The sequence below is a fragment of the Amborella trichopoda genome, chromosome 2, assembly GCF_054954075.1.
Source record: "Amborella trichopoda isolate Santa Cruz 75 chromosome 2, AtrichopodaSantaCruz75HAP2 v2.0, whole genome shotgun sequence".
NCBI classification, from domain to species: domain Eukaryota; kingdom Viridiplantae; phylum Streptophyta; class Magnoliopsida; order Amborellales; family Amborellaceae; genus Amborella; species Amborella trichopoda.
In genome coordinates, this window is record NC_142337.1 from 25,444,735 (window position 1) to 25,557,706 (window position 112,972).

The 112,972-nt window shown below is 38.7% G+C and overlaps 2 long non-coding RNA genes and 1 other non-coding gene across 3 annotated transcripts; 2 read left to right on the forward strand and 1 right to left on the reverse strand.

The window, feature by feature from the left end:
- Positions 1 to 23,582: 23,582 nt before the first annotated feature.
- LOC148783174 (uncharacterized) lies at positions 23,583 to 25,589 on the forward strand. The gene is made up of 2 exons (XR_016050378.1): positions 23,583 to 23,710; positions 24,319 to 25,589. It is a non-coding gene; the product is annotated as an uncharacterized LOC148783174 (long non-coding RNA).
- Positions 25,590 to 28,326: 2,737 nt separating this feature from the next.
- On the reverse strand, positions 28,327 to 47,650 carry LOC148783175 (uncharacterized). Its single transcript, XR_016050493.1, has 2 exons — positions 46,765 to 47,650; positions 28,327 to 29,149 (listed from the first exon to the last, which is right to left on the reverse strand). It is a non-coding gene; the product is annotated as an uncharacterized LOC148783175 (long non-coding RNA).
- A 6,603-nt stretch (positions 47,651 to 54,253) lies between these two features.
- Positions 54,254 to 74,018, forward strand: LOC18438638 (autophagy-related protein 18f). The gene is made up of 8 exons (XR_016050494.1): positions 54,254 to 55,187; positions 58,933 to 59,388; positions 59,473 to 59,892; positions 60,149 to 60,385; positions 60,513 to 61,331; positions 61,448 to 61,651; positions 72,769 to 72,997; positions 73,642 to 74,018. It is a non-coding gene; the product is annotated as an autophagy-related protein 18f (transcript).
- Positions 74,019 to 112,972: the final 38,954 nt, after the last annotated feature.

Consider the following 112,972-nt stretch of genomic DNA (forward strand, 5'->3'; position numbering starts at 1 on the left):
TCAGGTGTGGCTCGAGTGGATGGGCCACAAGCTCTAGTGCGTGGTTGGTAGGTGGCGGCCTTAGGGCCTCCTCCTCGATGTGTCAAGCCTCTGGTTACAGGAGCCCAAAGTGATAGAAAGTGGGAATTGGCCTTACAGCAACCTGCAAGAGCACTGACAGCCAGACTGCCTTGTGCAGGAGAGAAAGGGGCGGCCTTTCGGCTGCCCTGAGCAATGGAACCAGCAAGTGATTTGTTGATAGCATGGTGCATGTTGTGTGTGGTGGCTAGTGTACCACCCACGCAAGGTGCATTGGTGGAGGGTCCACCAAAGCTAGAAGATGGAGAGCGAGGGACTTTTAGGTCCCATCGCGCACTAATCCAAGTCAAGACCAAGGAGCGTGACACGGAGTCAACACTCAAAAGGAAGGTCAGGAATGAGGTTAGCGGAACCTGTTCCCGACGTGGACTCACGAGTGCGGGGATCAGAAATTTCCCGACTTGGATGAAAGGGTTAAACAACCCCAAAGACATATGTGTGTAAGTGAGCAAGAAACAGACGAAATAAAAGTCAAACAAGGTCAAGCCGACTATGGGGTAGCGTGTCCCTAGTGGAGTCACCAGGCTGGTAAGATCCTCGATCTTGTCCTCTAGGTCGGGATGACCTAGTGGCATGGTTTCGTGCTCGAGATGGACCCGAGACTTGATATCGCTCTCTCGTGAACCGCAATGTAGACACCCCATGTTTTAAAATTGGCAAATTTCAATATTTTCCTAACCTTAGAAAACCCATAGGACCACACTATTTTAGTAGACCCCTAAAACATAGACCACCACAATCCATGGTCCTATCTTATGACTCAAATCCCTAGCTTTTAATAGTTATCCATTCTACACCTAGCAAATCCCTAGCTTTTAGTAGTTATCCCTTCCACACCTAGCAAATCCCCATGTTTTTGTCGTTATCTATTCTACATCCCTATTAGATCTCTAAGAAAAATAAAAACTAACATCCTTTTTTTTGGGAAGGAGGTGGCACATGGGAGACAAGGGACACCTCTTAAAAAGGTGAGACGTGAAGGTTGAAAAGAAAGGAGCTGGGACATGGGAGGCGAGAAGTTAGAGAGAGAGCCCAGAGAAAGAAAAACCTAGACCTAAGAAACCTTAGTTCTAAGCTATCTTTAGGTCAGAAAAGCCATTCAACCAGGTTAGGGCCTGGTCAAGACCTGGAGAAAGAGAGACAAAGAGGACACCAATTCTAATACGGGTGAGCCCTTGAAGGCTCGGGAGTCCAGGGCCATCTGGTCCGGTTAGGTATCGTTTCTTACTCTTTATTATTTATTTTCTGCTTTTATTTCATTTTAATTAGATTAGATTAGTTTTTATTGCTTTTTATTTCGTGTTTCATAGTTGGATCAATACTGACGCTGCCACTGATCTGAGAACAAATCCGCTCATTTCTAGGCGGATCTATCCTTAGATTAGAATTCGATTTTCCCCACATTCTCTATCATATTCTTTTAAAATCAGTTTGTGGTGCTCAGATTTGAGGGATCTTCCTCTGAAAATCTCTCTGACTTTGCACTGTAAACAATTTGGGACCCACTGCGGGGCATTTTGTGCTTGATCTAAGTGTCAAATTACAATTTTTTGTTCACTATTTTTCACTCTTTTCAGTCCAAAAAGGGTCCAAAACCCGGCTACGACAGGGACCTCGGGTTTCGATGCTCTGAAACCCTGTTTGGCTTGTGCAACATGAGGCGTGCCTCCTAGGTGGCACAAGGCGTGCCGGCCAGGCGACACGAGTCATGCCGCTTAGGCCCAGGGCCCAGGGCGACACGCCCTCTAGTGCCCCCCGTCGCCTAAGTCAGATTTTTGTGAAAGTTTGCAGGCTCGGTCCTGAGACTCTCTTGTGACTGCAAAAAAAATTTGAAGCAAAATAAAATTTTTAAAAATACCAAAAAAATATTTTACTTGATACAAATCTTTTCTATTTGCTTTTTCTTGTTTACTCTATTTTAATTTATTTCATTATAAATTTTTTTTTTCATGTTTCTTTCAAGTTTAAAGCAGTCTTATTTCATCAATAGGGTGACACCAATAGTGTCGCTTGGGCGACACCATCCGTGTTGCCCAACTGCAATTGTCTCAAAAAATTCTAGGACCCCACAAGCCTGTTCCAGGGCCTTTTGGCTCCCTGTTCACCAAATCTTGGCTTAAAATAAAAGTTTTAAAAATATGAAAAAAAATATTTTGCTTCAGATAGGTCTGTGTTGTTTCTTACTTTTTTTATTTATTTATTTCAGTTTTTAAATTTTGAATAAAACCATGTTTTCCCTACTTTCACCATCTTAGTTTCATTGTGTTCCATAAAAATAAAAAAATAAAAAAATTAAAGAAAAAAATACTTCGATGGCTCTTGCACCCTCCTTGAACCGTGTTCCGTACAAGTCACCCTCGACTCGGGCCGCACTCAACTTAGCACGGACTGTGCCTGGTCTCATTGTTCTGACCTTACCTTTTTAGAGGTTGCTGACCCCTTCATCTATACTGTGCTTTGAGCGAGTTTCGCCTCGAAGAGCGCCTCACTAGGCACGATCAGTGTCACTGATTTCCTTTCTTGTTTTATGTGCATCGTGTGCTTGACTTTATTTTAATTGCGTTTTTCTTTACACACTCCAGCACACACCAGAACAGGAGTGCCCGGGAAACCACAAACAAAATTTTGAAAACCCCCAAAATCCGTGTTTACGGCATGAGGGGAACCTAGCTTTGAGAGTCGAGGCGGTTGGGATTCATGTAACTTTAACTGTGAGCGCTCCTCCATAATCCTTTTCCTCAAAGCAACTCTGCGTATAGTAGGACCTGCTGAACATCCTATAACAGGAGGCCAGGACCTATGTGGGGACCTATATCCGCCTAGCCGCGTTTCAATAATTAGGAACCCACTCTTAAGCCAAGCCTACCTGTAATCAATCTAGGTCAAACATTTTTGTGTGCTTGTTTGCTTATTTCTGATTGGTTCATCTTAGATCCCAGTTCGGACCAGCTTTTGGTCCGAGCTAAACCCTCTGGGTCCAAGTCTAGGCTTGCACCCAGCCTAGCCTAGGTCCGAACCAGGTTCACGCTCAGGTCCGAACCTAGGCCCCCCTCTTGGTCCGAGTCGAAGGCTCGTTCCTAGTTCATCCTTGATCAGGTCCGGGTCCACACCCCGTCTGATTATCACAACCCTCTTGGTCCAAGCCTTGGCTTGCACCCAGCTCAGTCCAAATCCGAACCAGGCTCACACCCAATTCTGAACCTAGACCCACTCTTGGTTTGAGTCGATACTCATACATGTCTAGTCTAGATCTTAGTCTAGGTTCTGGCATAGGTCTAAGCATAAAGTTGCCTCTAGAGCTAGACTAGGCTTACCCTAGTTCAGGGTTCAAACCAAAACCCATTGAGTCTAGCACCCAGTCTAGTCCTAGCCTAGATCTTAGTTAGGTGTTGTCCCTAGAGACATAGTAGGTCTACCATGAGGCGTCGAGTCTAAATCTCACCAAGTCTAGAAATTATGACCCAGGATCATGGCAGAGCAAAGTCTAACCCTACAACCCCAACTTAATCTAGATCCAAAGAACCTAGTCATTTTGAGAGGCATCGTCACAGTGCTCCCTCACAAATCATCCATCACACTCGCGTCAGTGAGCCGACTCTCGACCTGCATGGAACCAAACTTAGCCATCCAAGCCCCCTTCAAGGCCACCCTTTAGAAGTCATGAGCCAATAGGTTGATAAGGTTCGTAACACCTTGAATAGTCAAGGGGTCAGGTCGGGGGCAATCCTCCAAGACATAGGGCTTAACCTCAAATCCAGTTGGCACAACAAGAATAACGCTCCGGTCCAAATCTCTGAGTCAACCGATCTCAGTCATATGAACCCCGATAGTCATATAGCAGCCCAACATTCTAGTCTTGGCAATCAGCCAGTTAGTGGGCGAGTGGGTTCACACACAACTAAGGAAAACCTACCCGAGCAACCCATCACCAGTAAAGATCAAGGTTTTAACCTAACTCGATATAAAGACAATCCTAAAGTGCATGCTTACTTCTAAGACCTCCTCAATAGATGATACACCATCCAACGCACTCAATCTAGGAAAGTCAAATCAGAAGCTCAAGTTATAGGCGAAGTCCAACATTTTGGCTCAAACCAGGATGATCTTAGGGCTGTTAGCCTGCCAATCCAGCCCACTACGGGCCAGGAGTCTAGTTCTAATCATCAGTCGAGCCCAAGGCTACCTAGAGGGCAGGCATCCTCTAGTAGTAGTCATGGCATTCCTTCACTCTTTCAGTCTAGTGTTGGGGCAAAAGAATACCCTAACCCTAGGGATAGATCATCCAACCAAGGTTAGGATTAGGTAGCCCTAGCCGCCTAAGGTCAGAGGTCTAGTCGTCATAGCAGCTTGAGTTGTTCATCCCAGTTAAGTGGTGATCGTATCCTGCAGGCCTCCTTGCATAGCCAAGTTGTGCAACCTCTGAGTAATGGGTATGCTCTGACCCAATTCAACTCGGATGAGCCTACAAGCCGACAATCGGCACATCAAGTCCAACACATGCCTCAGGCTCAGTCCTTGGGGCAACCTGCTACATGGGCCCAATAACCGGTTCACATACCACAAAATCAGGTTCAACAAACCATACAACCGAGGCAGCTCACAGCTACAATGACGGCTCAATTCGCTCGTATGAAACACCTCCAAGACTCTTTAGTGAAAATGGTAATATGGGATTTCTCAACTCCTAAAGCTTATGTACAAGAAATTCTAGGAAACCTAGAAGATCTACCAATGGGGTTTGTGATGCCACAGTTCAGAAACAGATTTTCAGGGAAAGGGGATCTTGAGGCACACATCAACGCGTACTTATTGACAGTCTACACACTGCGAGACCGACCTCACCAACCTGAGGTCATATTCTCGCATAGCTTATCAGAAGAACCATTGATGTGGCACCGAAGATTCATGAAGGATGACCCTCAAGCAACTCCTGACGAAATGTTAAGGCAATTTTTCTCCCGCTATAACAGAGGAAGGCCAAGACCCGTCACCCTTGGTGAGTTAACTTCCACCAAACAGAAGTCGGGCGACTCTCCTTCACTATTTATAACCAGATTCAGAGAGGCCGCTAGGGGCATTATTGAAACTCTACTCCCTGAAGCCGCGAAGGTAAGCATGGTATTAGAGAACTTGACTCCAAAATATGTCATGTTCTTCAATATGGGGGCAGTCCCTTACTCATTTGATGTTATGCTTGAAAGAATATCGCGATATGAGCGAGCCAAGGAAGATAAAGCCACAGTCGAAAAACCCTCTCAAGAAGGAGAAGTGAACATTATCAAGAGAAGTCATCCTTCTGCAAACCATTCACAAGGAAAACCTAAATTCATTCTACCACATAGAGAATGTAGACTTCTACACCATGGGAATTCACTCCTATTGATGAGCCTATGATCGCTGTCATGAAGAAGTTGCTTAAGGCAAGGCCCATAGAATTAGCTACAGAAGACAAGATTCCTCCTCTCCATGGAGGCGATACATCTCAATGGAAACTATGCCCATAACACTAAGGAACGTCGAGCTTTCAGACATAGAATTCATGACCTCATTGATAATGGTACGATAAGTGTCAGAAAAAAAGAGGCTAATGATATAGAAAACCAGAAACTCTAGATGCTTCGACAAATAAATCTGATGTCAACCTAATTAACTCGGGAGAATCACAAGTTGTGCCCAAACCCGACGACCGTCCACAAAGGACTTAGAGTACAAGAAGAAATCAACTGGAAAGTCTTATAGATGAAAAACAAAACGAGCATAACCTCACTCAGGAGTTAATGGCTAAAGATCAACGCAGCGAGGATGATCTTAGCTCCAAGCCCATAACTGAAGAAATGAGAAAAGAAAGGGGTATCACATATGGATTTCCATTCCAAGATACACTCCCAAAAGTGGCACAAGAAATCCCCATCATCAAGAATCACACTAGAGCCTATGAATCCTTCAACCCGTACTTCCAAGTTAACACAATAAATGGTTCATAGTTGTGTGGCAATGAATCAAACTCGCAAGGGTAATATGAACTCAAGCATAAGCTCAACCAAGGTTTTGAAGCTTTGGATTCCCAAATCCCTGACGACAAGAAAAACCTTAATTCTATGACAATAACTTGTGAGGGGGCAAATGAGCATGTGCTAAAAGGAAGCTCTTCACCCCAAAACCTTGACGACCCACATAAGTGGGCTCAATATGATGAGGACGAAGTGTTAGAAATTGATGTGATCCAGATCAACGAGAAGGGATCATCTTCCAAACAAGGGTCAACACACCAAAATATCCCATTACACTTCCAAACAAGGGGCCAACACCTCAAATATCAAAAGAAGTCAAACCTTTAGAACTTCTAAGGGGCTCACCTGAGCCACCTTCACCAGACTTCTTTGTCAACCCACCTATGGGAGCCAAGCTTAGAAGATTTAATCGAGTCACCTCTCGAGGTGAACCTAGTTATAGATGATGAAGAAGCAAAGAGCCCAAAATTGGCTATTCCCAAATATTTGGCATCTTCACTAGAGTTGATAGAGCTTGAACCTTTGAAAATTCTAAGGGGCCTACCTGAGCCACCTTCACAAGATTTCTTGAATGATCCACCAATCTGGGATCAAGAATTGGACATTGAAAATCCGACCATGTTACCTCCTCAAGAGGCAGGCTCTCTAAAAGTCATTAACGACATGAACACAACTCCAATAACTGGAGCACCATCATATCAAGAGAATTCACCCTCTAAAGAACCAGTTCCCAACGGAACATAAAGCTCTGCAAGGGCAATCCCATCAAAATATTCAATAAGGCCAAACTCCTCTCATGAAGAGGATACAATAGGGGCAACTACTAAGATTGAACGCTTGTTTGTTGATTCCCAACACGTCATAAGGCCATTCAATACAACAACGGCAACTAATGAGATCGAACCCTTATTCGTTGACTCCCAACATGCCGTAAGACCATATAATACCAACTCAACCACTCCTCTTGTGCGAGAGTCTCACCTAAGCTCAAGCACTGAGAATGAGCCTACCACGGAGTTAACCTCTGAAAAGCAATTCAAAATTTGTAATGAAAAAGGTAACTAAAAAGGAGTTGGGTGATCACTCACCCCTTGCAAATAACCAAATGAGGCATTCATGTCTCACACTTCAAAAGGCATTAACGCCTAATGTGTAACATAAAGTACTCCATTAACAAGAAAACCCTAATGAGCCTACCGTCCATACAGAAGACTAAGAAATTAGGAAACTGAGGGTGATTTCTAGTCCCAAAACCAACGTTCAAGTAGAGCAATTTAAAGGAAAAGTTCAACGAAGATTCAGCAACCATTGTCAAAGATATTTTGGATGCCGACCTGTTTTCTTCTTCAAAAAAACAATCTGCTGGGCTGAAAATTCGAAAACCCCAAGCGTTGGAAAAAATGCTATTGGGCTAAACACCCGAAGGGACCTCAGAGCGATAAAAAAAAAATCCGCTAGGCTGAAAATTCGAAAGGAACCCCAAGCATTAGAAAAAAGGCTACTAGGCTTAACACCTGAAAGGGACCCCAGGGCGATGAAAAAGAAGAAGTTCTCTCCTTCGTTCTATTCTCCAAAGTCCTTTCTCTCTAAACATCTTCTCTTCCTTCTTCCTAAGTCAAAATGGTGTCAAGAGAAAAATTAATGAGCATTAGCCTGATGGAACATTGTTAAGGTCCTCGATCAACTGGAGCTTTGAAAGGTGAATGGTGGAGGAACCAAATCAGAAATCTAAAGAGATTCTGAACACCCAAGAGCAGTATCCTATATTTTTCAAAATTAGCTTTTGCTCAAAATCTCGAAAGAACTCTCCTTTGAATTGAAATGTAAGAGCTGAGGTTGGAAGATAAAGAAATAATTTATGATTCTTCAGCCTGAAGATTCAAGCAAGGACTCGATACACTCACATAGGGTCCACCAAAGGGGTCTCAAGTGGTTAAACTGTAAGACCTACATTAAAAGAAAACCACCCCCAACAAGGGCAGCAAAAAAATAATAATAATAATAATGAAAAATAATAATAACTCCATGGTCATATGAGTATAACTGCCGACTACACCATCCAACGCTGCATGACATTAAACTGCTTAGAGGGCTCTATGGTTGCAGGAGTTAAAACTGCTAACCAAAATTTGTTTTCCAAAATATGTTTCTCTTTTCAAAATTTTCATTATATATCTTGTGCTTTAAAAAACTTTAATTTCTTTGTTAAAATCGTAACATGTCCTTGCTCTGGGTTCTATTTCGAATCTCTCCCTCTTTTCAAAATCTCTAAACCATCTTCTAAAACAAAGGAGCTTGGACACCCGAAAATGATGATTTACCCCGTTGTCGCCTCATCTCTTGTTCTCTCTCTCTTCAGAATTGGCCAGACAAGCCATTTTCCCAAACAAGCCTTTTCTTAAATTGGAAAAACCTATAAAAACCTTAAGAAACCCTAAGGAAATCAAAGAAAATGTCAGGTTTAAGAATTTGAAATTGTGAAAACCCTGAAGTTAAGTGGCATGGCCAGAAAATCCAACTCGAGTTTCAAGCTTGTGTAACTCACTAACATCTCATGCCAAAAACCCTAGGAAGAAAATGCCCTAGGTGGGTGAGCGAGGAGCGCAATGTGGAGGGATAGTTGGTGTGCCCTATGACCACGAAACGTCATGATGAAATTTAAAATGTCTACATTATCTTTGTCGTTCACCTGCCCCTCAAAGGACAAGGAACGCCAAAGAGTGTCTACTTCTATGCCACTCACCTGTCCCTCTAAGGACAGGGAGTGCTAAAGAGGGGCAACTGTAGACACCCCATTTTTTAAAATTGGTGAATTCCATGATTTTTTTAACCTTAGAAAACTCATAGGAACACACTATTTCAGTAGACTCCTAAACCATAGACCACCACAATCCATGGTCCCATCCTATGATTCACACCTGGTAAATCCCTTTTAGTAGTTATCCATTCTACAGCTAGCAAATCCCAAGCTTTTAGTATTTATCCATTTCACACTTAGAAAAACCCCATGTTTTAGAAGTTATCTATTCTACATCCCTATTAAGTCTCTAAGAAAAATAAAACTGATGTCCTTTTTTTTTTGGAAAGGAGGTGGCACATGGGAGACTAGGGACACCTCTTAAAAAGGTGGGAGGTGTAGGTTAAAAGGAAAGGAGCTAGGAAGTGGGAGGCGAGAAGTTAGAGAGAGAGAGCCCAGAGAAAGAAAAACCTAGACCAAAGAAACCCTAGTTCTAGGCTATCTTTATATAAGAAAAACCATTCAACCAGGCGAAGGCCTGGTCAACACTTGGAGAAAGAGAGACAAAGAGTATACCGATTCTTATATGGGTGAGCCCTCGAAGCCTCGAGAGTCCCGGGCCATCTGGTCTGGTTTGGTATCATTTCTCACTCTTTATTATTTATTTTCTGCTTTCATTTCATTTTAATTAGATTAGATTAGTTTTTATTGCTTTTTATTTCGTGTTTCATATTCGGATCAATGCTGGTGTTGCCACTGATATGAAAACATATTCGTCATTTCTGGGTGGATCTAGCCTCATATCAGAATTCGATTTTCCCCACATTCTCTATCATCTTCTTTTAAAATCAGTTTGTGGTGTTCAGATCTGAGGGATCTTCCTCTGAAGATCTCTCTGATTTTGCACTGTAAACACTGTAAGGAGAATACGAGCAGGAATACCAACAGGTGAGAGAGGAATTTAGTCGTAAGGGGGGACTTACCTCACGTGGGTGGTCTGTGACACGCTCGGGCTGGCTCGCTTGGCCGCCCTCTTAGATCATGTGGAATGCCCCCTGGCCTGTGGCCGATTAATAAACGTCTCCCTTGACCTATTTCTTCTTACCTCCAAAGACACACACATTATAATACAAACAAGTCGGTCAGAAGACTCCACCTTGTCTTTGAATGAATGCACACAAGCATGCACATTTGAGAGGATAATGAAGGAACAATGTCATTGGGTCCCTGTCAATTGGACAGCCTTCCGACTTCCTCTTAGCAAAAGATTCGTGACATTATTTCTTAATGAAAAATAAATTAAAGCAAAAAGGGGGTCAGATAAAGAACATGAGGGAGAGACAAAGAAAGAGAGAGAGAGAAAAGAGTAGAATAAAGAAACGAATATCAGTTTAGATTTCACCTAATTCTTCAGAAAGAGAGAGAGAAGCAAATAGAGATAGAGAGGAGAAACTAAGCGACAGTATGTCGTTCAACTAGTCCTTCAGAGAAAAAGTAAAGAGAAGTATGGTTTTCAGCTAATCCTTCAGAGAAAAAAGGAAAGAGAAATGAAATGAAGGGCTAGTATGACTTTCAACTAGTCTTTTATAATACAAGTAAATGAAGAGAAATAAAAAGAGAAAGCTGGTTTGTTTTTCACCCAGATCCTTCGAAGAAGAAGATAATAAAAATAAATAAGAAAGTTAAGAGAGAAGAGAGAAGAGAGAAGAGAGAAGGAGAAAAGAGAGAAAGAAGAAAAGGAGAAAAGACACAAACGGCGGTTTAGCTGCCATCTCTGAAGAGAGAGAGAGAAGAGAGAGTACGAGTGCACAAACAGCAGCTTAGCTGCCGTCTGTGAAAAGAGAGAAGAGAGAAATTGAGTGCACAGACAGTGGCTTAGCTGCCGTCTGTGAAGAGAGAGATCAGAGAATGAGAGACCACAGATGGTGGCTTAGCTGCCATCTATGAAGAGTGAGAGAAGAGAAAGAGCAAGCACAAACGACGGCTTAGCTGCCGTCTGTGAAGAGAGAGAAGAGAGAAAGAGAGAGCACAGACGGTGGCTTAACGATCGTCTGTGAAGAGTGAGAGAAGAGAAAGAGAAAGCACAGACGGTGGCTTAGCTGCCATCTGTGAAGAGAGAGAAGAGGGAGTGAAAATACATGGACGGTCATCTGTGAAAAGGGAGAAGAGAGAGCACAAATGGTGGCTTGGGCTGCGGTATGTTAGAAAGAGAGAAGTTAGAGTGGGAGTACACGGACGACAGCTTGAGCTGCCATCTGTAAAAAGGGAGAAGATAGAGCACAGACGGCGGCTTAGCTTCCGTCTATAAAGAGGGAGAAGAGAGAAAAAGAAGAAGAGAGCACACAGAGGACAGTTGGGCTGCTGTCTGTGAAGGAAGGGCAAGAAGAGAGAGAAATGAAAGAGAAAAATTAAGAGAGAAAAAGAGAAGAGAGAAGTGAGAAGGGAGAGAGAAGGAAGAAGAGAATACACAAACGGTGGCTAAACATCCATCTGTGAAGAAAGGGAAAGAAAAGAGAGAAAGGAGATAAAGGAAAAGGAAGAGAGAGAAATAGAACAGAGAATACAGAGACCACAATGAGGCCCGGCAAAAAGGGTAGACCCACATCATTATCCCTATAGAAAGAGAGAGATGAAGAGAAAGAATGCAGAGACCACAACGAGGCCTATTAAAAAGGGTAGGCCCACATTACTGTCCTTGTAGAAAGAGAGAGCCAGAGAGAAAGAATACAGAGATGCAGCGAGGCCCACCAAAAAGGGTAGGCCCACGTTGCTGCCCCTATGGAGGGAGAGAGACAGACAGAGAGAGCAGAAAGAAAGGGAAGAAAGAAAAGAGAGAGAGGAAAGGAGAGAAAAGAGGAGGGAAAGGAGTGAGAGAAAGGAGAGAAACAAAAAGAAGAAGAGAGAGAAAAGAAAGAAAGAAAGAAGAGAGAGAAAGGAAAGAAAGAGAGAGAGACAGGAAAGAGGGAAAGAGGAGAGAGGAGGAGAGAGACAAAAAGACAGAGAAGGAGATGAGGAGAAGAGAGAAAGAAGAGAAGAGAAGAGGAGAGAGAAAGAAGAAAAGAGAAGAGGAGAGAGAAAGAAAAGAAGAGGAGAGGAGAGAGAAAGTTACCTTAACGCCCAAGGGATACCCACCAAGATCTTCTCTCTCTAGACCATGGCCTAAAAACTTAAATGTAAAACCCAAATTTTATTGATCAAAAGCTCGCTCTTTTACAAGAGCACATCACGTGCTTACATATATTTTAGACCCAAACATGGGTGGATGATCAAGTTCTAACCTAATTAATGAAAATTAACAATTAAATGAATTAAAGAAAATTAAGAAAATAGGAACAAAATAACGATTTTGCCCGTTACCCACAAATCTTGAAATTCCAAACAAGTTCCTGTCATGGCCATGCAACCTTTATGCTCTTTCGGGATCCATTCGGGGTCCTTCCGGTCTTCATCGTGCCAAAAGATTGTTCTTTTCTTGATTGGCTCTGGAAGATAATCGTTTTGATACCTATTTTGAGCCATGGGTAGGACTTTCTAGCCACGATCATGACGTGGCAAAACACGAGAAAACGTGTGACCTTAGATTTAGGATTTAGCTAGTTTCTAATTGTTCTTCGTTGATTTCTTCACTGTAGCGTGATGATCAAGTTGCCACGATCATTTTGCAAAAAGAACGACTTGATTTAGTGCTCAAATGACCATTTTCCAAATTTGGAAACTTTGGCCGAAATCTCAATTCTGGTGGTCAAAATTTGTCACTCTTCATCCCTAATTTCTGAGGAATCTGACCATCCATCACGTGCGAGGTTTGAACTGGAGGAGGCTCTCAACCTTGTGGTCATAATGGGTCCGATTTTACATCGATCTGACGTGCGAGCGCTGTGATGCAGGTGTTAGATCAAGGGGACATGCTGCTGAAAATTTCATGCTACTTTTGGAACTTTCTGACGATCTCGTCTCTTCAATTTCTCTCGACTCGGGCGTGTCATCGTGCGTGCCACATATCAAATCGACCGGGACGTCCAGATGAACATGCTCCCAAAATTTGGGCTCGATCTGACCCGGGATGAGGAAGATACGGCCATGTGAAGTTTGCCCCTGAAATGGTGAAGCACAGTTTCTATTAATGGAAACTGGTTCGCTGAGGGTGCACTGTAATAGTGTACAACCTACCCATGTTGCATAAATTGGCCATAACTTACTCTAGAAGCATCCAAATATATCAAAAATTGGTACCCAGGGGTTTTCGAACATTCTAAATCTAACAGCGATGGTCTGGAGATCATTTGATACTTAAATAATGGTATTGTAGTTTAAGGTCCATTTTTAGCATGATAAAGGCAGAATTTTCCAAAACTGTTTTGTCATCTGCACTACCTTAAACTCGTCAGATTACAACGAAACTTGACAGGTGTTCTTAGGAGACCCTTAGCCATGTTCCTAAAAGTTCTTGGACCATTCTGAGACAGTCATAAATTTCAGTTCTGGATCAAGGTTTATTGTTCTACAGCTTCCCTAGTCTACAGGCACTTTGGAGCCTGCGGGCATAGGTCGTGAACTGCTCTCTCCTTATTCGCACTGGAGATACAAGTGATGGAAAATACCCTCATACAAACACACAATTGCATTTTCCTTCCAATGCTACATCCTATTAAAACTCAAATAATGGATCTAAATATATGGCATTGCCTCATATTAATCATATGTGATTTTACATATACTAATGATGCAAATAAAAATTAGGGTTATCAAAATTTTATTTTATTTTATTTTTTAAAATTTTTACGTTAGGAATGGAAAGAACACTAGAACAAGGACAAATTAAATGGGAGGAGGGAGGATTTTGATATCTGATTTGTTAAGTGGGAGGATTTTGGTTCGTGATTGTCAAGTAGGACTTTAGGGAATAGATTAGAAACTAATCTTTAGGGAATGATTTGGAAGGGGATAGAGATTTTGTGAGAGAAAATTGGGAAATAGACGTGAGATGAAATAGGGAGATAGATGTGAGATGAAATAGGGAGATAGATGTGAAAGAGAGAGGGAGATAAGGGAAAGATGTAAGTGATTTTGTAGAGAGGGTTTATGTTTTGTGGGTTCTTTTTTATTTGTTTATTTATTTTCTTCTAAGTATATTTAAAGGGAAGGGGTCCCTCATTGTAAAGAAAGGAGAATTGGATTTAAATAAAGAATTTAAGTTTTGTGAAAAATATCTTTTAAGGTGGACTCCGTTATAAACCTATAGAGATGATATATTCTCTCACCATTTATTTTTATTTTTAATTATTTTACCTTGCATTAGTTGATATTAGACCAAGTAAGATCTAGCTATTACAATGCCACCGAAGGCTAATCCTGCAGACGATTGGATGGGACACATCTTAGAAAATTTAACCAAAGTCATGGAGGATGCTCAAACCAAATTTTGTAAAATGAATCTTTAGTTACAATGGTTAGAGGATGGCATTATTCGAGAAGATGGTGCTTGCAACCATGAAAGTCTGACTCCAAATTCTGTTGTGGAGATGAATCGAGTCACATGTCCAACTCAAGATGCCAATCCTGAAGGCAATGATCACATTTTGATACAAGAAATATGATCTAAGGATCATCCATATGATCTTAGTATTCCGCTTGATCTTCTCAAGTTTTGTGAAGAACTTGAAAAAGAAATCACAATTGAGCTCGAGACCTCATTATTCTACTTAAAGGTAAGCAAAAGGTATTTTATGAATCAATAAATTTTTTTGAAGAAAAAGTGTCGAGGCGGATGACGTGGCTGCATAACCAATTAATCGATTGGCTTCAAGGTTTAGGTCAAGCTTCTCCCAAACCCAAGAGAATGATACAAATAAAAATTGGGGTCATCAAAATTTTATTTTATTTTTAAATTTTTATCTTAGGAATAGAAAGAGCACTAGGATAAAGATAAGTTAAGTGGGAGGAGGGAGGATTTTGATGTGTGAGTTGTTAAGTGGGAGGATTTGATGCGTGCTTGTTAAGTGGGAAGATTTTGAGGAATAGATTAGGAACTAATCTATAGGGAAAGATTTGGGAGGGGATAGAGATTCTCATGAGGGAAAAATGGGGAGATAGACATGAGAGGTGTTTACAGTACAAATCAGGGAGATCTTCGATTGAAGATCCCTCATATCTGAACACCACAAACTTGTTCAAAAGATTTGATAGAGAGTGGCGTCAATCGAACTCCGATCTAAGGCCATATCTATCTAGAAACGTATAGATCTGCTTTCATATCAATGGCAGAGCCAGCATCGATCCTATGCACAAAATACAAAATAAAAATGATGAAAAACTATTTAAATCTAATGAAATAGATAAAGCAACTGAAAATTGAGAAGAAAAGTTACCTGGCAGGGCCAGTTGACCCAAAATGCCCAAGGCTTTGAGGCCTCACCTGTATCAGGATCGCGGCTGTGTTTACATTGTGAATCCTCTGTGTCTTACTTCAAATTTAACCAAGCCTTGGCTTGGTTATAGTTTCTCATATCTGATCTCAAGGTTCTAGGTTGAAATGGTTGTCGGCTTAGGGTTTTATCTCTAGATCTAGGGTTTTCACTTATTTTTATTGGTTAACATGCTCTCTTGCAATAGAGGCACGAAAAGGTTTTTTATAGACTAAAAAAATATATAAAATGGATAGTTAACAAAAACCAACTAATTTGTTAGGATACTGGATCACAAGATGCGGCTATGGACTATGGTGTTCTATGGTTCATGAATCTTATGAAATAGTATGGTCCTAAGAGTTGTCTAAGGTTAGAAAATTTGCCAATTTTAAATGGGGTGTCTACAAAAGAAAATAAGGAGATAGACGTGATAGAGAGAGAGAGAGAGGAAAGATGTATGTGACCTTTTAGAGAGAGTTTATTTTTTATGGTATTTATTTATTTGTTTTTTTTTTCTTTTAAGTTTATTTAAAGGGAAGAGGTCGCTCAATGTACAGAAATGAAGAATAAAGAATTTGGGTCTTCTGAAAAGATCTTTAGGGTAGACTCCCTTGCAGACTTATAGAGATGGTATATTCTCTCACCCTTGATTATTATTATTATTATTAATTATTTCACCCTACATCAACTACAATATGGCTTTTATTCATGAGAGAAAAGGGCTTGATAGGTCACATTTTCCCCATACCCCACCAATTTTGAAGATATACATCAATTGGATTCCTCAACCGAATGGCCTCATATATGGCATTGCCTCATACTACCTGCATCAGATTTCAAATCTATCCCACCAAGATGGTCAAACCCATACTTGGATTTACTAGTTTGGATGGCTTCGTATATGGCACTGCCTCATGCTGTTTGCATGGGATTTCACAAATACATCACCAACTTAGTCATATATCATAATTGTACTTCATGGTTCAAATGGCCTCGTACTTGGCATTGCTTCATGCTACCTGCATGGGATTTTACATATACCCACCAAATGATCATTCATCACTGTACAAATAAAAAATGATATAAGTTCCTATAGGGCTTAGGCATTGTGAAAACAAAATTAAGCCTCACCTCAAATACTCATTTGAAATCAAAAATAAATTTAAAACTTAAGCACTTTGGGCATCGAAAATCGTCATGATGTCTCTAAAATCAATTTCAAACTCCAACAACAAATTTGAAACTAAAAAATAGTACAGATCTTGTGTATCTGTTAACATTTACTTTTAGGGTGAAATGGATGGCCTAGATGATTTATTGGAATATACAATATCTTTAGAACTTGAAATCCTACTTTTTTTCACAACCATAATGTTCAAGCTGAGATGATCGATTAAAGGTTTTTCAACACTTGAATTACAATTTTTGTTGAGTTATCAGGTGAGGCTTTACTGATTTTGATAGGGCTGCAGCCTTATCAAATCATTTTCCAATAAAAAACCAAAGTTGTTTAATTTTTTATTTTATATTATTTTTAAAATTTTAGAAAATGTGATATTTGAGATTTTAGTTTTCTTAAGGGTTATTTTTGTCTTCTTTAGTTGTAGAGATTTAAAGCGTAGAATAGTAAAATGCTCTATGGGAGTTGGTTAAAATAGATTTTTATGAGGAATAGTTTCTATTTTAAGAGGGGTTGATATAGATGGGGGCTTACTAAAATTTTGGGGTTTCACGTGGAAGTTAGAGAGAGAGAGATTATTAGCGATTAAGTAAAGAGTTTGATCTTATGAAAAGATCTTGGTGTAGATTCCCTTGCAGGCCCAAAGATAGGGTATAACATCTTTAAACTATTTTGCTATTTTTTTTCCTGTTATTATTTTTTTCCTTGCATCAGTTGGGTATCAGAGCCTTGAGATTTGTGTTGATAACAAATAACTGATGATCTAGTGGAGCGTAATAGAACAAGGTATTAGCCTTAAAATCAAAGATTTAAGATACTCAAAAAAGACCTAGTGGAGTGTAATAGAACAAGGTATTAGGCTCTTTTATCCATGACTTCAAGGTCATCTCTGCCTTTATTTCATTTTTTCTCATGGCACCCTTTCGGATTTTCAATATGCTTGGCTTTCTTCTTTTTAGTTGTTTTACCCATGGCTTCGTAGCCATATCTGTCTTCTTCTTGTTTTTTACTCATAGCGCCCTTTCAAGTTTTCACCATGCCCATATTTACCCATGGCTTCGTGGCCATGTCCTTCTATATTTTTATGGTCAATGATGAGATGTATGATGGTAAATGGGAAGGTCCCCTTATTGGTGGTGGGGATGGAAAGGTGGGTTTATATGGAGTTTGTAATTGGATGAGACTAACTAGGGATGATAGGCATTTTATGTGAGGCTCATTGGTATAGGGGTGAATGGGTGAGACTCATTTGAAGCTATGGAAGGCTTTTTTATGAGACTCTATGGGGGTGGAAATGTTTTTGAGATAAGAGCGCACATTCATGATCCTAAACAATGTTCCATGGAGATGACAGTTCTGGATTGATCCACAGTGGAGTGTTCCAACTGGGTGGCCATTCAAGGGTATGGATGGTGCACATGATGGAGGCTCACTGGGGATGGGATTGGCTTTAGAGGGGAGACCGCTCATTTGTGGCATCGAATGATGCTCGATGGATGACAAAATTACGTAGATTCAATTGGGGTGAGGTGGTCGGGTGGGGACGACTACCTGGGGATTTGAGTGGTATTTGAAGTGAATGGAGGTACGCTTCGACTGGAGTTTGTGTGGAGGTTTGCTTTATGAGGTGAATGGGGTATGGAACTATTGGGTTGGTGTAGTTCATGAGGTTGAGAGAAAGGAGGGTCAAGACTCAACTGTGGGGGGGTCGGGCGGTTCTCTAGGGATTGAAAAGAGGGTAACGACTCACTTAGGAGTGGAGGTGTTTTTGACGCCCTCATGATTAGTGAGCTTCGCAGGGGTGAGTCATTGAGATGATTGAGGGTCGTGGGGGAGGATGCGTGGTAATGTCTACTCCTCCGGGGATTGGTATGGCCATTTTGAGATAGCCGGTTATGATGCTTGGGACGTGATGGTTAAGAGATTGCCCTCCTATTATGAGAGCCTTGAAGGCTGTGAATGTCATGTGCATCGATCAGGCCATGAAGGTTATGTGCACCAATCAAGCCTTGAGGGCCATGTGTACAAAGCAAGCCATGAGAGCTATGTGCACCAAGCAAGCCATGAAGGCTTATGTGCACCAAACAAGCCATGAGGACAATGTGCACTAAGCACTATGCGGGCTTACCATAAGGGCCATGGAGGCCGAGTGCCCTGTACAAGTCTTGAAGGGCGGCACAAAATTGGTGAGTGAGTGGCATGGTCATCCCCATTTGGGAGGAGTGCGCATAGGAATGGGGTGGTGTAGCTGCCCCATTTATGGGGGTAAGGGGGTGAGACATGGAGTGAAAAGAGAGAGAGAATGTGAGAGGGTGAGAAAGAAAGGGACGTGATAGTCGTCCCATTTAAATGAGAGGGTGAGAGGTGGAGTGATCCTTCATCACTGATACAAATAACAAATGATATAAGTTTCCATAGGGCCTAGGCATTGTGAAAATGAAATTAAGCCTCACCTCATATACTCATCTGAAAAGCACTTTGGGCATCGAAAATCTTCGTAATGGCTCTAAAATATTTTTTTAACTCCAACAATAAAATTTGAAACTAAAAAATAGTACAGATCTTGTGGCTACGAGGCGGTAAAACAACTAAAAAGAAGAAAACCGAGCATGGTAAAAACCCGAAAGGGCACCATGAGTAAAAATAAAAATAAAAGCAGACGTGACCTTGAAGTCATGGGTAAAAGAGCCCAATACCTTATTATGGAGCGTCCCATGACTTCAAGGTCACGTCTGCTTTTATTTTCATTTTTACTCATGGTGCCCTTTCGGGTTTTTACCATGCCCGGTTTTCTTCTTTTTAGTTGTTTTACCGCCTCGTAGCCATATCCATATTTTCTTTTTTTTTTTACTTATAGCGCCCTTTTGAGGTTTTCACTATACCCATTTTTCTTCTTTTTGGCTCTTTTACACATAGCTTCGTGGCCATGTCGTTTTATATTTTTTTGGTCAATGATGAGATGTATGGTGGTAAATGGGAAGGTCCCCTTATTGGTGGTGGGGATGGAAAGGTGGGTTTATGTGGAATTTGTAATTGGAGGAGAATAAGTAGGGATGATAGGCATTTTATGTAAGGCTCATTGGTTATAGGGGTGAATGGGTGAGACTCATTTGAAGCTATGGAAGGCTTTTTTATGAGACTCTATGGGGTTAGAAATGTTTTTGAGATGAGAGCACTCATTCACGATCTTAAACGATGCTCCATGGAGATGAGAGTGGTGGATTGATCCACAGTGGAGTGTTCCAACTGGGTAGCCATTCAAGGGTATGGGTGGTGCACATGATGGAGGCTCACTGGGGATGGGATTGGCTTTAGAGGGGAGAGCGCTCAATCATGGCATCGAATGACGCTGGTGACAAAATTACGTCGATCAATTGGGGTGAGGTGGTTGGGTGAGGATGACTACCTGGGGATTTGAGTGGTACTTGGAGTGAATGGAGGTGTGATTCGACTAGGTTTGTGTGGAGGTTTGCTTTATGAGGTGAATGGGGTATGGAACTACTGGGTTGGTGTAGTTCATGAGGTTGAGAGAAAGGAGGGTCATGACTCAACTGTGGAGGGCTCGGGTGCTTCTCTAGGGATTGAAAAGAGGGCTATGACTCACTTAGGAGTGGAGGTGTTTTTGGCACCCTCTTGATTAGTGAGCTTCGCAAGGGTGAGTCATTGAGATGATTGGGGGTTGTAGGGGAGGATGGGTGGTAATGTCTACTCCTCTGGGGATTGGTATGGCTATTTTGAGATAGCCGGTTATGATGCTTGGGACCTGATGGTTAAGAGATGGCCCTCCTATTATGAGAGCCTTGAAAGCTGTGAATGCCATGTGCATCGATCAGGCCATGAAGGTTATGTGCACCAAGCAAGCCATGAGGGCTATGTGTACAACGCAAGCCATGACGGCTATGTGCACCAAGCAAGCCATGAAGATTATGTGCACGAAACAAGCCATGAGGGCAATGTGCACCAAGCATTATGCGGGCCTTGGGTACCCTAAGGGGAATGGCGCCCGAGTGCACCGTACAAGTCTTAAAGGCCGTCACGAAAATAGTGCGAGAGTGGCATGGCCATCCCCATTTGGGGTAATGGGAGGGGACAATGGAGTATGCATAGGAATGGGGTAGTGTAGCTGCCCCATTTGTGCGTGTAAGGGGGTGAGACATGGAGTGAAAAGAGAGAAGGAGAATGCGAGAGGGTGAGAAAGAAAGGGACCAGCTAGTCGTCTCATTTAAATGAGAGGGTGAGAGGTGGAGTGATCATTCATCACTGATACAAATAAAAACTGATATAAGTTTCTAAAAAATGATATAAGTTTTTATAGGGCCTAGGCACTGTGTAAACAAAATTAAGCCTCACCTCAAATACTCATCTGAAAAGCACTTTGAGCATCGAAAATCTTCATGATGGCTCTAAAATCATTTTCCAACTCCAACAATAAAATTTGAAACTAAAAAATTGTACGGATCTTAGGGATCTTTTAACCTTTACTTTTAGGGTGAAATGGATGGTCTAGATGATTTATTGCAATATACAATATCTTTTAAATTTGAAATCCTACTTTTTTTTGCAACCATAGTGTTCATGCTGAGATGATTGATTACAGGTTTTTCAACACTTGAATTGCAATGTTTGTTGAGTTATGAGGTAAGGCTTTACTTATTTTGATAGGGCTGCAGCCCTACCAAACCATGTCCAATAAAAAACCATAGTTGTTTAATTTTTTATTTTATATTATATCTTTTAATTTTAGAATATTTGATATTTGAGATTTTAGTTTTCTTAAAGGTTGTTATTGTCTTCTTTAGTTGTAGAGATTTAAAGGGTAGAATAATAAAATTCTATATGGGAGTTTGTTAAAATAGATTTTTATGGGGATATAGTTTATACTTTTATAGGGGTTGATATAGGTGAGGGCTTCTTAAAATTGTGGGGTTTCACGTGGATGTTAGAGAGAGATGGATTATTAGCGATTAAGTAAAGAGTTTGATCGTATGAAAAAATCTTGGCGTAGATTCCCTTGCAGGCCCAACGACAGGGTATAATATCTTAAAATCTATTTTATTATTTATTATTTTCATGTTATTATTTTGTTCCTTGCATCTGTTGGGTATCAGAGCCTTGAGATTTGTGTTGATAACAAATGACTGATGGTCTAGTTATGGAGCCTCTACATCAAATATTTGAGCGATAAAATCAAAGATTTAAGATACTCAAACAAGACCTAGTAGAGTGTATTAGCAAAGTAATAGAACATGGTATTATGCTCTTTTATCCATGACTTCAAGGTCACATCTGCCTTTATTTTCATTTTTACTCATGGTGCCCTTTCATATTTTCAATGTGCTGTGTTTTTTTCTTTTTAGTTGTTTTACCCATGGCTTCGTATCCATATTCGTCTTTTCTTCTTTTGTTTTTACTCATAGCGCCTTTTCAAGTTTTCACCATGCCCGTTTTTCTTGTTTCCGGCTCTTTTACCCATGGCTTAGTGGCCTTGTCCTTCTATATTTTTTTGGTCAATGATGAGATGTATGATGGTAAATGGGAAGGTCCCCTTATTGGTTGTGGGGATGGAAAGGTGGGTTTATATGGAGTTTGTAATTGAATGAGACTAACTAGGGATGATAAGCAATTTATGCGAGGTTCATTGGGTATAGGGCTGAATGGGTGATGATTCATTTGAAGCTATGGAAAGCTTTTTTATGAGACTCTATGGGGGTGAAAATATTTTTGAGATGACGATCTTAAATGATGCTCCATGAAGATGAGGATGTTGGATTGATCCACAGTGGAGGGTTCCAACTAGGTGGTCATTCAAGGGTATGAGTGCTGCACATGATGGAGGCTCACTGGGGATGGGATTGGCATTAGAGGGGAGAGCGCTCATTCGTGGCGTTGAATGATGCTCGATGGGTGACAAAATTACGTCGAATCAATTGGGGTGAGGTGGTCCGGTGAGGATGACTACTTGGGGATTTGAGTGGTATTTGAAGTGAATGGAGGTGTGATTCGACTGGGGTTTGTGTGGAGGTTTGCTTTATGAGGTGAATGGGGTATGGGACTACTGGGTTGGTGTAGTTCATGAGGTTGAGTGAAAGGAGGGTCAAGACTCAACTGTGGAGGGGTCGAGTGCTTCTCTAGCGCTTGGAAAGAGGGTTACGACTCACTTAGGAGTGGAGGTATTTTTTGATGCCCTCTTGATTGATAAGCTTCTCAAAGGTGAGTCATTGAGATGATTGGGGGTTGTGGGGGAGGATGGGTGGTAATGTCTACTCCTCTGGGGATTGGTATGGCCATTTTGAGATAGCCGGTTATGATGCTTGGGACCTGATGGTTAAGAGATGGCCCTCCTATTGTGAGAGCCTTGAAGGTTGTGAATGCCATGTGCATCGATTAGGCCATGAATGTTATGTGCAGGGCTATGTGTACAAAGCAAGCCGTAAGGGCTATGTGCACCAAGCAAGCTATGAATGCTATGTGCACCGAACAAGCCATGAGGGCAATGTGCACCAGGCATTATGCGGGTCTTGGGTACCATAAGGGCCATGGAGACCGAGTGCACCGTACGAGTCTTGAAGGCCGGCACGAAAATGGTGCGAGAGTGGCATGGCCATCTCCATTTGGGGTAATGGGAGGGGGCAGAGGAGTGTGCATAGAAATGGGGTGGTGTAGCTGCCCCATTTGTGCGAGAGAGAATGAGAGTCAAAGAGTGGGGCGGGCTAGCCGCCCCATTTGGACGAGAGATACAGAGAATGTGAGTGTGGCATAGCCGTCCCGCTTGGAGAATAAGAGATAAGAGAGGGTGAGGGAGAGCAAAGGGAGGGATGGGTCAGTCCCACACTTGGTGGGCTTGGTGGCCCCCTTTTTGAGCTGACCCGACCTTTGGGTGGGCCTTCCCCCAACTCTTGACGAAATTCTCTTTGCTGCAGGCCCGACCCCATCGCGTTCCGATCCATTTGCTCATTTTGGAAATCTTTACCCTTGGGGTTTTCTTGTGCATAGGCTAGACTCAAGGACAGGACCAGTCATTTAGTCTCTTCCTCTTGACCTCGAGGCCCTTGATCTTCATGGAAATGACCATTTCCAAGGAACGGACAAGTGGGAATAGGGGTATTGTGAAAACCCCATTTTTTACCTTTTTACCATGTATAAAGGGGTAGAGCTCTCCCATTTTAAACACTTCCTTATTTCTTCATTTTTAGAGAGAAAAAGTAACGAGCACTCCCTTGGAGTGAGAAAGTGAGCTTTTGAAGTGACTTTTGGCTTGTGGTGGACATGGCTAGCGCATCTCAAAGCCATGAACAAGGTAATAAGCTTCTTTGTTCTTCTTTAGCATTTTGAATGCCTTTTGATGATCTCATATCTCATATCTTCATCTTTCTCATTGTTAAGCATCTCTTATGCATGACTTGGCACCCTTATGTATAGTTTGACATTTTTGTTCATAGTTATGCATAGTATAGCCCCTTAATGCATAGTTTGACATTTTTATGAGTGCATGGTTTGATATTTTAATGCATAGTTAAGCACTTTTATGCATAGTTTGGCACAGTTAAGCACTTTTATGCATAATTAAGCACTTTTATGCATGGTTAAGCATTCTCCATGCTGAAAAAGAAGGCTCTTCAGGGGCATATTTTTTGATGGGCTCGACCTATAGTCGCGCCTTTTGAATCCTTCAGGGTGACTTGGAATAGCCATCACCTTTTTCACCAAATCTGCTGCATACAAAGGAGATGCTGCCGAAATTTCATAAAACTTGGCGTGCCATTGAGGCATCATTTGCTTTCTCTAAAGTTATGGGTAATGAACTTGGACTTGGGTTCTCATTCTCCCACCCCCTTTTTTTTTTGCAAGCAAGGTGCCAAAATTTTTAAAGTGTATCACTGTATTGATGGTTATTCACATTTTCAGATGACAAAGACTCCTTTCGGTGATGTATATTTCATGGTGTGAGTGTCCAATGCTTTTAGGAGGACAATAGCGAGAGAGTGCAAGTCTACTAATCTAAAAGCATATAGGTGAAGTTCATGATATGGTTGATGTTCACACTATACGTCACGACAATTGATAGGCATGGGAATATCTGCGGTCGATGCGATTGAGTGATGGATCATATGTATGTATGGATTTGTTGTTTGACAATATACAGCTCAAGCAACTTTTATATAGCTACTTAAAGTTTTGTATAATGGTTTTACAAGTATTTTGAAACAAGTGGGGGAATGTTAAAAGAAATGTATTTTTAAATATTTTCAAGAATAAGGGCCCAAATTTTTAAATTAATTCCTTTTTTTTTTTTTTTGTTTTCTACCCCACTTAAAATGGATTTTAAAAGATGCTAGTGCTTGAAGATGAGAAAAATAAAATTACAAGGGACAAATGGTCATTGAGAGGCAACACTTGGCCTCTCTCTTTACAAGTCTCTATTTTTTTTTTCCTTTTGTAGCTATGTATAGGAAAACGTTTTGGGGAAGCTTGGATATCTTTACACAATCTCTCTCTCTCTCTCTCTCTCTCTCTCTCTCTCTCTCTCTCTCTCTCTAAAACATCTTTGTCTCTCTTAAGCTTCTTTATGACTCTCTCTCGCTAAAGCATATTTGTCTCTCTTACGCTTCCGTATGAACTGGGTACAAGGGACATGCCTCTCAACTTTGTGAGAGCCCTCCAGTATCACATGATATATTCCATCACCGTGTTACATCTCACAGTAGTTTCTCTATCTAAATTATTTCCTAACTATTGTTTTGCAGCAAGTTTATTTTCCCGCTTACACAATATTTTCATACAAAACTAATTCTCAACAAGTTTATCTATCTAGAAAGGCTACAAAATTAGGCTTGCAAATCTCTATGAATTTGGTGAGTTTGTATCATGTTTTTTAAATAGTACTTGAAGTTTGGGAAAGATTATATGAGCAAGGGAAAAATTATTGGGCATCATTTTCTTTTGTTTAAATGATTTATATTGGGTTTTTTATGAGCACATGCTTGTTGCAAATTATACTGGAGTTGCTTAGAAGAGATTTACAATAATTGCAATACATTTTTGGCTTTGATTCATTTGTAGAGTATAAAGTTAATGATCTTTGTGCATCACTTTTGAGTCCTAACAAAATTTAAAACAAGCTTTTGTGACTGTTTTGATAAGAGTTGCATGTTATATATTTGTTAATATTTCTGATAGAGTTCAAGACCCAACATGTTACTTTAACTTTATTTACCTTTGAAACTAAAAAGAACCAATGTATTTGGGCCAACATTGCTATCTTAGCTAAGAATCAAAATTGCAGAAACGTTTAAGAAATTGAATTGAGAAAAAACGAAAAGCGAAGAATATAAGGCAGACAGAGTTGGCTGCTCAAAAAACAATAAAACAAATGGATACGCATTGCCACTGTCCAAGACCTATGCTAGAGAGATAGAGAGAGAGAGGGAGGGACTCCAAAAATGGTGGAAGAAAGAGGTTCTCCAAGAACGCCAAGAATGATATATGAGAGAGAGACGCTTCAAAAATGGTGACAGAGATAGCGACACTTGAAGAATATAGAGAGAGAGAGTCCAAGAATGGTAAAAGAGAGAGCTTCCCTAATAACAAAGAGAGAGAGGTGATAAAAGGGGAAGGGTACTCGAAAAATAATGCTATAGAGAGAGGTAATCTAAGAACGGTGACCAAGACTGATGAGGGAGAACAAAAAATTCTGCCAGAGGGGATGCTCCAAGAATAATGCCATTGGTGGGGTGGAGAGAGAGATTGAGAATTAAAAAAAAAGGAAAAGTTTATATAAAGCAGAGGCTCTAAACAATAAAAAAAGAGCCTACCTCCAAAATTTCAATAGAAAAAGTTGTCTTGTTGTCCAAATATCATCAAATTGATAATCTCGACATCCAAATGTATGGACATGAGTAAACAATAGATTTCAAGTTTTGAAAATAGTGTATTTTGTAACGCATTTTTGGACAATTTTCAAGATTTTCAAGTTTTTATAGATCTGTTGATCGATACTATTTTTAAAGTTGTAAACTTTATAAATAAAAATGAAAATACATTTTAAGGCTACCACAGTATTGAAACCACATTTCTAAACACTATTTGAAGGTAGGCTTCAATTTGATTGTTTAGAGCCTAGGATCTATACAAACCGTACCCTTAAAAAAAAAAATCCCTAGAGAAAATACTATCTTTTATTATCTTTAGGGCGCATCCTTAAATTTGAGTTAACCGAAATGCCCATAATCTCCGTAGAAGAGATTTCTTTTCATGCTCTTTGTGTAGGCGCAATAAAAAATACAATAGAGGAAATCAAGAGAGAGAAATACAAAATGGAGAGAGAGAGAGGCGTCAATGCAAGGATAGAGAGAGTCTTCAAAAGGTATTTGCAAAGCTTTACATGTCCTAATCAGAACCATTTTGTGCATGGTACAATCAGTATTTTCATACTCGGCCTTTGTCCAAGGCGAGTCTCACTAGCCCAAATACTGTAGGAGGCCCAAAATCCCTTGAAAAATAAAAAAAATGTTAAAAATTAAAAAAATGTTAAAAATTAAAATAAAAACTGAAAAGCAACTTGAAATCCCTTGAAATACTGTAGGAGGCCCAAAATCCCTTGAAAAATTAAATAAAACCAAATGCAACCTGAAAAGTCCAAATAGGATTAAAAATATATAAAACATGAATTTAAAAAAATTGATTTATAGTTGGGGGCATTTAAAAAAATGCAAAAAAAGAGCAAAATATAAAGTAGGGCATACGGTTAGAAAAACTCATCAATATGTACCAAAACAATCCAAATCATGTACAATGGTTCTATTTTTATATTTTTCTATTTTCTTATTTACCCTAAGTTGTACAGGTGTACATAATGTACCTTGGCTTGCTAAGGGGGCATAATACGATATCATGAATCTATTTATGGCAGAGACGAACTGTTAGAGCTTCAATGTCTAGTCATCGTGATTCATTTCTATCATCCTTGATCGAGAATAATGGAGTTTCTCTTGGATATAAAGGATGTGTATAAATAGTACCTTATTAAAGAAGGTTTGTATATGATACGAATTTGTTTCACCCTTAAGGGCCAATGTGGTTACCCAAAAACATGGGTGGTAAGTATAGTAAGAAACGATCAACCAAAAACATGGCAAGAAATAGAGTGATAAATGATTAATACACATAAAGTTCAATGGCTTATTAAGAAGGTGCATGAATGGAGTGACATAGGGTCTTACACCAGTTGGGTGAGAATTGACTCAATCGGGATCCGAAATCCGGAATTCAGACCCTATTTGCATCCTGGTATGGACCTTAAATTTGGATTCGAAATCCAGATTCGGATCCAATCTGGTCTTTTTAAAAAGGATATATATATATATATATATATATATATATATATATATATATATATATATATATATATATATATATATATATATATATATATATATATATATATATATATATATATATATATATATATAGTAATCCAGATTCGATGTATACTATTTGGATCCAAATATCCAGGACCTGATCAGATCCTAATCCGGATCCACCCAGATCCGGATCCCAATCGAGCCATTTTCACCCCTATACACCAGGAGTGGAGAATGAAAAGGTGTTTTCTCCCCCCAAATATTTTTGTGGACCGCGTCCAAGCAGTGTTCACAAAATCGAACCAGAACTCTTAACCAGTTTAGGGGCTGGGAGCGGTTTGAACCGGAACCGGACTAACTGGTCAAGTAGATTTTTTTTATAAAAAAATGTGTAAAAATGTGTAAAAAACCTTCAAAAAAATTTTAAAAAAAAATTAAAAAAAATTAGACAAACTTAGATTAAGTGTATACTATCATATTACATGCATTTATCTTACAAAAAACATTTAAACAACTTTTTATATAAATTAATATTTGAATACTATGAAGATATGCAAGACAATTTATAATTTGACATTAATTCAATTAAATGAAGTTACAAAGTCCAACTAACAATCGCTAGTAGTAATGAGAGTGGCAACGAGGATCATGGTACTGTTGTGTTTCACTATAAGAGTTTACGGGGCAAAAAATCTTGTTCTATGTTATGGCCCTCAGCAACTTCAATATTGTCATCATCATAAATAACCAGGTTACGGTGACGGTACGCTTTGTCTCTCCCTTGTTGAGTAACTGCTACGTCTCAATGCCTGGACTTCCTTCCGAGCTAATCTCATTAATTCTTCCTGTCATCGGGCACCGCATCATGTTGTGCCCCTTCACATTCCTGGATGACTGGATCTCGCCAGTTGTTTTCCATTGTCTCATCTGTCTCCTTATCATCCTGCGCATCATCTTCATCATGTGTATAATCGTCATCCATGTCCATTGGCATGTCTCCTTTATTGGATGCTACAACATCTACATTATCATCCATATCGGCAACTGCCCCACTAAGACAATCCTGATCTATTAGTGGGGTCCTTAGTGATACCCACTCATCGGCGAGATCCCTCTAGAAGATGTAATCAAGCTTGATCGGCGTGTAGTCTGTGCGGATCCTCCTTATATGTCTAACTCTCAATTTCAAATTGTATTGAACGTACAACAAGTTGTGCAACGTCTGAGTCTTTAACCTATTCCGCGTCGGGGCGTGTATCCACTGAAATGTACTCCAGTTTCTCTCACAGCCCGAGGAAGCACAGGTTTGACTCAAAATTCTAACTGCAATCTGTTGCAATTGCTTTGTTCGAATTTCATGTATCGTCCACCATTGTCTTGACACAGACAAACATAGAAACACTTAACAATAGAAAATAAATTGATTTAATGCACATGATAAGCTAAAAATAACAAGATGCATATACAAGAAATTAGTACAACATAGAAATACAATTCATTACCCCCTCCATGATATCTGCATCATCTAAGGTGGCATTGGAGTACAAGTTTTATGGATTAAGAAAGACACATGGTTTGTTATATTATTAATTACGGTAACTTTACTCAGAGTTGAGAAAGAATCATGAATTGCGACAATGAATCACAAATTACCTACTGCATGGATATCCCGGTGCAGTTGGTCTCTCCACCTATGATCAAAGATCTCAAATATCTCTTTAGTCCATATGTTATTCTCAAATATAGCTTCCCTTGCGTGTCTCATTGCATCAAACAAAAACCCCATTGTGGGTTTATCATCAGAGTCAACTAACCTCAACACCCGCACTAAACGTTCAGTTACATAAACAACATTATTACATTGGGCCTAGAAGCTCCGATCGACAATGATGGTTTCAACCTGCCTTCCATGTTGACTTATTGCTGCCCTATCAGTCTTCCATTCATTAGAGCATATCATTGACCTCAATCCTGCCTTGTCAACCAATATCGATTGTATAGTAAGGAACGTTGTAGAGAACTTAGTAGAGGACTCCCTGACAATCTTTCGCATGCAATGCTCTCTCATCAAATATGGAGGTACGTGTGATTGTATATAAATCTCGTAATCAACTTGCACTTCAAAATACAAGTTTTAACAGTCTTAAGTTTCCCTATTTTCTTAAGTATCAAATTAACACAATGGGCAGCACAAGGAGTCCAATAAAGATTGGGTCTTCTCTCCATTAGCAACAAATATGTTTTTCTTTAGTTCGCAACCTTATCAATCACTACTTGAACCATATTTTCAGGCCCAACCTCATCTACAATTTTATCCAAGAGTGCGTTTATCAGTCTCTCAATATGTATTTTTATTGATAAATCAATGCTAGAGTGGTAAACAATGCCCCTAGGGTAACTTATTAAAAAATAGACAAGATACCTATGAGACTTGTCCTTCCAACCATTAGTCATAATAGTCACTCCTGGACATGGATAACAGACCTTGAACTGCGCAATATGCTTATCGACATCATGAACAGCAGCTTCTAAACATGGCCATGCAAGCTCCTTCGCAGTTGGACCTCTAACACCCAGCCCAGCCTCAACTATAGAAGCTAACATTTGTGGGTAGAAGTTTGAGCTCGCATAAGTAAATGGCAGTGCATTAGCATACAGAACATGTTAATCATCTTTCTCGCATTTTCTATTAATACACCTGCTAACGAAAATTTTATTTTATTTTTTATGATATTGTGGCTTGTGGGGATCAAGTCCAAAGGATTCGTGGGTCATTGGTGGCACATCTATGGGTTCATGTCGTTAAGTAGTAGATGGCCGACTATAAGAGGATCAACCAGTAGAGAAACTACGTCTCAATCTACTAGATGTGGACCTAAGCAATGAAAGCCCGCATCCTCCCCTACCCGGTACTACAGGTTCTTGAGGTTGACGGCTATTGGATGCACCATCCCTTCTCCCATACATCTCTTGAATTTCCATTTGTCTATAATTAAGCTCTTGGAGACTGGCAATCCTAGCTCATTCCATTTCCGCATCGAATTCTACTTCTTGGTCCTCTTCCTCATCTATTGGACTTTCGTACCCCCTCCCTATCTCCTCTGCATCCCTTCCTCTCTCACCTTTTTTCTTTTTCCTTTTATAATTAATTTTAACATTTGTTGTTTTACTTCCGGTGGCACTTCTTTACAACCGGTGACATTACCCTTTACCCAAGCAAGACATTCATTTAGGCGATAAATACCACCACCCATTGTTTAAACGTATTTTTCAGCACCTTGGTCCCTGATAGGAAGCAGATCAATAAAGCTTACAAAACTGTAGAAATTCTCGATAGTCTCAGAATGGCCTCAGAATTGGTCAAGATCTTTATAAGCACTCTAAAAGGCCACCTGTCAAGTTTTGTCGCATTCCGACATGTTTAAGGTAAGGAACACAAAGAAACAAGTTTCGAAAAATTGACCTCTAATACCCTGAAACTGACCCAATAACTGGAACTACATTTTCAATGTGTCAAACAGCTATGGGACTACCACCATTGGATCCGACATAGTCGAAAACCCCTATGGGTCAAGTTTCGACTTAATTGGGTACTCCAAGACAAAGTTATAGATAAAATACTAAAAAGGGCTATGCCACACACTATTCCCATGTGGCCTTACTGCACCACATCGGATCATTCTCAAATTTTTTGACCATGTTCATCTTGTCAAGTCGAGCGTTTCGTTATGTAGTATGCCTCGAAGCGATGTTCGAGCAGGGAGAAAGGTTAGAAACAAGTTGCCGATCCGTGAAGAAGTTGCAAAAAATTCAGCAGCGACATGCCTCACTCGATGGACCAAATCACGATGCTCACTCAAAAAATTGATGCGAAACTAATTTCATTATGCGTGTAACGTCCAGGGCTATCATTGGACAAAACCCAGTACATGATGGATAGTCAGATTTTACGCACAAAGCCGACGAAGTAACTGAAATTCCGGCCATCGGATTCCAGATTCGGGCTCCAAATCTCGTTCTGTTTGTTGCCACACAATTGTGACAGCATGCTTGGTGCACTACGATGAAGAAATCACAAAAAAACATTAAGGAATGAGCGTACTATCGATCTGAAGTTTCCAAGATTCAAGCAAATTTCAAGTCTCGTGATCGTGGCTCAAAAACACGTTCTATAGCTCGAAGTTGGCATCAAAATGATCGACATGCCGAGCCCTACAAGAAAACGATCATCTTTTGATCAAACGGGCATCAGAGCAATCTCGGATCAGTCATGGAAGATCAAAGCAAGTTCTAGGGCAGCAACAGGAACTGTTCTGAAATTTCATGAATTGTTAGGCAAGGGCAAAACAGTCATTTTGCACCCTATCTTTTTATTTTTTTTATTCAGAATAATTGTAATTATCCTCAATGAGGCTAGTTTTTTGGCGTACACACATGTTTTAGCCCAATTCTATATAAACATGCAAAGCTAAATTGTAAAGGACCCCTTCGGTTCATTTCTCATTTATTCAATAAAATTTCCATTCTTACTGAAGTTATTGGGTACGTCTTGGAGAGAGAGAGAGAGAGAGAGGAGAGAGAAGAAAAGGGTTGGTACCCTTCAGGCAGGTAACTTTCTCTCTCCTTCCCTCTTTTTCTCTTCTTCCCTATTTCTCATTTCTATCTCTATCTCTTTTCTTCTCGTCTCTATCTCCTTCTCTTCCGAAGTCAATCGGTGAATCATAGCACCGACTGGATCTCTCTCTCTTCTCTTTTTCTGAGGCTAGTCAATGAAGCCTAGCTCCGGCCGGATCTCTCTCTCTCCTTCTCTTTTGAAGCCAGTCAGCGAAGCCTAGTGCCGGCTAGATTTCTCTCTCTCCTTCTCTTCTGTTGCAGCCGACGAAGCCTAACGCGGACTGGATTTCTCTCTCTCTTCTCTTTTGAAGCCAGTCGACGAAACCTAGCGCCGACTAGATTTCCCTCTCTTCTCTTCTTCTGAAGTAGTCGGTGAAGCCTATCGTCGACTGGATTTATCTCTCTTCTCTTCTTTTGAAGCCAGTCGGTGAAGCCTAGCACCGACTGGATTTCTCTCTCTCCTTCTCTTCTAAAGCCAGTTGGCGAAGTCTAGCACTGGCTGGATTTTTGTCCCTCTTCTCTTCTTTTGAAGCCAGTCGGTGAAGCCTAGCAATAACTGGATTTCTCTCTCTCCTTCTCTTCTGTTGTAGTCGGCGAAGCCTAGCACCGGTTGGATTTTTCTCTCTCCTTGTCTACTATTACAGTCGGTAAAGCCTAGCGCCAGCTGGATTTCTCTCTCTCTTTCTCTTTTGTTGCAGTCGGCTAAGTCTAGCGCCGGTTGGATTTCTCTCTCTCCTTTTCTGTCACAGTCGGCGAAGCCTAGCATCGGCTCAATCTCTCTCTCTTGCTTCTCTTCCATCACAACCGGTGTAAGCCTAGCGCCGGCTAGGTCTCTCCTTTTCTCTTCTTCTGACACAGTCAGCGAAGGCTACAACGACTGCATTTCTCTCTCTTCTTCTGACACAGTCGGTGAAGCCTAGCACCGACTATATTTTCTCTCTCTTCTTCTGACACAATTGGTGAAGCTTAGTGCTGACTGCATTTTCACTCTCTTCTTTTGACACAGTTGGCAAAGCTTGGCACCAACTATGTTTTCTCTCTCTTTTTCAGGCATAGTCGATGAAGCCCAACATCGACTGCATCTTCTCTCTCTTCTTCTGGCACAATCATCGAAGCCTAGCGTCGACTGTGTCTTCTCTCTCCTCTTCTCTGTATAACACAGTCGGTGAAACCTAGCGTCGACTGTGTTTTCTGTCTCTTCCTTCTAACATAGCCAGAAATGCCTAGCGCCGACTGCGTCTTCCTTCTCTTTCTCTCTTTTATTCTCCCTCCTTTCGTACTCTTCTCTTCCTTTTGTCTCCCTCCCTCCTTTTGTTCCCTTCTTATCTTACTTCATTTCTTATTCTTTCCTCATAACCATCATCATGTTACTCCATCATTCGACTAAGAGGGATTGAGGTTAGCCTCTCATGATAGTCTTGCCGTCTAGCCGTAATGTTTTTGTGTCAGGATTACTTGGCCCACTTTATTATCACGATAGACTAACTATCATGCCTAGCTAGTTGGTACTGGTAATGATGTCTAGTAGTAATTCTGTTAGCCGGTCTTAATTACTGAGCCCTTTTTACTACCATGTCAGGCCAATTATTCATCAGCTTAATCACCGCTCTGATCTTCCCGCTCAGTCGAATTATTCTCTCCCATATTTCTTCTTTTATTTTTCTTTTTGAATGTGCATGCTTGTGTACGTTCATCAAAGAGGAAAATGGTGAGGTCTGGCCCACCTGTCTTATAACATTTTCCATATGTGTGTGATTGTAGAAAACAAGAAGAATACAAGCCAAGGGAGGCGATTCCGAACCAATTTTATTATTGGGGGGCTTTCTTCGTGATCTAAGCGGGCGCCCACACGAGTCAGTCCGAGTAAGTCCTGAACCCACCTTAAATTCCTCTCTGACCAGTTGGTAACACCTGCCCCCATTCTCAAACAAGGTTCCCGAGAGAGCGATCTCAAAAATGTCTCGGGTCTTCCCTTGAAACCCGAGACGCGTGCCGCCCGATCCCCAAAAGGATCCAGAGGGTGAGATTGAGGCACCTAACCAGCTTGACGACTTCACTAAGGACACACTACCCCATCGTTGGATTGTTCTTGTTTGACCTTTCTTTCTTTTTATTCCTGCTCACTATACACACATCTGTTTTTGGGGTTGCTTAACCCTTCATCCGAGTCAAGGCTTTCGTGATCCCCGCAATCGTGAGTCTTCATCGGGAACTGATTCTGCGAACCTCTTCCCCGATCTTTCTCCTGGGCATCGACCTTGTGTCGCGCTCTCGGGTCATCACCTGGAAGAGGCGAGGATGGACCAACAAGTCCCTCACTCCCTACATCCTTGCAATGGTGGACCTTCTACTGACCCACCTTGCATTGGTGGCACATATGCCACCACACACAGTACGCACCCTACTACGGGTGACTCACTTGCCAGTCCCACTGCTCGGGGCAGCCCGGAGGCTAGCCCTCCCTCTCCCACGACTGATAGTTTGTCTATCGTCGCTCCTATGGGTCGCCACGAGGTTACCCCCCATTCTTTATCACTTCGAGCCCCTGTAACAGGATGCTCGACACCATGAGGAGGCGGCTCTGAAGCCACCACCCCACACACACCCACCAAAGCTAGTGGACCATCCATTCTAGCTACACCGCAGGGCAACCCTCAGGTTAGCTCGAGACATGGTCAGGGCTCTGATCTTCTTGGACATGGCCTTGCACCTGCACCTCTTTTGCCTGCACACACCACCATTCGGGGCAACCCTCAAGTTACCTAGATACACGATCAAGGTTCAGGTCTTCTTGGACTTGGCCCTACACTTATTTTGCATGCACACACCACCACTCAGGGCAACCTTCAGGTTACCCCAATACACGATCAGGGTTCAGGTCTTCTTGGACTTGGTCCTGCACCTCTTTTGCATGCATACACCACCACTGAAGGCAACCCTCAAGTTACCCCGATACACGATCAGGGTTCCAATCTTCTTGGACATGGCCCTGCACCGTTTTTGCATGCATACACCACCATTCAGGGTAACCCTCACGTTACCCCTATACACAATCATGGTTCAGGTCTTCTTGGACTTAGCCCTACACCTCTTTTACATGAACACTGCACCACTCGGGGCGACCCTCAGGTTACCTCAGGACACTGTCCGATTTCGGGTCTTCTTAGACTTGGCCCTACACATCCTCGGGGTAACCCTCAGGTTACCTCGGAACATTGTCAGGTTTCGGCTCTTCTTGGACCAGGCCCTGCACACCACTTGCATATGCACTGCACTGCTCGGGGCAGCTTTGTTACTGCGGCTGCCCGAGCACACGAAGGGGAACCTCCTAGTCTGCCTTCTTAGCACTTTTGTTCACTCTGTGAGGGATGGTCACATGGCCATTCCGTCACACACACATGCTCACGACACCGAGCCTCCTAAGGCTGGACATGCTGCTCGAGCCCCGATTGACCACCAGGTCACCCAAAGTCCTTCTGCAGAGGGCGCACACGCACCAATCCCCCCGCCCGCCCAGAGCACGCCTAAGCAACATGCACACATGCACAGATCCAAGACTTCCCCTAATTCTAAAGGCGAAGAAAAGGACACCTTGGAAGACTTCTCTGCCAAAGACGAGAGCGATTTCCGTCCCCTAACTCCCCTTGATGAGGATGATGCCACAAAAGCATCGAATGAGGAGAACACCAAAACGGTTACTCGGGGCATGATGAAGCTGGTTATCTATGAAGATTCAAGTCCCACTCGGGGCAAGGACAAATCTACTGACGGAGCAAACTGTCAATATAACCGCAATGACCCCATCAATCCTGAGCTGATTGTACCATTACCTTATCAGACACCCAAGCCCCTTTCAAGTTGAGGCACCGAGAGCAATGGCATCTTCGAGCAAACGGAGCTCAGGGTAGCTCGTGGGTCTGATTCAATTTCCCATAGACTCCTGTTAAGCCCGAAGGCATCGCTCCGAGGCAACCCCGGTCCCTCAAGTGAAATGGAAGCTGAACCCACCAAGGGCCTGGCCATGACCCCTTTGTGGTGGAGAATCTGATCCATGAAGAAACAGGTTCCCTTCCCATAATAGAAGAGAATGATTCATCATCTCCCCTCGAAGTCTGCCTTGACATCCAAGCTCCCCAAGATGAAGCTAAAGAGAAAAGTGATATTGTTGAGCCGCTGCAAGGGTTTGAGAAACCCATTGTCAAGACTGACCTTCAGAATAAGAAGGGGACCCTGCCACTAGCCACTTTCCTTCCATCTTTCCAGGGATTCATCACTGAATCTTAGACATGTGACGAACAGTCGTCTACTCGCATCGGTCCTAATGATGCTACTTCCCTTGCTTGCTTCCCCCCATACATTCTTACCACTAATGAGAACTCGTCACTCTCATTCAAGGAAAGATGCTTCCCAGTACAAGATGAAACGAGCTCCGCTTCCCCTGATGCTAGCCCTGTTCAAGTGGCCCTTCCATGCCCTAAGATTGCCATGACTCCTTGCAAAGCTAATTGTCAACTCTCCTCATGTCGAGAATGCCTCATGTATCCTCTCGAGGATGATGATGGGAGCTTGTCGTCCTATGAGAGGTTCAGGTTCTCTCTTAATGGTAAGGAGCCCCAAGTACGACTAGCGTCGAAGCCGTGGTGATCAGTGAAGTACCAAAAGCCTATGAAGACGAGATTGCGCATCTTAAGGCCACGGTAAGGTGGTTACAGGCTGAGATGAGGACGAAAGATGAAATGATAGAAACTGTGCATCAAGCGGTACCGAAGTCTCATAAGCTTGAGTGTACCCCCTCAAGGCATCAAGCCCTATTTACTGTCTCTCAAGCACCGCTCCTGGCCATCGAAATGGGGCTATCAAACGATGAACTACTCCCACCCTCGCCTCCCTCACTATCAGTCCCTTCTCCATCTTTTCTTCGGATTGGGAACAGAGGACTAATAAAAGGCATGGTGACCAAAGCGTCGAAAAGATGCAATGCCTCAGTGACAGGAAAGCCGAATCGCTACCAGAAACCTCCCCAACTTATGTTGATCAAACTCTATCGCCACAAGGAAATAAAAAACTCGATGTCTCCAAGAACAAAATCAAGCATTTCCCAGGCCGAAGCAGACACGAGAGTTATTCCTTTGACAAGTGCATCATCCCCAAGTTGCTTGAAACTCTCTTATCTAAAGAGATGATCAAGCTACCTAAGGTAAAAAGATCAGATGAAGTTGAGAGGGATGACGACCCAATTATTACCAATGCCATAGGTTCTTTAATCACAAGACTGAGGAGTGTTGTACCGTCGGAGACATTATCCAAGATGTCATAACCAATGGGGAGATTGAATTAGTAGAATGATTCTACAGGTGATCCAATGCTACATGATGATCTAGATGTACGACCCTAAACTGCATGGTCCAAACTATATGACCTTAAACTATAGTGACGGTCCTAGCTGCATGACCCTAAATTGCATAGCCATGATCCAAACTATATGACCTTAAACTATAGTGATGGTCTAGATGCACGACCCTAAACTGCATGGTCCAAACTATATGACCTTAAACTATAGCGTAGGTCTAAATGCACGACCCTAAACTGCATGGTCCAAACTATATGACCTTAAACTATAGTGATAGTCTAGATGCACGACCCTAAATTGCATGGTCCAAACTATATGACCTTAAACTATAGCGTAGGTCTAAATGCACGACCCTAAACTGTATGGTCCAAACTATATGACCTTAAACTATAGTGATGATCTAGATGCACGACCCTAAACTGTATGGTCCAAACTATATGACTTTAAACTATAGTGGAGGTCTAGATGCATGACTCTAAACTGCACGGTCCAAACTATACGACTTTAGACTATAGCGGAGGTCTAGTTACATGACCTTAAACTGCATGGTACTGGTTGCATGACCCTAAACTGTATAGCCATGGTCCAAGTTATATGACCCTAAAACTATAAGACATATCCTAGTGGCATGATGTTAAACTGCACAACATACGCTCTCGGAGGCAAGACCTTAAACATGTCCTCAGATCTTAGCGGATGACCTTAACACACGTCAAATTGATGGTCACGGTGGCATGGCCTTAAACACGCTTCTGCAAAAAAAAAGAGAAGAAGAAGACGGACATGACAAAAACCCACAAGGGCATCATGGGTAAAAATGTCAAAAAAAAATGAATGATGGACATGGTGTGCATCCCCAAAAGGTCACCATGGGCAAAATATGTCAAAAAAAAAAAAGGACGGACATAGTGAAAACCCACAAGGGCACTATGGGCAAGAGTGTCAAAATATAAGGGATGTGGTAAAAGCCCTTCGGGGCACTCCTCTCAAATGACAGGTGTGCTGACCTTGCCTTATGGGACAGCACGAGTAAAAATGTCTCACGTCCCTGTAGCAAGACTTTAAACTACGTGACATGCAATCTATTCGCACGACTATAAATTGCTTACATGTCTCCATGAGGTCCCTCACAAGCCGCTGCTCCTACGCATCTCTTGCAGCGCGTGACCCGAGCTGCCTCTCGCATGTCCTTCGCACGCATGACTCGAGCTGTCACCCGCGTGACCTTTTGGGCGCATCCTTCTCACGGATTCCCTGACGGTCGTCAAACGCACTTCCCTTTACATGCTGCCACACGCATACCGCTGCACGTGTTCCTTCTTCTCCGCCGCTCATGTAACACCAAGGGTCAAATGGGCCGGACTGGGTCGGGCTCAGACCCGAGGCCCGAACGAAGGCCTACCGCCGCCCATGAAACCCCATGCATCAGGGATCAAGACCGGGTTGGGCCTAGGCCCGAGGCCTAAACACAGCTCACTGCCGTCTGTGTAACTTCTGACCAGTGCCGGCTGTGTTCTCAAAGGGCCACCGCCAGCTGCATTCTCAAAGGCCTAGCGTCAGCTGCGTTCTTAAAGGCTTAGCGCTGGCTGCGTTCTCAAAGGCTAGCGCCAGTTGTGACTAGCGTCGGCTGTGTTCTAAAGTCACCACCGCATGTGTTGCCATTGCATACACTAGCACAGCGTGTCTTACTGCCATCTGTGCTGGCACCGCACGTGTTAATACCGCAACCTTTCAAGACCACCGTCGTGTGTGTTACGTTCCCCATGCTAACGCCACGCATGCTAGCATCGCGTGTTAGAACCTGGTCACCACCATGTGTGTCCTACCACTATCCTTAGTGGAGTTGCACCCAGGACGTGACCTGTTATCTCTAGTGGAGTTGCAGCCAGGCCGTTGCACCCAAGCCGTGACCTATCATCCCCAATGGAGTCAGGAGCAGGCCATTGTCCCTCATCCCCCAGTAGGAGTCACACCCATACTGCAACCCATTATCCCCAGTGGAGTTAGGGTCACTCTTATCTCTTCAATTCCCAGTGGGTCTGTTCACACCAAGTTATCTTATCCCTAGGGAGTCGGGTTACCTATCATAAGCCAATTCTCCATATAGTCTCATCTTTCACCCCAGGGACTAAGTTTACCCCCTAATCCCCAGTGAAGTCCGCTTCCATTCGTCATCCCTCTTTGGGCCACCATCTCCATCTGAGCCCTTTGCTTATGTATGGCCTTAACCATTTTGTCCCTAAGGAGTCGAATTGTCATCCACAGATCTATTCCCCATGGAGTTTCACCTACATGGCAACCCATACAATAGTCTAGATGCACGACCCTAAGCTGTATGGTCCAAACTATATGACCTTAAACTGTAGCGGAGGTCTAGTTGCATGACCTTAAATCGCATGGTCCTAGCAGCATGACTTTAAAACTGCATTGCTACGGTCCAGCTGTATGACCTTAAAATTATGGTACAGGTCCTAGCCGTATGACATTAAAAGGCTTCGCATAAGTCATGGAGGCATGACCTTAAACACGCCACCACGAAAAAAAAAGACAAAAACAAAATAAAGAGAAATGAATAATAGGCATGGTGTATACCTGAACAACGGAACGCCATGAGTAAAAATGACGGACGGGCATGGTCACGAAACCATAAGTAAGAGAGTTCCATAAATAAAAAAAACCAGGGCACGGTAAAAACTCGAAAGGGCATCGTGAGTAAAAATAGAAAATAAAGGTGGACATGACCGAGAGGTTATGGGTAAAAGAGCCCCGAATAAAAAGAGATTTATGAAAACCGTCTCTACGGCACCACTTCCCAAGTCCAAGTGCAAACCCTCAAAGGGTGCTCAGACCAATAAAATCAGGTTGATGCAACATTCGTCTTCACAGGTGGCTTCAGCTGGCACTCCTTTCATCATCAAGACGTCCAACGGGGTGTAGATGTTAAAATCTTCCTGCCAAATCATTCACGACCAAACCATGCACAACAAACCTGGTGAGGCTACCAAAAAAATCATCAAAAAGTCCAATAGGGTGCAGACGTTAAAATCTTCCCGCCAGGTCATTCACGGCCAATCCAGGCACAAAAAACCTGGTAAAAATCATTAAGACATCTAACAGGGTGAAGACGTTAAAATCATCCCTCAACATCCTTCTTCAGTCTTGGGCGAACACGTAGCCCAGTCGACATCCTTCTTTGTTACTAGGTGAACACAAAACCTAGTCAACATCCCTTCTTCAAGGTTGGGTGACGGCGTAGCCCAGTCATTATCCATTCTTCAATGACCATCCCTTCTTCAAGGCTGGGTGACAACGTAGCCTAGTCATTATCCCTTCTTCAAGGACCATCCCTTCTTCAAGGCTGGGTGACAATGTAGCCCAGTCATTATCCCTTCATCAAAGCTGGGTAACAACCTACCCAGTCATTATCTCGTCTTCAAGGCTGGGTGACAAAGTAGCCCAGTCATCATCCCATCTTCAAGGCTGGGTGACAACGTAGCCCAGTCATTATCACAAGGCTGTCACAGGTACCGTCCGACAAGGTGGGGACGTAAAATACTAATCCCTCCAAAATAGTTCACGCGAGGGTGAGGACTTTGAGAAGATCCTCAAAACCAAGGAGAGTCCCTGAGGGTGAGGACAATGACCGAAGAAGATCCCTCAAGACCAAGGAGAGTCCCAGAGGGTGAGGACGATGACTGAAACAGATCCCTCGAAACAATATCTTCTCTCCCTAAAGTCTCCATAGACGGACCTGCGAACAACACATCCCTACGTCTGAGCATCCTAATTGCACCATTGCGTGAATATATCCTCGACGTTCATGTGGTCCTGTGGCTATGAAGGAAAAAAGCAAAAGCCGAAGGAAATATTTCGATTTGTCCTTCTCGCTTCTCTTGAAGCACAAACATTCGGCGAGGCAAGCTGTTTGAACGTATTTTTCAGCACCTTAGTCCCTGATAAGAAGCAAGTCAATAAAGGCTAGAAAACAGTGGAAATTCCTGACAGTCTCAGAATGGTGCCAGAACTGGTCAAGATCTTTATAAGCACTCCAAAAGGCCACCTGTCAAGTTTTGTCGCATTCCAACGTGTCTAAGGTAAGGAACACAAAGAAACAATTTTCTAAAATTAGCCTCTAACACCCTAAAATAGACCTAATAACTGGAACTACATTTTTTGCGTGTCAAACATATGTGGGACCACCGCCATTGGATCTAGACGATCAAAAACCCTTCTGGGTAAAGTTTCGACTTAATCGGGTACTCCAGGACAAAGTTATAAGTAAAATACTAAAAAGGAGTAGGCCGCACACTATTCCCGTATGGCCTCACTGCACCAAAATACCATTAAAGGTAGTTGTTTTCACAGTCACAGGCAGTGACTTTCGAGGCCCATATCTCACTCGTTCCAAGTCGGATCGTGCTCAAATTTTGTGAGCTTGTTCGTCTTGTCGAGACGAGCATTTAAATGTGTGGTACGCCCCGAGACGATGTCCGAGCAAAGAGAAATGCTAGAAAGAAGTTGTTGATCCTTGAAGAAGATGTAGAAAATTTAGCAGTGACACGGCTCGTTTGAAGGACCAAATCATGATGCTCACGCAACGGATCAACGCGAAACCAATTCCATTGTGTGCGTAAGGTCCAGGGCTATCATAGGACCGAACCATGTACATGGACGGTCAGATTTCATGCACGAAGCCAATTAAATAACTGAAATTCCAGCCGTCGGATTCCAGACTCTGGCCAAAACTCAAAAGTTACGAAATCTTTGTTCGGGCTCCAAATCGAGTTCCATTTATTACCACGCGATCGTGACGGCATGCTTAGTGCACTACGATGAAGAAATCATAGAAAAACATTAAGGAACGAGCGCACTATCGATCATAAGTTTCCAAGATTCAAGCAAATTTCAAGTCTAGTGATCGTGGCTCAAAAACACAATTCATGGCTCGAAGTTGGTATCAAAATGATCGTCATGCCGAGCCCTAAAAGAAAATGATCATCTTTTGATCAAATGGGCATCAGAGCAACCTCGGATCAATCACGGAAGATCCAACCAATTCCAGGGCAGCAGCAGGGACTATTCTGAAATTCGATGAATCGTTTGGCAGGGGCAAAACAGTCCTTTTGCTCCTTATTTTCTTAATTTTCTTTAATTAAGAATAATTGTAATTATCCTAAATGAGACTAGTTTTTTGGCGTACACCCATGTTTTAAGCCAATTCTATATAAACATGCAAAGCTAAATTTTAAAGGACCCCTTCGGTTCATTTCTCATTGATTCAATAAAATTTCCATTATTGCTGAAGTTCTTGGATAAGTCTTAGAGAGAGAGGAGAGAGAAGAAAAGGGTCGATACCCTTCAGGCAGGTAACTTTCTCTCTCATCCCCAGTTTCTCGTTTTTATCTCTATCTCTCTTCTTCTCGTCTCTATCTCCTTCTCTTCTGAAGCCAGTGAGTGAAGCCTAACGCCGATTGGATCTCTCTCTCTTCTCTTTTCTGAAGTCAGTTAGCGAAGCCTAGTGCCGGCTGGATCTCTCTCTCTCCTCTTCTGAATCCAGACAGTGAAGCCTAGCGTTGGTTGAATTTCTCTCTCTCTCCTTCTCTTCTGTTACAGTCAGCGAAGCATAGCGCCAGCTGGATTTCTCTCTCTCTTTTCTTCTAAAACCAATCAGTGAAGCCTAGCGCCGACTGGATTTCTCTCTCTTCTCTTCTTCTAAAGCAAGTCGGTGAAGCCTAATGCCGATTGGATTTCTCTCTCTCTCTTCTCTTCTTCAGCCAGTCGGCGAAGCCTAGTGCCGGCTAGATTCTCTCTCTCCTTCTCTTCTGAAGCTAGTCGGCAAAGCCCAGCGCTGGGTGGATTTCTCTCCCTCTTCTCTTCTTTTGAAGCCAGTCGGGAAGCCTAGCACCGGCTAGATATCTCTCTCTCCTTCTCTTCTGTTGCAGTCTGCGAAGCCTAGCGTCAACTGGATATCTCTCTCTCCTTCTCTTCTGTTGCAGTCGACGAAGCCTAGCGCCGGTTGGATATCTCTCTCTCCTTCTCTTCTGTTGCAGTCAGCGAAGCCTAGCACTGGCTGGATTTCTCTTTCTCCTTCTCTTCCGTTGCAGTCAGCGAAGCCTAGTGCTAGTTATATTTCTCTCTCTCCCTTTTTGTCACAGTCGGCGAAGCCTAGCACCGGCTCGATCTCTCTCTCTTGCTTTTCTTCCATCACAACCGACGCAAGCCTAGCGTCGGCTAGGTCTCTCCTTTTCTCTTCTCCTGACACAGTTGGCAAAACCTAGCGCCGACTGTATTTTCTATCCTTATTCTGACACAGTCGGTAAAGCCTAGCTCTGACTGCATTTTCTCTCTCTTCTTCTGACACAGTCAGCGAAGCCTAGCATATACTGCATTTCTCTCTCTTCTTCTAACACAGTCGACAAAGCCTAGAGTCGACTGTATTTTCTCTCTCTTCTTCAGGCATAGTCGACAAAGCATAGCGCCGACTGCATCTTCTCTCTTTTCTTCAGGCACAGTCGGTGAAGCCTAGTGCCGATTGCATCTTTTCTCTCCTCTTCTCTATATAACACAGTCAGTGAAGCCTAGTGCTGACTGCGTTTTCTCTCTCTTCCTAGGATTACCTTGCCCGATTTATGGTCACGACAGACTAACTATCGTGCCTAGCTAGTTGGTACTGGTAATGACATCTAGTAGTACTCCTGTGAGCCGGTCTTAGTTATCAAGCCCGTTTTACTACCACATCAGGTCAATTATTCATCAGCTTAGTCACCGCTATGATATTCGCGCTTAGTTGAATTCTTCTCTCCCCCGTCTTTCTTCTCTTTTTTTTTTTTTTTAATGTGCATGCTCGTGTACGTTCATCAAAGAGGAAAAGGGTGAGGTCTGACCCACCTGTCTTATAACCTTTACCATATGTGTGTGATTGCAGAAAACAAGAAAAATACAAGCCAAGGGAAGTGATTCTGAACCAATTTTATTAATGGGGGGCTTTCTTCGTGATCTAAGAGGGTGCCCACGCAAACCAGCCCAAGGAAGTCCTGAACCCACCTTAAATTCCTCTCTCACCGGTTGGTAACACCTACCCCCGTTCTCGAACGAGGTTCCCGAGAGAGCGTTCTCAAAAACTTCCCGGGTCTTCCCTCGAAACCTAAGACTCGTGCCGCCCGATCCCCAAAAGGATCCGGAGAGCGAGATCGAGGCACCTAACCACTCATTTCCTTATTACAAAAATTACATCAAACTTTTCCTTTGTCATTCACTTTTGTGCCATACTGCCATGTCACATCTCCCCTCCTCATCTTATTATTTTCTTGTAAAGTTTCTTGAACATAAAAGTTCATTAAAAAATATTTATTTGGAAGATCACTCTACTAAGGGACCTTGTAAGCATGGCGATATCACAACAAAGATTAATTTACATGTATATGAACAAAAAAAAAAATGCTTGAGCATTTGCACACTAAAAATTAATGACTGCATTTCCAACATTATATGATGAAGACTCGTATTGATGCTCGCCAAAGTAACTCAAGGCCAAAAAAAAGTGGCATTAATGTTTAGAACCAGGACAACAAGGAAACTTTAGTGATCTCAAAAAATTAATTGTGAAAATAATCACAAAAGATTAACATTGAGAAATAACCATCAAAACTATGCTACCAAAGCATTACAAATGGGTTCAAACATTGTACAAGATTTTGAGAAATATGCGATTGAACTGAATGATTGAGGTCATGATTATTAGAATCAACATAACTTTATCAGTTTTGTGAAAAGAATTACCACAAATTTCAGTGTCAAATACACCTGCTTTTGCTGAATTTTTGTTAGAGAAAAACCAGCTGCAAAATTGAAAGGTTAGATCCATGTTTTGATTGAAATATTTGTTCAAAAACTCCTTGTGAAACAAATTGAACGTGTTTCACTCATGTTTTAATTAATTCGTAAGAGAAATGAATTCAACGCTGCTTTCTTTGATTTAATTCACGTTTCTTCCAGCAGTGAAATCTTGGTGCTTTGAACTTAATCTATGAATTACAATGTCATGTGAATATGGAGACCAATTTTGCATAATTTTAAGATGAATATAAGTCAAAAATATGATCTAATCATGACATATATGTTACTGTTTTTTAGAACAGCAGAGATCAGAGAGAGAGAGTTTACTGATGTTGTTACAGGCAGAAGAAAAATAGGAGACAGACACAGAGGAGTGAATTACAAATAGGAACTTCAAACCCTTTGGTTAACTCTCTCTCTCAAATCAGTGGCAACCCGCAACCCATCAGAACTCTTTCAAAATCAATGTATCGCCGTGTTCAACAAAAAAAATACAGTAATAAGTTCCTTTCATGAAAACTCCAAGGAAAAAAAAAAAAAAAAAAAAGAGGGGGAGGGGAGATACTTGACAGTGCAACAAAGATAGTGGAAATACAAAGTAAACCGACAAAATCTACAATAATCCATTAATTGAACATGAAATTTTTTTCAGAAGATCAGCAAATACATATACAGACAACATAATATGATGCCATCAAATAACAAGAATAGAAGCACATTTTCATCAATAATACACAAAAAAACCATCAAATGCACTTGCAAACTCTAGAACCAGATAAACACCATTGATTCAATTAAAAATAAGGAAGATGATGACTAAACCTTAGATAACAATTCACGAAACTCATAACTTATGTCTCAGATAAAACAAAGAAAATTTGAGAAAAAAAGGCTGATTAATCATAAAGAAAGCTGAATAATCCTAAAACAAAGAAAGATTTAGAAAAAACTCTTACAAAATCAGTGGCATCCCATTAGATCCATATTTACATACCCAAAATATGTATTTCTTCAATTTTTATTCAAGAAACCCTATATTCCTAAAATCGAGCTCCAAATCTTTTTTTTGGTTCTCAAATCCGTTCTTTTATTGACTGCAATAAATAATATCAGTCAAGTATTGTCTCAATAATCCTAAAAAAGGCTGCGAAATTAAGAAAAAAATTAAAAAAAAATCGGGTTCGAGCTTACCTTGTTTGCTTCAATCTCAAAATCGAGCTCCAAATCTCTCCATTTCAATGAAATCATGAGCCTAGAAATATAGGTATCTCTGCGATGATTAAAATCCCCCAATTTTTATTGAAAAAAAATGTAAAACCACCTCAAAATGTAAAACCACCCCAAAATCCTTAGATTGGCAGATTTTTCATAAAAAACTCAAGAACGCCAAAAAAACGCACCTAAAAATAGCCAAAAACGACCCAATCTTAGATTTTTTGATTTAATATTGATGGATTTATAGAATATTTGAAGGTATAGTACAACAACTGAGCGAAAAAAAAAAATGGCAGTAAAAAGCATAAAAAAAGGTTGCAAAAAGGGCGAATCACGGGTTCTGCCAAAATGACGAGCTCTGTTACAAATAACGGTTGTTATTTTCATTACGCCGTTTTATCATCATATTGCTCGATATAAAGTCGAACCGGACCGATTATAAAAAAACCAGCCGGTTTTGGAAAAATATCGCCGGTTCAATATCGAACCGGCCGATTTTTTTCTGGAGGCTATGTTTTGTTAGTTGTACCGTAAACAGACCTTAACCGGAATCTGGTTTCGATTCTGACCGGCCAGTTTTGCGAGCACTGCGTTCAAGTCAAAAAAATAAGGCATTTACACAACTGAGACAACCAAACTCACACTTTGGGACTTACAAAGACATTTTTTTCAATTACACTCATTTTGTGCAAATAAGAAACACCCTTGACCAATGGATTACATGAGTAACTCTAATAGGAACCAAATGGTTTGACAAGGCTCACGTAGCAAAAATTTGAACTACACCATGATTACTATTACTATCAAAGCTCTTTTTTTTTCTCTATGCGGTCTAGCTCATTGTTATTCGACACATTACTTCTAGGTACATTAGTTGCTAGAGAATCCAAAATATCTCTCCCTCTTTAACGGAGGTAGTTGGTTGAAGAAGATAAGTTCATGTCTATCATTTCTTGAACTCGAGCCTTCTTCAATTCGACAATTGGTGATGTTTAAGATAAGATTATGTTTGTTACAACTGTTGACAACGAGAAAGTGGGGCCTATTATCACCATTGTATGTATCCTATGCAACGACAATGATGAAACTACGTAGCATCTTTTTCTGTGTTGCCCTTTTGTTATATATCTTTGGGATTGGGCTTGGTAGATCTTTTCTTGTCTTGCCCTTTTGTTATATATCTTTGGGATTGGGCTCGGTAGTGCCTCAATCTGTCATTATTGTTTCCCCAAAATATCAGAGCTCTTCTCAACCAATGGATTGCACCCAATATTTCAAAGATGGGAATTATTCTTTGGATATCTATTTGGGTTAGTAGAATGTGTGGAAGGAAAGAAATAGAAGAGTCTTTGATGGTATAATTACAAATCTGTTTGCACTAAAATTGAATACTTAATATTTTGGCAATTGGTTCTTTGCACATAATGATATTGAACTTATTCTTAAAAGTCTTATCATTAACAATCCCTTGGCAGTGGCGACCATAGGTGTTACTACCAATACTCGTAAGAAGGTTGTTTGGATACCACCAACGAATTCCTTCAAACTTAATTTTGATGGAAGACAATCCAGGGCTAGCTGAATATGGTGGACTCATCATAAATAATTTGGGTCACATTATATTTTCTTACTCGGGTTCTTGTGGTTTCTTACTCGGGTCCTTGTAGTATCACAACAGCAAATGAGGCGAAAGCACCATGTTTATTAGACATTTGAAATTGCTATGCACTTTGGAAGGGGGCAGGATTATCGAAAGATACTCGGCAAATGTCATTGTCCGGAGCAAGAGAAATTCCCATATTCCTTGAAGATTAATGACTCTTTTTCATCAACTTTGAGATATTTTATCTACCTCTTTGGTAACTGTCCAACATCGTTATAGAGAGCCGAATGAAGATGTTGATGTTCTTGCCAAAGGATGAGTCATTATTCCCTCTCTATTGGTTACTTCATTTATGTAATATTGTATCTTTACTTGAAAATCTTGTAACTTACATATGAATTAATGATAAGTCGTAAGTTATCGTTTTAAAAAAAAAAGATTATGTTCTATTGGTTACTTCATTTCTGTAATATTGTGTCTTTACTTGAACATCTTGTATCTTATATATGAATTAATAATAAGTCGTACGTTACCGTTAAAAAAAAAGACACGATTATGTTTGTTACAACTTACATGTATTATTATAACCAAAATATTTGAATTTTTAATTAGTTTGATTTTAAATGCAAACCCATAACCAATTGAAGTTATCCACTTAATCCACAAACCCATAACCAAAATGTTTATCTTTTGACTGGGAAGCTAGGCTTTCAGAGAGAGATAGATGAGTTTACGCACCAGGAAGAGGGCTTGGAGGAAATGAACCACCAATGATAGCTTTTTACATGCATAATACCTAATAGTAAAATTATCTTCGAGGAAAATCATACAACTAATAAAGTGAGTGTGAGATAGAATTGGGGTGGAAACAAGTTTGGGTGGGTCTTGATCAGCCCTGACAGTCCCTAGTCGGACCCGACCCAATCCTAACTTGGGTTAGGCCGAAGTCAATTAGACCCAATCCTAACTCGGGTGTGGTTTGCATAAGGTTGCACCTTGAACAATGCAATTAAGGCGCACCTCTAAATTTTATCATAAATGTAATTTTGATATAAAAAATTTCTAGGATGGCTTGATAATCTATTTTAATCTATAATTATAAAATTTTAAACTCTAAAAATGGATTAAATCAAGTAGATCTATAAACACATGAAAATCTTAAAAATTGACGGTCCAGATAATATGTTGCAATATACACTATTTCGCGGACTCAAAATCTTTTTTTTTCTATTTATATCCATACATCTCAATGTCGAGATGATAAATTAAAGGAACATCCAAACAACCTTTTATGATGGATTTTTGAGGTGCATCTGTAATTCTATATTTTAAGGTTGCAACCTTATATAAACTTTTTTCATATTATGTGGGATCGATTCCGAGACTAGACCATTCCAAACCTTACTGGGTCCAGCCCAGTATTTTTTTTAGGAAATTAAAAAATAAATAAAATTTATTTTAGAAATAAATGCTAAGTATATTGGAATTTACTCAATCCCAGATTTTAAATTTTACACTTAATCCTCCCTTTTTTTGTGGTTTTGGTTATTTTAAAATTACTTTCCAGTTCCGAACTATTACTTCTGGAATGCTTTGATCCGCATTTCTTTGTAAAAAATCAAAGTCGTTTGGAACGATCTAGGCCACTCTAATTATTTATAAAGAAGGGTACATAACTATTTGCCCCGAATAGCGTGATTTCTTAATGGAAGGATAAAGGGTTATTAAGGTCACGGTAATTCGAGTTATATGATGCCTCATCGATTACAATAAAAAACCTAGCGTGTCTTGCATTGGAAAAGGCAAAATAACAGGATTTATTATATATACATATATATATATATTTATTTATTTATTTTATTTATCTATTTCATTAAATTACCTATATATATATATATTTATTTTGTTATCTATTTCATTAAATTACCATTAATTTTCTTGTGGACTAAACTTGAGAATGAAAGCCGAAAGGAAAACGTCATTTGCGCGGCTTTGTTATCTATTTCTTTACATTACCATTAATTTTCTTGTGGACTAGACTTGAGAATGAAAGCCGAGAGGGCAACGTCATTTGCGCGGCTCGAGACGGTGAACCGGCAATAGCCAGTCAGTCAACCGGCTCGACATTATAATCCTTCTCCGGCCACTACTCAATGAGCCCAATAATTTATCCCTTTTCCTTTTCTTAAGAAGGACCTTGTTTGAGAAGGAGGTCGGGGTCGCAGTTGTAGTGATAGCACCACTTGTGCTCCAACTAAGGTCAAGACTTTTATATTTACTTAACGTATTAAAAAACCACTAACGATTTTGAAAAACTAGGTAGAGGCTTGTCATCTCCATTGAATTGGTCAAGAAAAAAAAAAGACCTGGTTCCTATACGGCCAAGCCCATGTATGTTAAAATGTAAGCCTATTAATAAATGTATTTTTGAGATGGATTTTAAGACTTAATTTTTAAGGACATATAATCTTTAACATGGAGTTCATGAATATGAAAAATAAATAAATTTAAAAAACTATAATAAGAAAACATTTGGATTGTTAGTTTCCATTATTTATAAATAGAACACCTACTTGCATCCATCTTTAAGATGGATGCCTTACACTTTCTGGACCTCATATGTAGAAATGCGGTCCAGGCCGCATGAAACAATTTTCCTTCTAATAAATAGCCACCAAAATTTTAGTTTTATATGCGACAAACAATGTATACTATAAGACTATTTGCTTTTGATCTAAGAATGTCACAATTATTCACAACAATTGAATATATAATTTGATAGATTGCAATGTGTCATAACTTTCGAGAAATTTTATTTTGAAATTTGTGTCCAATTAGTGAGACAACATCAACCTCTCAATTTCACATCCAACTGTCAATATTGATTGCGACCTTATATTAAAAGTAAATGATCTTATTATACACATTTCCTTTTTCACATTCCCACCACCCCAAAAGCTTAATAATATGTCGATATTTCACTCATATTTTGGATCTAAATTAGCAAAAAGCTTTGGTGAATATTCAACCATCTCTTAAATTCAATATAAAGAACATGCCCCAATTAGCATAGACATTTTTTGCTAGGATTGTATACATTGAGACCATTGACATATGATACAAAGATCTTATAAATACTTATAAGCACCAATGTGAAATCTAATAATTTGGGTGTGTCACATTATTCGGAAAAAATTCTTTTGAAGTTTGAGGAATAAACACATTTATCAAATTTTATATTCCATGGTCAAAATTAATTGTGACCACCTTGTACCAAAAGTAAATACTCATTGTACTTTTCCTTTTTTGTCAAAACTCATGCGGAATAAAATTTAGTCTTTAATTTCTTATATAAATATTGCAAAACAAATTAATGATGTTTATGCAAAATGGTTTACGAGTGATTTAATCATGTAGAAGTCAAACTACAATATCAAATTAATGATGTTTATGCAAAATGGTTTACGAGTGATTTAATCATGTAGAAATCAAACTACAAAATCTCAACGTGTTAAGTCATCTTTTATACAAGATCATGCCTCAATATATGCATACCACCATTCGAAACCACGGCTAGGGAAGATTATTCGGCCAAAGGCCGAGCACTGCAGCAGTAAAAAATTGTTTAAAAAAAAGGAAAAAAAAAATATTTACCGTAAAATTAAACAAAACACAAATCTAAATGAAGTTAAAAAATTAGTAAAAAATGGAGTTTGAAAAAATAATTTTTGTATAGGGGTATTTTAGAAATAATACAAAAAGAAAGGAAAATAAAAATTCATGGCTAAATCATTTTTCAATTTTTGTCAAAATGATAGAGAACATAAAAAAATATATCATAAACAAATTCCATACTTTCTCGGATTTTTTATGTTCTTTTCGATTTTTTTGTTAATATCTCCAAATGAGACATCTACCTGAGGGAAACTCGCGCTCGTCACCCTGCTGAGCCCTACTCGGAACTCGGACCGAGTAGTCGAACACCAATGCTTAGATTTTCAAGGATATTAATCCTAGGAAGGATAGTTGTGAAAATTGTAGTACTAGATAATCTCTCATTTTTGGAAAGAAAATAATGGCAAGTAAAATAATCTCTCTTTCTCTCTCACTAAGTTTTATCTTGATAAAACCTTTTCTACCCATAACATGCACATGTGCATTTACATAAACCAGAGAGATAATAAATGATTTGAAATTTCATTTCGCAGCTAAAGAGATGCCAATAACCACTAAAAAATTACAAGAGAAAATGCGTTGTTCCTACATCTGTGTGCACATGCAAGTTGGCGTGTGTTTTCATTCTTTTTGTCATCTTGATTGCACTTTGTTTCTACTTGTTTTCTGTTTTGTTATGGTATCTCATTTTTTGAGCACGTATACGATGCTCCCTCAGTCACTAGTTTACTTCTACTCCGTCAGTCAAAAGATCATGAGATTTTTTAAGTCTGAAATTTTAGGAACACCTGCGAATCATTTGGTGATATTCTTAAAAGAAGAAATTAGAAAATTGAGTTTTCTAATTCTTAGATCTTATCCTTTAAATATTACCTGTTTATATTCAATTTTGAGACATTATTTTTTTTAAGTATCCAGATGGTGCAATTAGGAATTTTTTCATTGAGATTAATCTTTATGTTAAAGAGGTTATATCCCAAAATTTGGGTCTCAAAATTAATCTTAAGTGGGATTTTTTTGGGATGGAGTAAATGGAAAGTATACTCCCGAGAGAGTAGAATATGTTTTATTTATTTATGCTTCTCCTCCTTATTTTCGAATATTATTTCTCTTAGGAAAAAAATTGTTTTTATTGGATAACTTTTTTCATGGTTCGTGTAATTTTGTTTTCATTGAATTATCAAGGCCCATCCTGTTGCTAGCCCTACCAAAAATTAGTTATATAGTCCTTTAATTCCCAAATTTGAACCGAAAACTCTTACAAACTAAAAGCTTTCGTTTTCTCATTTATCTTTGAAAACCCTATCCCATAGAAAATGCTGATTATTTTGGGAGGATAAAATATGAAGAAGAGATTTGCTTTAAAAAGTTTGATGATCTACTTGGAAGGATTTTTTCAATATGAAAATTTGGTTACTACCTTAGAATCACTAGATGATAATTCTCAAAAAATAAATTTAAAATTTCAGTTTTCTAACGCTTGGATCTAACCCTCTAAAAATTACACGATTTCTATTCAATCGTGAGGCATTATTTTTTCAGGTGCTTAGATGGTGAAATTAGTAATTGTTTAATTGAGGTTAATCTATGTGTTGAAGAGGTTATAGCCCCAAAATTTGAGATCCTAAAATTAATTTTAGGTGGGGTGGATTTATCCAAAGAAGTAAATAGACAATATACTCCCAAAGGAGTAGAATAACAAATATTTTTTTAGGGTTAAAAGTTTTGGGTGCGGTTTGCATAAGGTTGCAAGTTGAATCTTGCAACCTTAAACAAGGTGTACGGTTAAATTTTATAATAATTTTGGTGTCTAATTTTTATGATGGTCTTGAATATATTTTTATATTTAATTAAAAAATTTTAAATTCCAAAACCAGTTTAAATCAAGTAGATATAAAAACACATCAAAAGCTTGAAAATGGATATGTTCGCAAGATGAATGTTTTTAGGACTCAGATTTTATTTGATTTCATTCCAAATTTTCTAACATCAAAAGAATCTCCTCCGATGAGTTTTTGAAGTGCACATTTATCAAAGTTTAAGTTTGCTTTTTTTTTTCATTTTATTTTTCTATCATTTTCAGCTTCTTCCCGTTTCTACCGCCCGTGAAGGTTCTTGACGTCAAGAAGGCGAGGGAATTTAAAGCGGTTTAAAATACAAAAAAGTCCGAATTAAAAGTTTAATACTTATTTTTTGTACGTTTCCCTAAAACAAAGTCCCTCGTTCTCAGCAAATCGAGCGGCACCCCCCCCCAATTATGAACGTTCCCCCTTCCATTTTTTCTTCTAAAACTCTCTCTCCCTCTCAATTTTATTTGGTAAAAAGATCATAGAAACTCGCATATTTTATGGCGTTATCTAGGGTTTCTTTCTCTACTTGATTTTGAATATGAACAGCTTTGTTTGTTGCTAGATATTAGCTAACGGTCCTATTATCATCTGACTTTATATAAGGATCATCTGTTTTTTCATCGCTGATGCACCCATCCTAAGCAAAGGAGAAAATCAGTATTTTTTTTTTAAAAATGTGATTTTTGGGGTTTCTTTCTCTCCGTTTGATTGAGATCCTTTCAAAATTTGATTGATCTTTGAAACCAACTGTACATATTTGTGATTTGACCCTCTTTATAAGCTTTCATTTTGGTAAATAGGCTGTTATTCTGTATAGCTTTCTAATTTAATTTGAAAATTTTTTTGTTGGGTTCTTTTCTTCACCCACGAAGCGATCATTCATCTCTTTTGGAGGCTTTTTGATTTCTCTGTAAATATTATATCTATTTTTTGAAACAATAATTTGTTACTTCTACACTTTTTGGTATAAATGGGGGATTGCCATGACAAAATTGGGAAATTAAGGCTGTTCCAGTGTCTATAAAGAAGCAGACTGAGAGTATATGATTTGGGAATCAGGGTTTTCTGAGGGGGGGGGGATGATGAGGAACGATGAGAACAAGGCTCAAGGGAGAAGTAATGGTTTTTTTCCAACTTCTTTTAGGGCAATTTCCACCTACCTGAGAATAGTTTCATCCGGTGCATCAAGTGTTGCTTCTACTGTGCGCTTGGCTGGGGCTTCAGTGGTGAATTCGATTTCTGATAGAGAGGAGGACAGTGGTCGGAATCGAGTAAGTTCAGCTTTGAAAAAATTTCTTTGAACTGTGCCCTGAGTTGTGGCTGAAATGGGAAACGTACAATTGTCTGGTTCTCACTTAATTGGAATCTCCTAAAAGCGAGAAGTTTGTACTTTCCTGCTTGGATTATGGTTTCCATTTTGCTATTGTTTGTTTAATCATCCCTCGGAAGCCTGAATGCTTCAAAAGCGGTGCTTTTCGGCTGGGTGTTTTAGTCGTGCAATGTTAATCAGTTTGTGTTTGTGCCATTTGATTTAAACCATAGTTCTTTATTTTTTTAGCCGATTGGAGTGTTGAATGGTGACCAAAGGGGACTTGGGATTGTCAAAAAATGTATGTATTTTTTCTGCTAGCTAAGCGGGAGTTTTGTGTGGCTAACCCATTTGTTCCAATAATGTACATTTGATTTCTACCCTTTTTCTCTATGTTTTTTTTTATTTTTTTTATTTTTATTTTTTTTATGACTGTTTTTTTTGGTTGGTTTTCTTGTCTGAAACTGGAATTGTGCATTGGGGTAATAGTCAGGCCTCTAGATGTTCTTTTTGTCTTGCGTTTACTTTTGGGAATAATTTTCTTACAGTGGTGATGCTTATTCACGCTGGAAGTTTCTTGTTCTTACCAAAATGTGTGTTATAGGAGTTGTTTCATGACCGTGCTTGGTCTGTATTGTGATCCATGTTTTTTGTGAGAAAGAAGTGAGCTCAACTGCTCTCGGTCTGTATTGTTTTTGTGAGCATCTGAGAATTGGCTCTTTTTGATTAGTTTTCCCTAGCACTTTTCGTAGTACATTTGGTATGATGCGTTTGTCACTAAATTTGGTGCAGTAACTTAACCTGCAATGCTTGAGCCTTATTGGCGGATGCACATTGATACATTTTCTAATGTTATTTTAACTTCCTGTAAAATTGTGTCACTATCATAAAAATGTCAATAAAAATGATGGATTTGCTAGGATGGTAGAACTCTATGTTCATATGTGCTTATCATATCTGTTCTTTGAAATGTCATGAAGACTTGAACTTATGGTTCCAATCTCTTGGAGCTTGCTTCTCACGAAAAAGTGAACACAAACTAAATGGAGCTCTAGTTTCAAGCAAAAGCCCATGATCATGGTTCTTGACATAGTATTTGTACTCTAGGAAAACCTTTTAGGTTATCCTGTGTACTAAATTCGTACACATTTTAAGGATAAGTACAAAAAGAAAAATGCGATCTAGATGAATGGAAAGATGGGTATTGATTCAACCAGCTTTATGGAATCACATAATTTGTTGAGGAACTTTGAGGCACTTGCTATATTTATTTTGTCCTTGTCTTTTGGAAAATATGCCACATACTTGTTCAAAGTTTAAATTAGATTGAAATTGGTTTTCAACAAGGCCTAACCTTGTCCGGAAAAGCTATCCAAAAGACTACATGTTCTAATCTGGCTACTTACAGGCATTGTGGGTGTTATTTAGAGCTTGAGCTTCCTCTTGTTGGCATAGATTAATTGTTTGAAACGGTAGCTAAACCAGTAGTACATTGGTTCTTGACTTTTCTTATGGTTTTATGTTTCCAAACACCCGAAACAGGGCGGACGTGCTATTTGTATGTGCCGGAAGAAGAATGGATCCAACACATGTATCTGATATGCACATCGGAAATGTCAAATATTGATGTAGGGAATTTGTGAAAACCAGAGCATCATTGAGTAGTGAGTGATAATGAGCCAGCAAGCAGCCAATGGTAATGAGCAGTGAGTGATGACGATGGTAAAAGCACGAATTTAGGCCCTACACAAGCAATAATTAAGAAAAGCCCTATGGTTTCTTCCTTACACCCAAGCTAGGGTTCAAAAGCCTGGAGCTTTCACTCTTTTTTTCCCCCCCTTGAAAATAAAGTCAAGTGAATGGCCTAGGACCCTCCATTCACCTCTTTTTATTTCATTAAGTTGGGTACAAAGCCCAAAATAACCCTAGCCAAAATACTAGAAGAGATAAATTAGATACCTTATTAATTGTGATGCTTAGAATGTAATGAATCAGTCCTGAGATTTTTCTCAAACTACTAGAAGAGATAAATTAGATAGATAACTCATAACATGAAGAGTCTTTGGGAGTTGGTCTATATTCACGGATCTTATTACTTGGCTCAATAAGCCATGCATTAAATGGATATTTCGATATCTTTCCTACCAGAAACTGGTTCAGATATAGGTGCATTACCTCAGTGCCTTGTCAATGTGGTCTGATGACCTTCAGCGCATTCTCTAACCAGCATTTGTTTCAGAGATGTGATGTTACCTGATGTCCAAGTCCATTGGTTTGATCTCCCCAGGATCACTGATGCAAGAGCTTGGGATATTGCATTAGAAAGATGTCAATTGCATCCTGAGTGTGTGGAGTGGGGGCAGTGGCCTTAATTTTGTGTCTGTACTGGCTGACATGTTCAATCATATCAGGTGGAATATTACAACGTTCCAAAGATATTTGAACAATGTATAATCTATCATGGCTTACGATTACTTGAGTTGCGATTCTAGGCAAATAGGACTGGTATTTGGTTGAAGAAGTAGTAATATTTGATTAAGTATGAAATTCTAGAACAGTTCCTCTCTGAATAGATTTTTCTGGGGTTTAGAAACAATTCACTGGGACCTTTTCTAAACTAAATTTGTTTCATAATGTGATGTTACCCGATGTCTCAGTCATTTGGTTTGACATCCGCAGAATCACTGATCCAAGAGCTTGGGATATGGCAATATAAAGAAAGATATTACTTGCATCCTGAGTATGTGAAGCGGATGTAGCAGCCTCAATTCTCTATCTGCACAAGGTGACATGTTTGATCATATCCTTCCAAAGGTATTCCAACCATGCTAAAAATCTGTTATGGCTTTTGATTACTTGAAGTTGTGATTCTAGGCAAATAGAAGAGGTATTTGGTTTGAACTTTGAAGAAGCAATAATTTTGGATTAAATATGAAATTCTAGGACAGTCCTTCTTTGAATAGATTTCTCTGGGGTATAGAAGAAACAATTCATAACTAGCCAAATTGAATGATTTGTTGGATAGAAAAGAATCTCCAGGGAAGAAAAAACCTTTCTGAATTGAACTCCTAAACCCTGCAATACGTCGTGGAGGGTAGTGAGTGCAAATAAACTTTTTAATTTTGATATGGTGGTTTTGTGCAATATTAGAGGGGGGGGGGGGGGGGGGGGAATTGTTTTAAATACGCCATAGCCCTATGAAACACATGTATATATTTCTGACTTAAGATAAAATGTTTAAGCTAGGGTTTGTGGAGATGGCAGGGTGTGCCAATTATGGCAAAGACAACATTTCATCTCATTGCTTATTCTTTCTCTTGGATATCTTGTTCTTTTCTTTATGCTGGGAAAGGGTTAAGGTGTGCTCTGGAAGCAGTTAAGGATGGGAGAGAGAGCTTGGGTGCTTGAGAAGCTGTTGTAGTTCTTAATACTGTCATCATCCAAGTTGGAAATATAGGATGACATCTTGTGTTATAATTGAAGCAAGACAAGAATGACCTATAGGTAAAAGCTAAATATGGAAGGTACATTAGTGATATTGACTTAACCAAAAGAAAAGAGAGAGAAAAAAAAGAAGAGAAACAAATGAAGGACATGAAAAGGAATCAAACATCAGTTTGTCCATGAAAAAAAAGTCAAATCGTCTGATTTCTATGGCCATATTTCATCAGCTTGTACTTAAATAGCGTTTGCTATATTTATGACAGGTGCGATGGGCAGGGTTTGACAAGTTGGAATGCAAGAGTGGTTATACCCTTAGGGTCCTTTTGCTGGGATATAGAACTGGTTTTCAGGTCTGGGATGTTGAGGAATCCAATGATGTGCGGGAATTAGTATCAAAACAAGATGGTCTTGTTGCATTTCTTCAAATGCTTCAGAAGCCGCTCGCTTCTATGAAATCAGAAGATAAATTTGCTGATGTTTGACCCTTGCTGGTTGTTGTCGGGGATGCAAGTAATAATATTCAAGCTGGGTTTGGGTCTGCATGCAATGGGAGTGCCAGTGGCTACCCTGAGCTTGGAAATGGGAACAACATTGGACCTACAGTGCTGCAGTTTTATTCTGTGAAGTCTCATTCTTATGTACATGCTTTGAAGTTCAGGTCAGCTGTTTACTCGGTTCGATGCAGTCCCTGCATTGTGGCTATTGCTCAAACAGCTCAGGTCAGTAACTTCAATTTTTTCGCAAAGTGAAGTTCTCTGCTAAAAATCAGGTAATCCAGTTGACAAAATGGGTTCTCATTGTAGGTTCATTGTTTTGATGCTGCAACCATTGAGAGTGTATATATTGTGGTCAGCAACCCTATAACATCTGGGTGCCATGGCCCTGGAGGCTTGGGAATGGGTTATGGTCCCCTTGCAGTGGGTACTAGGTGGCTGGCTTATAGTGGAAGTCCTGTTATTGTAAATTCGAATACAGGGCGTGTTGCTCCTGCTCCAAATCCATCGGCTGCTCCAAATGGGAGCTTGGTTGTACACTGTTCAAAGGAATCAAGCAAGCAAATTGCTGTTGGTATAGTTACGCTTGGTGATATGGGTTATAAGAAGCTGTCCAAGTATTGCTCTGATCTTCTTCCTGACTGTAGTAATTCTTTTAGAGTAGTGAACTCTAACTGCAGATCAAATGGTGTCGTTGGACATGCAATTGAAGCTGAACATGTTGGAATGGTAAGCACCATGCTTTATTTATGTTAAGTAGGGCAAGTTGCTGGGTTTTGTTTATGGTTGTCTTTTTTGTATTGAGATACATAAATTATATTAGCTATATATTACTTTTCAGTGTTGTTACCTACTTTTCACTTGGAAGTTTTCTTTCATTCTGGTTATGTTGCCCTTCTATGAAAATTTTAAATCTTGTGGTTACCCCTTCAATATTGCATCTGTTCTCAAATAAATTGGTTGGCCTTTTTCTTATTCCTTGCAGGTCATCATCAGAGATATCATTTCTAAGTCTGTAGTTACACAATTTAGGGCCTACAAGAATCCTATTTCAGCGTTATGCTTTGATCCAAGCGGGACGTTACTGGTTACAGCTGCAGTTCAAGGACACAACATTAACATTTTCCGAATCATGCCACCTCCCTTTGGAGATTCCCCTGTCTTTGATTTCTTCCCATCATATACTCATCTTTATAGGCTCCAACGTGGGTTTACAAATGCGGTATATGGACCAATTGTGTATCCTATTTCTAGCAATATGGTGGTGTCTTATTGTTACAAAGTTTTGAGTATCTATATTTTTTTTTCACTGTATTGGTGGTTTAATATTGTGTTCTAACACTTAACAGGTTATCCAGGACATCAGTTTTAGCGATGACAGTCGGTGGATTATGATCGGTTCTTCCAAGGGAACGAGCCATCTCTTTGCAATTTCTCCTTTTGGTGGAAACATGGGTCCACAGTCAAATGAGGCTACTATGGTCAACAGTGGTCATGATGGAATGTTTTCATTTACCAGGCCTGGGGTTCGATGGCCACCTACCTCATGTTCTTCAAAGCATAATCATTTTGTGCCTGGTTCTCCAGTCACTTTGTCGGCAGTGAGCCGAATAAGGAATGGGAATAATGGATGGAGGGCTGCTGTGAATGGGGCTGCTGCTGCTGCCACTGGAAGGGTGAATAATGCCCTTTCTGGTGCTACTGCTTCTTCCTTTCACGACTGTAACAGTGGGTCATATTTGGATTCGAGAATAAAACACCACTTATTAGTCTTTTCTCTATGTGGGTTTGTCATTGAATATGGATTACGCCTAACACCTGGAGAAGAGAGGTTAAATACCGTATCTGATGCTTCGGGTCCTGGCAATATCTATGAATCAGGTCAAGATCATGATATGAGGTTGGTCATTGAGACTCTTTGGAAATGGAATGTTTCTCACAGCCAAAACAGAGCAGCAGAGGAAGAAAATGTTGACATTTACGGCGAATCTGGAGACAGCTATAAACTTCTACCTAAGGGGTACAAAAATAGTGCAACTGTCTACCCTACTAATAGTGGTATGCCCAAGAGAGAGAGGCTTACATCTGAGGAGAAGCACCACTTGTATATCTCTAATGCTGAACTGCAAATGCATCATGCACAAACACCTATATGGGTCAGACCTGAGGTACCATTCTGCCTCCTTGCTTATTGGGATGGAGATTGCTTCTAGAGATGTTTGGGTTTCTTAGTGGAGTTGTAGGTTTCTATTTTAGTGATTTTTGTTTTTAAAATATCTGCCAGATGTACTTCCAAGTGTTTCTGATGGACAATGTGAGAATGGAAAAATTAAATGACTTGTATGAGGAAATTGAAATTGAAAGGGTTCCAACTCGCACTATTGAAGCAAGGTCTAAGGATTTGGTACCAGTGATTGACAGTCTGCCGGATTCCAAGTTCTCAGGATTCAGGTGTGTTAAATTCCAAGTTCTGCAGGATATCCTCTAGGTACTTTGGATAATCACCTCTACTGACGAACACCTTACGTTTTCGTTCTCATGATGCGATACTTTTTTGGCTATTTGATTAGTGTTCCCATCTCATGATATGATGCTTTCTGGCTATTTGATTAGTGCGCGGTTGCAATTCTTCCAATAATGAGAACTCTTGGGTACATCTTTTCATTTGGTAGGCTAACTTCCTCATGTGGCTTGTTAGTGACTCAATTTTTTCTTTGTTTTCAGCCGTTTGCATTATTTCACTAGAATGTTTACAACCAGTATTTAAAAAAAATGCTGATATGGATTTGGAATCACTTGATCCGTATCAGTTTTCAAAAGGACCGATTCCCTACATATATTAGGAATTGAACCAACCAGTTCTATTTGGGAACTGAACAGGTCAGCCCAACCGAACTGCCCAGTTCCCTATTCTATTACTTTTTAATTTTTTGTTTTTTAAATTTCAAGTTGATTTTTTTTAATAAGAAGAGTGACCACGTTCCCTATTCTATTACTTTTTAATTTTTTGTTTTTTAAATTTCAAGTTGATTTTTTTTAATAAGAAGAGTGACCACCCCGCTCGTGTAGTGGCCTACCTCTGTGTGTCACTTTCCACCTTCACGTGAAGTACTCAGCCTAATGTCTTGTTCCCATATGGGTTTTTTATAGCCCACGCTCCCCACATAACTCTTGAAAGTCCCCGATGTGGAACTAAAAGTGAGAGGTATTAGTAACCCATTTGTCATGAGTGCTAGATAATGGGTACAAGAAGCATGGAAAATAATTTTAGTAATTTCATATTTTGACAAAAGATTCCTTTTAGAAGATGCAGTAATGTTTATGGAGTCCGTTCAAGTCTCTTTGCCTACATTCTTCTTTTAGTCACTAAAGTTTGAAGGTCCCTTTGAAGGAAAGGCTATGTATTTGTAAAATGTGTGAGTTTTTAAAGTTTACTATGTTTTTGATCAAATTTTCTTAAAATGGATTTGAGACCAATTTGTGTGTGTGTATGTGTGTGTGAGAGAGAGATATAGAGAGAGAGGCTTCATGAAAATACCATTATTATCACAAAATTAATGCAAAAAATACTAAAAATATAAAATAAAATTAGTACAAAAAAATCACAATTAGTATAAAAAATCACAAAATTCGCTTTCTCCTTCATTCCTTCACTAAAAATCACAAAATCAGTATTACATTTTTTGTAAAAGTATTGTATCAAAGTTGGTATAAAAAATTAATATCAAAATAAATATCAAGACACTCAAATAAGAAAATATTCACATATTTTTTCATAATATTGAAAGTTCATGATATACTACCCCCACTTTTGTTGGAAACTCAACAAATAATTTTTATAACGATTTTTGGTACTTTTTTGAAATTTTTTTAAAACCCGTTCGGGTAGATCCACCGCTTTGGATTGCTAATCCGTTGATCTGGACCAGTTTTTGGGATGGGGGATCTAGATCATTGATCTTGTTTTCTGAACATTGTTTACAATATTTCTTCAAGATTGCTTTTGTTTTGAGTGATTCGATCCATTTTGTTGTTGCTTTTGGCATGTTCAATATTTTGTTTGTGCTATCCATTTAAATTGGTATGTTGCATGCATTTTGGTGCATTTCTAGTTTTGCAGTGTCAACATTGCTGAACCCTAGACTCATGCATACGATCTTATTTTCTTGCCGTGTCATGTTTTAAACTCTATGCGGAGAATCACAATCAAAGACTCAGTGTACACCTTGATATTGTGTGTTCTTTCCGTAATTTCAACATGGATTTGCACACACTATCATTTGCACATGCAAAGTTCTAAATGATGGCTCTATAGTGCTTCCATTTACCGCTTACGATTGGTTATGGAGGAGGGAAGTGTTTCCTAGAATGTGTGTGTGTGTGTCTCTCTCTCTATATATATATATATATATATATATATATATATATATATAGGATTATCTACAAATAGACTATTTACCTTTTGTACAAGGAGGTCACAACTATTCCTACTCATTAAATGTCAAATTGGATGGCTTGGGGTGAGTCACGAAATTTGAGAATTGTTTTTTGGAACTTTGTGTCTAATCAATGACACTCTTACAACCACCCATTTTGAAATCTAAGAGATAAGAATGTTTGTGACCTTCTTGTACAAAAGGTAAATGGTCTCTTTGTAGACAATCCCTATATATATATATATATATATATATATATATATGAGTTATGTTAGGGTGCTCACACTATGGAGTAATTTATCATTGTACTCAACAAATTTTGACACTTCTATATCTTTGTTTTGTAGTTGGAGCATTTTTTTAGTAAGGGTATTTTCGGTCATTAGAAGGGGTGTAACGTCATCCACTCAGGGTATGACATCACCCACATGGAACACACTAGTGTTCCATAAGATAATCTCATATTAGATTTAATAGAGAAAATTTCTGACCCTGATGAAAAACGAGAAGTAATTACTTAGTTTATCAATCTTGCTAAAACAAAATCAAAACCCATTCCATTAATCAAACCTCCAGATGAATATAATTTTTCTGATATAATGAAACGTATAAGTCAGCATGAAGCCTATAAAAAAGAACCAACCATTGATGATCTCAAGCAAGAAGTAAATATTGTAAAAACAGAAGTTGCTCAACTAAAACATCGAATACAAATTCTAGAACTCCAAAATGAAACCCCAGGAATAGATACTGATACAGATTCTATTGAATTTGATCACCTAATAAGAACATCTCATCCACAACATAGAGAAACATCAACAAGTACATCTGTAAATGTTTTGAATAAAGTTATTATACAAAAATGGTTTATCTTAGTAACAATAGTCATAAGTGATGAATATGAATTTCAATCTTCAGCACTAGTAGATTCAGGGGCAGATCTCAACTGCCTAAATGAAGGACTAGTTCCTACAAAATATTTTGATAAAACAACCCAAATCTTAAATACTGCGGATGGAAGCAGATTGTTTATTAAATATAAAGTCTCAAATGCTAAAATCTGCAATGAAGGCCATTGCTTTCCAACTACTTTCATAATGGTCAAAGGACTCAGCCAAGCTGTAATCCTTGGAGTACCTTTTCTCACCCTTTTATATCCAATGAAAATTACTCAATCAGGAATTGAAACAAGTGTTCATGATACTCATATTAAATTCGATTTTCTTGATAAACCAAAAATCAAAGAGATCAATATAGTTAAAAATCATATCAAACAAAAAGAGGATTTTCTAGAATCATTACAACTTGAAATCAAACATAAAGTTATTACTGAAAAACTCCAAACGGAAGATATGATACAAAAAATACAACTAAAAAGTATTATTGAACAAGAAATATGTCATGAATTACCAACTGCTTTCTGGAACGGAAAACAGCATATTGTTGGATTACCATATGAACCCGATTTTAATGAAACAAAAATCCCAACAAAAGTTCGTCCTATTCAAATGAATACTGAATTACTTCAAACATGTCATATGGAAATCAAAGACCTCCTTCAAAAGAAACTTATCCGTCCAAGCCTATCTCCATGGAGTTGCTCTGCTTTTTATGTCAATAAAAACGCTGAACAGGAACAAGGAGTCCCACGATTAGTCATCAATTATAAACCTCTCAATAAAGTCTTACAATGGATCAGATATCCTATTCCCAACAAAAAAGATTTATTGGATCGATTAATACATGCTGTTATCTTTTCAAAATTTGATTTAAAATCAGGATTCTGGCAGATTCAGATAAAAGAAGAAGACAAATATAAAACTGCTTTTAATGTACCATTCGGACAATATGAATGGAATGTAATGCCTTTTGGTCTTAAAAATGCTCCATCTGAATTTCAGAAAATTATAAATGATGTCTTCAATCCTTGTTATAAATTTATGATTGTTTATATAGATGATGTACTGGTTTATTTTGATTCTTTAGATCAACATTTCAAACATCTTCATACTTTTATCAATACTATCAAACATGCTGGTTTAGTTATTTCTGCTAAAAAACTTAATTTATTCCAAACCAAAATCCGATTTTTAGGACATAATATTAACCAAGGTACAATTATCCCTATTGATAGATCAATTTTATTTGCTGATAAATTCCCTGATAAAATTGTAGACAAAACCGAATTGCAACGATTTCTAGGATGTCTTAATTATATTAGTAATTTCTATCAAAATCTTGCCATAGAAGCCAAACCTTTATATGATAGGTTAAAAAAGAATCCTCCACCATGGACTGAGATCCATACTTTGGTTGTTCAACGACTTAAGCAAAAAGCCAAAGAATTACCTTGTTTAACACTTCCCAATCCTACTGCATTTAAAATCATTGAATGTGATGCCTCTGACATAGGTCTCGGCGACATACTAAAACAAAGGTGTGATTCTACTGAGCAATTAATTCGCTTTACTTCTAAAGCATGGAATCCTACATAAAAGAATTATTCTACTATCAAAAAAGAATTAGTTGCCATTATACACTGTGTTATTAAGTTTCAAAGTGATATTTTGAATCAACATTTCTTGATACGTACTGATTGTAAATAAGGACATTCTGTAAAAGGATGTTTAAAATCTTATTTCAAAACAAATATTTGCCCGTTGGCAAGCGATATTATTTGTTTTGATTTTTCTATTGAACATCTTTCCGGCTCTACTAATTCGTTACTTGACTTTCTTACCCGTGAATTTTTGCTAGGGGGGGTCGTATATTACCACCACTACCTAAGCCAGATAGTATTCCTTACGGTTGACAGTTATTCTTGCACAATACTCATACAAATATGAATACATCTCAAAGTAGCACTCATGGCAAATAAAAAATGGACTTGGTACCCTGTCCCATATCTGGGCCTCTTATGCCCAGTTCTTCTTTACCAATAACACCCATGTCACCCATGCGATCGACAAATGTACCAGAATATTTCATCCAGACTCCTCCTCAAAGTCCAATACAAACCCCTAGTCCGACATTTACTCCAGCTGCCTACCCAAATTGACAAACTTCCGCCGCTTCAAAGTCAGTTTATGTTGAAACCGCATTTCTGGCTGATATACCTATATGCGACAAGCATATAAACATTGACCCAAATAAATTAGCTCCCTTATATCTCACTAATCACTTGAACCCTACTAATGGAGCCAAGACGCGTGAATAGTATGAGGCTGTACTCATGGAAACTGGTTCAGTATCCATCGTACATTTCTATCAAGGTAATACTAAACTATATGCATATTCTAAATTACAAATTAAAAAATTATTATCGTATGAAGATTAGGGTAATAACCCTATGCAAGGTAAAAAGTTAGCCAATCCTGAATTCCAATACAAATATTATAAGTATACTGAGTATATTGAGGCTTGGCATAAGGTCTTTGCCTATCAAAATCCAAATAATACTCATTCTTGGTATGTCCAGTTTAAATTCCCTATCTTAGAACGGTTCCCTAGCTGGTTACGACATTGGTTCCTAATATGGGGATCACATATTCAAATATTACCAGATGAATTTCAAGCCTTTCAAGAAAAATTTGCCATTCATAATACATGCACTCCCCAAGATGATTATCACCTATACTTTGTGGCCATCTATCAAATCCCATGGATTCTAAAATGGGATTACTCCCTTTCTGAAAATAATACCAATAATTTTGAATATGTCCCTCGCCTTGGTAAAACCATCAAAATCAAATGGTCGGATATTTACAGTATTAAACCCTCATCTTTTACACTCAGACGAATGCCTCCTCAATTTGACATAATTCAACCCCTAGAAAATAAAACTGTCAGCCTTCCCACATTTTCTACATATCTCAAAAAGATGAGACTATCCCATCCAAATGCCACTCTTGAAGAGCTGGAAGAGCATCTCTTGCAGATCTTTGCCACTTCAAAACCAGGACCAACCACATCCGAAGAAACAGTCCAGTCAGGAAATCCATTGTTAAAAGATTTTAGCCAAGATCCAAATGCATGTCCTGACAATCCGACAGATATGACATAAAGCAAATAAAGATTCCCCTTATCTTTATTTGCCATGAGTGTTACTTTGAGATGTATTCATATTTGTATGAGTATTGTGCAAGAATAACTGTAAACCGTAAGGAGTACTATCTGACTTAAGTAGTGGTGGTAATATACGGCCCCCCCGGCAAAAATTCACGGGTAAGAAAGTCAGGTAACGAATTAGTAGAGCCGGGAAGATGTTCAATAAAAAAATCAAAAGTAGATAATATCGCTTGCCAACGGGCAAATATTTGTTTTGAAATAAGATTTTGAACATCCTTTTGCAGAATGTCCTTAGCAGCTTTACAATCAGTACGTATCAAGAAATGTTGATTCAAAATATCACTTTGAAACTTAGTAACACAGTGTATAATGACAAGTAATTCTTTTTTGATAGTAGAATAATTCTTTTGTGTAGGATTCCATGCTTTAGAAGTAAAGCGAATTAATTGCTCAGTAGAATCACACCTTTGTTTTAGTATGCCGCCGAGACCTAAGTCAGAAGCATCGCATTCAATGATTTTAAATGCAGTAGGATTGGGAAGTGTTAAACAAGGTAATTCTTTGCCTTTTTGCTTAAGTCGTTGAACAGCCAAATTATGGATCTCAGTCCATGGTGGAGGATTCTCTTTTAACCTATCATATAAAGGTTTGGCTTCTATGGCAAGATTTTGATAGAAATTACTAATATAATTAAGACATCTTAGAAATCGTTGCAATTCGGTTTTGTCTACAATTTTATCAGGGAATTTATCAGCAAATAAAATTAATCTATCAATAGGGATAATTGTACCTTGGTTAATATTATGTCCTAAAAATCGGATTTTGGTTTGGAATAAATTAAGTTTTTTAGCAGAAATAACTAAACCAGCATGTTTGATAGTATTGATAAAAGTATGAAGATGTTTGAAATGTTGATCTAAAGAATCAGAATAGACCAGTACATCATCTATATAAACAATCATAAATTTATAATAAGGATTGAAGACATCGTTCATAATTTTCTGAAATTCAGATGGAGCATTTTTAAGACCAAAAGGCATTAAATTCCATTCATATTGTCCGAATGATACATTAAAAGCAGTTTTATATTTGTCTTCTTCTTTTATCTGAATCTGCTAGAATCCTGATTTTAAATCAAATTTTGAAAAGATAACAGCATGTACTAATCGATTCAATAAATCTTTTTTGTTGGGAATAGGATATCTGATCCATTGTAAGACCTTATTGAGAGGTTTATAATTGATGACTAATCGTGGGACTCCTTGTTCCTGGTCAACGTTTTTATTGACATAAAAAGCAGAGCAGCTCTATAGAGATAGGCTTCATGCTGACTTATACGTTTCATTATATCAGAAAAATTATATTCATCTGGAGGTTTGATTAATGGAATGGGTTTTGATTTTTTTTTAGCAAGATTGATAAACTGAGTAATTACTTCTCGTTTTTCATCAGGGTCAGAAATTTTCTCTATTAAATCTAATATGAGATTATCTTCTTTTGTCAAAGTATGAATATCAGAAGTAGAAATATGACATTTACATATGTCATCATCATTTGCAGAACTACTAGATGTATTTGACCAATAAAGGTCTTCATCATGGATATTACCAAGAAAAAATGTATTACTACTGGATGAAGTAGTATTTGAATCTGAACTAGATGGAGAATCGTAGATTTGGATAATATCATATATTTTATTTCTTATTTGTTCATCTAAGATTACAGCAGCAATTTTCTTTTTGACTTTACATTGGCTTTTGTAATGACCAACTTTTCCACATTTATAACAGGCCGGTAATTTTTTATCCTTTCTTTGGGATGATTTATTAGAAGCAAATCTTTTTGTAAATTTCTTTTTCTTTTTGGAAACACTTAGAGGTTTATCTTGCTTTTGTTTAGATTTAAATTTATGTTTGCGTTTATGGAATTTATGTAACTCATGGGGTTTATTTTTATCAATGTTATAACCAAACTGTTCACAGAAATCTCCTAATTCCTTTTTACCACTTATATTTTGTTTATCGATTTGTTTCTTTAATTTCATATCTGTGCATAAGGCTAATCCTTCCGCACATATTTCGGCTGATAATTCTCCTAAGGTGTATTGGGAGTAGATGATTGTATCTCCATGCTTATTTTTCAAGCGTTCTTTCACCTTTTCAGCAAATAAATAAGGTAAACCGGCTACGAAGTTTTCTTTCTAATGATCTAAATGACTATCTTCTCGTATAAGTAAACGAGAGAAGAAAACGTCTTTATACCATTTATAATGGGATAATGTAGGACATCTAAGGTTTGATAAAATATCAGCGGATCTTGCTGCTAAGATAGCAGTATTGCCTATAAAATGTAGGGCGATAGTATATATTAAAGTATTAACAGCGTCACTTTCAGTGTATAACACGTCTTGGTTGTGTTCATTCTTTGCTGTTCAATTTCGGTTATTTGTCAAAATCTGTTGTTTTGTTTGATCATTGAGGTGGAAATCCCACCATCCTTTAAGCCAACCGGTAAATCCAGATACAATGGCTTTCGCTATTTCCTGGTCATGGCTTCTAGCCATCTTACATGCTGATGTGTACATTGTCATATGTCGTATAGTATCTAGTATTTGGTGATCTGAAATTCCATCAATACTCCAATTGCTGATGGTCATACCAGTATAAGTCGATGTATGACTAACTAGATCTTCTTCTAATTGTATGTCAACAGGAGTTGGTCTCTTATAATATGGTTTAGCATTTATTGGCTGCCAATTTTTGCTATAATTGATTCGATGAATATTGTCTGAAGAAATACTATGTTCTGTAAATGCCTTTTGCATATTTGACAGAGTATTTTTGATTTGGGGTTCAGGGTCTTCTTCTTGAAGAGCCATATTATCATGGACGGGAATTTTAGCTTTTCCTCTGTCTTCTGAATTGGCTCTAGAACTTGTCTCCATAATTGTTCTAGTATGTTCTTTTGGGCCGATCTGACAATCACAGATGTCCGGTAGTGTTTGAATTTTATTTATTTTTCTACATATTCAAATCACTTGAAATTTTACGTGTATGTTCTTTTCATCAAAGTGCACTTAATAAAAATATAAAAAAAAATATCCGCTAAAAGCAAAATGACCAGAATACATCTGAAACTTTTTGGGGGTATTTTGGTCAATTTATTTCATGTAAAATATTTTTTTGATATTTTTCGAAGATTTACCTATTTTTGATGAATACACGCCTAAAATTTCAAGTGATTTGGATTTGTAAAAAAATAAAATAAAATTCAAATACTACCGGACATCTGTGATCGTCAGATCAGCCAAGATTCAATCTGGGTCGTTGGGCTCATGTTCATATGAGCTAGTGGGCTAACCCCAGTTTTTTCCATATATATATATAAGAAAAGTCTTCCCAACGCCTCTAAGTGAAAATGAACAGTGATTTTGCCCATGCTCATCACCGTCTAAAGTTCATCGTACGGTCACGATTGTCCAGTAGTGTTTCAATTTTCATTTTGTTTCTATAAATCGGAATTATATGAAATTTGGAGCGTGTGTATATCTTAGTGAGGCACACCTAGTAGAAATAGGAAAAAAATATTTCGTAAAATATAAATTGACAAAAATACCCCCGTAGAAATATTTTTTTCCTATTTCTATTAGGTGTGCCTCACTAAGATATACACACTTTTGGTCAATTTATATTTTACAAAGTATTATTTTTATATTTTTATTAGATTCTCCTATTTTTGATGAATACGCTCCAAATTTCAGATCATTTCGATTTGTAGAAAAAATATGAAAATTGAAACACTACTAGACAACTGGGACCGTGCGATGAACTTTGAACGGTGATGAGCATAGGAAAAATCACTATTTATTTTCGCCTATAGGCGTTGTGTAGTGTTTTTCTATATATATATATATATATATATATATATATATAAGATTATGTTGTGCATGTTGTTCACAGATGACATAGTTTTGATCGATGAGTCTTGAAACAACCTCAACATAAAGTTAGAGCTTTGGAGGGATGCTTTAGAATCCAAAGGTTTTAAAATTAGCCAGACTAAGACAGAGTACATGGAATGCAAGTTTAATAGGTGTAGAGACAAGGACGCAGTTAAGATTGATGACCAATAAGTAAATAAAAGACAACGCTTTTGATATCTCAGGAAAATATAGAGATTGGATGAAGATGTCGCACACAGAATTAGAGCGGGCTTGGCCTGTGCAATTAGAATTTTATGTGATTGCCGCATACCAATGAAGTTGAAGGGCAAGTTCTATAGGACAGCTGTGAGACCAACTTTGTTCCATGAGGCTGAATGTTAGGCGGACAAAAAACAGTATACTCATAGAATGAATGTAGTGGAGATGAGAATATTGAGATGCATGAGTGGCATGACAAGAAGGGATAGAATTCGAAATGAATCTATTCGGTAGAATTTAAGTGTGGCACCAATAGGCGATAAGATGAGAGAGGGTAGACTTAGGTGGGTTGGCCATGTGTGACATCGACCAAGTACAACAACTAGTAGGAGGTGGGAGTTAGTTCAAGTAGAAGGACTCAAAAGGGCAAGGGGTAAGCCCAAAAGGATCTGGTTGAAATAATATGAAAAGATATGGGGACTTATGACCTCATTAAGGGCATGACTTCTAATAGAGAAGAATGGTGAACCAGGATTTATGTAGCTAACCCCAATTAATTGGGAAATGGCTATGATGATAATGATGATGATGATGATACATAGTTATGTTAGGGTGCTCACATTATAGACCATTTTGTGATTGTACTCAACAAATTTTTGACACTTATATAAACTTATAATTATACTTATGTGGAGCTCGTTTTCTTGACTTTTTTAGTTGACTGTGATTAAATCAAAATTAAACAGTAATATAATCATTTGTTGTAAAAAAGAATTTTAATATTTAATCTATAATGAATATTTTATAAATCATTGTTCATCTAATTTTTAAATTGAAGAAGCATTGTGCAGTCCATCTTCTGTTAGCTAGTTGTTTATTATTTTAGAGTTTGGAACCTTGTATATATATGTAGGTCTTCAAATTGCATAACTCTCATATTATCATCAAATTTAAATGTAGGTCTTCACCTGTTTTGGTGGATGGCCTTGCAATGGATCACCACTGCAAAAGTGGGAAGCTTTTGAAGATGGGAAACTTTCGAGGAGAAGCAGCTGTGGCTCTCTTGATTGTTTTGGTGGTGGTGGTCGCTTATCTACAGAATCAACTGAGGGCTTTTTTGTAAATACTGGAGGGAGCCCAATGATGTAGACCCATCTTGAGGGTGGTGAAGATTAGTTAGAGTTTTTAGGTACTCGCTATCTTTTCTTTTCGTGTTTAAGGAGATATGCACACAATTTCTCAATTCTATTGGTTTTATATATATATATATATATATATATATATATATATATATATATATATATATATTTAAAAGGGTCCGTCCTCTACTTCTGTTTTGATTCATATACGTCAAAAACATCACCACATTAGAAAGTAAAAGGAAAATATTGAAGATTTTCCATTAATTGCCTGAAAACTCATTAACAGTTTGAGAGTTTCTGCCATTTTTAATCCTCTACGTCCCTCCCCCAATCCAACTGCACTCCAACCGTCACCATCATCATCTCTCTCTCTCTGGGGGAATTGGCAGCAGGACATTTCTGCCCCTGCTGATGCCCCTGCTGATGCTTGCTGTCATGGCCGTGATAGCGGTATCATTGGCCTGCTTATTTGCCATACACCCCCATATATAATCCATATTTTGCTAAGCAGATCCCTTTTGTTCAGGTATGTATTCTCATGTCCACAGGTCACCCCAAAACAAATCGAATGAAAAAAAAATAAGGAAAAAGAAAAAGAAAAATTAAATAAAGAGAGCAACTGTGGAGAGCTGGTGAAGGTGCATGTACTACTCATGTGCATTCTTTTTCTATTTTTTTGTTATTTTTGCAGGAGAGCATTAATATGACGATGAAGATGGTGATCACATTCATGTGGGATCACATTCATGTGGAAGAGGGTATTGATTGCGAAGCAGTTGGTACTGGGTTTGCTGTACATACAGAAATGTGAAATATTGTCTATTTATATTATATTGACTTGCATGTAAATAAGCAAATTGTTTTCTCTTCTGAATAATGCTATCTTGTAGAGCGGTCTTGCGGGACCCTTTTTGTGGGGGTTATTTGTTGAAAATGGAATGGTGAGAGAAATCCATGTGCCCACCAAAAAGATTTTTTTTTTTTTTCTAAAGTTCATGTACGTTATGTTTTGTATTTTATCTTTTCATGGAGATGATGTCATCACACTTACTTTTTTTTTTTTCTAAAGTTCATGTACGTTATGTTTTGTATTTTATCTTTTCATGGAGATGATGTCATCACACTTACTTTAATACATGCACATGAATTTGGGCACGTTTAAACATGTTTTTTTTTGGGCGAGTCACTGGGGAGAGGGTTCCTACCTTGGTAGGAATTGAGCCAAGGGCGCAACATTGCAAATCGCCAAGCGTTAACCAAGTAAGCATGGGCTCTTCCATTGTTAGTGGCACCTCATGCATCGCTCCATAAAGGTGCTACTGACAGACCGGTGGTTGTACCAGTGCCACTGTGAATTTGGTTTCCAACTGCCCGTGCTTATTTAGTGCTGGATCGATGAATTCCACATCAGGAAAATAAACAGGCAAAATACAATAAGCTCCACGAGGTTGCAGTGGCAAAACTGCACTCATTCGCCATTCAATTAATTGGTCATAAACACAGATTAGAGTTCTATTTCGGTTGGATCGTGCAGTTTTTGGATATGATTATTTGATACTCCAAACAATGATTTAAACCACGGAGTGCAGTTCTTCAGTATAATTTTTTGCTACTGCAAAAAATGATTTAAACCAAACGATGCACAACTCAACTGAAACTTAAGATCAAATATGAGATTAAATATGGGTTTGGGGAGATTAAATATGGGTTTGGGGACCATTCTAGATGTTTTTTTTCATTAGCAATGACATTCTCGGAGGAGGAAGACACCTCCGATCGACACTCCAAACTTAAAAGGAAATGGAGAAATAAAATTACAAAATAGCGTGGCGACATTATGATTTCGATGTCTATGATAACAAGGGAAGTGTGCTTCTCTTTATCAATCTCTAGTTATGGTTGTAATTTTGAAGGGGTTAACATGTACAATCTTCAATTGCGTGAACATTTGAAGCACCGTGGCTTTCAATTTTGTTGATTCTTCTACTTGATCACAACACTTCATCCCTTTGGTCGGAAATTCTACACCTAAGGATAGAAATCAAGTGTATGTTAAGAGTATCAAGTCTTTCCAATCAACCTCTTTAATTGACCAAGGCACGTGGTATTTATAGACCGAGGGGTTTCTGTCCCCTTCTTTATATTTGTAACTTTGAATATGGGGTGTCCAAAGGACTTAAAATTTGGAGGATGAGTTGAAAGTGCCCAAGATTCAAAAAACGCTAGGCGGCCTGCTTGGCACTTAGCACCTAGGCGGACGCCCAGAACATCGGGCGCCCTGTGGTGCAAATTTTTAGTTTTTTGTTAATATATTTGCTATCCAAATGCACATATATGCATATATTTGTGTCAAATTTTGTAATTTATTCCATTTGGAATTGAAAATATCGCAAGTTCGCAACATACATTTTTAAAATATCCATATAACATGTCTCAGCCTCTCAGGTAATCGGTTGAGAATAAACTTATTCAAAATTTTGAAACATACAAAACATTTGAAAGTCTAATAGGCTATTGTAAGGTCTCCAACTCTCATATTCTCTATATTCCATATCCATAAAATAAACTATAATAACATCCAAGTCTCAAACTCTCAAAGTCATCAACAAACTGACTTCCAAAACTATACAAAAACCAGTAAACCACACAACGAAATAGTCCAAAAAGCAAAAAGGAAAAAAAATTACAAACCACATAACTAAATAAAAATTGTCCAATTGTCTAAAGCCCAAACCAAGATGGTGCAATGACGTATTAAAGTTATTTCGAAAGAAGAGAGAAGACAATTAGGACATCAATAAGAATCAGAATCATCATCATCATTGCTTTCATTTGCATAAGAATTGAGGTCGTCATCATCAGAATCATCACCCTCTTCAACATATTCCTCTTCTTCTTGAGATTCTTCTGAATCTGCCTCCTCTTCCTCTATCTTCGTCCGTGAAGTACTAGCAGAAGAAGTTGTTCCAGTGGCCCTCCTAGGATCAGAAGCTTGCCCTGAAGCCTCCTCAACCATTTCTCATGTCAAACCCTTACCAAGGAAGGCCTCCTTAGTACTAGGGTCACTACCTGGCCAATCTGAAGCATTCTCCATGTCTTTCGAAGAGATAAGGTCCTTCTTTGGCTGGTTTTTCTTCTCCTTGAGCGTTTGATTCTTTCTAACAAAAACCAAGTCATTGAGCTTCTTTTGCTCAAGCCTATTTATTCTCTTTGTATGCACCTATAAGGAAAAATAATGCATAAAATAAGTAACTGCTATGAGTCTATGATCTTCTTACCTTTTATGAATCTATATTACAAAATGAACTTATAAACAAAAAAAGCATATAAATTGTAAAATAGTAAAATACCATCTCAAACGAACTCCAATTGCGCTCACAACCAGAAAAGGTAGTTATCAAACTCAAGATCTATATAGCCATCTTTTGGAGGTTTGGAGCGCTACTCCCATGTTGTCTCCACCATTGGGCTGCAATATGTGGGCAACCTTTATAATTAATTTAGGTATTTAATATTATTATAACTTGAGAGAAAATTATAAATTTATATTTTATAAAACAAAAGTCAAAAGAATAGTACTTGGTTCGTCTTTGTTTTTCTGTCTTAATGCCATATCGTTCCCAAATGACATCAAAGAACACTTGTACAAAATTAGCTCTTCAGTTGATATCTTATCTTAGATATATAGATCACGTACTAATTTTTCAAGGCACTCATTAAAACCATCCAGACTTACCACTTTTGACTCAATATCTGCATAAAAGAATTTGGGGTTCAAGTAGTACCCCGCTGCATGCAATAATCTATGGAGCCACCTATCCCATTTGTCATTTATAATCTCCCAAATTGGAGTATACTTCGCTGCATCATTACTCAAATTCTCTGCAATCTCATTCTTAGCCCTTTCCATTGCATCATATATAAAGCCCATACAAGGCTTATCAACATCAACCAAGTGTAAGACTTTCACTAAGGGAACAATACTAATATCGCATGCTTCATCCCACGCAAAAAATATTTTGAAAAAACAATATCTCGTGCTTTCTTTTCCTTGGCATCTCTAGACTACTTATACCTACTCCACTCCTCTGAAGCAAACATAGACCTTAATGCGATTCTCCTCCTATACATGCTCTATAGAGTAAGTTAGGCAGTGGTCAATCTAGTGACCCTAAGCCTCACTAGCACTATCTTTTTTGTAAACTTACGTATCATGCTAAGGGTAAGTATGTGACTGTATATGAAGATTGTAACCTCTTTAGTCTTAAAAACAATTCCTTTAATAGTAAGCAATTCACCAATTGCCTCAAGCATAAGATCTACGCAATGTGCATTATAACCTCATTAGCCTTAAAAATAATTCCTTTAATAGTAGGCAATACACCAATTGCCTCAAGCATAAGATCTACACAATGTGCAGCGTAAGGAGTCCAAAATATGCGAGGTCTCTTCTGTCGAAGTAAATGACCTGCAGCTAGATTGAGAGCAACATTATCTGTGACCACTTGAATGACAAGTTCCTCCCCAAACTCTTCAATGCCCTTATCAATGAAATAAAATATATAATGCGCATCATGAACATCATTGGAAGCATCGATTAAGTGCAAAAAACTGTACCCGTGGGACAATTTACTAATAAATTCATGTTACTCCACCTCCTATCACTCTACATATCTATTATTAAAGAAACCCCAAATTTAGCCCATCCCTCCTTATGAGTTTTGAGATATTCGTTAGTGTATTCGACTTCTTTCTTCAGTAGTGGTTCTCTAATCTCATAAAGAGTTGGAGCTTTCAAACCTGGCCCAAATTACCCAATTGCTTCCAATATTGTATGGAAGCATTTCAAGAGAGTAGTATTAAAAGAAATGCCCGCATGGTAAAACCATCGAGCAATATATTGAATCACCCTTCTATCTTCCTTCTTAAGCCTAATTTTCAATTGTCACTTGTTTTTTCCCCTTTTTTCCCTTGTTTTTCTCAATTACTGTTTCAGGGCTAGGTGTAAAAAAACTATCTATAGGCCCTCTCATACGAGCATTCATAAACCTAAAATTCCTCTTGGTCTTAGAGCTATGAGTACCAATCATAGCTACCTCTTCTTCCCCTTTTTCATCCTCTTCTTCAGTGTCAATATTATCATAGAAAAATATGGACCTTGGCTTTAATTCTGCTATATACATTGTTTTTTGCAACTTTTTTACCCTTTTCAACTTCAATGTACTCCAAAATGTATTTCTTTACAAGATCAGTGACTTTCTTACATGGGGCAACATCACCTCTAATACTAGCAAGATGTTTCTTAAATCTATTTATACCGACATTAGAAACATGTCATAAAAAATTGCACATAATTTTATTTCTGTCATTCTTCTCAGGGCTAACACAATATTTTCATCCCAGATCTCCACCCTTAGTAGACCCCGTAGAGGACATCTCAAATTGAAAAACTAGAACTCAAATAAAGATTACAGAACGACATTTTTTACCCAATCTCTGATCTTCAATGTTGTTTACCTCAATTGTGCTACGAATCAACTGAAAAGTCTTCTAATACCACCAATAGCACCCTAAAAATAATTTTAATCAGAAAAACAAACTTTTTGTATCCACAAAAAGTACTTTCGATTCTCAGAAATTGCTTTAGATTCTCAGAAATAAGTTTAAGATTGAGGGTTTATTGTTTTTTTTTTCACTTTGGGGTTAAAAAATAAACCCCAAAACTTATTTTATACGAACTTGGGGTTCAAAATGTCTCCCTTTTCCCTTTTGGGTGAAGTTAAAAAAAAAAAACGCCAACTTTCCTAGACGCCCGCTCAGAACAGGGAGCTGGGAGCCGGCTTGGGTGCCCGCCCAGGTACAGCCGCCCGTGTTGGGGCGCCCAGGTCGAGGCGTGGGAAAATTGTTCTTTGGCACCTAGGCGTCGAGCGGACCATTTTTTGGAGCATTGGGAAGTACCCCATGAATCTCTTGTTTTCTAATTTCGGTAATTTTTTGAGGTGATATTGTATGTTATACAAACCCTAGATCAACCCCTTTAAAATGTAAAATCCAACATACAACATTGCAACTCCATCTTGAAAAACAGTAAGTCCAAAATCTATCATTCAAGTTTCACAAATTTATAAATATTGACAAATCTGATAAAAACATACCTTGTGGCCTGAATATCGCCAGAATAACACCCTTCTACAGTCGGAATCTCATCGGAATAACACTCAAGGACTCGAGGGTTGAGAGAGATGACGAGAGAGAGGGGAAAAATAAAACAGGTTCGAGGATTTAAAGTTTCGCTTGGGCAGTTGAGGTTTCAATCCTCGGACTACACTTTAATTATTACTTGAGGAAACCGGTTCGAGCCCCCAATCCTAGACCACACTTTATTTCTTATTTTGTGTGGAAACCAGCGGTCCAAGGATGGGGACCTAATGATGGTCCAAGTGGCAGTCAAAGGATAGGGACCTCGGACCACTCAAATAATGATGGTACAACGGGTGGTTTGGGGAATGAATCCTCGGATGGCTTGGGTTGTCTCCAAAACTTGGGGCTCTACCTTACTAAAGAAAGAGTACAAAAATTAAAATGCGGTTCAAGGATGAATCCTCGGATCGAGGGGTAATTTTGGGTTAAAAAAACCGCGTTGACCAACCTTCTTAGTAATTTTTGGGTTTATATGGAGCATCTCCTAGTTTTGTATTTTTTTAGGGGCCATACGTAAGTTTTTCAAAATTAAAATTCTAAAAAATAGAAAATTATAGTAGCAATCCCCAAATTTTATATTAATTTCATGACATCCCCTCCCTTTGAATTTTTTCAAGCGGCATTAAAAATCCTGAGAAAGTATCATCTCACACTGTGCTTCATTACTGCTATGTTTTACATATTTTATTGGAAAATCAATAAAAAACCCCCATGACTACACTCTCTATGCAAGTTACCACCAACCTAACTTTTACTCTCACTTTTTACCCCAAAATACACTTTCTATGCAAATACCCCCAACCAAAAATAAAATAAAAAAATGCCTAATCTACCGTCCCTTACTTTTACCTTACCCATGCCTCTCTCTCTCCTCAATCTCACCAAAATAGGGGCTCCGGTACTGTATAAAGTGCGGTTTGGCAGTTAGGCTTTGACACTGTGTAAAGTGCAGTCTGACAAATGAAAAAGGCGGTCCGGTAGTTGCAAAGGACGGTCCGACAGTAGATGTTACTGAATTCCAGGTCTCCGGCACTATGTAAAGGGCAATCCGGCAGTACCCAATTTCTGTCCGATAGCTGTCTTAGGGTGATTTGTCACTTGTGCACTTCGATAATGTGATAGTGCGCTTCGACAATGTGCTATTGGGGTCCAAAAGTCAATGTCAAATCTGACCAAAATGATTTTTGTGTACGGGAATGGTATTTTCGTCTAAAACAATGAACTTTTTCCCTTGGAGGTATTTGCATAAAAGTTTGTTTTGTGAAAAAAAGTGAGAAAAAGTTGGTTGGGGGTAAGTTGTATAGAAAGTGTGTTCTTGGGGGTTTTTTTTTTTAATTTTCCATATTTTATTTTTGAAAGATGCCATAAATAAACTCCTTCATTCTTTTAGGGTCCTTTTCATCCCTTATGGTCTCACTATTCCCCCTCTCGATGCTGATTCCCATTTCCTCTCTCTCACCATTCTTTCTGCATCTTCCACTCCCTCTCTCTCTCTCTCTCTCTCTCTCTCTAACTACTGTGAAACTCTATATATATATTTTTAGATAAATTAATAATTCCTTAATCGTGCATGTCGTATTAGGATATTATTTCATACCTTTTTTGTACATCAAACAGGAGGTATAAGTTTCTTTCCTTTTTTATGTTGAAATCTTGAGGGAAGAGATGGATCACCAAGTTCCTAGGGGTCGAAGCCAATGTCGTGAGACTGTGGATCACAGAGGTCAGGTTTTTCCAGAACAATGAGAACTCAAAGATAACTTCTCTGTGCGTACCTCTCCATAGCCATGAAAGGCCTAGTTATAGAGGGATGAAGGAGGTTGTTCTCCAATGTTCGGCTTCCTCCTGGAATATTTGAGAAACATGACCTACAATTCCTGCGAGGTGGCTAGTTATCATTTACCCGTTCGATGACGACATCTTCTCTCTAAGAAGCCTTTATTTTTAGTGATAAATATTAAATCATTAAGATAAATAATAAAAGAGAAATATGGGACATGTTAGGCCCCATGGCCACTCATACATACCAACATCTCCTAATTAGTGGATTTAATATTTATGATCATATCCTTGTCATGAGGCTTTTCAGGCTTGTGCGGTTATGCATCTCATAACAAAAAAAAATAAAACAATCAAAAGTCATGTCATAGGGCTTTTCATGCTAATGCGACTTTTCCTCTCATGATCAAGACATCAAAAAAACATATATCCCATTTGGGAGTTCCTGACTTAAATATTCCTAATTCCCATCAAAGCTACATGGTATGATAATATTTCTGCACTTAATCCCTTTGTTAAAGGGTTTGTAATCATATATGAAAATGGCAAATAACTTACAGTTATTTCATTCTTTCCAATAATATCATAAATATAATGATAATCAATTTCAATATGCTTACCCATGGAACTATAAGCCCCGTTCTAATTGATGAGATAGCATCTTGATTATCACAAAAAACTTTAACAGGTCTATCGGTTATATCTAGCTTCAAATCATTTATGAAGCGTTTAATCCAGACGGCATAAGTTGTAGCATTGCTACAAGCAATATAATCAGCTTCCATAGTATACCGAGCTACACAGCTTTGTTTCTTGCTAGATCAAGAAATGCATCCACCTCCAAAGAGGAATGTAGATCTTGAGGTTGATTTTTTATCATCTGGGTCTCTTGCAAAGTCTGCATCAAAGTACTCAGTAACTTCTAAGTTATCAGCTTGAAAGCATAACTTGTAATTTTTAGTTTTTTGAATATATTTAAGTATACTTTTTAAGGCTTGCCAATGAGCCATCCCAAGATTACTCTGAAATCTATCTACAAGAACATATGCATGACTCAAATCAGGTTTTGTACACAATATAACATAATTTATGCTTCCTAGAGCTTGAGCATATGGAATTCTTTCCATTTCAGCTTATCATTATCATTTAATGGAGTCATTTTCTTTGATAATTTCAAGCCTTTACAAACATGTGTATCTATGGGCTTGCAATTTTCCATCGTAAATCTCTTTAAAATATCTAAATAATTTTCTCGAACTTTTTTTTCTTGTTATTTTATTGCCCAATACATATGAGGCTTCTTTCACCTCAAAACGGGAACTTAACCATGATTTGATATGGTTAATCATGTCAATATCATTACTGGATATGCAAATATCATCTATATAGTGATAATATAACAAACTTTCTCCCACTATTCCAGACATATACACAATGGTTTAACCAATTGGCCACATAACCAATTTAAGTGATTACATTATGAAAGGTAAAGTACCACTATCTAGAAGACTGTTTTAGACCATATAAAGATTTCTTAAGTTTATATGCTTAGTCTTATTGGCTTTTAATTACATATCCTTCTGGTTGTTTCATGTATATATCTTTTTTTAATTCTCTATTTAAGAAAGCTGTTTTGATATCCATCTGAAATAATTCTAGATCATAATATGCAATTAATGGTAGGATGATCCTAAAAGATGAAAATTTGACTATTGGAGAGTAAGTCTTTACATAATCTATACCCTCCATTTGGGTAAATCCTTTTGCTACCAACCTAGCTTTATATTTATCAATGGATCCATTTGCATTAAGTTTTTTCTTTAAGATCTATTTGCAACCAATAGATTTTCTATCTTTAGGGAGGTCAACAACTCTCAAACTTGATTTCTTTAAATAGAATCAAGTTCACTATCCATGGCTTGGGTCCACTCAGCTGAGTCATGTGAGCTAATAGCTTTACTGTAGCTTCGAAGTTCATTTATTGAATCCTCATTCATTGAAGAATAATTATCTTCATTCATAAATATATAAAATTCTTCTAAAGTCGTAGGTCGTTCTCTAGTTCTTTTAGGCCTATCTGGTATACTTGATTCAATTGAATCATTCTAAAAAAATGTAAAAAGAAATTGAGAAATTGGGTCTTGGAAACCCTTATCTTTATCAATTTCATGTAAGTCAATAGGCTTACTTAATATATTTTCATTACAGTGTTGAGAGCCTTACCCAAAAAATAAGATGATAAATTTGAATGACTCATCATAAACCTAACAATGTCCATTAGAGTTGTATTTCTTTTTTCAGCTACACCATTTTGTTATGGTGTATATGGTATGGCATAGTTGTTTGGTGAATTATACCATGCTCCTTATAGAATTCGATAGATAAGGTAGAACTATATTCACCTCCTCTATATGTTTAAAGAATTTAATATATCTACCTAACTGATTTTCTACCTCAACTTTATATTATTTAAATGTTTCTATAGCATCTGATTTTTTACGAATTAGGTATACATATCCATAACGTGAATAATCATCTATAAATGTTATGAAATATTCCATACCTCTATGTGCTTTTACATTTAAAGGGCGACATATATCAGAGTGAATAATATTAAGTAGTTCACTAGACCTTTTCCATTAGGAAAAGGCTTCTTAGTTAATTTACCAGAAATACATGGCTCGCATGTTTTGAATACAATTTCTCCTAATTGGGGAGTAAGCATCTTTCAACCATTTGATTCATTTTATCTTTATTTATATGTCCTAACCTTAAGTGCCATAAATATGAATCATCCCCACACACAAAAGCATCAAAAGAAGCATCAGAATAACCAGGAGATGAACTTTTATTAATATTCAATCGGTACAAATTGTCAACTTTAATACCATACACCAATGCTTTAGAATGTTTCCCAATGGAGACCCAACCAAATCTGAACCTTGTTTCATAACCCTTGTCGTTTAGCCTAAGGACATAAATCAAATTGCGTCTCATATTGGGAGCATACAATGTATCAGTCAATAAGAGATTTGTTTCTCTTGGTAAACATAGCTTGAAAGTACCGACACATAGTACATCGTAGTCGGTATCATTTCCCATATAAATCCGCTGCTTACCCGCTGCAATCTCCTTCAACTCTGTGAATCCATCCTTGGTCCTCGAGACATGTCAAGTGGAGGTTGAGTCGACCCACCAATTTCTTAGGCCATGGTTTGCAACTATTGATTTTAAGACTATGCAGATCAAGTCCTTTATTTTATTTTGATTATTTCGAGCATGATTGTTATTTTGGCTTTTATTTTTGTTTTTGAGTTTAAGACAATTAAACTTGTTGTGCCCAATTTTCTTACAATAAAAACAGGTATTCTCAACTTTATTCTGTTGATTTTTAAAATTTCTCCCCTTTCCCTTATTGCTATTATTTTTTCTGATTATTGTAAGGTTTCTTGGGGATCTGAGAAGATGAACTTTGGGCAAAGTGGAGCTCATTAGACTTCTTCATCATTTTTCCCTCAGCTTCAATGCTGAGTTGCAATGAGAAGATTCAACATAGTTATCCTTTGTGCAGAGTGGTTCAATGCAATTACAACAGGCTCCCAAGATGGAGGGAGACTGTTAAGAACAATGGAATCTTGCTTGCGGTTGGGGATTGGATTCTCGACTGCAGCAAGGTGCTTTGTGAGCACTGCCATTTTATCAACATGTTTGGTCACTGAGTCCGATTCTTTCATTCTTCATGAATTGTATTTTCCTAATATTAATTATACATGAGTCTCAGAAGTGGTCCCATACTTATCAGATATAACACCCATTATACTTTGAGCGGTGCTGTGATCTTCACATACTCTAATTAAACTATCTTCCATAAACATCAACATAGTAGTCCTAGCTACTTTGTCATTTTCTAATCATTTTTCAAGTCGCCTTCTGGCTTAACCATTGACATTATGCTCTAAAATTGGTTTCTTTCAACATAAAAAAATTCGTTCCATTTAGTTTTTCAAGTTTTGATAGTTCTGACATGACTAGCCTAGATGCCATTTTAAATTTTAGTTAATACCTAAATGTTCAAAAAATTCAATTGTGTTTAAGAACATGGTTGTCTGCTAGTTAAATCAATACGTTGCCGACTTTGTATGGGCAATGACTTCAATGAAGAATTCTCTTAAAATGTTTATGTTCACACTGATGTGATGCAAGAAAATCGAAAGGTAAGGCAACAATCTACTTTATGTAATTCTTGCATAAGACTAAATATATGTTTTAGCTATACAGAGAGAGAGAGATAGAGTCTACAATGATATTTAATATTTTTCAACAAAATTATGACATAACATAAATCACAAAAAATGAATTCACAAAATCAAGATCATGAAATTTTCTTACTTAAAAAGACCAAAGCATAGAATAATTATGCAAGGCAGTGACAATTATGATGCAAATAAAATATGTAGAAAATCCCTAAATTATAAGTCACAAATAATGCATGCAATTGATATGTCGATCCTTACTCGAATAGTTGTTGTGTGCATAGCAATTTTCAATAATCCATGAAAAATATGCACTATTTTTTAGCAACAAAAAATAGAAGAAGGAAGATGCAAGTCGACTGATTTTCAGCATTTATATCTTTTTTTTTCTCTCTCTCTAAAATTTAAGCAACATCTTTATTTCTCTCTCTAAAAATTACAGCAGCAAATTTAATTTTATTTAATTTTAATTTTAATTTTTTATTTATTTTAATTTTTTATTTGTATTTTTTAAGTTCACTGAAATTTTAGTGAATTTCACTGATATTCACTAAATTATAGAGAAAGAGTAAATAATGAAGACCTTAAGGTTATGGATTGGTTCAAAGTTTTCTGGTTATGGATTGGTTCAAAGTTTTCTTTCTCCTTTCAATACTGATGATTTCTTAAAAGCTATAAGCAGAGATTATTTGGGAGATAAAATAGGACAAGCATAGAATATCTTAAAAGGGGTAAGCAGATAACATCTTAAAAAATGGATAAGCAGAGAATATCTAAGAGAGTTGGGAGAATATCTTAAAAGGGATAAGTAGAGAATATCTTAAAAAAAGGATAAGCAGAGAATATTTAAGAGAGTAAAGAATATCTTAAAAGGGATAAGCAAATAATATCTTAAAGAGAGAATAGGGTTTCTTTGAGAAATGTGTTCACCTATAGTTTTTTTTTTTTAAAAAAAGTCATCAGAAAAAAGGATCATGAAAGAGAAAAGGAGAATGGAGTTAAGAAAAAAAATTTAGACTATTAAATTTAATGTTAAACAAAATTTACAACAAGATATACATTAATGATAAAGCACAATATCAAAGTTACCGTAAATTAAACTCAGGAAAATAAGATATAAAATACCAATAAAAAATGAAAAATAGAACTTGGGACCGGTAGGTTGTGAGCCCACATTGCTTGCACAACTTTGCTGTTATACTAATGTTGAAATCTTGAGGGAAGAGATAGACCCACCAAGTTCCCAGTAGCGCTCTTATACCAATGTTGAAATCTTGAGGGAAGAGATAGACCCACCAAGTTCCCAGTAGCGCTCTTATACCAATGTTGAAATCTTGAGGGAAGAGATGAACCCACCGAGTTCCAAGGAGTCGAAGCCAATGTCGTGAGACTGTGGAGTGCAGAGGGCAGGTTTTTCCAAAACAATGAGAACTCAAAGATAACTTCTCTATGCGTGCCTCTCCATGGCCATTAAAGGCCTAGTTATAGAGGGATAGAGGAGGCCGTTCTCCAACGTTCGACCCACAATTCCTGGAGGTGGGTAGTTATCATCTACCCGTTAGATGACGACATCTTCTCTCTAAAAAAGCCTTATTTTTAGTGATAAATATTAAATCATTAAGATATAATAAGAGAGCGACCATGGCCACTCACATATACCAACATTTTATACCATATATGGAATTTTCTCTTACAAGTTTAATATAGAAACATGGTATTAGAGATTTGTAACATGGTATCAGAGCAATAGATCGATTTTGTCTATTGCTCAAATCTGTTGATCTGTTGTTCTTGAGCACACCTTGTTCTTGTGTGTGTCTGTCCCTAGACTGTTTTGATTTGGCTCTGTTTGGGATCTCAAAGTCGGGCATCACAATTTGGTATTCTTATTGTAGGCACTGACTCTCTCTTTCTTCTTTACTTTATTGTGGAAGTGGTCTCGTATTGCTTCAACTCAGTAGCTCCAATTTGGTCCCGTATTAGTTCAACTCTAGTACATTAATATTACTCAAGTAGCTGCTCCAAAGGACATCCATTTAATTCGACCTTCGTTAAACCAATCAAAATCCACAGTTGAGAGCCCATTAAACCCGTAGCATCTTGCCGTTGTGTTCTGCAAGTTATCTAGTTCTGTGTTCTGCAAGTTGGTGAAGTTATCTAGTTCTGTGTTGTGCAAGTTCTTGGCCTCATCTGATAGAGACATTGATTTGTGACTCGACAGTTTTCCCTGCCCCCTGGCCTCTCACTTCGTTTCATTCTTCCTCTGTACCGTCGCTTGAATATGCTCACCACCGGCCCTATATCTTCAAAAATTGTGTGGTTTTGGAGTTGAAAATATTTCAGCCTTTTAAAACTCTTCTTCTTCTTCCAAACAAAAAAAAAAAGAATAGGGGCAATAGTTACGAAGAGCCAAGTTCGCCTTTCGAGGGACACATTCCTTATCTGTCAGTTATGAGTACTAGTACTCAAGGAATTGGTGTAATGCTGCTTGCTCATCAATTATTTTTACAATGGAACAACTTCAGTGGTTGCTGTCACGATCCTGATTGTCTAAAGGGTATGCATCTACGTTTTCAGGTAATACTGTTTTAGCTTCTTGGCTGATAGACTGCTGCTTCTTGCCATATGACAGCCAATGAGTCTATTTTTGTTGATTGTAAACCATGTTTTAACACTCTGGTACCGCTATGAAAGTTTCTAAGGTTGGCTCAATTACTGCATCCTCTGATCCTTCTAGTAAACTGAATATTTCTAGTGTTTATCATGTTCCCTCCATTTCTATGAATGTACTTTATGTTGGTTAAATCACTTTCTGTTAAAGATTGTGAGTCGTGCAAACTATCTAAAATGTATGTGTTACTATTCCATCACCAAAATTTAATTTATACTTATAGGTTTGATCTTGTGCATACTGATGTTTAGGGACCAGCGCCTCTTGCATCAAAGAAGGGGCCACGATATTATATCATTTTTATTGATGATCACATGATGTAAGGAGAACTTGAATGAACTGAGAAAATCAGCAAGAAGCACACAATTATGGAGAAAACCTAAGGTTTTCGCCCACCTAGAGCTGAAATCTTAAACTTCTTTTACAAGACAAGGTCTTTCTCTTCTTAAAGAGAAATACATGAATGATTCTCTAGCTCATCCATGCCCTTATTTATATTGAAAAAATTATTGTTTTAGATAATATTTGTCCATACAATTTAACTTTTGACCAAAAAGTCATAACTGAAATATAACTTGAAATTAAACTCCCTAACTTTAATTAAAATATATAAAAAATCTCTAACTAGTCCAACAATGAAATAAATAAATAAATAACATATGAAATAGTGTTAAAAACAAAAAAACGAATTACGAAAACTATTTTTTGCTCTTCTTGTTCTTCTTGGAAGTGCTTCTGGAGTTTTTGTCCTCCAAATATGAGGGAACATTATGAGGAATCTGTCGCTCCCATAGAAGACACTCGTGGCTATTTGTGCTCTAATCTCCATCATTCTCCCTGAGTTGAGGAGAACTCGCCCTCGAGTTCACATCTTCAACTTCATACACTTCCATACCATGATACTTTGATAGATAAACACTGTTGAAGATGTATGAAGTCTCCATGTGTGAAGGCAAGGTGACCTTATAAGCATTATTGCCATCTTCTTCAAAATCTTGAATGGTCCTATCTTGCTATCATTCAACTTGCTATCATTCAACTTGTTGTATTGTCCCATGATGTCGTTCTTTCTTGAGATACACTATTACCCAGTCTTCCATATTAAACTCCTTGAAACAACGATGTTTGTCCACTGCTTCCTTGTATTTGGCTGTATTGGCTTCTAGACTAGCACACACTTGTTCATGCATTCCTTTCATTTGTTCAATCCAGTGTTCAAAACAACGGATTAGGCCGGCAAGTCGGTCTTGGCCCGATCCAATTAGTCTGACTGATTCTGGTTAGATCGGTCGATTAGTGCCCTGATTTTTTCTGAAATATGCAATTTTGATAAAAATATCCCAAAAAACTCAAAAAATCTCAAAAAATTGCAAAAATAGTTTAAAATTTATATGTATTTTTTATATTGTCACATAATGTTTTTTTTAAAAAATAAATATTATAAGCATAATTCAGTTTCAAAGAAAATGATTAGGCACCTGAAGCAATAATTTTTTAGTGACCAATATAAAATAAATATATATTAACATTATATATTATATATAATATGTAATCTATATATACTATGTAATATAAATTACATACTTACCCAAAAAGATATAATATAAATTACATTAATAAAATAAATATAAATATATAGTATAATATATAATATGATAAATATTATAAATTATAATATTTCAACTCAAAATCATGTTTGTTTTTTGGGTATTTTGGAATTTAATTAAAAATGTAGGCTACAATATAAAATTGTTGGTCTCTTTGTGACAATTTTGATAAATTTCTCTCTCTCTCTCTCTCTCTCACATATTTGTGTCTATGTGTATGTCTATGTGCCCCTAAGGGGGTTAGTGGTGTAGGTATTAGATTGAAGATCGAACAACGGAGAAATTTTATATCCCTCAGGTTGAGGGACCTGGCTTGGCACCCTGTCGGGCCTGACCACCTCTGGTGTGTTTGAGTGTACTCGCCCAAGGCGGCAAACCCGACAGTTAGCAAATAAAAATTTATAATGATATATAAAGTTTCAAGTAGAGAAATGGAAGGAAAATTATTTCATGTGGGCTGGACCGCATTTCTATAATATGTTGTCCAGACGTATAAAGCATCCATCTTAAAGATGGATGAAGATGGATGCAAATAGGTAGTCCATCTCAAAATAAGTGTAACTAACGGTCCAAATATTTTCTTAATATAATTATTATTTTTAGTTTTCAATTTTTTTTTTTTCATATTCATGATCTCCATATTAAAGATTATATATTCTCTAAAAATTAGGATGAAATTATGTCACAACCTAAGTTTACTAATATTCCTGAGGTGTGACAAATTTTTTTTATATTATATAAAGAACAAATTTAGAATTTTCTGCTATATATTGTACTAAAACTGATATTTCTATAAGTAATCAGTTAAACATTTTGGGTAATAATTACAGAAATGTAGCAGTTAGGAGAGACATATTTGAAATACGACATGATAAACAATTTCTTATCAATAGAAGAACTTTTTAGTTTAAATATTGAATTTTCAACTATCTAATATCTTTAATAAACGAAAATATCACAAATTTACGGAAATACAAATAATTATTTTACAGGAATATGTAAAACTTATAGAATCTAAAATCTACAGATGGAAACATTGCAGCAATACAAATTTTGTTTATTGGAAAATAGGGTCACTTGCACATAGTACTTACAGTATCTAAAATTCGTACTAGTAGATGGAAATACAGAAATAGCAATTTACATGAAAATGAGATCATTTACGCATAAAATTTATAATATAAAAATGATAGATAGAATATCATAATTTTATTAAAAGTGGATCATTTTTTAGGGGAATAAGGTCACTTACATTTATATGTCACGATATGGGTATATGGCTATTGCTGTCAGAGTATGACTGAGATTACTCGCGTTCAGCTAAATGTATGAGACAACAAACCAAATGAGTCTATATAGGGAGGAGTATAAAAATATGTTCATAAGAGAGAGAGAGAAATATTATAGTATTATAATAATAATGTCATTATGAGATAATAATATTTCATGAGAATGAAAATATTATTAAAATCATAATATAATTATGAGAAAATAATAATATAATACATGAGAATGACATGAAAATGGGAATACTATCATAATATAATTATGATAAGATAATAATATAATACATGCGAATGAACTGAAAATTAGAATATTATCATAATATAATTATGAGAAGATGAGAATATCATTAATATCATAATATTATTATGAGGGAATGATAATACATGAGAATGACATGAAAATGAGAATACGATCATAATATAATTATGAAAAGATAATAATATAATACATGAGTGTTTACGTTTCGATCTACGTCAATCTCTGGAATGAGATCTACTCAAATCTTAGTAAAAACTAAGTTACTTATGAAAAGGTAGAGAGAGTAGGGTCCTTGAATTATGGGGTAAGAAAAATCCCAAATCCATACAGATCTGGTCATATTTTGAGCCCACTGGCAGCATCGGCTTCAAATATGTATTTTGACTTAAAAAACTGATTCTAAATTTAATTAAATCTAATGATTAATTAATTTTTAGAAAAAATAAATTGGTATTTTTTCTTGATTTTTTTGAAATTTTTTAGGAATTTTTTGGATTTATCTTGAAGTTTTAACCTTATCTAAATAAAAAAAATGCCTTTACTGCATCATAAAACTTGGTAACTGTGCCATCAGGCTACGCCTGCATCATCAAGCCGCGTATGGGCTTGTCGGACTGCGTTATAGACCAGCTCGAGGCCTGACACTCACATGACTAAATTTTCATTTGTTATATCTTCTTATCCATAGGTCTAATTCAGGCGTTTCTTGGATCTTTGAAAAGATCACGGGCTTTACTTCAAGTTAGGACATGATTTGGGTAGTTTTGAAACAATTAAATTGGGTCTAGATTTCCTATGGTTTACTAAATTTTGTGTGGTCCTTTAGGTTTAGAATCGAGGTTTTTAGGAATTCCTTTAACTAGAATTTCAAAAGGCAGTTGCCCCTCTTTGGCATTCACTTGGCGCACCAAGTGAATGGAAACAAGTAGACACTGAGACACAGTGGGAAGGAAAACCCTTTTCGAGGGATCATTCTTTTGAATGACTCCTTTGGGTAGGTGGTACGCCAATGGATGCTTTTAATCCGTAAAACATCGAACTGACATTACTATCTTTGAGTCAGTGCGGTTGAGAGGACTCCAACAATCGGAATCTGACGTGACAGTCAATATGAACTGTGCTATCTTTGAGCTGGTGACACTCCTTGTTGTAGTCACTCTAATGCTACCTGTAGATACCCCCTTCGAAATTCTGGCTAAGGGAACTCCTAAAAACCTCGATTCTGGTCCTAAAGGACCGTACAAACCCTAGTAGACCATAGGCAACCTAGACCCAATTTAACTGCTCTAAAACTATCCAAATCCTATCTCAACTTGAAGTAGAGTCCGAGTTTTTTCCAACGGTCCGAGAATCGCCTAAATCGGACATACGGATAAAAAGATATAACAAATAACAATTTAATCCTTATGAGACCCAACTGTCGAGCTGTCGGCCGGTCTGTCCCGACAGACCCATACGTGGCTTGATGATGCAGTTAATGCATTTTATGATGCAGTAAAGGCGTTTTCTTGAATAAGATAAGGCTCAAACTCCAAGATAAATCCAAAAAATTTTGAATAATTTTTCAAAAAAAATCACCAATTGAATCTTATGAATACCTCCTCTCCCTAACCCAAAATGAGGATGAAAAAGAGATCAACAGAGAAAAGAAATCCCTTAGAAATTCCCGAAATTAGAAAAATAGCCCAAAACAACCCAAAAATAGGAAAACACTTAGAAAATTCCTAAAAATCCAAATCAATCCCAAAAAGTCAAAGAAAATTCTAGAATTCATATTCAACCTCTGAAAATCCCAAAGCCCTTAGTTTTTTTAGAATTTATATTCAACCTCTGGAGATCTCAAGACCGATAGAAAACTAAGAAATTCTCCTCCAATCCTAAGAAACTAAGGAAATTTTTATCCAATCCTAAGAAAAGCCTAGGTAGACGCTACCTAAAATTCCCAGCTTTTCCCATTACTTAAGAACCCTAGATCTAGGTAAAAAAACCTTATATCTACCAAATCCAGCAAAACAAATCATCCAAAAAAGGAGATGGTGGCGCAAATCAGAAGAGCGGCCTGATCCAAGCCCGAAACTCCAGGTTTTGTGTCCTTAGAGGTAAATATCACTTTTAGCTTAATTTAGTTTGTTTTTCTTCATTTAATTCTCTTTTTTTATTTTTTTATTTTTTTGAAAATTAAATTATTATTAGATTTGATTAAATTAGAAGCGTTTTTTGGTCAAAATACAGATTTTGAGCTGATGTTGCTAGAGGATTCAGAAAAAGACCCGATCTTTACAGATCTGGGATTTTTCTGAGCCCATAATTCAAGCGACCCCTCTTTCTCTACTTTTTTAAAAAATAACTCAGTTTTTTCTAATATTTGAGCAGATATTATCCAAGAGATCAGCACAGATCGGAGCGTAAACAGTTTGGCGCCCACTGTAGGACACCTAGAGCTGCAGATCCGTATTTTAGATTTAAAAAAAGCTTCCTTTTTTTTTCATATTTATTTTTTCCTGCAAAAATAAAAATAAAAAAAAACAAAAAATGAGGTAGATTTAAAAATATTTATTTTTATTAGGTTCCATATTTTCTTTTTAGATCTTATTTTTTTTCTCTCTCCATAAAAATTTTAAGATTTTTTTTTCTTTATCTTTAGATCTTCTTTAGATTTATCTTTTATATTATCTTGTTTTTTTTAGGTCATCTTTCCTTTAGATCCCATTTTGATCATCTCTATCTTTAGATCTTCTTTTGATTCATCTTTTAGATCATCTTTATTTTAGATCCATCTCGATCAATTTATCATTAGATCTTTCTTTTATGTTCACTTTTTAGATTATCTTTTTAGATAATCTTTTAGATCGTATTTATCATCTTTGTTTTTTTAGAACATCTTTAGATTCATCTTGATATCATCTATATCATCGTTTACATATCTTCTTTCATTCATGCTTATCATATGTAGATAATCTTTTATTTACTTTAGATCATAATTATCGTCTTTAAGTACATCTTTATCTTTTTAGAATACATCTTTTAGAAAGAATCTTTATCTTTTTTCTAATAAGAAAAAAGAAAAAATTTTTTACTTCTTTTGATAAAATAGTTTTTTTTTTTTAAAAAAGAAAAGAAATAGAAGATAGATCTAGGCTTTCTGTGCTTTATCTGTTTAGATTAGAAATAGATATCATCTTTTTTTATCTTATCTTTTGCTTTTAAGCCTTATCTGCATAACTTTGAATTTTATTGACTTTATCTTCTTTAAAAGCATCCTTTATTCTCTCTAAAAAAAATTTCTTTTCGAAGTATTTTTATCTTGTTTTTTGATAGAAGAATAAAATAAAATGAGATTTTTGTGCATAGTCTTGTTGATATGTCCATAGTTCATGGTGACTCAGTTATTTTGTTTACTACATAGTCTAGACTCCGTTAAATGAGTAGACCTACAAGACCTTATGGCTCAGTTCCTTGAGTCTGCTCTGTCTCAAGTCAATCGATATCGAGTTTCAGTGGGTCCATAATCCCACACTCAGGGGTAAGCCTAGCTAGCCCATCTGTAATCCAGCCAAACCGTGGAGTGCAACAAGTTTGTATGGCTCCAGCTACTCAAAACAGTTAGAGCATTTGACCTGAAACTAAAGAGTCAGGAATGAACCCACCTTCATCTTCTAAGTGTATGTCTAGGGAATATACTGCCCAATAAGGGGCGCACCTCTCACAAATGTCCAAATATAACTCAAGCAAGGCTAGCCACCAAGGAAAACTAGAGAGTAAAACATCTTCACCTAAACCCAAGAGTTCTTCAAGCCATGCCTCTATTCCTCAAGGTTCATCCTTACACAATTCTATACACTACAAGTCCCTTCCAATCGAGCGTCTTAAGAACTTACCCAAGGGCAAAGATTTCTTGAGGCGTGCTGCCCTTATTGAGTCACACGTCCCACCTAGTGTTTCGAGTCGTCGGTCAGGTCATAGCCAAGGGACCTCTTTAGCCCCTTGTAGACACCCCATTTTAAATATGGTAAATTTTGTGGTTTTCTGAACCTTTAGGACTACATTATCCTAGTAAATCCAAAATCCATAGTTCACACAACCTACCTTGTGACTCAGAACCAGTTTGCCTACCAAGAACCCTACAGATGCCCTGTTTTGACCCAGAATCCCACAAACGCTCTGTTTTACTAAAAAATCATTAAAAATAGTAAAAGAATACTTTTTGACCCAAATTTTCTCTGAGAGTTTCGCAAGAGGCTGAGGAGCACACCTGAAGTGAAAAACGTCAAATTGGACCACTTTAGACTTGGGTGGCACTAGGAGTGTCGCCCAGCCTAGATTGGGCGGCATTAGGAGTGTCGCCCAGCCTAGACTGGGCGACACCACTCCCTTTTTGGCCCAAACTTGGAATTTTCCTTCTGAGATGATTTTCTTACCTTTTTTTGTGCTTTTTTCCACTTTTATTTGGGCGACACTAGGTGCGTTGCCCAGATCCAAATCCCTAAAAACAAAATTTTTGGCTAGAGGATCTATTGGTTATGGGAAGATATCCTTTTCAATAGATCCTTAGCTCTTATAAAATCTCTTTTTCGTGGTCATTTGGAGGGAGGAAGATTGAAACCCTAGAAAAAGATTGAAACCCTAGAGAGACACTGCTTGAGAAAAGAGTTAGGAGAGAAAAAACCTAACCTTATCCCTAAGCCTAAAAACCTTAGATCTTTAGAGCGCAACAACCCTAGTCTTAAACCATCCTTAGGGCTCAACAACCATTTGAAACCAGGGATCTGCTGATCAACATCTAAATCAGAGAGGAAAAGAGGATGCTGGTTCTAATACGGGCGAGCCCTCGAATACTCGGGAGTCCCGGGCCATCCGGCCTGATTTGGTATCGTTCTTTAACTTTTTCTTTCTTTTTCTCCTTACTGTTTGATTCTGTTTTATTTTATTTTGATCTATTAATTTTCTTTGAAATTGTGTTTTTAATGCTTGGGATCATGTTGGCTTTGCCACAGATTTGAGAGCAGATCTGCTCGTTTTCGGGCAGATCTGGGCTCAGATCTGAATTTTATTTGTCCCACTTTCTCTATCACATCTTTTTCATCAGTTTAAGGTGTCAAGATATGAGAGATCTTTGTCGGAAGATCTGTCTGATTTTGCATCGTAAACACTTTGGCGCCCACCGTGGGGCATTTTGAGCTTGATCCAAGCACCAAAATACGATTTTTATTCGCTGTTTTCAGTCACAAAAGATCCCAAGAATTAGTTGTGTCTAGGACCTAGGGTTTCGGTGCCGCGAAACCCTGTTTGTTCTGGTGTCGCCCAAGCGACACCACCATAATCTTCTAAAACTCTAGAAGTTTTAGATTTAGAATTTATAAGTTTCAGAATATTCTGAAACTTTGTAGTATTGTTCCAGGGAATCTATTGTGACTGGTCAAAATATTTTAGGTCAAAATAAAATTTTTAAAAATACAAAAAAAATATTTTTCTCTATACAGGTCTGTTCTATCTACACTTTTCTGTTTTGCTTTATTTTAATTTATTTCATTAGAAATATTGTTTTCCCTACTTCTAAAAGTTTATTGTAATATTATTTGATCAAAAGTCATAATAAAAAAATAAAAAAATAAAAAAATACTTTTTTTTGAGCAACACTAAAAGTGTCACCCAACCTGCAAGGGCGGCACAAGTAGTGCCGCGGCGCGACACCACCCGTGTCGCTCAGTTGCAGTGGTCCCAAAAATATTTTGGGACCCCACAGACCTCTTTCAGAGAGTTTTGGCTTCATGTTCACCAGATTTGAACTTAAAATAAAATTTTTAAAAATACAAAAAATTATTTTTCTTCAAATAAGTATGTTCTGTTTATGGCTTTCCGACTTTATTTTAGTTTGTTAATTTTGATTGAAATCATGTTTTCCTTACTTTCACCGTGCTTACTTTAACTGTTTTTCATCAAAATTATAAAGATAAAGAAAATAAAAAAATAAAAAAATACATTGAGGGTTGCTTGCACCCTCCCCGAACCGTGTCCCGTTCGAGTCTCCCTCGACTTGGGCCGCGCTCGACTTAGCACAGACTATGCCTGGTCTCACTGTTGTGACTGTACCTTCTTAGCGGTTGCTTACCCTCCATCTATATTGTGCTTTGAGTGAGCTTCGCCTCGAAGTGTGCATTGGTAGGCGCTATCAGTGTCGAGCGCTCACTTATTTTCTTTCTTGCATTGTGTGCTTGTGTGCTTGACAAGCATTTTTTATTGTGTGCTTCTTTACACACTCCAGCACACACCGAACCAGGAATGCTCGTGAAACCAACAAATAGATATTTCGAAAACCCCCAAAATTTGTGTTAACGGCGTGAGGAAAACCTAGCTTTGAGAGACGAGGCGGTTGGGATTCGCGTAACTTTAACTGTGAGAGCCCCTCCATAATCCTTTGCCTCAAAGAAACTCCATGTATAGTAGGACCTAGTGAAAATCCTATAACAGGAGGCCAGGACCTATGTGGGGACTTATATCAACCTAGCCGCATTTCAATAGTTAGGAACCCACTCTCAAGCCAAGCCTACCTATAATACTAGGTCAAAAGTTTTCGTGTGCTGTGCTTGCTTATTTCTGTTGGTTAATCTTAGATCTCAGTCCGGACCTGCTTTTGGTCCGAGCTGAACCCTCTAGGTCTAAGTTCAGACTTATATCCAGTCTAGCCCAGGTTCGAACCAGGTTCACACCTAGGTCCGAACCTAGGCCCCTTTTGGTTCGAGCCAAGGGCTAATGCCTAGCTCAACTTTGATCCAGTTTGGGTCGATACTCGGTCTGATTATCATAACTCTCTTGGTCCAAGCCCAGGTTTGCGCTCAGCTTAGTCCAGGTCTGAACTTGGCTCACACCCATGTTAGAACCTAGACCCACTCTTGGTCCGAGCCGAGCACTCAGTCCAGTTTCTAGCATAGGTCTAAGCTTAGAGATGCCCCTAGAGCTAGACTAGGCTTACCCTAGTGCAAGGTCTTAACCAAAACCCATTGAGTGTAGCAAGTTTCACCCAGTCTAGTCTTAGCCTAGGTCTCAGTTAAGGTTTTACCCCTAGAGTCAGGCTCGGTCTGCCTTAAGTCGTCGAGTTTAGATCTTTCCGAAGTCTAGATTCTAGAACCCTGCCAAAAGCAATCACCATGTCAGTCACTCAAGGCGACTATGATGATTGCTCCACGGCCGATTCTAAGCCTAACCTGCCCAAACCTAGAGACTAGTATGCTGCGATCCCTTAGGATTATGGCCAGAACTAGGTCAATCCATTTTCCAACATCCATGGCTTCAATTAGAGGCAGAGTACCAAGGGTCGACTCCTAATCCTAAAATCGGTGTGGCCCGAAAAGTCAGCTCCATCCAAAAAACTATGAATAGTCAAGGGGTCCGACCGGGTGTCGTCTTACAGGGGCTTTTAGGCAACCATAGTAGGAGTCGAGCGAGGGAAGAAGTTCAGGCCGTATCTAATGCCCATTCTCGAAAATCACACCAAGATAACCCTGGGGCCCAACGATCTCAAAACCAAGACCCACCTAAGTCTAGGGGATCTAACCCAACCTTGAGCCACCATAATACAACTCATGATGTCCTGAACACTATATGAAGTAGAGGTGGCAATCTAAACCAACCCTTAGGTGAGATAGGCATCCAATCTTCCCTTAAAAGTCTAGTTGACCTAGGTTACGCTGTTCATGCCTCAGCTCACGGGTCGATCCCAAACCAATTTAGTGGTATAGGTCAACCCCTAACACAACCGAGTCAGTCGATTATTCAATCGACCCCTCTAGTTCATCCGGTCCAACAAACCGTGCAATTTTTGCTAACAGTGACGACACCTGTGGGTCAGTACGCCCCTCAGGAACAAATGTATCAAAATGCCTCGATGACTGCGGCTCATCAATCTCAGGCCCATGTAGGCCAACATGTACCCCGAGTCTCGAATCATCAGTCTACGCTTGAAAACCCATCGACTGGCGGGCCTACTGTCATGCTAAATACCCAACATCAAGGCACTATAAAAGCAATGCAGGATATGCTTGTAAGAATGGGCATGCATGAAATTCTACCCCCAAAGGCCTATATTCATGAGACCCTTGGAGGCATGGAAGACCTTCCCCTGAGATTTGTCGTAACAGATTTAGAAACAAGTTCAATGGGAAAAGCGATCCAGATACTCACATCAACGCGTACCTCCTCTCCGTTCGAGCTTTGTGAGACATGCCTAACCAGTTGAAGGCCATAGTTTCGCAAACATTGACCGGCGAGGCCTTGAACTGGCATCGGAGAACAATGTCCACTCAACCACACATCCCTCCAGATGAAACGTTCAACCTATTCATCTCTCACTACCGCGGGTCAACACCAAGATCTCTTTCCTTGAGCGAGCTCAATGAAATGAAACAAAACCCAAGAGAATCCTTCGAGGATTTCATTAGTCGATTCCGTGAGGTGACGATGTGGGTCATAGAATGTCCACTTACAGACCCAGCCAAAATCTCCATGGCCTTAGAGAATGCCGCTCTTGAATACAGGACCTTCTTTAGCCAAGGTCTTATCCCCCACTCTTTCGACTCCATGATTGAGCGGGTGGCACGACATGAAAGGGTTAGAGAGACACCCCTCAACACTAGGCCCAATAATAAACTGCTAACAACTCCCCAAAATAAGAATAAAAACAATAACAAGGGGAATTTCCGGTTAGGTTAATGAGATTGTCGTTAATGGACTGACACAAGGATCAGCCACTCAGCATAACAATCGGAACCAAAACCGAAGAAGTCAGTCGAGAGCCAACGCTCAAAATAATAACCAAAGACGAGAGGATAATTTCACACCTCTTAAAGACCCTTTAGAAAAGATGTTGGAATTACTCTTGGCTAGAAATATGGTTTTTTCCCGCCACCATTTCAAGTCACGGATAAGAGCAAGTGGTGCAAATGGCATCAAAACCATGCTCATGATACTCAAAACTGCTTGTATTTGAAACAGGTGATTCAAGGGTTAATCCTTAGGGGGAAATCACTGTTGCACCTAGAAATCAACCTGTCGAAGAACCTAATCAAAACATGGGTATCTTCACAAATCCTCTCCCTAAAAATATGGTCACAACGACTGAAAAGCCGAGAGCTCAAGACAACTCAAAATAAAACGTTGTCATCATATGATTGAGATTGGAGATGAAGAAGAGGATCCCAGTCAATTCATATTGGCTTGTGATCATCACTTTCAAGAGCCCGAATAAGATCGTTTGAGCCTTTTGAGAGGAAACCCTTCATCTCTGAACCTCGATAACCTTTCCAAAGGGGACCAATATGGCGAAGATGATACGCTAGAAATCGATATGGTCAAAATCAACAAAAATGGATCATCTTCCAAACAAGGGGCCAACACCCGAAAGTCTCCCATTACTCTTACTAGGGCTGACCTTATCGAGCTTCAAGCTGGCAAGGTTGATTTCCTAACTCGAAGAGGCTGAGTGTTCCAACCCAGTCAATTGATGGTCGATACTCTCGATGAAAGAATGGGGAACACCTCAAAAGCCAAACAACCAGCAGGAGTCATAGATTACGAGCCGAATAAAAAATTCAAGGATCCGCAACCACCTACGATCTACCGGCCCATCTCGGGAAGATCCAGGCTCAAATCTCCATCTTGGAGCTGCTTTCCAATTCACTAACACACAGAGCCCAGATCGAAAAGGTCATCGCTAAGACACACATCCTGGGCAACACACAGCCGAATGAGTTGTACGGAATGATAAACCAACTGATGGCACCAACACCAATCTTGTTTACGGACGATGACATCCCAGTCAGCTTCAACCGCTTTCATGTCCAACCTTTGCACATCACAGTTTTCATGCAAGGATATGAGATACGGAGAGTGCTTGTTGATAATGGGGTATCCTTAAACATATGCCCTATGAAAATAGTGAAGTAGATATGCAAAAGACTGGATGACTTTGAGCCATGTCAAGTAACTATCGCTGCATACGACGGGACCAAGAGACAAGCTGAAGGCATACTGCCTTTCACACTCAAGATCGGCCCTACCGTCCCAGTGATAACGTTTTATGTCTTGAGCATAAAACCTTCATTCAACATGTTGCTAGGAAGACTGTGGCTGCATGAAAACCTCATGGTCGCCTCCTCACTCCATCAATGTCTCAAATTTCTGACTAAAAAGGGCTTCGTGAAGGTATGTGTTGAACCCCCTTCTTTTCTCAATCCTAGTATGGGTAACGGGAAGCTAGCCGTAGGGGTCGAGCTCCGAGAAATCCCTCTCACTTCCTTCGAGCAAGCCGACTGTGCCACCTTACGTCTAGAGGCTGGTGATTCTGTTCATCAAATTTTGCAAACTTCCTCATTGATGGAAGACATTTTCCAATGTCAACAATGATACTGTTTTGGGTCCCTCGAGGCTTCACACATGCTCTTCTCCCAAGGCTTCCAACTAGGCCAAGGCTTGGGGAATCAAGGGCAAGGCGTAATGGAGGCAATTTCTGAATCACCCCAAGCCAAAACTGAAAATGGGGATCAAAGAGGACTTGGGTGTACTCTCACTTTATTTCAGAGCCGGATAAAGCCTTCAAGCCATTCGGGCTTTGTATCTGGGGGCATTCAAAGCTTCGATCCTCTCGATGCCCGTCCTTTAAAACGACCAAATGTTATCCTTGATTCCCCAATGATAGAGAATTCTTCTTCCACATCTCAGCATACACAAGAACTAAGAATTGAAGACCCTTTTGCTGACCTGGATTTGAAGGTATGCACAATCGGCTCTGACACAACCAAGCTTGCTTATCCGCCTATTCAAACCCAGGAACGGAATTGGTCTATCACTCCTCTATCTCAAGAATCGCTGGATGCATGCCAACGACACCTTTAAGTCCCGGTGCCAAAAAATGGATAGGGGCAGGGTGGCCATCTAACCACCCTGCGCGTCCAGTCCCCGACATTTCTCTCGCGAGTCCCACAAGGGACACCTCTTATGTTACTTCAAAAACCGTTGAAAATTCAAAACATGATAAAATTGATAATAATGAAAAAGAATTTTGAAAAATGGCGGTCACTCAATATAGCCCAATAACGGTGCACAATACCCAAGACGACGAATTAGACGACCAAGACGACGATAAAGAGAGCCAAGAGTTTGAAGAAATCTCTCAACTTGAGGAACTCACTTCCCATGTTGAGTAATTCAAGAAGAGGTTCGATGGTGACCCAATGGCTATCATCGAAGAGATGATCGACGTAAACCTAGGAACTGAGAAGGACCCAAGGTTAACCAAGATTGGAACCTCCCTATCTCTTGAAGAGCGGAAAAATATGATTTCCTTTCTCAAGGAATATCGCGACGTCTTCGCTTGGTCATACGATGATATGCCAGGGCTTGATCCCACATTGGTGCAACATCACCTAATATTCAACGAAGGAGCAAAGCCTGTTAGCCAGAAACTCCAACGTCAAAAGACTCACCTTGAGCTCAAAATTGATAAACTGCTCAAGGCAATATTCATCACCCTTGTTGATTATTTAGAATGGTTGGCTAACATAATGGTTGTACCCAAGAAAGATGGGAAGATCCGAGTGTGTGTCGACTATCGAGACCTTAATAAGGCATGCCCAAAGGACAATTTTCTGTTACTAAACATAGATGCCTTGGTCAACAACACTGTGGGGCATAAGATGTTGTCATTCATAAACGGCTTCTCCGGCTATTACCAAATCCTCATGGCAGAAGAAGACTAAACCAAGACTTCATTCATAATGCAATGGGGAACCTACTGCTACCGTGTCAAGCCCTTTGACCTAAAAAATGCAGGGGCAACTTATCAGCGGGCAATTACTAGCATCTTCCACAACTTAATGCATACCATCATGGAAGACTTTGTCGACGCCATTCTGGTTAAGTCAAAGGGCAGGTCTGATCATCTCACCAATCGGAGAATCATTTTCGAAAGACTTCAAAAACATCAACTCAAACTCAATCCACAGGAATGTTCCTTTGAAGTTGAATCTGGCCAATTACTAGACTTTATAGTAAGCTAAAGGGGCATCGAAGTGGACCTGTCCAAAATACGAGCCATCACTGAAATGTCCCCTCCCCGAAACATTTGAGAAATCAGTGGGCTTCAAGGTCGCATACAAGCCATAAGGCGTTTTATTTCACAACTGGCAGACAAGTGTGCATCATTTAATAGACTCCTTAAGAAAGATACCCCATTCATATGGGACAATGAATGCCAAGAGGCGTGTGATCAAATTAAGGAGTACTTAACCAAATCTCCCGTCCTTGGTCCTCTTAGTCCAAATAAACCCCTGTTCGTATACATATTTGTGAAAGACAAGACCATGGAGGTAATGTTATGACAATACAACAACCACGGAAAAGAACAAACTATATACTACATCAGCAAAACCATGGTCAACTACGAAACAAGACACACGGATGTGGAGAAGCACTACTTGACGATTGTATGGGCCATGAAGAAATTAAGAAACTATGTCTTATCTCATACAGTCAAGCTCATCTAAAAAATAGACCCACTCAAGTACCTATTGGAGAGATTAGTCCTACATGGACGTTTGGTGAAGTGGAGAATGCTATTGAGCGAGTTCGAGATCGAATATGTCACTCGAAAATCGGTCAAAGGACAAGCCATTGCTGACCACTTGGCTGAACACATACTGCCAAATAACACTCCCACCAACACGGATCTCCCTGATGAAAACCTCTTTACAATCGAGGAATCAATTTGGGAGCTATAGTTCGATGGTGCAAGGAACAAATACGGGTCAGGTGTAGATATCATACTACGCTCACCTGAGAAGATTTTAATATCAACAACCATCAGATTGAATTTTCCATGTACCAATAACATTGGAGAATATGAAGCCTTGATAGCCAGGCTCGAGAATACTATGGGAATGAAAATCTAGTAAATACGAGTGATTGGTGACTCCTTACTAGTCATAAACCAAGTTCAAGGGATTTGGAAGGTGAAAGAAGAAAAGCTCCAACCCTATCAAGAAAAGGTGGAAAAGATGATCCCATATTTTAAGAAAAATCACCTTTCAGCATGTAACTAGGGAAAATAATAGGTTCGTCGATACCCTTGCGACCTTGCTTCAATGGTTGATATTTCTTCAAAAATCACCATGCTGCCATTCTACATCAGGAACAAACATGACCCTTCCCCAAAGGATCAAAGAAGAAATAGATTAAGAAAATGTGAACGATGTAGAAATATCTCTCGTGGCTTCAGATGCACTAGTTAAGGCAAAGCCATGGTTCCACAATGTTATGTCCCTACTGAAAGATGGGTTATACGCCGAAGGAGCCACTAAAAAAGATAAAGAAGTCCTTCGAAGGTTTTCTATGGGATTCTTAGTAAGAGGTGATATCTTGTTCAAGAAATCCTTCGATTACATCATTCTACGGTGTCTTGATCAGCCAGAAATCAACCAAGTACTGACAGAGTTACACAATGAAGGAGGTCATTCTGGGGCAGCTACCTTAGCTCAGAAAATCAGGAGCCAAGGCTATTACTGGACCACTATGGCCGAAGACTGCTGGAAGTTCGTCAAGAGGTGTCCCAAATGTCAACTTTTTGGAGACGTCATCCATGCACCTCTGTACCACTCAACTCAACACCACCCATATGGCCCTTTGTCATATGGGGTCTTGATATCGTCGGAATGATCTCACCAAAAGCCTCAAATGACCACCATTTTATATTAACGGCTATAGAGTACTTCACCAAATGACTAGAGGCATCATTTGTCAAAATTGAGGGACCACATGTTTCCTGTTTCCTAAAGAACAATATTGTATTCAGATTCGGTTTTCTTGAGTCAATCATTACTGCAATGGATCCAACTTCAAAAATGAAAAGGTCACTAACGTATGCAAAATTTTTGGGATAACACAAAAATTCTTCACACCTTACTACCCTCAAGGAAACAGACAAGCAGAAGCCATAAACAAAGGACTTCTCAAAATTATAGACAAAGAATTGAAGATGGCAGAGGTTGGTACGAAAAGCTAAATGACGCGCTATGGGCCTACCGGAATACTGAGAAGACTCTTATTGGCATGACCTCATACTCATTGGTGTATGATATGGAAGTAGTGCTACCCATTGAAATTGAGATACCGTCTCTCCGAGTGCTTACTCACAAAAATTTAGATGAGGAATAGAAGATCGAAGCATGAATCACTGCCCTCGTTGCTTTGGATGAAAGACGACTATGAGCAACACAAAATATCATTGCTTACTAGTGTAGATCGAGAGAGCATATACTAAAGAAAAGTTGTTTCTCGACAATTTAGAGAAAGGGACACGATACTCAAGAAAATCTTCCATACTCCTGTAAATCCACACCCTTTAGGCAAGTTCAAACCTAATTGGGACGGGCAATTCGTGGTTACCCGAGTGCACACAGACAACTCTTACGAGATAAAAAATCAGGAGGGGCACGAACTCAACGACCCCAGTAATGTGATGTATCTCAAAAAATACTACCTGTAACAGGCTCAAAAGCTTGGTGAAAACCTGAAAAGGCATCACAAATAAAAAATAAGAAAAAAATTGAAGCGGTGAAGACCTTAAAAGTCATCACAAGTAAAAAAGAATAAAAAGATCTCCAAGAAGGATCTCCCGATTCAAGACCTCAAGTACAAACAAGTACATGTGAGTTACGACAGTATTGCACAAGCAAAACACTCAAGTACAAACAAGTACATGCAAGTTCCAACAATACTGCACAAGCAGACCTTGAGGATGAAGACTCCTCCTAAACCCTGCAGGTTCTCAACAAAACCAACTCAGAAAGATGTGAGAGGATGACATGAATGGAAAACCAAAGAGACTTGGACGAATCTTGAAAGAATTTTGAGACTTCTCCAAGGAGGAAACCCAACAAGAATCCAGAGAACTATTCATGGACCCACGAAGCATAAGAAGAAAGCTCCAAAGGTAAAAGGACAACTTTGAGACTTTTGAGTTCTCACGATCCTACAAGGAAATCCTTTCATCATTTTCGGGTAAAACATAATAAAGAAAATGACCACCAAAGTGGCCACAGGTGGTAAAACTGTAAGGCCCATCCCTTTTGAAAATTCTTTTTCAATTTGATTGTTAAAACCGTCCATTTCCAAATTAGAAAGGACTTCATCCATCACTACAAGAGGTTAAACTATTATTCGTCTGACCTTGTTCTCGAAGCCACTTCCTATGCTTGTTACGAAGGCTTGAGAGTAGCCAGGAACTTCATGCTTGTATGAGTATAGCTACCAACTACGACATATCGGAGATGGGTGAACCTCGCCAATAATGATATTGGCTAGTTTGGGAGCCCTTTTCTCTCGATTGGATCCCCTGAGGCAAAATGAGGCAAGCTCATCCCTGTATGTGCGTACGATGACCCAATAGCCAAAAGCTCGAGACAAAACCCCTACTACTAGGGGACATAATGTGCATGAATTCAGTTTGAAAAGTGCATGTAAAGAAAGTGTTCCACTATGCTTCGGTGAATAAAATCTCAAACTTACTGATGAACAAGAAGCCCCTAATAGGGGCAAGCTAAGCAAGGACCCCCCAGCAGGGGCACTAAATTTTTTATTTATTTTTTAACTCCCCATAACAGGGGCAAAGTTGAAAAAGTCCTCCCAACAGGGGCAGCAACACTTAATAAAATAAAATAAATAATAATAATAATAAATTTCTATTAGCGACAACCCTGGTATGGCCCAACAAAACAGACAATTTTTTGTTTTTTTTTTTCATGGGTGACATTGGTTGTCGCCCACCACAAAAAAAAAATACAAAATTTTATATGGGCAACACCCCAGGTGTCTCCCAGCAAAACAAACAATTTTTTAATTTTTTTTCATGGGTGACACTATGCTTGCCGCCCTGGCGACATAGGCTGTGTCACCCACCACCAAAGACTTAATAAATTTTTTTTTTTTTTTGTTGTAAGTGACACCAGCCGTGTCGCCCAGACTTTGGGTGACACCACTAGTGCCGCTCGGGGGACACCATTAGTGTCGCCCAAAATGGTTTTTTCGAAAAAAGTGCTTGTTCATTTTTAAGGTCTTTCGGGGATCAAATTTGGTTCTATCATGAGTTTTTACAATTGTTTTCAAATATTTTAATTAATTTTAAAAAATTTCAGACCTTCCTTGGTGGCATGAGCCTAAACTGCCAACCAATTTTCCAATTTAAAAAATAATAAAATAAAAAAGAAAAGGCTCCTCGGTGGCATGAGCCTAAACTGTCAACCAAAGTCCAATTCAGAAAATATCAAACTCGTACGATGTCAAAGAGCCGAGACAGGAAAAATGTCAAACTCGTGCGACGTAAAAGAGCCAAGACTGGAAAAACGTCAAACGCGTGTGACGTAAACGAGCCGAGACAGGTACCATCTAGCCTCGTATGACGTAAAAGGTCAGGTGTATCCAGTGCAACAGCAAACTCGTGCGACGCAAAAGAGCCGAGACAGGTACTGTGTAGCCCTATATGACGTTAAAGGTCGGGTGTATCCAGTTCAACATCAAACTCGTGCGACGTAAAAGAGCCGAGGCAGGTAACGTCTAGCCCCGTATGACATAAAAAGGTCGGGTGTATGTCATCTATCCCCATATGACGTAAAAGGTCGGATGTATCTAGTTCAACATCAAACTCATGTAACGTAAAGAGCTGAGGTAGGTAACGTCTAGCCCTGTATGACGTAAAAGGTCGGGTGTATTCCATCTATCCCTGTATGATGTAAAAGGTCGGGTGCATCCAGTTCAACATCAAACTCGTGCGACGTAAAAGAGTTGAGATAGGTAATGTCTAGCCCTGTACGACATAAACTAGCCCTGTATAATGTAAAACGGGTGTATTCCGTCTAGCCCGGTGTGACGTAAAAGGGGCGAGTGTATTCCGTCTAGCCCCATATGACGTAAAAGGGTCGGGTGTGTGGTCCATGGCTGCATGAAGCTAAACTGCTTAGAGGGCTCTATGGTTGTAAGAGTTAAAACTACTAACCAACCTTGTTTTTCGAAATATCCTTCTCTTTTCAAAATTTTCACTATATGTCTTGTATTTTCAAAAACTTTAATTTCTTTGTTAAAATGGTAACCTGTCCTTGCTCCGGGTTCTATTTCAAACTATGGAGCTTGGACACCCTTATATGATGATTACCGTGTTGCTGCCTCGTCTCTCTCTTCGAAATCGACCAGACAAGTCTCTTCCTATAGAAAGTCTTTTCCTATAGACAGCCTTAGGAAACCCTAAGGAAATCAAAGAAGATGCCATGGTTAAAAATTTTCAAACTATGAAACCCCTGAAGTTAAGTGGCATGGCTAAAAAATCCAACTCGAGTTTCAAGCTTGTGTAACTCACCGACATCTCACACTAAAAACCCTAGGAGGAAAATGCCCAAGGTGGGTGAGCTTGGTGAGCGCAATGACTTGGAGGGATTAGTTGGTGTGCCCTCTGACCACATGACATTAGGAAGAAATTTAAAATGTCAGTATTATCTTTGAAGTTCACCTACCCCTCGAAGGATAGAGAACGCCAAAGTGTTTACTTCTTTGCCACTCACCTTTCCCTCTAAGGACAGGGAGTGCCAAAGAGGGGCAACTGTAAACACCCCATTTTAAATCTGACAAATTCTGTGGTTTCCTAAACCCTTACGACCACATTATCCTTGTAAATCCAAAATCCATAGTTCTCACAGCCTACCCTGTGACCCAGAACTAGTTTGCTTGCCCATAACCCTGTAGATACCCTATTTTGACCCAGAATCCCGTAAACGCTCTGTTTTACCAAAAAAATCATTGAAAATAATAAAAATAATCCTTTTTGACCCAAATTTTCTCTGAGAGCTTCACAAGAGCTGAGGAACAAACCCAGATTTTCTTTTAGACTTGGATGACACTAGGAGTGTCGCCCAGCCTAGACTGGGCGACACGAGTGGGTTGCCCAACCTAGATTGGGCGACACGAGTGGTGTCGCCCAACACCTTTTGGCTCAAACTTGGAATTTTCCTTTAGGGATAATTTCCTTACCTTTTTTTGTGATTTTTGCCACTTGTATTTGAGCGATACTACGTGTGTCTCCTAGATCCGAATCCCCAAAAACATAATTTTTGGCTGGAGGATCTGTTGGTTATGGAAAGGTATCCTTTTCAACAGATCATTGCCTCTAGAAAAAGATTGAAACTCTAGAAAAAGATTGAAACCCTAGAGAGACACATAAAATCATCAGTAGCACGTCCCACTCGAGAGACCATATCATGGCGCTCGCACACACGATCGATGCGAAACCAGTTGCATTATAATCATAAGGTCTAAATACTACCATTGGTCTAGACCCATGCGTGATGAACGACTAGATTTTACGTACGCCAACATTAAAGTTGCTGTAGAATTTCGACTGCTAGAATCCAAATTCCGGCAAAAAACCCAAAATGATAAAATTTTTGTTCAGGTATGAAATCGAGTTGCGTTTGTTACAACATGATCATGACAGCATGCGCAGTGCAATTCAACAAAGAAACCAAGGAAATACATCAAGAAGCAAGCGCACTATTGATCGAAAGTTTTCAAGATTTGTATAAATTTAAAGTCGCATGATCGTGGCCTAAAATCACGATCTGTGGCTTGAAGTTAGTATCAACTTGATTGTTATGCCGAGCCTAACGAGAAAGTAATCATATTTTGGCCAAGCGAGCGCTGGACAACCCCGAATCATCTTAGGAAAATCGAACACATTCCATGGTTGCAGTAGGTACTGTGTTGGAATTTCATGTATTGTTGGGTTGAGGCAAAACCATAATTTTGCACCCATTTATATATTTTATTTTAATTCAAATGAATTGTATTTTTTAGCAATTAAGGTAAGTTTTGAGCATCCACCCATATTTTGGGCCCAACCCTATAAATACATGTTATGTCTCATTGTAAAGGGTTGGAACCTCATGAATAAAATTTAGAGTTTGCATTGACATTGTAGGCACATCTTGGAGAGAGAGAGAGAGGAGAGAGAAAAAAAGCTTAGCACCCCTCGATGAAGTTCATTTTCTCTCACCTCCTCTATTCTCTCCTCCCACTTCTCTCTCCTCTCTCTCCTCTTCTTCTTTGTTTCTCTTCTCTTTTCTCTCTCCACTCTCTTCTCTCATTTCTCTTTCTCTCTCCTCTTCTTCTTTGTTTCTCTTGTTGGAAGATATTTTTCATCATTATGGGGCCCCCGCTCAATAAAAGCCTAGTAAATAGTGGAAATCATGACAGTCTCAGAATAGCCCCGAGAGTGGTTAAGGTCTTTAGGAGGTCTCTCAAAAGTCTCGGGTACATACTTAGAAACAGTTCCAACAAAATCGGCCTCTAGCACCCTGAAACGACCCCTATGACTAGAGCTACATTTTTGGTGTCTCAAATTACTGTGAACCATCACCATTGGATCCGGCACGGTTGAAAACCCTCAGGGGAAAAATTTCAACTCGAATGGACACTCCAGGAAAACGTTATAGGCAAAAGAGTGAAATAGAAGGAGCCGCACGCTATTCCCATGCGGCCACCATGCAACTCCACACCATTGAAGGGAATGTCACAAACAGTGACTTTCGATGCTCATATCTTACTCGTCCCAAGTCAGATCGTGTTCAAATTTGGTGTGAACAGGTTCATCTCATCAAGACAAGCGATTCGATATGTGGCACACCCCATGACGACACCCGAGCATGAAGAAAAGCTAGAGAGAATTTGCTGATTCATGAAGAAAGTGCTGAAAATTTAACAGCATCGCACCTCGCGCGAGTGGTCAAATCACCCCGCTTGCGAACCCGATCGACGCGAGACCAATTCCATCACGTGCGTAAGATCTCGGGCCATCTCTGACCTGAACCCCGTACATGATGAACGATCGGATTCTGTACACTAAGCCGACGAAGCGACTGTAAATTCCATCGTCGGATTTCCAAATTCTGGCCAAAATTCCAAAATTGCAAAATCTTCGTTTAGGCACAGAATCGAGATGCGTTTGTTGCCCCATAATCGTGACAGCATGCTCAGTGTACTCCAGTGAAGAAATCACAGAAAAACATCAAGGAACGAGCACACAATAGATCCGAAGTTTTAAGATTCAATGAACATTTAAGTCACATGATCGTACCCTAAAAATATGATCCATGGCTCAAACTTGGTATCAAATTGACCGCCATGCCGAGCCCTACAAGAAAACAATCATCTTTTGATCAACCGGGCATCAGAACGACCCCGGATCATCCATGCAAGATCACACAAGTTCTACGGCAACACATGGACTGTTATGAAATTCCACAAATTGTTAAGAAGGGGCAAATCTATCATTTTACACCCCATTTTCTATTTTTTTTTAATTCAATTTATTCTTAATTTCCAGCAATTAGGGTTTTGATCATCCACCCATGTTTGGGACAAATTCTCTATATACGTACCATCATTGTACGTAAAAAGGAGGCAGACTAATCCCTCCCAAAAGAGAGAGATTTTACTTAATACAGTTTCTCTGTCTTACCATTGATGGGTCACATTTGGAGAGAGAGAAAGCAAGATGAGAAAAACTTTTGATCGGTACCCTTAGGTTTGAGGTAGATCTTCTCTCTCTTTTATTTCCTTTCTTCGCTCTTCTTCTTCTTTTTCTTCTTATCTTTCTTCTTCCTTTTCCCCATTTGAGTTCCTCTCAGAGGCCATGCACAGCAATGGCAGTGTCGTGCATGCCTCTTTGGTGGTCTTACAGGTCGCGTATGGCGATGGCAGTGCCATGCGTGAGTTTCTCTCTTCTTTTGTTCTCTCTCCCAACGAGGCTTGTAGACGGCGCTGGTCATCGCTGTCCGCAGACGTACCCTTGACATCTCAGTGAAGAACATAGACGGGGAAACTCGTTACTGCCCATAGGGGACTTCCTCTATTACACGTCTAGCGCACTACTGCGATACCTACAGCCTCCTGCTAGAGGTCTCGACAACACCTATCGACGTCGGTGATCTTCCTTCTCGTGCTTGGTGCTCATCGCCATCTGCGAGCCTCCTCTGAGTGTTGGATACTCGTCGTCGTTCCTCCTGCGTCCCATGCCCATCATCGTGCGCCTCATGAGAATTGTCGCTGTGCACTCCATGAGAGGTTATCTCCGTCTGCGCAAGGGCGTATTCCCTTCTCATGATGTCAATGACGATGCCCACTGTCGCCTGGGTTTTTCCTCCTTCTGCCTCCTCATTCTCTCTCTTCGTCCCCTTTGCTTCTCTTCACTCTTTTCTCCCCTCACTTGAATGAGGGTAGACTGAGCCTAGCGCTGCCATATCGGTCTCAGTTTAAAGTATTATTGCTGCCATACTGGTCTCGAGAACCATGCCCATGTTGCTACCACTCTGAGTCGGTTACTCTCGGGTCAACACACTAGTCTTGCCCCTTTGTCAAGTTTTCATGTCCTTTATCTCTTTATTGGAACCTTCCGTTTCATCACTCCCTCATATGAGCATACAATGCCCTACGACAAGGGTGAGTCTCTTCTACCCACTTGTCTCGCCAATTAATCATAGAAGTGTTGTACAGAAAGCAAGAGGATTGCAGGTCAAGGGAGGCGCTTCCGAACCAGCTAAAGTAGTTGGGGGGCTCTCTTCGTGATCTAAGAGGGCGCCCACGCGAGCTAGCCCGCGTAAGTCCCGAACCCATCTTAAATTCCTCTCTCATCAGTTGGTATACATGCTCTTATTCTTGAGCAAGGTTTTGAGAGAGGGATCTCAAATCCCGGGTTCATTAAAAACCCAAGATACATGTTGCCGGATCATCTAGATCTGGAAGGAGTGATCAAGGCACCTAACCATCTTGGCGAATCCATTGGGGACTTACTACCCTTTAGTCGGTTCTCTCTTGTTTGACTAATATTCTTGTTTATTTTTTACATTACTTTCTATGGCACCTGGGTTGTTCAACCTG